The sequence below is a fragment of the Pseudopipra pipra genome, chromosome 4 (assembly GCF_036250125.1).
Source record: "Pseudopipra pipra isolate bDixPip1 chromosome 4, bDixPip1.hap1, whole genome shotgun sequence".
NCBI classification, from domain to species: domain Eukaryota; kingdom Metazoa; phylum Chordata; class Aves; order Passeriformes; family Pipridae; genus Pseudopipra; species Pseudopipra pipra.
Genome location: NC_087552.1, coordinates 73,734,921 through 73,875,222, shown reverse-complemented (window position 1 = coordinate 73,875,222; position 140,302 = coordinate 73,734,921). Strand labels below are relative to the sequence as shown.

General features: G+C 47.8%; 2 protein-coding genes and 1 long non-coding RNA gene across 7 annotated transcripts; 2 read left to right on the top strand and 1 right to left on the bottom strand.

Annotated features, from left to right (window-relative positions):
• Positions 1-24,908: 24,908 nt before the first annotated feature.
• SLC4A11 (solute carrier family 4 member 11) lies at positions 24,909-124,659 on the top strand. 5 transcript variants are annotated; one of them, XM_064653591.1, is made up of 21 exons: positions 24,909-25,015; positions 43,346-43,396; positions 54,392-54,544; positions 65,766-65,812; positions 70,607-70,838; positions 71,478-71,540; positions 72,086-72,167; positions 81,249-81,372; positions 84,727-84,933; positions 89,794-89,878; positions 97,404-97,529; positions 98,277-98,390; positions 99,417-99,549; positions 99,852-99,925; positions 105,329-105,578; positions 106,273-106,379; positions 107,465-107,633; positions 110,918-111,091; positions 115,721-115,916; positions 117,438-117,607; positions 121,024-124,659. In XM_064653591.1, exons 1-21 carry the CDS (start codon positions 24,979-24,981, stop codon positions 121,085-121,087), a joined length of 2,658 nt encoding a protein of 885 aa, XP_064509661.1. In that variant the 5' UTR covers positions 24,909-24,978; the 3' UTR covers positions 121,088-124,659. The 5 variants fall into 5 exon arrangements, with proteins under 5 accessions (XP_064509661.1, XP_064509659.1, XP_064509660.1 ...); XM_064653589.1 differs by lacking the exon at positions 24,909-25,015 and adding an exon at positions 29,109-29,544; XM_064653593.1 differs by lacking the exon at positions 24,909-25,015 and adding an exon at positions 31,035-31,165.
• Positions 48,801-54,243, bottom strand: LOC135413648 (uncharacterized). The gene is made up of 2 exons (XR_010430334.1): positions 52,438-54,243; positions 48,801-48,937 (listed from the first exon to the last, which is right to left on the bottom strand). It is a non-coding gene; the product is annotated as an uncharacterized LOC135413648 (long non-coding RNA).
• An 11,874-nt stretch (positions 124,660-136,533) lies between the features above and the next one.
• On the top strand, positions 136,534-138,213 carry LOC135413644 (5-hydroxytryptamine receptor 7-like). The gene is made up of 2 exons (XM_064653586.1): positions 136,534-136,679; positions 137,654-138,213. The coding sequence occupies exon 2, from the start codon at positions 137,681-137,683 to the stop codon at positions 138,185-138,187; it is 507 nt and encodes a 168-aa protein (XP_064509656.1). The 5' UTR covers positions 136,534-136,679; positions 137,654-137,680; the 3' UTR covers positions 138,188-138,213.
• Positions 138,214-140,302: the final 2,089 nt, after the last annotated feature.

Below are 140,302 nucleotides of genomic sequence, written 5' to 3'. Positions count from 1 at the left end.
GAGTTTGACCAGCACCTCTCCTGACAAGGAGAAGGAGGGAAATTAAGATTCCTCCCCCCTATGACAGAGAAGGGAATGCTGGATGTGGCTTTGAGTGACCTGGCGTAGTGGAAGGTCTCCCTGATGATGGCAGGGGGTTGGAACGAGATGGTCTTTAAGGTCCCTTCCAGTCCAAACCATTCCATGATTCTTGGGTTGGTCATGGAGCCAGTAGAGGACTTCTTGCCACCTTTGCCTTGACGTTGCCCCTTATTTGCAACTCCTTGGCACTCCCAAGTTGTTACTCTGGCCCTACCAGCTCCAAGCCTGGCTTTTGAACCTCTTTCAGTCACCAATTCTCTCAGTGTGTCTCCTGCTGTTGCCTATTTTCCCTGCTTTTTTTTGCTCCCTCCTGCTTGCCCCATACCTGCTCCCAATTGCCCTCAGCAAAGCTGAAACCCTCGAGTCTTAAATCCTAAAGTCTTAAGGGCTGTTGAGCATATGCAATTTAGTTGCTTTTTTTTCCTCCTCCCCTCCAAAGGCTTATAATTTGCCCGGATTTTCGGCGATGACAAAAATGAAATTTGACACACAAAGCTGTCCCTCGCTTCATTAGAGTCCCAGTCCTAAATCATGGGGTCCAAGGCTTTTCAAAAAAAAACCAACAACAACAGCAACGACCAAAAAAAAAAAAAAAAAGCCACCAGAAATTGAACAAAACAATGTGTTTATTCCCATGCTGCTTTCTGAGAAGCAGTTGAATTCACATGTTCCAAAACAACTGTGCCCCAGGCAGACCCAGCTGGCATGTGAACCTCCATCCTGAACAGCCAGCACTTGGTGAATTTATAAGCAACTGAAAACAGAAGTGGGAAGGGTTAGGGCAGCCTTGATAATCCTGTCCCGAGATGCAGGCTCGGGAGGAAGGTTATCTCTTTTAAAAAGTCTTCAGAAGTAAAATATAACTCAAGTCCTGCCAAGCTCCCGTAAGAACACGGGGAATTTAATTCAGAATTCAGGCTTTGCCTCGCTGCAGCCCTCCACAGACCCCACGTCACTCCTGTTGAAACAGCCCAGTATTCTCGAGTCCACCACAATAGCACAAAAGACAAATGGAAGTGATTGTGTGCTCCAGAGTCAATTCTCCTTAATGGATGCCTTTCTGGGGTCATGGGCCATGTGGCCCTCCCTTAGATATACAATCAGCCCCTGAAAGAACATTGTCTGCTGGAGGACTTCCTCTGACACACCACCCTGCTGAAACAGCACGACAAGAGCCGTGTTTCATTTTTTCAAAGAGCTGCATTTGGCCAACTTTGTAATTAGGACAATGAGGGAGACATATCTCTAAAGCAGCGTGGCTTTTAATGGTTGATTTATTTTTAAGAATGGGTGTGATTCAACAACTTCTTAAAAACTTCATCTCCTACTGTCTGTGTCTTAAGGAATGAGCCTGGTGTTGATGTAGTGGTTCTTTAAATGGAAGGCTGGAGCTGGCTGGCTTCACTGGGTTTTGTTTTTTTTTTTGAAGTGAGGTTTTATCAATGTGGTGCCAGTGTCTGGGTTCTCAGGACTTGCTCCTTGGCCTCGGTGTCACCAGCAGTCTCGTTGTGTTCCTCTGCCCTGCTCTGCCTTGCCATGGAGATGTTTCCTGTGAGAGGTTAGTGGTGTTTGTCTGCTCTGACAGGGGGTGTGAGCTCTGTGACAGCCCAAGTGCCTGTGTGTTCAGCAGCTCTCTTGGAAGGGGGCTGTGCTCTCCCACTTTTGGGGGCTGGGAGTAGGAAAGATGTGCAGAGCATCACAGGCTTTTTTCCTGCCTGGCTGCCCAGGTTATGGTCTGTTCCTTGAGGCTTCATGGTGGGCTTCAGTAGTTTTTTTGAAGTGTTCCAGAAGGCACTGACAGCTTTCCAGTACCTAAAGGGGCTCCAAGAAAGCTGGAGAGGGTCTTTGGACAAGGGATGGGGGGACAGGACAAGAGGGAATGGATTCAAACTGGTAGCAGGCAGGGTTAGATGGGATACCGGGGAGAAATTCTTTACTATGAGGGTGGTGAGGCCCTGGCACAGGTTGCCCAGAGAAGCTGTGGCTGCCCCTGGATGCCTGGAAGTGTCCAAGGCCAGGTTGGATGGGGCTTGGAGCAACCTGGGCTAGTGGAAGGTGTCCCTGCCCATGGCAGGGGAGTTGGAATAAGACGATCCTTAAGGTCCCTTCCAACCCAAACCATTCTGTGATCCCATTTTTTTCATTGCTTTGCCCATCATTTGTGTCAGGGCTGTAGCAGGTTGGTGACTTCTGCAGTCCAAACACCCAACAGGCACTGGAGGTTCCTTGCTGTCCTTCATCCTGGACAGGAAAGAATGAAGCAAGAACAGTTGTGATGCTCAACTAGAGGTTCCTCTTCTTCCTTGCTGCCTTTTTCCTGCCACATCTCTAGTACTGGAGCAGAGAGACCTCTGCCCTTCCCTGCCAGGGCTTTCTGCCCTCCTGTTTCCTTCCTGGGAAAGTGTCACATGAGTAATCCTTCCTGTACAACACCTCCAGAGAACCTTTTTCCAGGCCTGAATTATGCTCTCAGGTTCTGAATTATGCTGGCAATCAAGTCATGGTGCCCCTAAGCAGGACCTGGGCATTGGTTTTTGCAGTAGGGAAGATGAATTCTAATGGTTGATCTGCCTCTGCTAAGATTGTCTCAAGTCTTACGTCAATTCAGCTGCTTCTGTTTCCATCAGAAAAACTGTTCCTCCAAAATTTTGGCTGCTTGGGTGTGGTAGTCAGAGTATCTGCTATCTCAAGCTGAAATCCTACACCTCCACTTATGTGCATCATTATTTATGATATATATATATTTTGCCTTCTTCTACTGTCCAAGCTTCTTGTGCTCTGAGCCCTAAAAGCAGTTGAGTGTTTAATTATGAACGTGGGTGCCAAGCTTTGAGATGGACAAAGCTGACCACCAGCTTCCCCCCCTCCACCCCTGGTTGCTTTGAAATCAAGCTACACTTGTTGCTGGAGACTTTTTAAATTGCTCTTGGCATCTTGGGTGGGCTGAGCATCTCCCTGAGAAGTCCTGGAAGGGTCTTGCTTGTGCTGATGTTCCTCAGTGCCTGGCGTGGGCGAGCAGCACTGAACTCCCAGCAGAGCTCCATGGTAACAAGAAATGGCATTAACAAGGAAAATAGCCAGTTCTCCTGCTCACTCACTCCTGAAAAATAGCCTTGGAGCTGGAGGAGCATGTGTGTGGCTCAGGTGTGACCTGGGGTGAGACTGAAGTGGTCACTTCCCCCACTTTGTGGACCTACAGCCCAGGTTTTGTTCTCCTGTAATGATGTGCTCTGGGGCAGGGGATGACACTTTGCTCTGCAGGGTCCTCTGGAGCTGGGGTAAGTTCAGGAAGGGACCAAGGAAGGGCAGGAATGAGCACAGGGAGAGCACATCCAAGTCATGGCTGCTCCAGGTATCGCCCACACCTTTGGAGTATCCAGAGAAATGCACTCCTTGGTTTTGATTTCATCCTGACCACCTGAAGGGGCTGCTGTCAGTGTGGGATGGGGAAGCAAGCAGGAGAAAGGATATTTTCCCAAAGCCACAATATTTCCATTTCCCATTAGAGGCTGGTGATGGCTGGCAAGTGTTGGTGAGATTTTTTTTTTTTTTAATTTATTATTTCATCACCTCTGACTTTCAAACGCCAACGGTACATTTTGTACCCTTGAAGATGGTTGTTTTTTTGGCAGTTTGTGTGTGCTGCCATCACTAGAAACGTAGAAAGGCTTCACCTTTTGTGCTGAAAGAGTTGAGGACTTGCCCTATGTACAGGCAGACTCGACATGAAGGTGAAAAATTCCAGGTTGGAGGAGACTAGGTCTTGTTTACTGAAGATGCTGTTCAGTGCCTAGAAACTGGTCAGCACTTCAGCTGACCAGACAGTGCAAGAATTGTCTTCACATCACAGATTTCAGAGAAATTTGGAGCACTGAATTTTTAGCAGCAGCAACAGGATTCTGTTGATTTTGTTAATGCAGAGCAGAGAAACAGCGAACCTGAATAAGGGTAACTCCAAAGCATTAAATACTTATTTCTGATAAGTTAGAGGGGTTTTTTCCAGTTGTTTGTGTTTTGTTTTTTTTTTTCCTTTTTGTTTCTGGTAATGAGGATCTTCTAGGCTGACTGAAGAGCCATGAAAAGCCCCATGGTGTTGCCCCCCACCACATTTAGTTTAAATGTATGTGTGACTCCCATCCTGATGATCAGGGGATGAAAACTTCACAGAGGTGGTGCTGGAAAGGCACTTGGAAGTGAGACCCTTTCTTGATGAAAAGCTTAAATTATTTCTCCTGCTGAATTACCTGAGCTTTTTTTTTCTAATTGGTCTTTTTTTTTTTTTTTTTTGAGTATTTTATGATGGCACTTAAATAACACTTTCTATCTCAAAAGCACTCAAATTGTGCATTAAATTCTGCTGTAATTGTTAGGAAATCAGACTTCTGGCTATTGGCAGAAAAAGAATGTGATGCTTTGGTATTTGAGTCATTTACTACCTAAAATAGTCCAGGCTTGGGGGTCTGGCAGAGAGTTATGGAGCCCAAGTGTGACACAGAGATGGAGGAAGGAGACCAGCACAGGCACAGGAAGCTTGGAATGATGAGCACTAATTCTCTGGGGCAGGTTTCTGTTAACACAACTATTCCTTGAGTAATTTTCAGCTGGAGCTTTTGTCTCACTTTTTTTCTGTGTGCATATTCTAAACAGTACATGGTGTACCAGAGACTGAGAAATGCACCACAGGGAAGGGATGTATCCACACTCTGTGGATCCTTCTCCCAGCAGAAAAGGCTTTATAACCAGAATTAGTAAAATACAAAGACAGGAGTTGTGTGAGGTTGATTTCTGTCTTGCTCGAGTTGATTTTTAAACAAGCAAAGAGGGGTTTGTTTGTTTTTTTTTTTCCCTTAAGTAAACCTCCTTTGGCAGAGGGGAAGAAGAGATTTCCTTCAATTCCAAGGGTTTCAGCTGAACTGGCACCCTCACCAGTTCCTCAGCTCTGTGTATTTGTGGGTGACAGCTCCTTTCTCCTGAAGGAAGGAAAGTCTGAGCAGTGACTGCACATCTTGTGTTTGTTTTGTCTTTGTTGCCATGACTTTACCCCCTTTTCTCAGCTGATGCCTTGTTAGCTTGGTTAATCCCTTTCCCTCTTGGAAAACACTGCATTTTCAGCTGCTCCAGCACGCTGAAAACCACATTGATCTTTAATTCTGGTGTCTTTGTGTCGATACTTGCACACCTCATGTGCACCTCGTTCCCACTGCTGATTTTTGTGGAGGTACCACAGCACTGTAATTCCCTCTGCTTTTTCCCCTAGTTGCTATTAGCTGGAAGTAGGACTTCAGCTCCTTTCCTGCTGTCAGATGCATCAATAAGTTGTCACTTCCCTGCAGAACTAAAGATCTGCCTCTGGTGTGTGCAGCTGACTGTCAGCCTGAGCTTGGTGTAGCTTAATCTTCATCACCAAATGCCCCAAAAACCCCTCTTGTTCAACTCTTCCAGGGTGCCCTGTGTGTCACAAGTCTCCCATATTTACTTCACTGTCTCCAAAATAACTTTTGCCCTCTCCACTTTCCACCTTCAAGGGGATGGGTTGCTTATTTATCTAGTTTTTTTTCTTATATACAAGCATCTGTTTGTGGTGTCCTTCTGCTGATATACAAGCACCTCACCTGGGAGGCTGGATAATTAGAATGTCCCTGATGTAAGTCAGCAGCTGTAAGAGCTGGGATAGTGTTTGCCAGGAATACTTGACTCTGAAAACAAACCACTTGGAAGCTGAGCCTCTTAGGTTAAGTTTAATTCCTTAAAAATAGGAATAGCTTTGCTTTCACCTTCAAAAGGAAATAGGAGAGAGCTCTGGTGCAAATCAGTCTGTGCACAGAGCATCAAGAAACCAAATGCCTCAGTCTTATCACAGAATGGTTTGTGTTGGAAGGGACCTTAAGGATCATCTCATTGCATCCCCTGCCATGGGCAGGGACACCTTCCACTAGCCCAGGTTGCTCCAAGCCCTGTCCAGCCTGGCCTTGGACACTTCCAGGGATCCAGGGGCAGCCACAGCTTCTCTGGGCAACCTGTGCCAGGGCCTCCCCACCCTCCCAGCCAACAATTCCTTTCCAATATCCCATCTAAATCTACTCTCTGTCAGTTTGAATCCATTCCCCCTTGTCCTGTCACTCCATGTCCTTGTCCGAAATCCCTCTCCAGCTCTCTTGGAGCCCCTTTAGGTACTGGAAGGCTGCTAGAAGTTCTCCCTGGAGCCTTTTCTTCTCCAGGCAACACGGTTGTCCTCCCATGCCCTGTGAACAGCCAGGTTGCTGCTGGATGTGTTGCTGCTGGAGCGTTGCCTTCTGTCAGAAATGCTGGAAGGTGTGACTTAGGTCCTGTGAAGATTCTTGGAGGAGAAAAGGTCTGTGTGTGCAGCCCTGACCCTGCCTCGAAGTCCACACACAGACAAAAAGGAGCTGGAGAGTGTTCAAATGTCACGAGCACACTGTGGTCACTTGGTCTCCCTGACTCTGCAGATGAGGGAACGTGTGTGTGACATGTTTTTGGAGGAGCCTTAAAGGACGGGCTGGTTTGATATTCAAACATGCACCCAGGGAGGCGGGTTGGTTGTGTGTCTTGGAGAAGAATCGAAGTTTATTTGCTTGTCTGGATCGTTGCTCCACCACCACTTGCAGCATGAAATATGAATTTGGAGAACAAGCAACAGAATGGCTCCAGTGACTGCAGGCAGATGTGGGGTGGGGGATGTGTGTGATGCTCATTTAATGAGCTCTGCTTTTAAACACTGCATATTAAACCAGCTATGCATTCACATCCCCTGTAACCCTCAGAGAGCCTTGGACCTGTGGGTTCTTATTTAATTGCAGCTTTTAGTTAAAACTGTGAAGGTCGGTGTGAGAGAACTGAGGGGAATCTTGAAAATGGTGTTTTGAAGAGCAACACTGGGAGCTTGGCCCTGCTTTTCACTCCTGAGGGGGTTTGGAGGGTGTTTTGAAGCATTAGCTGCTGCCTGAGTGAATTAAAAACCAAGAGTGTTGCTTTTTACCTCCCTGGTGTGACAAGGAGTAACCTTGTGCCCCAGGGTGACAAGTCAGGCAATAGTTTCTCCCCCAGAGTTACTTCTGAGGTGACATGACAGGGTCTGCTCTCCCTGACACAAGGCTGGATGACCTCATGGAAGAGCAGCTCCAAGTACAACTTCAGCTAAAATATGTGGTTTTAGCTTCATCTAGAGTCCAGTTAAAGCTTAAAAATTAATCTGTGGTGGTTGTTTTTTTTGTTTGTTTGTTTGCTGTCTTACTATGAATAAATATAAACATCCTTCTCTATCCAGGCACTGACAAAAGCAGAGCAGGGGATTAAAAAAAGTTAATACCCACCCTGTTTTGCCCGAAAACCTCTTAGAAAATAACTAGTGCTGCAGGATAGGCTGAACTATTTACAAGTCTGCTCTCTCTCCTGATGAGAGGGGATGGGAAAAAAAAACAACTTTAATACCTCTAATAGCTTAGTGAATTCTGCACAAACTGGGCATAACCTGGAGCACTTGGATGCAGGTCTAGGGATACCCGTAGTGGGAAAAGCTTTATGGGCACCAGTTCTTCTGTCTGCCTAAAACAAGCTCTGTGACTCCCTGGAGGTCTCCCCATGAAGCTGGGTTTAAAAGTGGGAAGGTCAAACCATTCTAGTTGCTCTGGTGACTGATATGTGAGGTAAAAAATCTTCCAAAATTAGGAAACATGGGGTTTAATTATTAGGGTGTGGTGGTGTTAGGGAGGTTTGTGTTAAATGACCACTAGTGACCACACCATCCTAATCTCTGCTTATGTTACCAGGCATTATCTTAATACAGATGCACTGGTATCATCTGAGCATTTAAAATCAAATTTTACTGAAGGGCCCCCTCAGGGTAAGGTCATATCTCCATTACATGGCACTCCAAATAACCTCTCTCAGGTAGCTGAAATCCCCTGTGGGCAGCTGAGCCTTTGGCTCATCCCCTGGGTCGCTGCAGCTGGAATCTGCTGGGCAAAAACCAGCCTGATCCACTGAAATCAGCCCTTCCCTGGGTGTCCTTGGACATCTGGGGCTTTCCTCTTGGATAGTATGGATGGATTTCTGACAGAAGGATGGAGCCAGGTGGGGGTCAGGCTCTTCTCCCAGGTAACAAGTGACAGGACAAGAGGAAACATCCTCAAGATGCCCTAGGTTGGATATTAAGGAAATCTTTTTTTACCCAAAGGGTTGTCCAGCCCTGGCACAGCTGCCCAGGGGTGGAGTCCTCATCCCTGGAGGGATTTCAAAGCCGTGTGGATGTGGCCTTGGCAGTGCTAGGAATGGTTGGACTTGATCTTGGAGGACTTTTCCAGCTTCAGGGACTGTCTGGGAAGCTGGGGGAGAAGAGATGAACTTTGTGGCCTGTGCACTGTAGGTGGTGTGATGTTGCAGGGCAGAGGGGGTTCTCTGTTTCCCTCTCCCCTGGCAGTGCTGGTGTGGCTCTGGGATGCTCTGTGAGCCCCCTTTGCCTGCAAAATGAGGGAGGAGAACTGCAGGAAGGAAGAATTTTTGAGTTTTCTGTCACAGGGCATCCCCTTCCCAGCGTTTGAGGGATGAGCTCTGCAGTGGCGCATCTTGATGAGCCTCCACTTAATGAATGCACCGGGATGTTTCAGCCTGAAGCATTCCTTCCATCTTCTCTGGCCCTGGTGCTTCTTTCAGACCAGATGAACTTGGAGATGAAAAATGCAAAACAAGTCTTTGAAATCAAAGCTTCTTAAGTTTAAAGTGCTGCAGAAGTTGGGCTGGATTGCAAGATAGGTCTGTGTCTGCAACCCCCCCCGCCCGAGAAGTCTGCCATGTGAGTAATTTCTGCCTATTAAAAATCTAAAATTAACCCCTGGGATGACACCCCATGTTAAAACTGGAGACCAAATTTATCTTTTTCTGAGGCACTGAGTGTTTAATCTCTCCAGACTCTCCCCCTGGAGACACAGCTCGGCAATTTATAGCAGATCTGAGAGTCTTTTGAACTTGGGGCTCGGGCAACTCTTCTTGGCTAAATGTCCAGTTTCACATCTGAGGGGCTTTTAACTGGGAGTGTGTGAAAACAAACTCAGATTTATCCATCCTCAACCCAAAAGGGCAGGAGTTCAGGACCACTTCAGAGGGCTTTTTAGTCCTGATTATGGGTTTGAAGGCCAAATTGTGCTGCAAGCCTGTAGGCTAAGGTGGTGCAGGGGTGGCATGAGAAGTGGTTGTGATAATGATGTGTGAGGCTGGCGAGGCTGCAAGGGCTAAATCCTGTGTGTCATCCCACAGGGGGCTTTGCTGTGGAACAAAAGATGTCATGGGCAAGCCGAGAGAGGGATGTTGGGCAGGACTGAGCAGAGCAGTCCATATGTACCATAGGGTTAAAGGTTGGACTTGATGTTGGAGGTCTTTTCCAGCATAAATGACTCTGTACCTATTCTGGACTTCATTTTGTTGGCCTGGTGGTTGGTTTTCTTCCTTGTGCTGCCCTTGGCTCTTCCATCTGTACAAACACTCCATGTCCAGAAAAGCCTCTGACGCTCATGCTGGGGGATGTCAACCCTCAAAAATGTTCTTTTAGGAGAAAAAGCAGAACTCTACAGCTCAGTCAATTCAAGATGTGCAGGACAGGAATCCTAGGGTGCAGGACAAAGCAGGACATGCTGTGCTCTGTGTTCTGCTGGGGCTTCCTTTCCTGTTAAATGACTTCCCAGGAGGAAGTCATGACCCACTCGGTGCTCCCTCTTTTGTGTGGAGGAGTTAAGTTTGCAGCACAAAACCAGCCTGGCTCGGCAGAATCGCTGCCCTGAGTGCACCATAAAAACCCATTTGCTAAATGGTCGTTCTCCTGGTGGTTTTTGCAGAGTGCCTGTCCCTAAGGAGAAAAACTCTTCTCCTGCCCTAGGGGGTCTTTTGGATGTAGCAAAGTCCACTTTGACAAATTCAAGATGTCTTGTAGAGTGTGGCCTCGCTGCAAACTGCATTAAAGTGCAGTTTCCTGCTGAAATGACCTTGGTCACCATCCCAGGAGCAGGGATCTGTGTGCCAGGATGGAGTGGGCAGGGGGTCCCTGTCCCTTCAGGCCACCTCTGCCTCTGTGCCCTGTGTTTCCTGCTGATGGGCAACCCATGGCCCTGGATGTTGGGGGTCACAGGGGTCTTACATGCCCAGGGTCCCTGTCCCTGGAAAAAAGTGAGGGAGCCAAACTTGGCTGCATGTTGGTTCCTAGCACTAGAAAAAAAAAAACAATCCTGGGTTGTCTGAGAGCCTCCTGGTTTCCCTCGGAGACCTCACCAAGAGGGAAATAACCAGCTGGCTTGTTTGGCTCCAGCTGGAGGAGTGAAGTGCCAGCAGAGGCAGGTGAGGATCTATCCAGAGGCAGGGCTGTCACCAGCAGTGCTGGTGTGGCCCTGGTGTCCTTTGCCCTTGAGGAGATGAGGGAAAGGCCTGTGCTGGGTTTGGGTGGGGAAGTTTTGGGAGTCAGGGGCTACAGGGGTTGGTGGCTTCTGGGAGAAGCTGCTGGAAGCTTCCCCTGGCTCCAAAATGGAACCGGCTGAGCCCAGAAAGAAGGGAGGGGTGGGGGGGAAGGTGCTTTTAAGATTTGGTTTTTACTTCTAATTGCCCCACTCTGATTTAATTGGTTATAAATGAACTCACTTCCCTAAGTCAAGTCTGGTTTTGCCCATGACAGGAACTTGTGAGTGATCCCTCCCTGCCCTGATCTCAACCCAGGAACCTTTTGTTGTATTTTTCTCTCCCTTGCCAAGCTGAGGAGGGGACTGAGAAAGCTGCTTAGGTGGGCACCTGGAATCCAGTCAGGGTCAACCCCAAATCCCTTCTCCAAGGTTATCTTAGTGCTGTGCTGTTGGGCTAAAGGCTACAGAAATTGGGGCAAATCTGGAGAACTGTTCTGAATTATTGATATTTGAATATTGAATTCAAAGATGAATTAGCTGCAGGGGCTTTTCTGCAGAGTACTTTTGTCCACACCTGCTTAGGTTTCTTAGGATCTAGGAAACATTTTGGGAAAGATCACCCAGACTGCTTTTATTTGACACCTTAAAGTCTACTATGGATAGAATGTGTTTCTGATTGTAAATTAGGAAGAAATTCTTGGCTGTGAGGGTAGAGAGGCCCTGGCACAGGTTGCCCAGAGAAGCTGTGGCTGCCCCTGGATCCCTGAAAGTGTCCAAGGCCAGGTTGGACAGGGCTTGGAGCAACCTGGGCTAGTGGAAGGTGTCCCTGCCCATGGCAGGGGGTGGAATGAGATGATCTTCGAGGTCCCTTCCAACCCAGTGCACTCTCTGATTCTATGATATACATGTTTAAAAGCAGCAGATGCTTTCATTCCTGTGCCTTTGGCTCAGCTCAGAGAGCTGAAAGCCTTGAGAGGAGGCTCCGAGGGCCTCCTGCCTCCTCCCATCCCAGCTACTGCAATATTTCCAGGAATTACATGTGAGCAGAATGTGTTTGTGTTGGGAATATTGTGACACTCAGAAGTGACAGCCTTAATTGGCATCTGCCTTATAGACAAACTTGTTTTTGCAATAAACAACAGCATTTCTTGTGCAGAGCTCTTAACTTCTTTTATTTTTATTATTATTCCCCTCCTCATCGTCATGAGCAGGAAGATTAAAGTGGATGTGCTGTTCTCAGCTGTAGATTTCCTCCCTGATGCTCCTGGTAGGAAAGCTGCTGTCCAAGCAACAGTTGTCCTCTGTGGGCAATAAAGGAACAGGGATGGGGGTGTCGGGCTTATCCAAGAATGGAATGAGCCACAGGCCATTGAGAAGAGGAGGAAAAAATCATCCAGATGCACTGCTGGGACTGAAGGCACCTAAACTTTGCTCCAGTTGTTCTATTCCTCTCTTGAACTTGGGCTTTATCTCTGTCTCAATCTCCTCCAACCCTTTTTTTCTGGGAAGCTTGGGGATAAGGGGGAGCCCATGCAGGACCTGGGGCGCTTCCTTAGGACATGCTGAAAGGATGAGCTGCTTTTGGATGCTCCCATCTGCTCCTGTGGCTTTGTTCCTGCTGCCCCCGGGGCTGTCCTGGGACAGGGGGAACTGCTGGAAGCTGGGGTGAAGTGCAGTGGTGTCCCTGGCCAGGGCTTGGCAGCACAAACAGATTCCCTGGATGGCTGAGCCAGGAAGCTGCCGAGCGAGCGCTTCCCCTTGGAGCTCCTGCTGGGCCTTCCTGCATGGAATGCCAGCCCTTTCCCCTCTATATTCTGAGGATCTGTGCACCACAGCCCTGTGGAATTCCTGCAGCATCAGTCCAGCCTTGGGCTGCTGTGGTGGAGAGGGGAAAAAGCCCTTTCTGGGTTAGGATAGAGCAGCAGGAAAGGGGGTGATGAGGTGGTGGAGGTGCCCGTGGCCTTGCTCTGCCTCCCCCAGCTGGGGTGGGGATGGCAGGGCTGGTAACAAGGACTGATTTTTTTTTTTTTTTTTTTGGAAGGTGAGGCTGGAGACAAGGCTGGAAACAGGAAATCTGCTTAGTTTGTGTCTCCCTGCCTCCCCTTTGGGAAGAGAGGCCCTGTGGAGCAGATGGAAGGTTTGTCCAAGTGTGAGTTGGCTCTTGTTGCTTCCAAAGTCACAGCTGGTGTGACCCAAGGGATGTCTCATTTCCTGTTTTGTCTGACTGGTGGGTCAGGTGGGGGATCTGTGGTAGGGAGTGCAGTTAGGGATGAGGTGTCTCTGCCCTGCAGAGCCCCAGAGTGGATGAAAGAGGAGGTGGAGGGATTTGGGAATACCCTGGATAGCTCCAGAGCTGGCTGGTCCTTGCAGCATCATTCACGCTCCTGGTTCAGGTGCACAGGCAGCAGCCCAAGTTGGCCATGGCTGGGCTCCCCAGCTCTCAGAAGTTTGGACTGGCCAGGAGCTGTTCATGAAAAGTACTTGGAACCTACCCAAAAATTGCTGGTCTCAAGCTTATGGAGAGCTTCCAGCTCTGAGGAGCTGGCTCCGAGGGATGCAGGAGGAAAAGGGTTGCTTTCCCATTTTCCTGTGCCAATAAACTGTGTTCCAAGATTGTAATAGTATTTAAGAGGAGGTTTTGGCAGCCTTGGGATCTCCTGGATATTGGGGGCTACCTGATCATCTGTGGTGTCCCCAGCCACTTCCCAGGATTCCAGTCCCCATCTCACCCTGGCAGTGGGAATGCCACCCTGAGGGCAGTGTTTGCTCAGAGAACATGAAAATCCTGGCTGTAAAGTGTAGCAGTTGTACAGGCTGGAGGGGAGGATTTTTCCTTCTCATGTCCTGATCCCACTCCCAATCATCCTGTTTTCAGGGATGGTTGATTGGAAGGATGTCTGTGTGTCTCTCCCTGTAGAAGGGAAGCCTTTACCTGCTTCAGAGCATCTCAGCTGCTTCCCCCAGAGCTCCCTGGCCTGTTCCTCTGGGCTGCCACGCTTTGCGCCTCCCCTCCAAAAAAAAACCCCTCTTCCAGATGGCTGAAATCACAGTGGAAATCCCCTCCCTTTGCCGGAGCAGAGGTGCTAATTGCTTCACCAAGCACCAAGCCTTTGGAAACGTTTTGTGTTGGCCACAAGTATTCCGCCAGGATAATGACCGGGCAATTATTTAACTTCTACTTAGTTTTGTGGCGCTCTGCTTAATCAACTCTGTCTTCTTTAAACTGTGCTCCAGTGTCATTACCGGGGCATGATTTACACAGGGAAGTGCAACATAAACTTGTGTTGTGGAGCCAAATTTGCTTAATCTCCCTAAAATAGCCTGTCAAGGTTGTTTTCCTCCAGGCCACTGTTTAATTCTGTTTGTGCTGCTGAAGATCTCAATGGCTGTGTATGAGCTGATCTTCCTTGGGTTTAGGGTCCTCTGGTTACTGGAAGCACAGGGAGAAGTTTCTGGCTTACCCAGACAAATCATGGGAATAATACTAAGTTATGTCCAACCTGCAAAAGGTCACGAGGGAAGAGACTGAAGAATGTGGACAAAGGGGGGGGGGGGAAAGACAAAATATGTAGATTTTTTTTTTTCTCTTAAAAATCTAGCAAAAGATAACTATTATTGTGCCACAATGTAGATGTCACTGCTGCAGGATTTTTGGAGGTGCTGAAAGGCAGGTGAAGGCAGAGGGTGGGTCCTGTGCTGCAGAGACTCACCCTTAACTCCCCAAATCCTCGGTCTCCAGACTTGGAGGATGCCCTAGGAAGCCTCCCCATAGACTGGGCTGGTATTAAAGCTCTGGTCAAGGTATCTGCTGGGAGGTGTTATCCAATCCAGGTTATTAGGCTGGATGCAGATTCACTGGTCAGTGGAAGGAGCTGTTTCTAAGCCCTTGTGATGCTCTCTCCCCCCACCATTCCCGTGCCCAGCAGTTCCTGTTGTGTCCAAAGGCCATGTGCTGATGGCACCAGAGCTCCAGGCCTTCGCTTTCTCTGCAGAACCCAAACCTCAGTGGGATGTTTGTGTGGGATTTGTGGCCAGGAACACTCACTCTGGGTGGATGTTGCAAGGAGATGGGCTGAGCCTTGAGCTGTCTGCATCCTGCTCCCTTCCTGCTCTTACTGAGCTGTTCCTTCTGTTTTCACAGGCCTTGCTAAACTCTTTCCTCATAGTTTCTGTTGCTCTCTGATGATCACAACCCTCCTTGCAGGGGAAGTGCACCAGGTGAACCTCTTAATCTTTCACAAAGCCAGATAATAACCTTGAACCCAGCCAGGATGGTGCCCTCAGCACTCCAGAATGTTTTGTGTGATGGGGATGTTGGTACTTAATGGTTTCAACCCTTTTAATGAGCGAGGCTGGATGGAGTCCGGTGACCCAGCCCACACCAGGTCTGGGCAGGGATGATTTTGATAGAGACTGAAATCAGCTGCAAGTTCTGCCAACTTATTACTCAACTAATGTTTTTGCATTGTTTTAGGGAAGAACGTTTAACATACTTAGGGAAAAACTTTGAATATACTTAATGCTTGATATAACATACAACACGAGGGCTTGGCATGTTTGTGTATAAAGGCAAATATATCAAGTGTCCCAGGCCAGGTTGGATGGGGCTTGGAGCAACCTGGGGTAGTGGAAGGTGTCCCTGCCCCATGGCAGGGGGTGGAATGAGACGGTCTTTTAATATCCCTTCCAACCCAAACCAGTCTGTGATTCTTTGAAATACACTTGTAGGAGTTTTTTATGAAGTGTTTTTTGTGAATTATCATATTTGGTACCTGGGAAGGGGATGGAAGGTCAACCTTTTCCTGCTCTGCAGGAGGGTTGCTCCAGAAAAGGCGTCACTGGACCTCTGCTTCCCTAAAGCTTAGACCTGTGTGGAGTTAGAGTAAACCTGATCCCTGGGGGATCCCTCCTCTCAGCAGCATCAGGCATTAGCTGGCGGAATAATATCACCTCTGACCCCAGTTCTGGCTACTTATCTGGTTCCCAGCAGGCTTCAGTGTTCAGAGACAAAATGATCTGAGCTTGGTGCTGCCTTGGGCAGAGAAAACGCTGTGAATAGAAGAGTTGTTTCTAGCTCTGGAACTAAAATGTTTCCAAAATCAAACTTATCCAGCTTATCAGGGTGTAAAAATACTCTGATGTGGGAACAGGAATCCCAGGCCAGTCTGAGCTGGATCGAGCTGCCTCTCTTCCTGTCAGTCTGTTGGAGTTTCTCTGACATTAGAGGTTTTCAGAGGATTTCAAATGCATGACTTTTCTCTTTTTTTTTTTTTTTTTTCTTCTCCATTGGTGATGAAGCAAAGCCCTTGGACTACCAAGAGTGTTTAGTTTCATTTTAGAGGCCAAATGTTCTGTAGTGGGTGTTAAACCACTGCAAGGGAGTGCACTGGCTTATTCCCTTTGTCAGAGAAACCCTAGTTCTGGTTTCCTGGTGCCAAGAGCTCAGAAATTATATCAAGGCTCCTTCTCCAAGCCCATCCTTGTGGATATTTCAAACTGCTCGAGCTCTTGTGGATGTGGACCACCCAGAAAAAAAAAAAATAAGTAAGGACATAATGTAATGAAGGAATTATGCTCCTGACAGGCTTTGCTCTCTTTGGGTGTAATGACTTGCCACATCCTAGGACTTGAGGCTTGGGAAAGGGCAGGGCATGTGGGAGCTCCCCAGAGAAGGAAATTACACTCCAGTTTACTCTCTGCTTTAATTCCAGTCATTTCTACCTACTTCCTCAGGATTCCTAGCCAGGAGCCAGCCTGTCTGTGAGAGGAAAACCACCTGAATGGGTGGGAGCGTGCCAGCACTTCTGTAGGTGGCTCTTTGAAGTCTCCTCATTACCTTCAGCCTGGGACACCCAAAAAATAAAACCCAGAAGTGAAGGACAGGGAGGGAGGGAGAGGGGTGGGTGGGTGTGGTAATTGCAGCAGAACAGGATCTGCAGCCTTGGATGCCCAAGTGAAGGAGTCTGAATTGCAGCTCTCCAAAGCAGCAAATCATGGTTGGGTTTGACCAGTTTGGTGTTTGAAACTTGGTTCTGCTCAACAACAGGGCTTGGAAACATTTCATGTAGTTCTGCAACCTCCAGGGAAGAGGGAAGGAAGGGGAGGATAGATAGGGTATCTAAAAAATTAATAAAAATGAAGTGATGGGGTCTTGGAGATATTAAATTGAACCTTTAAGCTTGGCTGGGTACTCTGTGGGTTTAATGTTCATGCTCTGAGGCCGGTTGTGCCCACTCTCATCTGTAGGAGTTGAAACTATCTGGATGGGTTGAAAATTCTTCTCTAGGTAAGAATCTCTTCCCAAAGAGCTTGTCTGTGGAACTGGACAGGGTTGTGCAGCTGCAGTGTTTCAGAAATTAATCTCACACTGAGTATCTTGCATCCCCTTTGCATGTGGGGATCTTTCCTGTGGCAAGGAAGTAATTTTATATTATGGCACAGGATTGAGAGTAAGACACTGAGTTCTTGTTTTTCTTCCAACTCTCTTCTATTAAAAAAGAATAAAACCCACCAAAAAAAAAAAAACAACAACCCACCCTTGTTTGTTATATGGCAACCTTTGTGGTTTTCCACTTTGTGCAGGAAGAATAATCTCCCAGGAGAGGATGATGAGACTTCAGTCTAACGGGCTTAATATTGGAAAACTTTCCTTCTAGGCAGTCAAAATTACCTTGCACTGGTCCTTTCCAGTTCCTCTGCCTCATGGCAGTAAAACATGGCAAAACCTCCTGCTCTGCCTGGAATTTCTCACGGAACAGTTTCTCCTTGAATCCTTTGTAGACTGGTAGATGATTTCAAGCTTCTTGCTCGGGTATCAAATGCTTAAAAGTTTCCCTTTCTGGCTCTTAAAGACTGAAAAGGAAGATACAAGACTCCAGATCCCTCTGAAACAGTTTTTCCTGTCTACAAAGGGTTGCAGAAAGCAGATCTAATCATCTCACAGTTGGTCTAGATCATTTTTGGTCCCTTTCTAGTGAAAATATTCTACTAATTTAAGAATATTCTACTAACTCAAGAACTCAACAGCTTGTCCAGCTGTTGATTCTTTCTTCCCTCCCATGGAAACTGGAGGTGTGTGGCTGGTGTTAAAGAGGGAGGGAGAAAACACTGCTTTCAGACTTTCCTTTGTCCCTGTTCAGGGGGAGTTGATAAACCTCATGGCACCAATAATCTGTGGCATTTAATGCAAAAATGTAATTATACAGGTATTGAACTGCTTCATAATGGCATCCAGGGCTTTTATTCATCCAGTTCTCCAGGTGGTGGGAATGCTGCTGATCCAAACCAGTTTTAAGAACAAGTGCTGGGCTAATAACATGAAAAGAGCTTAGTTTTGGTTAACCTGGCAGTAGGAGAGTAACTCAGTTCCACTACTGGTTGTACTGTTGCACTAATTTTCACTGTCCCTCGTTTCAGAGAGCAGGTGTCTCCTTAAAATTTAGGTTGTTTTGAGGGGGATGGGCTTTCAAAGCTGAGCAGGTGTGGCATCCCATGGGTTTGTGGAGACCCTCTGCTCATGGTGGACCCCCAAAGAAGGGCAATGGCCCTTCCCCAAGAGGACCTGACCAGGGATGCTGCATTTCTCACACTCAATTAACTCTTTGTCTACTTGGACCTGCCATATCTCCTGAAACGCCTCTTTCACCGTGTCCTTCCAGTAAATATCCAGTTCTGATCCCAGTCTGCTGTGTCAGAGTTAGGAAGTTGTAATGGCTTTTCCTTGGATGCACAGTGCATCCCTGCCACTTGTCCCCTCTGTCCCATTCACTGGGCACTTCAAGGAGAGAAAAACGAGGCTTTTCATGGAACTCAGAGTTAAGCAAGCACAGCCAATCTGTTCTAGCAGCAAGCTGGGCTTTGAAGCTGCTTGTGGAACTTGAGGGGCTTTCTTTTTTCCTCCCTCTTCTGGTTTTGTGTGTTTGCTGCCAAGCAATTGTATGTGCTCAGTGAGATGAAAGTCATCATCCCAGAGTGTGAAGAATCTTCACAACCGCATCCCAGATCCCTTTTTTTGTGTTAAAAGTGGGAGTTTTAGCATGTCTGGAAGCTGTTAGAGCTGCTCCTGACTCTCAGCTCCTCTGAGTGCTGGGAGTCCTCGTGAACCTGCTGCCGAGTCAAAATCTACTCCTTGCCTGGAAAATGCTGGTCTTTGTCAGGCTTGGTTTTGTCTTTGACGCTTCCCCTGTGATTTTGGTTGGGATGAAACTTCTCTGCTGCCTGGTGCCCTCATCCTGAAGGTTTCAGGTAAACATTTATGTCCATGGATGTCGTGATCTGACTGCATGTGTTGGGCAAGGGGCCTCTGCAAGTGTGCACAGCTGGGATTTTCAGGTTATTCCTCACGCTACATCTTCAGATGTTGCTGAGTGTTCCTGTTTTTTATCTGCTGCTCTCTGTTGTGTAATTCCTTATTGCACTATTACATGACATCATCTGGGGCTGCTGCTCTGTGCTTTTGAGCTTCATAACATCTTCAGCTGAGTCTTGGGTAAGGAGTGTAATTTATTACTAAATCCATTAGAGTTCTGAAAATAAATAAACACCATGCTAAATCCCCATCACCAGCACATTGCCTCCAGCAGCAGTGAAAATATTCACATTGGGTCTCTGCTGACTGTCGGAGAGGGGATGGGTGGCTGGAGTACTTACTGAGGATTTCCCCCCCCCCTTTAAATTGTACTCTTGCACAAAAAGAGGCTGGCAAGTGTGTTTTCTACTGGAATCAACAATCCCTGAATGCTCTGAGGCTAAACTGAGGCTGAAGTCAGCTATTCAGCTGTGGCTCTGTGCAAATCCATTGTGTTTATCTCTGCCCGAGATGTACTCGTTAGGCAGCAGGACTCTTTGTGTGGCTGTAACATCATTTAAGGGGAGGCTTTTCCCATGATTTTACCCACACAGGAACCAAAGGAAAGGAAAATCATCTTCTGCTGAATGTCAGCTCTTAGGTGACTTCAGTGGCTGGGTTTCAGCAATTCCACTGTGCTGGAGTGGAGGGGCAGCTCTGATCTCTGCTCTCTGTGAGCAGGGACAGGACCCAGGGAACGACTGGAGCTGTGCCAGGGCAGGTTTAGGTTGGACATTGGTAACAGGTTCTTTCCCCAGAGGGTGGTTGGGCACTGCCCAGGCTCCCCAGGGCAGTGGGCACAGCCCCAAGGCTGCCAGAGTTCCAGGAGGGTTTGGACAACGCTCTGAGGGACAGGGTGGGATTGTTGGGGTGCCCTGTGCAGGGCCAGGAGCTGGGCTTTGATCCTTGTGGTTGTCTTCCAACTTTTGGGATATTTCGTGATTCTACCATATGCTGTGTCCTGTAATGATGTGTCAGATCTCAGGATGTGCTGGCAGGAGGGAGAGGCAGCCTGGTCTCTCTGGTCCTTGGCTGAGTGTGGCTGCAGGGTCCAGGGACCTGTGTGACACAGCCCCTGTGTCCTGTTACTGAGCCATGAAACGGGGATGTGCTCTGACAAGCCCCACAGAGAAATCCCCTGTCTGGAGCAACAGAAAGGTGAACTGACCCTCAGGTATTGATGTGTCAGGGTAGAGCTTAAGCTGCTGGTTGGGAGATGGATTTTCAATCCCACACTCCCTTACAAATAACTTTTTTCCTTTATACCGAAATAACCCCAAGCATTGTGCCTTCAAACTCTGGGTAAGACTTTGCCCTCAGATGGACTGTGCTCAGGAGACAGAGTCCAGAGGAGGCCCCGCAGATGCTGCCAGGGCTGGAGCCCCTCTGCTCTGGAGCCAGGCTGGGAGAGCTGGGGGGGTTCCCCTGGAGAAGAGAAGGCTCCAGGGAGAGCTGAGAGCCCCTGGCAGGGCCTGAAGGGGCTCCAGGAGAGCTGGAGAGGGACTGGGGACAAGGGATGGAGGGACAGGACACAGGGAATGGCTTCCCAGTGCCAGAGGGCAGGGATAGATGGGATATTGGGAAGGAATTGTTGGCTGTGAGGGTGGGGAGGCCCTGGCACAGGTTGGGCAGAGAAGCTGTGGCTGCCCCTGGATCCCTGGAAGTGTCCAAGGCCAGGTTGGAGCAACCTGGGCTAGTGGAAGGTGTCCCTGCCCATGACAGGGGGTGGAATGAGATGGTCTTTTAGGTCCCTTCCAACCCAAACCATTCTGTGATTCCATGATCCTCTCCAAGGTGTAGTTCCCTCTGGCTCCTTTCCAAGAAGGCAATGGTTGAGTGGGAGTTGCTCCCCTTCTTTGCTTGCAGGGGGCCCTTGAACATCTCCTGGATGTGAGAGTAAACAAGAAAGTAAATCCTGTTTTGGGGCTTGGGGAGGGGCTGTGTTTAGGGTAAGGGCTGTGGGGTGAACACACTTAGAATGGTTGAGCCCTCAGTCCTGTTTGCATCTCCCTGCTTTTGCTGGTGGCAGCACAAGTTGGCTGCGTGGTCCTGGCCTAATAAAATCTGTGTGCTGCCATGGCTTTGGCCAGGGATTTTCTGCCTCTGGCTCTGGCAGAGCAAGCTGGAGACTGGCTGCCTTCCCTGAGTCCTGCCACTGCCAGGAGGAAATCACCATCTGGGTGCAATCTGCGTCTAAAGGAGCCTGACCTTCCCAGCAGCTCTTGGTTGAACACCAGCTCTGGCCCTTGCTGGCTTCTTTCCTTGCTCAGGAAAAAGAATCTACAGGAGGGAGACAAAGGAATGGGTATTTAGGTACCTCTTAATCAAATACAACTCATTTTTCCTTTTGTGGGATGTGACTCTCCCCTTTTTGGTTGTGAGAATGAGCAAGGAGGAGCAAAATATACTTTGCCTTAAAGCCTCAGGCTGCTGGGTCAGCTCCTTGTGCTGCTGCCTCTTAATCTCTCCTGACCCCCCCCTCCCTTTTTATTAAATGGATTGTTGTGTCTTTTCCTGGAGTTGTTTTGTGACTGTTTGAGGTCCTCTCTCTCTTATTTGGATGAGCTTCTCAGATGGGGGCAACCCTAGAAGATTTGACTATTAAAGGAGGGCTTGAGATTTGCTTCCTTCCATCTGGATGAGCTGGTGCTGTGCTGTGTAATATTTATTTGTGCCCTTGGGCTGCAGGACAGGCACCAAAAGATGATGACAGTTGCTAAACTCACCCCAAAGTCTCAACCTGCAGTACTGAAATCGAGCTCACTAGTTACCCTGGCCTCTAAACTTCATTTCTTTGACTCTTAAAAGCCAACCCGGTGCCTCAAACCAGCCTGGGTCTCTTTAGAGCAGCCTAAAATGCATTTCCTGAAGCGGGATCCTCAGCGCTGCCCTTGGGACCAATGGGATTTGGTGGGATTCAGCTCCAGGGGTGAAGCCGGAGAGCACTGAAGCGAACGGTGGTGGGATAAACACTTAAAACGCCTCCTAAAGGGCAAGAAATCCAAGGCAGGTGTTCCCTGGGGGTTCCCAGCAGGTCGCTGCTCCCTCTGCTGTGCTGCCTGTTGCAGTGTCCTGCAGGTGATGGATGGCATGGAGCAGGATGCACAACAGGAGCCGGGAAGCTGAACTGATGTTTCCCTTGAGTTACAGTCAAAGCAGCAGGAGGTGGGGGGGGATTTGAGGAATTCATGATTAAAACAGAATAAAACTACTCAGACAGCAGGTATGTAGTACTTAATTTTTTTAAATTATTTATTTTGATCCTCTAAGCAACTTCTTTGCTTTTGTTTAAAGTCTTGGCTGTGTCACAGGCATGGGAGTCCGAGTGCTGCTTCCTGAGGACTGGGATAAGGGTTTCTCTGCAATGCTTGGGTCCACCTAGTGTTACTTTCTGGGTCCAGACTCCTGCAGCCTCCAATGTGAGCCCACCAGAAAAATCAGAGTCCTGGCAAAAGCATCCTGCTAAAAAGCAAATACACCTGGCATCTGTCCCTGGCTTGGAGGGAGCCCAAGTATCTTCTGCTTGGATACTCGGCTGATCCTGCTGGACCAGGCAATCAGGTCCTGTATGATCTGGTTGTGAAGACAAGCAAAAATCCACTTCCCGCTGGTTTCCAGCCACAAACCAGCCTGGCTACAAAGAGCTGCTTCATGCCAACCAGTCAGTCAGTAAGGGAGGAAAATGAACTTCTGCCTGGGAGGGAGGCTGTCTTTGTGCATCGAGTTAGGAACCTGCTGGAGGGGAATGAGGCTCCTCAGAAGCTGATGGGCTCAGGGAAGGGTGTAACTCCTGCTCCGTGGATCCAGCTGCCTCTGGGGGACTGTGCTTAGCTGTGACAGTGGACAGTGTTTGCAAAGAGCAGGTCTGGAGACGCTGGGATAGACCAGATAGCGCCAGACAAGGAGGTATTTGATGTCCTCTCTGGTGCCTGGAATCACTTCAGATAAGCTGATATCCTCCAGAAAGCTGGACTGCTGGTGGGGCTAAAATTTCCAGCGTGGGACACCTGCTATAATAACTTATTGTAATGGGGAAATATGGTTTGATGTATGAAAGGGAATTAATATGGGGCCCAGTTTTCCACTCTGTTCTCATAGGATGTAGGTCTGGAAGGAGTCTCAAAATCCCTGGAAGAGACTTAAGCTCTGTAAAGTCATCCTTGCATGCTCTCCTGTGTATTCCATACTCTTCTCCTTCCTGGTCATCTTCCAGGAGGAGCTGGCAAGGTCACCACCAGGAGAGACTGGGCTCCCAGTCACCTGTAACTGGATGCCACGTGTTCAAGGAGTTAAGTGTGGTATTAAATGCCTACAGTTTAAACCATTAAACCAAGGATTCAGTTCCACAATGTCTGCACCTTCCAAAACAGCATAACTGCATTAAACCCAAATCTCCCCACTCTTTTTCTTGTTTTGGGTGATGTCCTGGTTTTGACTGGGATAGAGTGAATTTGTTTTTCTCAGTACCTGGTGTACATTGCTGTGTTTTGGATTTGGTATCAGAATAATGTTGGAATAATAGCTTAAGACTTCAAATTTTGGCAGGGGGTTTCTCACCTCTGGTTAAAATGGTGTTAAATGCTTTTCTAGATGGCTTGTTAGTTTTTTGGGCAGGTTGTGGGATTTTTGGTTTTTTTGTTGTTGTTTTTTGGGAGGTTTCTTATGTTTGTGGTTTTTGTTTTTTTTTTTCTGGATGTGGTTTGCAGATTTAGAGGATTGGGAAGGTTCACTCTGGGTATGCTGTCTTGACACCAAGATCTGTAGCAATCAATAGCTAAGATTTCTTTAAATCTCCTTCACCCCTCATTTGCAAATATCCAAATTTTGTGGATTCTCCATCCCTGGAAGTGTTTAAGGCCAGGTTGGATGAGCAACCTGACCTAGTGAATGGCATCTCTAACCCTGGCAGGGAGGTGGAACAAGTTGGTCTTTAAGGTCCCTTCCAACCCAAGACATTCTGATTCCAAGATTTCTTGCTGGGGCTGGATCAGCTCAGACCCTTCTGGAGGGAAGATCAGGAAAGAGAAAAACAATACAGTCTAATGTTTATGGTATAAGAACTTTAGAAATGTGCCTGTTTTTTTCCTAAAGCGAAGGCTGCAGGTTGGGAACCATCCCTGTGCACCTCATTTTCAAGCTTTGTTGTTGTTGCTGCTTGGTTTTGTGAAGAACCTCAAGGTTCATTACTTGTGCTGTGCCCCCAGGGATTTATTTTGACCCCCAGCAGGTTGGTTTTGGACTGCAAAGTGCCTATGTCAGGTTATTTCAGAGCAATATTTGAAGGGGCAGAGAAGAACAGTCAGGATGATGGGACCCCATGGTGTTCATGAACACACTTGGTGAGAGAAGGCAGATTTGTCAATGTAGTGCTTTTTCCCTGAAGTTTTGAGTATCATCTTGCCTGGTAATGCTTCTTGTATCTCTGGAAAAGGGAAAACTGATTTATTTTTTTTAATTGAAGGGAAGAGCCTCAATACAGGGACTGTTGTAATGGGTTGAGGGGTGATGGTTTTAAACTGAAGGAAGGTCGATTTAGGTTAGATATAAGGAAGTGAGGTGTTTCCAGTAAGTGTGGTCCTGGCCCAGGTTGGGCAGAGAAGCTGTGGCTGTGCCACCCTTGAAGTGTCCAAGGCCATGTTGGAGCAACCCGGGATAGCAGAAGGTGTCCCTGCCCATGGCAGGGGGTGGAACGAGATGATCTTCAAGGTCCCTTCCAACCCATTCTATAAAAAACTCTACAAGTCCCGCCTAACCCCCCCCCCTCGGCGGGGTCTGCGGGTGGAGAACTGTCCCCAAATGTCCCCGCTGGGTGACCCCGCCCGGTGTGTGCGGCGGGGCCGGGCCGCGGGCGGGCTTTAGGACCCAGCGGGGTGTGTGTGTGTGAGTGACACCGCTCGTCCCTTCCCCTTCCAGCCGCGCTCCCGACCCGGGACTTTTTCTCCAGGGCTTTTTTTTTTTTTTTTTTTTCCCTCCCCCCCCCCCCCCCCCCCCCCGAAGGGTTTGGGGGAGGAGCCGAGTTTTCTCTCTCTTACTTTTTTTTTTTTTTTTTTAAATAATTAATGAATTTTTTTTTTTAATCTTTGGCGGGGAAAATAAATGAAGAAGTAGAACCCCCCCCCCTGCGATGGTGCGGACGGGCTGAGCGGAGCGGCCATGGCAGCGCGGCAGGTGTTCCTCCTCCAGCCCTGCGGTGAGGGACAGGGGGGACACACGGGGGGACCAGGACCGGTGTGACCGCCAGCTTGCGGGGTGTCCCCATCCCTGCTCCCGCTTCGCTCCGCCTGTTGCACCGGGAGCGGGATGCGGCGGGCAGGGTGGGCTGGAGGCGGTGGGGAGGGAGAGGTATCCCGCTGTCCTGCTTCCCCTTCTTGGAATTGGGGGTGGGGAAAAAACAAACAAACAAACAACGTAGGGAATGTTCGCTTTGTGCTGTTGCTGAAGGTTTCGTGACACCCCCTCCAAACGTGGCTCCTCGGTCCCAGCCCCGGGAGCGGGGATGCGGTGGGACGGGGAGGAGCGGGGGGATGGAGGAGCGATGGGAGCTTCGGGGCTGGATGTTCTGGGGGTGCTTTATCCCCCACTTGGGCTTGTTTACAACCGAAAAGGGGTGGAGGGCTCGCTGCGGTGTTCAGCTCCGCTCCGGTGCTCGCGGATGCGGTTGCCTGGCTGTGCTGGTGTAAAAGCCGCAGTAAAAAAAGGAGAAAAGAAAAAAAAAAAGTGAAACTTTACGTCTCAGGCTGAACTCGTGTAAAGAGTTTAGGCGGTGGTGTGCGTTGGGGAAGACCTCAGCGATGAGTTTATTCGAAACGTAGTCGGAGGGTTGGTTTTAATGCGCTTGGAGACTCACTTTCTGATTTACGATGAGCTTTAAAAGTTCTTTTCTGCGGTGCCTCCCCCCCCGTGCCTTGCCAAAGGAAGCGCTTCCTTAACCGGCATGGCCGCGGCAGCGCCGGGTGACACCCGGTGCGGTGACAGGGACTTGGGGTCGCGTAGGAAAAGGATTCTGTTCTGGACCCGAAGTAACTGTAGGTGGCACAGCAGCTTTGCCGAGCGGGAGGCTGTCCTGGAACAGCTCCTGTGGATCTGTTCTCGGCAAGGATCGCGCCTTCGGATCTCTTCCCTTCCCAGTTCAACGGAAAAGTTTTGCTTTAGGTCGGTTCTTCCTTAAAGCTTTGCTTTGCCGCTTTTTTGTGTCTATGATGGTTGTTCTCGCTCTTGAGTCCTGACGGTGCCACTGGCTGTCCAGCAGTAATGTAAAATCATGGAATGGTTTGGGCTGGAAGGGACCCTAAAGACCGTCTCGTTCCATCCCCCTGCCGTGGGCAGGGACACTTTCTACTATCCCAGGTGGCTCCAAGCCCTGTCCAACTTGGCCTTGGACACTTGCAGAGATGGGGCAGCCACAGCTTCTCTGTGCAGATATGCGTGTGAACAATCTCCAGGGAATATATACCTTTTTCCTTAAGTTGTTTCCATATTTGCAGGACTTTCTCGTGGATTTGCAGTAGGTGTGAGCGTAGCCTTGTCTCTCCTCTGCCAACTTCCAGCCCCTGAAGTGCTGGAGCTGAAGCAACTCCTTGACCCGGATTTCACCCTTCTCACCTGGGTCGCTCTTGTTGGTTTTGTGGCTGTTTTTTTAGGAGGCTGGGAGGGATGTAACCCTCCAGTCCTGTCTGCACAGCGACCTCAGTCATTGCTACCACCCCTGCGAGCCGTCGCTTCCCTGCTATCATCGGGATGCGCTGGCTAACCCATCTCAGCCAGGGTCCTCTAGTTTGGAGACATCTGTGGCTTTTGAACAGTTGCCGCTCTGTGAGGATGATGGACCGCAGAGGAAGTTCCTCTCGGGCTCTCCTGGTGTTCCCTGGCACTTGGAATGCTTCAGCTTGTTTAAATAAACGCACACAGAAAAACGCGAGTTGGGGTTTTAAGCGGAGCCCTCGCTTCACTCACCCCGTGGCATAAGATCTCTCTGTATAAACTCGTAGTGCCTTGACTTCTAGTAAAGCTGTAGTAAATCATTTAAGGCTGTAAACAGTTATTAAAACAAGATTTAGCTCCGTGTTGAGTCAGTGTGACAGCAAAGATGTCTTTGGGTTTAAAAGGAAAAGGATCCGCAGTGAAAGTCTTCTGTATTGGCCTGAAAAAAAGTGTCCGTGAGGAGTTGGATATTTCAGCACAAGGGAGCTTGAGGTAAGAGGTCAGATTTTAGCTGGAAAGTTGGAATTTAATCCATAATTATCAGACAGCCTGGTGCTGTTTAATTTGCTTGTTTGTTCTTGAGCTTGGTATTTCTTGCAGAAGGGCCTGAGGTAAGAATTAGAGTCAAGGTTGAGTTTTAGTTGCCAAGTTGGAATTTAATCCAGAGCTGTCAGGCTTAACCTGGTGCTGTTTTATTTGCCTGTATAAGACAAACCTCAGATTTTGTCCTTGCAGAACTGTGGTGATGCTCTGCATTAGGTACTTTATATCTAAAGACAGGTACTAAATTGCATTACCTGGCAGAAAACTGTTTGTTTTGGTGGTTTTTTAGAAATTCTAATACTGTGCTGTGATTTAGATGTCTCTGGGAAGCCACAGTCGTTGCTGCCCAAAACCTTTCTGTAGCTGTAGGTCTGGGTGGCACTCGAGTTATCCCCTCCTAATGAGGAACCACTTCTGGAAAAGTCCTGTTTCCTTATGTAGGATTGCTCTGGGAGTAAACAACACTTGGGACACTTTAATGACTCATCATCATGAAACCGTCATCTACCCTCTAAATATGCAAATCCCTGCCAAGCACCCCAGCAGACATCCAGCATGTGTTAAATCCTCCTTACCTTTGCAGCCAGCACGGTGCTTTCGCCTCCAAAGCTGGGTGGGGAGCCTGCTGTGAAGGATACAGTGTGGTTAAAAACTGGGAATGCTGAGGCAATTCCTCAAAGTCTGTCCTAATTGGGGTCTGAGATCGTGAAGTCTGCCAAGCAGCAGCTCCTGCAGGAGTTTGTGCTGGGACCCAGTGACGCTGAAAAACTCTTAGGTGGTTTTATTTTTTTTTCCTCTTTAATTTTACTGCAGTATAACTTTCTAAATATGATCTGGGCTAAGCTCCCCATAAAGCCTTTCTGCAGAGCACGGTGACATGCTGGCCCAGGGCAGAGCACTGCGGGCTCCTGCATCTGTCAGTGCTGGCTTTGATATCAAAGAGCTTTGCTGTCACTTAGAACTCCATGGGTTTTGCTCTTCCCTCTTTCTAAATTCATCCCTGGCTCTGACTTGCAATTAAAACCAGCAGTGCTGAGGACTTCAATCTTCCTCTGTTGCTGAAGAAAGGTCTGCAAGCTCCGATGAACCAGTGGGAGCTGTGATTTGGGTAAGGAGCAGAGGGAAGAGTCCCGTTTCAATCCTCAGAGATGCCCTGCTGAAAAACTGCAAGAAGATGGGGAGAAAAGCATGAAAACCTGACCACTGGAGTGGGCAACACTGACTCTTTTTTATTTTTGTGTTGGGTGAGAACTTTTCTTCCCCATATGTGCTTTTGGGTTCCCCGAGTTTGAAGGGCCTGAAGCAAGTGGCAGCAAGAAGGGCTTGTGGGGCTGTGGCTGCCCTGAGGGCATCCCATGGTAAGATGGATTTGAGCAGTGTTAATGTGGGCTGTGGTAGGGGGAAAACTCAGATTTGGAGCTGGTGGAGAGAAGATCTCAGCTGGTTGATGGATGGTTGAGATGGTTTAGAGCTGGGCAACCTCTGTCTCAGGGTGTACAGTTGGAGGGCTGGAGTGAGTTATCACTGGGTGCTCCCCACTCCTGGGGGCACAGGGGTGGAAATTTGGAGGATGGGGCTGAGGATGAGGTGACCTTCTTCCCCTTGTGGTGCTGGCACCCTGCTGCCACTTGGGCTCATCCCCCTGGGAAAAGACACCCCAGGGGACGCAGTGTCAGGCACCAGGTTTATTCTCCTTTTCCTCTCTCCCGCTGCCATCTCCTTTTCCAGGAGTTAAACGCCTCTTCCCCCTGCTCCGAGCCTAATTGCGTCCCCGGGGCTTAACACGCGTGCGTTTGTTTTATTCAACGTGTTGGCTGTTCCCACCGGAACAGCTTGATTTTTTTTTTTTCTCCTTTTTTTTTTTTTCGGGATTGGGCTTTTTTTTTTTTTTTTTTTTTTTTGCTTATTGTGCACAACAAGCTCCTGCACAAGATATTCGCTGGGGGGGGGAGGCGGGGAGGAGGAACTGTAGTAATGCCAATACTCCTTGAATATTATAAACCTGGCTTATCAGCCCGACGCAGAGCTGGAATTTGTCTCTTCCTGTGCTGCATCTCTGCTTTCTGAGAGGGGCGTTTAAATACAGGCTGGAGACGCTGCTTTTCCAGTGAGCTCTGCTGGGCTGTGACAGCAGCAGCGGGGCTGCTCCGGAGGCTTTATTTTGTATTTTATCTTTTTTTTGTTTGTTTGTTTTGCACTAATTCCTTCTCCAAAGAGGGAACTTCTCTGGGAGAAGGCTCCGAGACTGCATGTCCCACCAGTACCCAGGGAAGGAGGCGAAGGGGGACGCGGTTTGCTTCGTACCTGGCTCTCCTCTCTTCTCTGTCCTGATGGAGCCGGCGCCTTTTTGCTACCCCCGGCTCACCTTCCTGCGCTCGCCCTACGGCCAGTTTGGGGACAGCGCTGGGGGCTCTTCCCAGGATTTGGCCCAGTGGCCACAGCGTTTGTCCCAGAGGTGGAGCAGGCCAGTGGACGGTGCGTGACCGGGGTTGGGGACTGGAGAGGGGGTGGCACGAGGTGGCAGAGAAAGCCCAGTGAGAGTTGAGGAGGCTTTGGAGATGGTGGGTCGAGAGGCAGGTAGGACTCGGTGGGTGGGTTGGTGCGGTTGTGTCGGTGCAGGTGGGGCTCTGGATGAACTGGTGTGGTTGTGTCGGTGCAGGTAGGACTTGATGAATGAATTGGTGTGGTTGTGTCGGTGCAGACAGGACTCGGTGGGTTGGTGTGGTTGTGTCAGTGCAGGTAGGACTTGATGGGTGAACTGGTGTGGTTGTGTTGGTGCAGGTAGGGCTCTGGATGAACTGGTGTGGTTGTGTCGGTGCAGGTAGGGCTCTGGATGAACTGGTGTGGTTGTGTCGGTGCAGGTAGGGCTCTGGATGAACTGGTGTGTTGTGTTGGTGCAGGCAGGACTCGGTGGGTTGGTGTGGTTGTGTCGGTGCAGGTAGGACTTGATGGGTGAACTGGTGTGGTTGTGTCGGTGCATTTAGGACTTGGTGGGTTGTTGGAGTTGTGTTGGTGCAGGTAGAGCTCTGGATGAACTGGTGTGGTTGTGTTGGTGCAGGTAGGACTCAGTATGTGGGTTGCTGTGGTTGTGTTGCTGCCAGTAGGGCTCTGGATGAACTGGTGTGGTTGTGTCCGTGCACTCCCCTCTCGGACCTCTCCTGGTCCAGCAGCTTGTCACTGCCAACTCCACCAAGCTCCGGTCCCTGCTACACCCAGGCTGTCCAGGGAGGGCTGATAAACAACCTCAGCACGGGGGAAAAATAAAAATAGAAACTGATCTGAGCCAGTCTTTTGTTTCATAAGCTGGTTCACTTGCTGAAATGAATCCGGCAGTGTTTGAAACCTGAAATACCTGCTGGAGGCTCGTTTCACCTTCAGGGTTGGGATGCTGTCAGCTCTGGCCTTTAGACTGTTGTTAAAGGTATCAAGTGTGGGCACAGAGGAAGGTGGCACAGAGGAAGGTATTAAGGTTTTTCTAATGCTGATTTGTCTCATTACAAGGAATTACCTTAAAATATCAGTTTGGTTCAAATTTTTCTTTAATGTAAAAGAATCTATATGGGGAGACTTGGTAAATCCTGCTGGTTTAGGAGCCGAGCTCTGCTGTAAGTGCTGATCCTAAGGATGGGAGTCTGGACTTCCCATAAAACTTTTTGGGCGAGGGTATCAGGCTCAATGAGGTGAAGTCCTGAGCAGCCTGATTTCTCTTTAAAGGTGGTTTTTCCTGGAGCAGGGATTGGGAATAGAGACCTCCCAGGGTCTCTTCCACCCTCAACACTTCATGAACCACGCTGTGCTTCCTTTGCATTGTATTACCAGTTGGAATGTGATGGGTCTCACCTGGAAAAGCTCGTCAGGTGGCATGCAAAAAAAAAATGGAGGAGACTGGATGAGCAGTCTCGGCAGGGAAAATGCGTGGGAGGTGTTTAAAAACATGCATTGCCTGTGGTTTCGTGCAGCGGAAACAAGTCTGTGGCAGGGACTGGAGATGGGGGTATGGGGCTCTGACTGAATCCCTCTGCTGGAAGTGATGCCCCTTCCCGAGCCGGGTCCTGCCTCTCCTTGCTTTGCTCCGGGAAACGTTTGCTGCCTCCTGGTAAATATCTCTGGGAATTTTTTTTTTTTACTGAAGTCACAGTAATTGTCAGAGTTACTGTAGGGGAGCGAGCCAGCCTTGCCAACATTTGGATAATGCACCAATTTATTTCTGTCTTATTCTTTTAGGGTTTTGCCTTTTCTAAGGCTGAATTGACGTTGCTTTGGGGAGTTTGGGGGTTTTTTCCTTCTGGTTGTTTGTTGGGTTTTTTTTTTTCGCCAGCATAGACCGTTCCTCCGGGTTTTAAATATTCAGCTGGGGGAGCCTTGGCTTATTGTGATGAAAATCTTGAATTGTAAGGAAAGTGAAGCAGTAGAATAGGCTGGAGCAGGGGGGAGAGGATGTGGCATCTTCCCTCCAAAGCTTTTTAGGTCCAGCGCTGGGCTGAGAGTTTTGGATACAAGTCTCCTCGGATGAGGTGAGGTCTTTCAGCTTTATTTTCTAGGAGTTAGAGCACAGACTTACTGCCCTGTTTCTCATTCCCATATGCAGGCTGCTCATTGAATTCATGCAGTAACCCTTGCACTGCTGCCTGGATAAACCAAGCAGAGCCCAGCAGCCGGGCGGGCAGCTGTATCTTTAAGAAATTTGCTGTATCTACCTTTGAGCAGCAGGTTTCCCCCCCCCTTCTTCGTGCATCTTCACATCCTCTGGCTTTCCCTGTACTTCTCTCTGTAAGGTACAGCATCTTCTCACTTCAGTTGAGCCTGGCTGCCACAAAGCTGGTGGTTTTTTTTAAGGAGGAACAGGAGCTTTCTTCCTACAGCATCCAGCAAAACTCTGCGGCTCCCAACCGCTGGGTCACTTTAATTATCCTGCTTTTCCTCCTCGCTGGCAGAGGCGAAGAGCTCCGAGAGGCGGCGGGATCTGGGTGGCTGGAGGAGAAATCCCAAACCCCGGCTCTCGGGGCGGTTGGTGGCATGTGCAGAGGTTGCCGTGCAGGTGTGTGGAATTAGCGGCTCCCGGCTTGGAGAGAGCCGGGATCGAGGAGCCCATCTGGGAGCTAATGGGTCGCGCTCTCACTCCACCCATCCGCCGCTCGCCAATTGGAAGTGAGGGGGAAAGATGCCCTGGATGGATTAACGCTGGAGCCATAGAAAAAGCACGAGCCGCCGCCGCTGCCTCGGCCACCTGAGCGAGTGGGATTTGGGAACAAGTGTGGTGGATCCCGGGGGGGGAGCGGCCGGGAGGGGACTGGAGCTGTTGGAGCAGCATCTCTGTTAAAGGAGTAGTGCAGGTAAGTTGTGGTCTTACAGGAAACCTCCTCAAACTGAAGCACTACTCTGTTGCTGGGCGATGCGTTTGGACAGGAAATATAAAAAAAAAAAGAAACAAACCAGCCCTTCCAGCTGTTGAATTATTTAATTCGCTAAAGTAAGGCAGGGCTTGATGCGTTTTCAATGGGCTTTGCTGCTTAGTGATGATATGTGTTGCCTGTGCTGGGTGTCTGCTGTGTTTAAGGATGGAGGATACCTCCTGAATTCCATTTACATTCACTAGAGTGCTGGATTTCAGGGTTGGAATTCAGTTTCGAGGTGAGCACAGGAGAGCTGCTTACCTGTTTCTGCTTTTTTTCCCTCTTAATTAATGCTGAAACATCCCTGTCTGTGAGGGGAAAACTGAGTGAAGACAAAATGCATGTTTATAATGTCTCTTAAATGCTCACAAACATCATCCCTGTTGCTGTAGCCATGGGAGCCACGTAGATGAACCATAAACAATGTCCTAATGAGTGGCGTTATCTCCTGGAGTGCCAATCTGCAATTATTTCATCACTGGATTGGGGCATTTTTTTTGTTTTGGATTGATGATGGATGGCAAAATGGGATCTGGTGCTGCTGCCTCTGCCCCCACCTGTGTTCCTGTGGTCACTGATGTTGTTTCATGGCTGCTAAACATGGAAAACTGTGTGGGGTGATTTGTGTTATCCTGCTGAACCTGCTGGGAATTGCAAGCCTTGGTTTTGAGGGGATGGTTGGGGCTGTGGAGTGCAGCTGTGTTGCCATTTGGGTCTCCTTCGGGCTGTTCTCGTTTTCCATGGCAGGAGGAGGTTTTTTGTTTCTTTCTGTGTCTTGATTGGAACCACAACTGAAAATGTGTTTGTTGATCAGGTGCCTTGGGCTCAGTGCTCTGCTTCCATTTCCAGGAGAGATCTTGGGTTTGGCCTAACTTCTGGTTTTGTGGGGGTTAGAGCTGGTCCCCTGTTCCATCCAGCTGCCTTTTGAGGAGTGGTGGTGGGAAGGGGCACAGAAATAACTTTGCTGGAAGAACTTGGCCCAGCCACTGCTGCATCTTTAGCAGCCGTTTTTATCTCTGTTGGTGATAAGATAGAGGGGGAAAAAAACTTTATGAAAATGCACTTTGTTCCAAAACATGACCCTGGCACCCTGGGGGGAAGATGCTATGGTGTGAGACTGGTGGTGCTGCAGCATCTCTTCTACTTGACCCCAAAGAAGGGCTTAGAGCTACTAGTTTACACCTCAGTGCTGCTTAATTTTTACAGTATTTACACAGTTGAACCACTCCAGGGAACAGCTCCCTTCCTCTGAATAGCCCCAAGCAAGGGAAATGTTGACAGACTGTCTCTTAACCATTTTTGCATGTTTTACACAGTGCCACTGCAGATAAGTGACAGGTGGTGGTCTCTGAAAGACCTGCCTGTGCAAGGAAGGTGTTGCAGCAAAGAAAAAATACCCCGGGCACCTTCTGAAAGCCATATTCAACCCTGACCAAGATTTGGGGCTATTGCAGTGTCTATCCTTTTGGATTAAGAGTGATGAGGTTTCTGATACGGCCCTGCAAGGGAAGGAGCTGTCAGTAAGAGTTAATGCTTTCTAAATTATTTAAATGTTTCAGGAAAAGTCTGCTGAGGAGCCTTGACTGGTCTGTTCTTGGGCCTTTGCCAGCTTGTGGGATCTCTGGAGGTATTGGCTTTCACTCCTCTCCATGTAGCACCGAGGCAAGAAATCCTTGTGAGCCTTAAATCACTTTTTTTAGAGGGTCAAACAAAATGAAAAGCTCCCCTTCAACCTTAAAAAAGAAAAAAGGGGAGAACAGCTCAGTAGTCTGCCAGCTGAATCCCAAAGGGTTGTTGTTCCCTTGCTGCTCAAATTGTCCTGCTGGCCAAGAAATCCACTGGATGGGGATTAGAGATCCTGTTAGGAAAGCAGCTTCACGACTCTGGATTTACAGGGTGGCTTCCTCTTGCAGCTCACCTCTGGGAGGCACCCTCGGATATTAATTGTTTGGGTGGGCTAAATTTTGATGAGTCAACCTGGGCAGCCGGCTGCTCCTGGAAAATCCAAACCCGAGTGTGGATGGGGTGGTTCTGTCGGGGGAAGGTCTCTGGGAGCTGTCACTGCTGCACCCAGTGACTTTTTATTCCGTGGTTTTATTGCACTGGCTGTTCTGGAGGGAGCCGGGGAGGGGGGATGAGGGGGGGAATCGTGCAGCGAGGAAAAGGTTCTGAGAGCAGGCATTTGTGATCCCTGAGCCTGTGTGTGGGTGTGTGTTTGCCTGGGAGGGAGCAGGCAGGAGGATGCTTCCTGCTTTATCCTTCCAATATGATGCTTTATTTTCACAGGCAGCCACTGTGAAAATGAGTTCTGGGGTTTCATCTGCCAGAGTGGCCGTGGCATAACTTAAGACCTCCTCACACCATTTCCCTTCCTCAGGGGAATATCCAGCTCCTTGCACACAATCCATGATTTGGTTCCTTTAGTGCCTGCTGAGCCTCAGAGCTATAAAAAGTTGTGTTTTCTGCCTGGATCAGGGCTGGGGTGTTGGGGAGGTCACACTGTGATGGGGGACACTGTTTAGATACATCCATGGAGCAAAACTTTATATCCATATAAAAAACTTTATATCTATATAACTTGTGCACCTCGGGATAACCCTGGGAAGGACAAGAGAACTGGTGCTGTGTTCTCCAAAATTCAGAGAAATGGGATACTTCCAAGGGGTGTGGTGTTTAGTTTTGATAATCCAGACCTCTTAGCCTTAAAAATGTGTATTTTTGGGCAATGAAACCCTTGTGGGAAGCAAAGAAATAGTGATAATCTTTTAGGGATGTTTTGAGTTGGAATGCAGGGGGAAGAAGGTATTGGCTTTGCACAGCATCTGTGCAATTCTGTGGCAAGAGGAGTGTATTAAACATGAATAATTCTTTAAAACTGCCTTTGACAGAAACATCCTCTCCTGTAAGGTTTGCTAGAGGACATGTTTGTACATAAGGAGGGCAAAGCCTGTGTCCCTACAGGTCTGAGTCTCTTGGATAAAGCACCAATTTGCCATTGGACTGGGCTGCTTAAAAACACCTACCTCCTCTGTGTCTGCCCTGAGCAACACTGTCTTCTATAAGCTTACTGAGGTGAAGGGGTTTGGGGTAGCTTTAAATCTTCCTGGGGCGTGACCATCTTCTGAGCCTCTTGAAAGCCGTTTAGAAGTTGATTTCTCGTAGGTATTTGCATGCAGACGATGTTTTAATGGACCCATTTAGGTAAAAGTCTCCAGTAAATATCCCTTTTTTATTGCCAAGCGGTGCCAGCACCAGTTTTATTGCTGAGCAGTGCCAGCACCTGCTGGTGCCCCATCCTGCTGCCTGTGCTAAATCTCCAGGCAGGCTGTCCATCCTTCCTTCAGGGGACGTGCCTGGCAGTGGCTTGGCAGCTTCAGGAGGAGGAGGATGAGCTGAGGGAAGTGGGGAGCAGCAGGTGTGGGCAGAGGGGAGCCTGTCCTTCCAGTGGGGACCAGCTGGAATGTGCCCTCGGGCTTTTAACGTGCTGACTGATATATCACTGACTCTCTGCTCTTCTACTGGTGCTGTAAAAAACGGTCTTGGGGAGATATTGAGGCATCTGTGGTGGGGACGTGGATGTAGCAGGGGGGAGGAGGGACCACAGCTGGTGCTCTGTGGAGCTGGGCAGCCTGTCCTTCCAGAGCCCTTCCCTGCAGCCCTGCCACCGAGGGGGAGAAAGGATAAATGGAGGAGGGACAGGGCTCTGCTGTGCCTTGGGAAGGAAGGGGTTTATCCCCCATCAGGCTCTGCTGGGGCTGGATGTGTGTCTGCACTGAGAAAGGGGCAACTCTGCAGTGAAGAGCTGTCCCTGAGTTGATTTTTGACTCAGCCCTTCGAGGAAAAAAAACTCCCTGGAACTCCCAGTGCTGATATTTCCCATTTAATCACTTACAGAAGATCTTTTTACCCCTCTTGAGTCATTTCTGTTCTGTTTTCCTTTGCCATTATCAATATGTTCTGGGGAGAGGGCAGTGTTTGGGCTTGCCACAGGCAACATCATCCACTATTTACCAGGCATTTTCCTGCCTGAGTATTAACAGTCATCCCTTACTCATCTTACACTTCCTTGAATTGCAGCGATCAGTTTTGAAACCCTGATTTCTGTGGTTACTTTTCTTTGTTTTTGGTGGGTTTGTTTTGTTTTGTTTTGGCACACCTCTCAGGGTGTAGAGAAAAAACAAGTCAAATCTCCAGCTCTTGCCCTGTCTGTCGGTTGTGATTGCCCAGAACAGCAGCACAGGGGCATATTCTTATCTCTGTGCCAGCATGAGCTGTGCTTTCACCAGTGTTCTCCAGCTGAAATATGCAGGGCTTGTGGGGAGGAATCAACTGCTGAAGGTGTAGATAGAAATGAGAAGTGGCAACTTGAGGCAGAATAGCTTTTCATGTGCTGCTGTCCATTCTTTCTTGCTGACTTGCCTGGTTTTAAATAATTTGCAGGGAATGTCTCCACCAAGAGACCACACTGCTTGGTTCTTCCCTGAAAACTCCCAGAATCTCATGTTTTAAGAGCAATAGAGAGGCTCTGTGGGGAAAAAACACTGTAGTTTTGATATATTTGGAGCTGATCATCTCGTCAGTGTTATCAGATTTGCTGCTTGTCAAGCTCTTGTCCTGTTCTGCTGTGATACAGTTGTGTTATTAAAGGAGTCTGAGGCTTCCTCATCCTCCTCCAGTTGAGCTCTTGCTGCACACAGAGATTTTTAAGCTCAGTTGCAGGCTCTTTTCAGTCACTGCTCCACATAATTAAAAAAAAAAAAAAAAAGTCCTCCTCTCTTGCAGGTTTCCCCTGGGATATTATTTCTCATGTGTGTGATTTTTCTCTCAAGTCTGTCTGTGCTTGTGCTGACTTGGGAAGGTGGAGGGGAGCAGCATCCTTTGGTTATTGGGTATTTAGAGCACATAAACTGGGGCTCTCCCCCCTGCCCCAAACTGCAGGAACCTGAGTGCAGCTGCCTGGTGCCTTGTCCTGGGATGTTAATTCATGCTGGGGTGGAGAGAACAAAGAATAAGAAGTGATCTCAGAGTTTAATATTGAACACCAGGTCTGGTGGAGCCTTGCACAGGGGAAACTGCATCATTTCCCACTGGGATCAAAGCCTTGGATGAGACAATACATTTGTCCAACCTGGAATTTGGCCTGGATCTGTTTGAGGGGATGCAAAACTGCAACACTGCCCGTTGTGCAGTTGGGTGCCCAACTCTCTGATGGACCCTGACTGACAAACTCCTGGAAATCAACTTGTAGTAGCCAAAACTTTGCTTCAAAGCTAAAGCCCCGAATGTCTTCTGGGAAGTAGATTTCTTTCCAGTTATCCATCCAGCTTCATTCTGTCACAGTGAGAATTGGTAATTCTTCCTGGGAGGAAATGGGGAAAGTCTAAAGGCTTTTTCAGCTGAATAAGAGATTTTTTTTTTTTTTTTGTGGTGACTTCTCTCTTGGACACTGAAATGTTTTGCTTTATCAGCTTTAAGGCAGGACATTGCACATGCTGATGAGTTTTTGATGAACTTCCTGAGAGCTCCAGTAAAACAATTTTGAAGATGTGGAAATTGAATTTGTGGGAAAAGTAGTGGCTGCCCCATCCCTGGAAGTGTCCAAGGCCAGGTTGGATGGGGCTTGGAGCAACCTGGGCTAGTGGAAGGTGTCCCTGCCCATGGCAGGGAGTGGAACTGGATGGGCTTTAAGGTCCCTTCTGATGCAAATTCTGTGAAATTGGGATATTGGAGCTCACCCTGAGTAAGAGGTGATGAAGGTACCTGATGTTTTCTGATCAGTACTTGTGGGGTAACCAAATTCTCCAGATGTACAGCCTGAGAGCTGCCAGTATTAAGGAGTCTGCGAACAAAAAAAGTCCCTTTCCAATAACCCTCTTGAATTGGTGTTGTCTCAAAGTAAACTCCAATTAAATATCAAGCCACCAAAACTGTGAGAGATTTACTGTAGAGAAATCCTAAAAGCCAAAGGCTGTGGTGCTACTGATAGAAAGCCTGTTGCAGAGCTGTGTTTTACTTCAATATAAGGCTTGTGCTGCAGAGGGCTGTTTACTTGGAAGATGCCAGCAGCAGAACATTGTAATTGAGTTACCCAAGTATCCAGAGAATGTGTTTTTATTCATAATCCAACTAATATTGCAAGGCTCAGGAGAAGAACTTATTACTAACTTTAAAACAAGAGAGTTGAAATGGGTTATTAGATCTGAGACACGGTGCCCACAGGAATTTAATAATGGAGGATGGCAGGGTTGGGGCTTTGTTGTTCAATGTAAATGTAAAAATGATAAGAATGTCAGAAATCAGGAAATATACCCACTTCTTGTCTGCTGCTTCCCACGGTGGATCATCTGGTGTTGTCCCAGACCTACGACAAAGCACCTTAAACAAACAGCAAACTCGACTGTGCTACCAGTTGAAAAGTAAACTTCATATGTAGGTCTGGTGGGAGGTGTCCCTGCCCATGGCAGGGGGTTGGAATGAGATGGTCTTTCAGCTCCCTTCCAGCCCAGACCATTCTGTGATTCTGAAATACCTCTGCCCTGGTGGCTCTTGGGGTCACTGCCACTGCCTCAGCTCCAAGGGGAGTTGCTTACTCAGGAAATCTTAAGCTGAATCCTTGAGTCTGAAGAAATAAGCTTTGTTTTCTCTTCTGCAGCGCTTCAGCTCGTCACTTCTACCTTTGAGTTCAGTTCTCAGAAAGCTCAGAAATTTTCCTTTTGAAGCAGAAACTAAGTACTGACACTGTGCCTTTCCAATTTAGTCTCATTTAATAGACATCCCTGCGGGGAATAAAGTGGGGTAGCAGTAGAAACTTTATTTGCTGGAGTAAATTAACTCTTGAAAATGAAGAACACGGCTTAAATTGTCAAAAGAGCTTAAAATTGTGCTTTTTGGCAGATAGTGGAAGGTGGCATCTTGTTCTGCTTTTGGAGGGAGAGCAGGTGGAGAGTCTGGTTGTCCTTGTTGGTGTTGAGTGAGAGTCTGGAGAATGAGGACATGGTGAGAGATGCTGAGGGCACAGCAATGAGAGTGCTGTACATCTCAGTTCCTTGGGGTAATGCTTTCTAGCTTTGTCTCTAGAAGCTTGACCTTGCTGAAATTGCTTTGCTTGGATTTTTTTCTTTTTTTGATTGTTGAAATCTTTGAAAGAAAACCTGGCTGAAGGAACCAACAACGTGGCTTTGGTGGGTCTGAGGGACGCGGTGTGAAGGTGGAGAGAGGGAACTCCTCAACCTTTGCAGGCTGGAGGAAGATTTATTCTTCATGGAAACGCTCCTGGAGCTTCAGGCAAACCCTGGAGCCGTTATCATGTTGATCCCTGATGAACTGGGAGATTTGTGTTCCTGCCCAAACTTCCCAAAGCCGAACACTCGCATCCATGACTGTGGTGTTTTATAACTGCCTCGTGGTCGAACTCTTCTAATTTCCAAAGTGGAGTTGAGGTGGGGAGAGGAAATGCAGGTTGGTGTGTGGTCAGGTGGCTATGGACCTGATTGCTGGAGAAAAGAGGGCTCTGCACAACTCAAACCCATTGCTCCTGTCTCCAGCAAGACATGGCTAAGGAGTCAAGACCTTGGATATTAAATCCCATAAGCCTCGTGAGAGAGGAGGCAGATGGAGCTGCTGATGTGTTTGTCTTGCTGGCTGCTACTGAGCCTGCACTTAAGCACAGCCTAGCTGGCCTTGGCCTTAGGTAGCATCCATTAGCATAAGGAATGCTTACTTCTGCTGAACTCTGGGAAATATGGGGAGAAAAGGATTGATGTGAAAGGAGGAAAGAAGATATTCATTGAAATCCCCCCTGAGATCTGTCTCCGTCATTCTGCTTGGTTAAAAACTTGGGGTTGTTCAGCCTGGAGAGAAGAGAAGGCTCTGGGGAGACCTTACTCTGAGATTTTAATGCTTAAAGGGAGCCTAGAAGGATGAAGGCAAGAGTTTTTTAGAGGGGCTTGTTGTGATAAGACAAGGGGTGATGGTTTTAAATTAAAAGAGGGTCAATGTAGATTACAGATAAGAAAATTTCATACAGTGAGGGTGGTGAGGCACTGACACAGATTACTCAGAGAGGTGGTGGATGCCCCATCCCTGGAAATATTCTAGATCAGGTTGGACAGAGCACTGAGCAACCTGATAGAGTTGAACACATCCCTGCCCCTGGCAGGGGAGTTGGACTTGATAACCTTTAGAGATCCCTTCCAACCCGAATTATTCTATGAAAAACTTGGGTGGGTGTTGCGTTCTCTATATTCTCAGGGAAGGAGCAGATGATGTAGCCCCCAGTTTACCCTTCCTTCCCACTCCTGCTTAATCCCTTGACCTTTCAGCCAGTCCCATCCCTCCCTGCCTGTGTCTGGGCTTGTGTAAACACCCCATCACCTTTTCCCTCCTGGGCAGGTTCCTGCTGTTCATGTGCGTAGCCCCTTCCGTGGGGGGGGGGGTGTAACAGCTTTTCCAAAGGCGCCAACGAGGCTGTTTTGGAAGTCTGAGTTGGGTTGGTGCTGTGGGACAGCATTATGTTGGGAGAAGACAAATTGCCAGGGCTGGATTTCTGCCAGGACATAGTAGGGTGAACGCCTGACTCTCTCTCTTTTTTTTCCCTTTCCCAAACGTGCCATTGCATCTTTAATTACAAGGTTAAGACCTCTGTTTTATGACTCATCTGAAAAAACAGCACCTCCAACATAATTGCCCGAGCGTGTTGCCTGGGGGACTGTTGCTCATTAGTGACTCAGAGGGACGAGTGCCACCTAATGAAATGGCACTGCCTGCTCTAACACCCCAGCCTTGCCCTTTTCATGCCCAGTCCAAGCAGCCACCAAAGTAAAGGTAGTTATGGTGGTTTTTGTGGTGACTTCTTGCTCAGAGGCTGAAGTGTTTTGCTTTATCAGCCATGTCAATCCCAGGCAATGCTGCAATGTGGAAGAAATTTCCAAGGAATAAACCGAGCAATTCCTGATCATTAGACATCATCAACCTGTAGGAATAGCTGTGTTCAGTTAAAGGAAAAGCCAGGTGTCTCATTTTGCCCAGTGAAGGATGAACATGTTACTCCAGGCTCCCTCAGAAGCCATAACAGGAGGGAGAAATGGATATACCATCCTGGTGGGAATGTCGGTTCCTTGGGTAATCCATTTGTTTGTTTCCCTGAAATACGTAAATGCAATCATTACACAATAAGAGCCTCTTTAAAGAACTTTCCTTTGATCATTAGCATGCTAATCAGTCTGGATGGATCTTCTCCTTCCCTTCCAGGTGGAGGGAAACAATTGACTCGTGTAATGGGTGCCCCTTGGCCACAGTTTCGGTGCCTTTGTTCCTCCGGCCCCCATTGTTCTGGGATGAACTTTGGAACATTGTGTTTCTCCCGTGGACCAGACACTTGAATTGCCCTCTGGTTTATGTGCTGGCTCTCTCTTTAATGGTCATCAGGGTGTCCCTTCAGGAACCTGCCCAGCCAAGTGCTGTCAGTGGTGACAAGTGTCACAAGGGCTGGAAGGTGCTGCCGTCAGTCAGTGGCGTGACTTGTATCCGCCTGGTGCACAAAGGCTCCCGGGGGACCGGGATGAATTATGATGCTTCCGAAGGGGGCACCACTGTAAAAGGGAATAAAAAAGCCTGCTATCTATCAGCCAAAAGTTAGGGGGTAGAGAAAGAAGGGGCTTTGGGAAACAAGCCTCGTACCTCAAAGGGAAAGCAGGAAGCCTAATCTGCAGAACAATAAGGCAGGCAGAGCCTCTTTCCTTGTTGGCCCAAATTCATCCCAGGCTTGCGTAGGTAATGTTTGATTAGCCTGATGAAGTGGGGAAAGACAGAGCAAGCCTATTCCTCTGTCTGATTGCGTTTTGGCCAGGAAGAAGCGTGTAAAGAGGCAGCATTGAGCAGCAGGTTTCTGAGGGACCGCCTGGGTGACTCTTGCTCAAGGCTTGGAATCCAGAGCTCTGTTCTCTCCCTGGAAAATGGGCCACGCACCTGTAAGGGAAACCTGGTGCTTCTGCCCACGCAGGCTGAGCTGTACCAGGCTGTCAGTGTTCGGAGCAGCCAGGCTGGGTTTGGGTACCAGGCTTTGATCACACCTGAAAGCAGATGCTCCTGTGCTGTTTTATCACCCAGAGATGTTCAATACCCACCTGGCCAGCAGTGTCCTGCAGGACTGGCTCGCTGACAAAAAGCATGTTCCACATCAAACTGTGGGGATTCGTTCCTGGTGCTCTTGTGTTTGTGGGTTCGCTCTTGGTCAGTGTCATTTCCCAGTTTGGCTTCCTTGTGAGACCCTCTTGGTACAAATGGTGTTGCTGCAGGACCCCAGTCAGGAAGTGGGCCACGGAAGGCTGAAGTGTTCTGGGGCTTTATCTCCAAGTGCCAAGCACTGTTTTGGGGATATCCTATTGATTAGGAGTAGCAGAATAGGATGTGAAGTCCCATTCTCATCTAAATTGACTTTTTTTTTCCACGTTAAACTTGTTTATTTTATTGGAGTGTAAGGTACAACCTGGACTTTGTTATGGTTTGTATTTTTTTTTTTATAAAAACTTTTTAGATTATTAGCTTGTATTTTTTTTGCCATATTTATTCAGGTTTGATAGATACTGAGATGATCAGGCTTATCCTGAAATTTTGTCTTATGTTTTGTGGTCCCAGTCCAAGATATCTGAGACTTAACTTTTTTCAAGTGCTGCCTGTGACTGTATCGGAAAGTTCTGGTAAATACTAAAGTCAATCAACTTAGTTTATTAAAAGGTTAAAGTTGGGACATTCTGATGTCTGCAGTATTTTGGGAGTGACTTTCTGCTGTAATCCAGGTTTACAGTGAGTTTAGCAGGAAGGTGAAAAGATCCAGAATTTTGGTGATTCTTATGTTTCCTTTTTTTCTGCCTTTTTTTTTCCAGAGTCCCCACCAGCAGCAATGTCAAGAAATGGATACTTCTTTGAAGAGAGTGGCAAGTATTATTTGACTTTTTTGTCCACAATTCCACCTTGTTGGAGGGAGAGCTGCACTACAGGGGGAGCTGAGAACTTGAACTGGGGGAGACAGAATCCACTTAGCTTTTGAGTGTGGTGTGAAAACAGTCTGGTGTGGTGGTTGTGTCATCTCATACTGGGAGCAGACTCCGTGTTTTCAAATCCTGTAGATGTTTGAGATAGTCAAGCAGTAAATAATCATCTCCACATTGTCATCAGTGACTATTCTGGGTGGCTCCTTGTTTTTCAAGTCCTTTCATGATGTTTTCCTGTCATACAGCCTGGCAGGTGTATTGGCTCATCTCCTTTTCTGGAATGGGGATCGTGTGTAGGTGTTGGATCCCTTTGGGGACGTCCTGCCACGGAGCATGTTGGTGGTAAATGTTGGATGGCTCTGGCAGATGCAGCTTTTAGCACAAAGATTTATTTTTTTTTTTGTTGTTCTTTGAAGCAAGATTCAGTGGTGGAATTCCAAAACTTGTATCATCTGCCTCAACAAAGGTGACTGAGTTCTTGGAGATGCTCAACTAATAAAAAGACAAAGTGTCCTGTAATCAAACTTGAAGTGCAGTGAAGCCCCAACTTCTGATTTTGGGGGATAATTTTGGGTGGAAGAGACCTTAAAGATCATTTAGTTTCAACCCCCTGCCTTGTGTTTCTCCAAAAATAGCACGTGTAGGGTATTAGGGAGAGATCTTCTTGAGAGTTCCACTCCACACCAGCCCCTTTAGGAATGCAGTCCCTCAGAGCCAGGGGCTTGCCCTTGGAAGTGCTTGGAGTGTCCAGGACTTCCAAATGGTGAGAGGAAAAGACTAAAACTCTCCAGTTATTTAGACCTGGAGATGCTTGTGGCTGTCACAGGGCTCATCCTTCTTGTTCCAGGGGGCCAAGCCTTGAGTTAAGATCTGGAAGGAGAAGCTGAATGTCTGCCAGGTGTCACCTGCAGAGAATCCAGCACTGCTGGTGGCAACGATTCCTTTGGCACTGGCTCACTTGTTTTCTCTGAAAGCGTTATATGGAGTCAACTTTTGGGACTCAAAGGATGAAACTGGAAGCAAGTCCTCTCATATCTAGTGGGACATCTTTTCTGAGTTGCAGAAGGGCAGAAATTAATGCCTGACCTCCAGGAGGTTTTCTGAGGGTATGTGGGGCAGGAGGTCTTGGTAGCCCTGCTCCTTCCTTCCACCTCGCTCGTCGCCCCTTGGGATGTGATTAGGGCTTTCTAGAGGACTGGGAATGTAAGGGGGTGATCCAGGCTGGGACCTGGAGAGGTGGCTAAGCCTCCAGCTGCTGGCTGAAAGCATTGTAAGGGTTTGGTGAGAAACACTGCTGGTTTTGGAGGTGCAGGACAAAGCTGTGTGTCTTCTGCAGCAAGTCAGTTCATCCCAACCCTTCCTGCCCCAGGGAACACAAGCACAACTCTCTGTCCTGGCATTTTATGGAGCCCTACATGTCCCCTTCCAGGACTCAGTCTTGTCTTCCTTGAACTATCCAAATTAAAAAAAAACAATCCAAAAGCAGATCTGTGAGTGTTTTTAGAGCATGTCTGTAGTTGTGGCATCCCTTGTTCAACTCTTTTTTTTTTTTTTTTTGATGCCGTGGTAATTGGCATTTCTGCCCTCTGTTTGTGTTATTACTCAGCTTCCTCCTTTGTCTTAAGGAGGCAGCACCTCAGAGCTGCCAGTGAGGGCTTCATGCCCCTGTGTGTGATGCTTTCCTGTTCCGTTCTTGGGTGGTTTAGGGGAAAGAGGGGATGTTGCAAGTTCCTGCTCATCCCACAAGCAGCACCGAGCGCTGTGTTACCAGCCATTGGAAATAGAGCGGATTTCTTGGTTATGTCACGCTCGGATCTGCTGCTGCTCTTGTTCCTCATCACAAACTGACCTTTTCCAAGGGTTCAGTTGCAGTTGGGTGATGAGTCACCTCGTGCTGCCTGATTTGACGGAGGGTTTGTGCTCCCGCTCGGAGCAGATGGGCAGCACATCTTGCAGGGTGCCAGGGGGGAATATTCCCACTGCTTTGGTGCTCCCTGAGTTCCATATGCTCAGATTCCCTAAGTCTTACCCAAAACTTCCATCAGGGCCAGAGGAAACCACAGATAAAGAAGTTACCTTTCCACACAGTTTCAAAACGAACCATTTTGATGTTTAGCTCCCTAATCCTTAAGCTGCTTCTTGGCACCACTTGTTGGGATCTTCCAGTTCGCTGTGGGCACCAAGAGATGCTCTTGCCCCGCCTTTAAAACAGAAAAAGCAGTCCCCTGAGCTCTGTGATGGGAAGGGCAAAGAAAAATTAACATCTTGTTTGATTCTTTTTTTTTTTTTTTTTGTGGTGCTTTTTTCCCCTTTCTCACTAGAGAAACATCTTTTGATACTCTTGCTCTGTGCAGAGTGGAGCTCTTCCCTTATCTCCTTCTGAGATCTTGCATATACATATGGCTTTCTGTATCCTTAGTAATTAGGATGTTTTTGTTTCTGAGAATATCTGAGGCTCTGTTCAGAGCCCGGGTCTGTCTTTTGCCAGAGGTAACTTTTTTTTTTGTTGTTTTTGTCTTTATTCTTGTGTTCTCAAAGCAGCTGCAGCAATGTGAAAACTTAAAAGCTGAGGCTTCAGTTTTAGTTTAAAGTATTGCAGTGAGGAGGATCTCGGCTGCAGCACCGTAGCAGAGCTTCATAAGAACCTCCTGGATATTTGCTGTTCGTAAAAACTTCAAGTTTTTTATAATTTGTAGCTCTGTTAATTACTCAGGAGCTGAGGAAAAACCCGGAAGGATTTTCTAGTGAACTAATATATGAGTATTTGGGAAGTTCAGAGGGTTGTTGTGGTCTCAGCCATGTACCAGCTTATTTATTTGATGAACTTCCCAGATTTTTAGCCAGTTAAGAAGTTTTCAAAGGAACCCGTGCCTTCAGCTACAAGTTCCAATTTGCAGCATACTCTGATTTTCCTCTGGTAGTGGAAAAACTTGCCTGAGAGCTGCTTCTGTGGCTTTTAGTGCCTTGCAGAAGGTAAATTCTCGCAATGTAACTGGGCGTTGGGGATGGAAAGTCAGGTTAGTAGCTCGCTCTGTAGAGGCAATATCAAGAGGAAAAATAAGGAAATAAATTTATTCCTGCCCAGCTGGAGGTTTCTGATGGAGAGAGGGATGGGAGCTGTTTGCCACGGTCTGTTTTCAACCCATGTGCATTGTCAGTTTTTATAGCTGTCCTCTGTCACCTTGCTGAGGAAAATCCATGTTTTACTCATTTTTTTTGGTCTGTGGAACAAGGCTCTTGCAGGAGCAAAGCTGGCAGGCCCTGGTGATAATTGGTGTCCTCCTCCCTGCCCCAAGTGTGGTTTTTAACTCACCTAAATTTTCCCCGAAGGTCGTTCTGACAAATGAGTTTTCTTCCTGGCAAATTTAAGGGAGCAATGAGATGACTGTGGAGGCCCAATCCAAACCTGAGGAAAACTGGAGTCCTGATGAAGGCAGCTCAGCAATCAGGGCTCACAATAACTCAGATCGAGCCCCACATTTTCTCTTGGCTGCCAAAAATCCTGCACCTTCCGTGGAGGTGGAGGAATATCCAGTGCCTGCTGCAGGTGGATTAGCTTCAAAGTCACAGGTATTACCTGCAAGTGATTAAATTCAGCCAATATATGATGAGGTTTTTAATTGAGCCGAGAACTTTTCCTGATAAGATGCAAACCCAGAGGTTTTCTAGTTCCTCTTGCAAAACCCACAGGAAGGAGTCCCAGTATCATGCTGGGGATCTCTGAACTGGAGCATTGTTTTAGAGCTGGCTCAACAAATCCTGCAGCATCTTTTTTTTTTCCTTTTTTTTTTTTTTTGTCTTCCAGAGCAAATCCCTCAGTGCTTGGTCTCCTTTGACTTATTAATTGGTTTTGCTGGCACAGTAAATTGCAGTTGTGTTGAAGGGCCCCAAGGCCCCAGTCTGACTTGGGATGTTTGGATATATTTTAGCTGCTTGTTTTTGTTTTTCAGTTTGCAGTTCAGCCTGGTATGTGTGCTGTGGGGGTTTTTTCCTTTTTTTTTTTTTTTTTTTTTTTTTTTTTTTATATTTGACTTTATCTGTCTTGGAATTGTTTGCTTAACTAGGAGATTAATCTCAATGTCTTTGTGAAATGAATCCTTTTGCAATGGGTTTTCCCCCACGAGATATCCAGTTTTCCAGCAGGAGATGCTGCAACTTGAGAGCACAAGAGGGGTGGCTCCCAGGTCTCCTGCAGGTTTTCATTTCTGAAAACTATCAGGAGGCCTGTAATAAAATGAACCCTCCTGATTTCTGAGGGTTCTGCTGCAGAGCTGAAACTCCACGTGCTGCTGTGTTTTGTAAAAACAACAACAACAACAAAAAAATAAAAACACTCCACTGAATTACTTGGATTATTCACAACATTTCCTAGAAATCTGGCTGCAAAATACAATACTGGAATTAATTCAAAAGTGCCTGGGTGTTGTTTATTTAATTTTTTTTTTTTTTTTGTAGCAGATCAGTTCTTTTCAGTTCTGTTATGAATTATCACTGAAGTGGCAGTGGAAACTTGATGTTCTCCTCTGGCTCTTCATGACAAAAGACTGATTCAAAGTAGGGTTGGGAGGTTATGGTCAGCCAGGAGTGGAGGGATGTTGGAGGATACAGCTCTGGTCCTGGTGACTCACCTCCTCTACACTTTCTACTTCTGCTTTGGATTCTTATTTTTCTTTACATGAGGAGGGTGGCGTTTAATCTGTGCTTTTGAAGCCCTCTGAGGGTTTAGGTAATGGATTGACATCATCCCAGTAGGTGGTCATTGCTCCAAAAGGCTGCACACCCATCTCTACTGGGCTCCCAGTGACTGATGAAGGGACAGGAACCACCACCCAACACTTCCCTGGCTCTTCTGCCCCTTCAGGGACCCGTGGAGGGGCTGGGATTGGAGGACACTCCTCTAAATCCTATCTAGGTGATCTGCTTGTGCCACCCCAAATTATTTGGTGTGGCTTGAGTTGGAAGGGCCCTCAAAGCTCATCTCATTCCACCCCCTGCCATGGGCAGGGACACCTTCCCCTGGCCCAGGTTGCTCCAAGCCCCATCCAGCCCGGCCTTGGACACTTCCAGGGATCCAGGGGCAGCCACAGCTTCTCTGGGAAACTTGATAAAGGAGTTCTTCTAAACAAAGCAGGATAAGCTCTGGGCCCTTCCCAATTAGTTGTCAGCAACAGCAAGGTCTGTGGACACCCCCAGCCCCCCCTGTGGTCTCCTAGGCTGGCACCACCGGGGTCCACGTGGCTGCCACACGACGGGCAAATCTCCTTAGGACAAAACCAGCGAGCTCTGCCAAGGGACTCTCTGAGCTGTGAACCAAAGGGAGAGCTTAAAATTCTAGGGAGCATCCAGCTGTATGCAGAACTGCTTTATTTAATCAGCGTGGCTTAAATTTTTAATTTAGAGGGAGACAGCTTTGCGGGATGTGACTGGAGAAGCAGCCCTGGGGAGGGTGTTGCTGGGTGGCTGCAGCCCTGCAGTCCTTCTTGCCTGTGAAGTGGAGCAATTTGTCAGGAAGGAAGGGATTTTTTCACGACTCTTGTGATGCAAAGCGATAAGTAACCCCCTAACGTTGAACCTCAGCAGGAATGTGTAAAATTTAGGCAAATATTTACCTGAAAAATGCTGTTTATCAATAGAATTGCTCTCATTTTATCTGAAAAATAATAGAGACTTATTTGGGTAAATGATGATTGTGCTGGAATCAGCATATGATGTGTGGCCAAAAACTTGCTTTGGTTCGTGTGTGAGTAGAGTACTGTTTAAACCCTTTTTTTTCTAGAATAATGTTCTGATAACCCTTAAAGTTCTTCCAAGTCTCTCCTGAATCCTTCAACTGCTTTATCCCTGCCAATATTAACTAACTCTAAGGTTACCTAACCTATGGAGGCAACAGGAATCCGTGTTTCTGTGCAGAGTGTAAAGGTCAGAATGGAGGTAGAGGCTTCATTATTAATTGTTTCCTTTTGCACCCAAAGTTGGGGATTTGGGTATTTTCCAAGTGATGCAGCAAATCTGAGAACCTGCAACACTCAGGGAACAAAGCAAACCCCCCCTCTGATGGCTTAAAGCTCAGGCTGGTCACTTCAGCTCAGCTTGATTAAAACTTCATGCCCTGCTTGAGAATTAGTGTGTGCTGTTGGCCAGAGCAAGTTGAAAAATCCTTGAATGGAAAAATTAGATGAACTGACTTTTTTTGAGCTTAATGCCACTATCATGACTAGTTTTTAGGTTGATACAGGGCTTAAATCTGTCTTGAGTTTAACATGTTACAGCTGAGCACTGGGGATGCTCAAAGTGCCAGACTGGATTTTAGGGTAATGCCCATGTCCCTGTTGATGCTCCTTTACTTTTAAAAGTTTTATGTTATTATTATTAATTTTATTGTCCTTCTGTACTAGGCCTGTAATTCTTCTGAGAAAATGGATGCAGAAATAGTTCTTCCAAAACAATTTGCTGCCTCCTCTGCCTAAAAACTCACTTCAGAAATCTGAAATGGCTTTTAACATGACTACCTGAGAGTGTTGGAGTGCCAGTCACAGCTCAAAAAACCTCTTTTAATGCAGCTTTTAGCTTCCTGGCTTTTTGAAGAGACTTTCTTGGGAGAAGGGGGCAACTACCACTTGTGTGAAGAAGAGGAGATGCTATTCCATGATTCCAGAAGCTGGGGCTTGGGTTTTTGGCTGAGGGAATAGGCACTGCTGTGCCAACAGGTGCTATAAGTGAGAACAATTTTTCCAGGCTTGGAGGGGACACTGCCTTGGAAGCCCAGGGTCAAAATCAGGTGTTTCCAGAAAAACTGCTTTGAGTCAGTGGCTCCTGCCTGGGGGTGTTGGTTAAAGCACCACAATGGGCTTTGTCACCTCTGAGACACAATGAGAGGATGTGCAGGGGCTGTGGCTGGAATAAGTCTCTTCACCCGGGGTGTGAGGTGATGTTTTTAGTAATATTGCTGCTTTTCTCCCAGGAAATTGAGCCTGATTAAGATCTTTTTTTGTTTTTCTTTGCTTTTTTGGAGAAATCTGCAGCCCCTGGGCTGTGAGTGCTGCTCCCACGGAGCAATTAAGCTTTTCTAGGGAACATATCTGATGTGGCTGAAGCTCTGCTTCCTGAAAACTCCCACTCTGCTGCTGTTATTACCCCAGGTTGCAGCTGCCAGGTGCCACTAGAGCTGCTGTGGGAGAGGCAATGCCAGCTCTGCTGCAGCTCAAGTCACTGCTGGGCTCTTAAAACCCAGCTCAAAAGTGAAAGAGCTGCAGGGCAGGCACCTTGTCAGAGCTGGGAGAGGGCTGATGGCAGCAGGAGCCTGGAGAGGAAGTGGATTTGAGGAGGCAATGAGAGGAAAGAGAGGAAGCTGTGGATGGAATCTTAGAATCACAAAATTATTTGTGTTGGAAGGGACCTTAAAGATCATTTATTTTCAACCCTGCCTGGGCAGGGACACCTTCCACTGGACCAGGATGCTCAGAGCCCCATCCAGCCTGGCCTTGGATGGATATTGGGATATTAGAGCAGGGCCAGGCATGAGTTGCAGGGGAAGGGGTGATGCTTTGGAGGGGAATGGCTAGAGGAATCGTATTTATTCTTTTTCTTTTCTTCCCAGCACCTCCATAAAATGGGGGAATGGCTTATTTTCATGTTGCACAGGCTGAGTTGAGGTAAAGGAAGACTTAGAGTAAAGGTATCTGCTGCCTCTGGCTGCAGAGGGTGAGGAGTGGGGCTTGTTCCTGCAGCACCAAAGGATGGTGCTTGCACCCTTTGGTCTCTGGCTCTTTCCGTGCTTTTCCATTCCCCTTTGCCATGAGATGGGTCCTGCAGGCTCAGGATTGTCCTGACCACATGTTCTTTGTGGTGCAGGAGGGCTGCACTGATCTCAACCAGCCTTAACTCAGTTCTCAGCTCTGGCCTCTTACTCAGCCAAACCTTTTTTCTCCAGTGCTTTTAGACCATGTTTTGGGCTGAAGTGTTACTTGCTGTGCTCAGAACTCTGAGTTGCCCTGTTGTGTAGCTTGTACCACTTCAGCAAATGCTGCCATCATCTGAAGGTGGCAATCTGCAGTGATGGAGATGGGGAGGCACCAATCTGGAGGTCTTAAACTCCTCTCCAGTCTGTCTGATGGCAATGAAAAGGTATTTAACTCTGCCCTCTGCCTCACTGAAGCAACTTCTCACAGAACAGGCTGTCAAATGTTACCAGGACTGTGGTTCCATATGGAAACGTGACTGAGATTTACACAAACTCTGCAACACCCCCATCAGATCCTGCTCTGAACTTCTGCAGAACACCCATCAGACTTCTGAAGGAAGAGCTGTCCCTTGTGGCACCCTCTGCCCTTCAGTCAGCGGGAGTGGCACTTAGGGAGCATTGTGGAATGGGGTGGGAAGCAGCTGCCAGGGCTGGAGGCAGTAACTGAGCTCTGCTCAGGGGGAAGGTGCATCTGCCACACGCAGAGCCCATCTCACCTCCAGGTGACCCTGCCTTTGACAGGCGTGAGCTGCTCGTGGGTTAAAACTCCTGGCAGACTAATGGGCTGAAGGATCCCAAACAGGAATGGTTTGAAGCCCTGAGGTGGTTTAGTGACAAAGCAGACACCTGCCCAGGGGTGCAGTTCCTGTCCAGCCCAGGTTTGGGGTTATTTGCAAGCCGAGTGTTTTGTCCGTCCCTTGCCCAAGGGACACGAGGCTCGGCTGCCTTTTGTTCTGCTCTTTCCTCCCCTAAAGAGGGAGGAACAGAGGATGCTTCCCTTGCCAGAGTCCTCGCTGACCTCTGCCCAACCCTCTGATCCTACTCCACCCTTGCCCTTCTTCCAGCTCCTGGGCTGCTTCTCCTGTCTCCAGTCCTCTCCATTTTCAGGAGCCACTGCTTGCCCCACTCTTATCAGACTAGTTTCAGTGGGCTCATGAGGGGAATAAATAGTTTTTCCTGCTGGGTTTTCCCTGTTTACCCATCTGTGTCTCTGATTGTATTAGGACAGTGAGGAAAAGCTCACCTCTGTTCTCTGAGATGGGTGCTCAGACCATCTTGCCCTCAGGTACCTCCCATCTGACCCACCATCTGGGAAGGATGGAGAAGAACCTCTTGTGACAACTTCCCTGAGGCTGCAGTCCTGGATCTGGTGATGTGGAAAAGCCAGGATCGTGGATTTGAGCCTCCCTCAGGCTGGTTGTGTCTTTGCAGAGCTGTCCAAGCTCTCCTGGCACTGGGAGGAAGGTCAGCTGTGGTGGGTCCTCTGCTTTGAGGAGAGATTATGGTGTCCCTCATGCATTTAGAGGAACCAGGCTCCAAGTTTGGCACTTAATTTGGGATTGAGATGCTTGCACAGGACTGTGTAATGCTTCTGGTGCCAGCAGTCACCCTGTCTAGCTGTTGCCCATCCCTTCAGGACACAGGCTGCCCCTCAACCCTGCCATATCTCCTGGCAATGTTTCATACCTGGTGGTGCCCACAGTGCCGTCAAACCTGGGTTCAGGTGTTTCCTGTACTCTCCTCACCTCCCTTTCTTGGACAAGTTTCCATCGTGCAGGGTTGCAAACAGCCTGAGCTTCACCAGCAGCAGAGGATGGAATATGGAATCCTGAGTATGCTTTGCTGGATGGGAACATCAGCACCTTGGATGCTTTTTGAAGCCTTCAGAGCAGTTCTGAAAGGACCAATTCACATTTATTCCTGTCAAGCAGGCAGGGGAAGGAGAGAGGGATTAATCTAAGGGAGTTTGTCAGGTTTCCCATGCCTTGGATAAGCAGTTTGGAAGTCACCTAAAGGTTTGAAGCCCCTTGCACCCTCTGAGCTCCATCAGCTCGTGGCAGGAAGCGCTGCAGACCCTGTCCTGTGTCACTGAGTTCCTGTTTGTGGCCTCACTCCCCTGGTTTGGGTTTTGTGGTGGAGAACTGTTGGCTGGATCCCTCAGAGACAGCATGTGCTGCTTTCAGCTGCCGCCTCTACATTTGCTTATACGAGGCTTTAAAAGCCATCAATATTTTAGTTTCCATTCAAGCCTCCGCCTTGAAGCTCCCCCTTTTCATTCCAGTGTAGTGCCTAAAGCCAGCTAATGAAATATATCCCTCCTGCTTCAAATTAGGCATAAAAGAGTTGTCAGAAGACGAGGGGAAGCTGCTGAATAATCCTGGTAATGTAAAAATCGACATTCTATAATGTCCCTAATTCTCCTAATTAAACATGATACATGAGTGTGCTACAAGAGCTCTCCAGCTGCTTGGTAATGAGATGTTGCAGGGACCAGCTTTCTGTTGGATGGGGCCAGGTTAAACTCTAATTAAAGCCTTGCTAAAGGCTAAGGAGTTGTCTGCTGTAATTAAGAAACTTGTCTCGCTTTCTGGGTGCTGCCACCTCCAGTGACCTGCTCCCTCTGCCCTGTGGGGACCTGTGGGTCTCTCTCGATATCAGGTGTCTCCTGATATCTTTTAATTTTTAACTTCTTAATTTTTACCCCGTAGTTTCAAATTGCTGGATTGTCAATGAAGGGCGCTGCCTTCGCAAGGTGGCCGGTGAAGGCGCTGGGTTTGGGGTGGGCCGTGACGCAGCTCTTGCCGCGGGCTCGATGTTTTTATGATTTCCAGTCGGTTTTCACCCTGTATTTTTTTTTTTTTTACCTGAGAGGAGCACAGTGCTGTCGCTGGGTTTGCTGCTGGGCAGTGTGTGGGGCCGGTGATCTCACCCAAAACACGCAGGAGTCCTGTCCTTACCCTCCCAGCCCTCACCGGCCGCGGGCGGTGGAGAAGCCCCTCAGAGGCCCCGGTGCTGCGGAGGCCCCACAGCCATGGCCGATGGCTCTCCCCCTGCCGATGGCTCTCCTCCCGATGGCTCTCCCCCCGCCCCGGACCACCAGGACACCCTGCAGTCTGAGGACACCTTGGAGTCCCAGGACACCCTGCAGTCCCAGCACACCCTGAAACCCCCTCGCCACTTTTTTGTCTCTCCCTCAGGGTACCTCAAGTGCCACACCGACGATGGCCCCGAGACGAAGGAGGAGACGGCCAGCGAGGAGCTCTACGACACCGTGAACTCCACCATCGTCTCCGCTGACAGCATCCGCTTCTTCGTCAACGTCAACCTCGAGGGAGCTCCCCGGGCCACCGGTGAGTGACACCCACCTTCCAAAAAACGCAACTGGGGCCGTGGGATGTGGTTGTCGGTGGAATTTCATGGAATCGCGGTGCTTTGGGTGGGGAGGGAACTTGAAGGCCATCTCGTTCCACCCCCTGCTGAGGGCAGGGCTTCTGCTAGACAAGGTTGCTCCAAGCCCTGTCTATCCAGGCTTTTGAAGATTTCCAGGGACGAGGCAGCTTTTCTGGGCAACTGCTCCGGTGTTTTTTTATTGTAAAATAAAAGAGTGTAGAGGGACTTCTGGAGTTGGAGACACGTGCCCCTTTGGGCTTGGCCCTGCATGCCCCTTTGGGGTTAATCATCCTGGCTGGGGGCAGGCAATCCCTGTACCTGCTGTGTGTGGAGGCAGAGAGTAAAAATGAGGAAAAAATCAGCCTGTTGGACACCTCTGATGGGGGTCAGGCCCTCACAGCCCACAGTATTGAGAAGCGGGGTTGTGTGTGTGCTCTCTTTGTGAATACAAGCTGCCTGCTCCAGATGAGGGCCCAAGGGCCAAATTCCACCCAAATGTGCTTTGGTGGGATCTGTGCTTGGGCACTTTTCACTAGACCAGGTTGCTCCGGGCTCCGTCCAGCCAGGCCACGGATTTTTGCCTCTGGGACATTGTTTTAATATCCTCTGTACTGAATGTGCTAAATGGGGCGGGATGAGGGCTGGCAAAGCTGGCTTTCATGGGATATGCTGAGGAAGAGCAGCTCTGGGACATGGCAGCAGCCTGCACTTTGTCCCAGCAGCTGGAGGCATCCTGGAGCCTGCCTGTATGGGCACTGACTATTTTGGGGATTAAATGCACAGGCTCTGGATTATCCTTGGTGTCACAGTATCGGAGAGTCCTTTAAGTTTGTTCTAAGTTATTTTTAGATTACATGCAAATCCCAGTCGATCTGCAGGGAGCAATTATTGGGAATGGTGATGCAGAACATTTATGGCCTGGACCCCTGTTCAAGATAATCAAAGTTCTGCTTTTTGACTCTGAGCAATGACTTTAATTTAGGAATAATATCTAGCAATTTCCAAGCCTGCAATTTTACAAATGCCATCTTAATTGAAAGATTTAAGGGAACTGTGCTTTGCTATGACAAGTCTGGGCTTAATGCCGTGGGGTGCATTGTTTGGGGATGAGGAATGCAAGTGCTGTGGATTCTTCTGCATCTGAAGTTCCCTTTCCTTGTGTGTCCTCCTGGGCTTTTTATAAGTGTTTTCCCTTCAATTCAAAACAGAACAAAAAAGGCTTCCTTATTTCCCTGAAGCAATGATGTTTGTGATGGTGGTATTAGTTGTATCCTTTTTTTTTTTTTTTTTTTTTTTTTAGCTGAGATGTTCAGGATTTTTAAGGAAAACTGGACTTCTGATGTGCTGGGTCACATTTCAAATTCAAGGATAGAGGTTTGAAAAATGGGCTTTAGGCTGAAAAAAAAGTCCAGACTTTAAGGGCAGGTGTGAAGGGAGATTTTTATTTTTTTTTCCCCATGGCAAAATCAAAGTGGTCCAGGGAGCCAAAATCCAAGTTTTTCTCTATCAGGCATAGGATTGCTCAGACTCCAGCTGTTGGAGTCATCTGGGCTATCAGCTCTTTCTCAGAAGCATCTTCCAGGGTGAGTTTTATAAATACCCAGTAAGTCTGTGGCTGCAGAGGGCATGGCTGATCCTCCTGGAGGGCTGACTTGCTGGGTGCTTGAAGGTGACTGAGATGAGCCCCTTAACCTCTCCTAAGAAAAAGAGCCTGAACTGCTGAAAAAAAAATACCCTAATCCCAAAATGAGGTTTAATTATGCTGTGGCCAAGGTATGTCTGGGAATGAGCTGTTCCCTGGTCCACTCTGCAAGGGAACTCTTCAGAAATTCCCTTTCGTTGCTGCCACTCTTTGGAAGTTTTTTTGGGGAATTTGTTTGGTTTTTTGGGGGGATTCTGTTTGTTTTGGGTTTTTGTATTTTTTGTTGTTTGTTTTTTGTTGTTTGTTTGGTTTTGGAATTTGGGGTTTTGGTGTGGTTTTTTGTTTGTTTTTAGGGGGTTGGGGGGTGATGTTTGTTTTTATTTGTTTGTTGGGGTGTTTTTGTGGGATGTTTTGGGGTTTTTTTGATGCTCAAGCTTTGATTTCCTAGTACAAAACTGTGCAGTTGAGCAGTTGCAGGAATTGTCTCCAGCAAGACAAGCTGATGGGGGGGGAAAAAAGCAGGGGTTTAGGCAATGTCAAATGTCCCAAACACCTCATTTCCAACCCCAAGGGAGCCCAGTGCACCAGGATCATACGAGATCCTCTGGTGCTCTGTGAACACAGAGGAAAACCAAGTGTGGGAATGACATCTCTGCATCCTAATCTTATTTTCTTGCTTTCCCCAGGCTGGGTGAGACCTTTGTTGGGCTGAAATGATTCCTTTTGCCAGAGGGATTAACTGTGCTCTCTTGGCAGCACTGCTGGGGTCAAGAGGGACTGACCAAGGGCCATCTTGCACTAAAAGGGTTCTCCAGGACTGCCTGGGTCCGGTTGCTCCCTGGTGTCAGGTGCACTTGCTGCATAAAATGTGGGATATTAGGAAGAAATTCTTCCCTGTGAGGGTGAGGAGGCCATGGCACAGGTTGCCCAGAGAAGCTGTGGCTGCCCCTGGATCCCTGGAAGTGTCCAAGGCCAGGTTGGACGGGGCTTGGAGGAACCTGGGCTAGTGGAAGGTGTCCCTGCTCATGGCAGGGGGTTGGAACTGGATGATCTTGAAGGTCCCTTCCAACCCAAATGATGAGAAAATACACTTGCCTAATTTCTAGCAGGAAAAACCTCTGAGGTGACTTGGAACAAGATAAACAGCCCTGCTGTGATGCCTGTGAGCCTCAGAATGTGTTCTGGTCATCACAGATTGGTCTCTTGGCTGAACATGGTGTCCATATTCTCTCCTGCTGGAGACTTTTTCGGGTGAGCTGCTGTGAGGTTGCTGCCCACCTTTGTATGGGGCTAAACCATCCAAAATTCCCATCTGGGGATGAGCTGGACCCCAGGTTCCAGGTGCTGGCAGGCAACTAAGTGGAATTACAGATGCAGTGACAGCTCTGCATCATCCTGTTGGTCTCTGTGTGATGTATGTGCAGCTCTCCATGAGCATAACTGGATGCACTTCACTATAATTCTGTTTTAAAAAGATCCCTGTGTGGGATTAAGGTTTGAGCCAACAAAACATGGCACGGCCTCGTAAAACTCCAACAATTAACCATTGGCATGAAATGCTGGGCTGTGCACACGGATGTGTATGGAAAAGGATGGCTTGAAGAAATCTGGGGTTTAAGGTATGGCCTGTCTCACTTTTAATTAATACTGGCTGCCCTGGCATAGAATATTGAGCCCAAACCAGTGCAGATGTCAAAGCACTAAAATGCTGCCCAGTAGTGACTTTTGGGTCCCTTCTCCTGGGTGTTTTAGTGCTTCCTTGTGGTACCTGAAAAAAGGCTTTTTTATTATTATTATTATTCTGTTCTGCTTTTCATCCTTACAACTTAGGCTTTGGTGGTAAGATTTGTTTTCAGCAAATGTTAGCAGGTCTGCTGTGAATGTAGGGCTTTATCTGAAGTTGGAGGCTTTTGGACCTGGGATCTGCATTCTTTGGGGGAATGGTTTTTAGGCTGTGACTTGTTCTGAAGTCACAGTAAATGTGTGCAAGTAAAATCACAGAATGGTTTGGATGGAAAGGGACCTTTTAAAGCTCATGTAGTCCAACCCCTCTGCAGTGAGCAGGAATGTCTTCCAGTAGCCCAGGTTGCTCCAAGCCCCGTCCAACCTGGCCTTAGACACTTCCAGGGATGAGGCAACCACAGCTTCTGTGGGCAACCTGTGCCAGGATCTCACCACCCTCATTGTAAAAGAACTTCCTCAGATCTAATCTGTATCAATCCTCTTTTGATTTGAAGGCATCCCTACTTGTCCTGTCACTCCATCCCTTGTCCAAAGTCCCTCTCCAGCTCTCTTGGAGCCCCTTAGGCACTGGAAGGGGCCCCAAGGTCTCCCTGGAGCCTTCTCTTTTCCAGGCTGAACACAACAGGAGCAGGGCTGTTACCTTTCCTGTGCTGCAGGTGGAAAACTTGATGCTTCGTTCCCTGGTAATTTATTCCAGAGAGGATGAAGAGCATCAGTGAGAGTGGTGTGCAGTGGGGAAGAACTTCTTCCCTCTCCAGATCCATGGGCTACAATCTCTGCTTATTGCACAGCTCCCGGATTTGCTGTCTGGTTGCTTGCAGGCCCATGCATTTCCTATTCTCTCACCCAGCTAGAAGTGCAGTAACATTTCAGTCTTAGTCAAACTCACATCCAGAGGGCATTTTGGGGTTTTTTTGGTGTGTTTTGTATATGGATTTTTCCATAAATCCCTTGGGAGCCTGACTACAGGTCTACACACCTACGTTCCTTGTTGAGATAACAGAAACTAGGGGATTCAACCACTTGCTGCTTTATCTGCAGCACGCCTGGAATTGAATCTCTGCAAATAAATACAGCAGTTTGATTTAGGCTGAGCCTTAAATCTGTGGGCAGGTAATGCAAGTGAGCCTGGGAAGTGTGTGGGGACACATCCTTGCCATCAGTCACAGCGTCCTTACCTTCTTGGCAGCTCCCTTAAATCAGCCAGGCATGTATTTTCATCATTGGGACTTTGTTTTTGCAGTTTGGGGCTCTAAAACAATTCATCTTCTCCTTCCCCAAATTGCAGCAGAGGGGTTTGCACAGGATTTTTTTTTCCCCCTCAACTCAAGCACAATTTATCAAGGATTTGTGGAGCTGCAGCTGCTCAACTTTTCCCACTTACGGCTGGTGCTCAGACTGGTGGGTTTAGAGGTGCCTGAAGCAGTTTTTGGGGAGAATAAGGCAGGGAAAAGCCAATTGGGAAGCAGGATGTGGCTTTGTCGGGGTGTGTGTGTGGAGGGGGGGGAAGGAACGGAACACAATTTATGCTTCAGGAGAAATTAAAGCCTGTTCCACCCTGTGCACAATTGATCATCCCTAGATACAGAGAATCACCAGTTTCCTGTAATCTGCTCCAAAGGCACACACGTGCACGCCCGGCGCTGCTGCTGCTCCCGAAAAAAACACGGCATCCAAGCCCCGGCCCAGCCCCTGCCCAGATGACTTTTTTTTTTCTTTTAAGGGGACGAGGAGAAAAGCTGGATGCTGGCGCCAAGGATATTCCAGGGAGAGTAGCGTCCCGAGACAAGTGGTCTGGACCTGAATGGGTATCACTCTGCACACAATAGTCACATTTCCTCACATTAATACCAAGGTCCTTTTTATGTCCCGAGGCACAATGCTGACCCACGCGTTCCATCTGATAACTCCTGTTTTAGCAGTTTGATGTCAGACTGGGATGTTGGGCTCCCGAAAGCTTCCTATACTCTAATGGAAAGTGGATATACCGATTGTGTGGCGGGGGAGGGACGGCCTCCCTCCGAGTTTCCTGAGGAGGGTGTTTTCAAAGCGCTGCTTAGGAAGAGGAGGGAGGTGTGTGTGTGGGGGGGTTGGGGTGGTGCTGCACGGAGGCAGCGCTTTCCCTTGTGTGCACTTCACCTTGCTGTTCAGAGCGGCTCTCCGTGGGATTTGGAGTGCCCTGTCCTTCAATTGGCATGGAAAAGGCACCTTTCCCCCCCTAAATTTAGTGACAAAACCCACTGCGGGTTTTTTTCATAAAACATTTTGCTTTTGTAGCGTGTAGGTGCCACAGGTGGCACCGTGCTTGGCAGTCTTACCTTCCCAGAATCCCAGAATATGCAGAATTGGAAGGGACCCACAAGGATCATCCAGTCCAACCCTTAGCTCTGCACAGGCCCATCCCCAGAAGTTACACCCTGTACCCCAGAGGATCATCCAAACCCTCCTGGAGCTCTGGCAACCTTGGGGCTGTGCCCACTGCCCTGGGGAGCCTGTTCAGTTCCCAACCACCCTCTCAGGGAAGCACCTTTCCCTGAGATCCACTTAAACCTCCCCTGACACAGCTTCAGGCCATTCTTTGGGTCCTGTCACTTGGCCCCACAAGGGAGAGATCAGTGCCTGTTCCTCTTCTTCCCCTGGCTCTGTACAAGACCCCTGGTCATTCCCTGGAGTCCCCTCTCTTTCCAGTTCCTCCACAGGGAAGTGTGAGGGGCTGGCCCTTCACCTGCCCAGGTATTGTTACTGCTCCACAATCCTGCAGCTGGTTGTTTATTCCCACCTGCCTTTAACCTGGGTGTTTGAGGGATGAACCCACTGACTTCAGGCTTTCTGCTGCAGCTCAGCCCATCACCCTGTCGTGGGAATGTGAGGTAATTAAGGCACAATTATTTATCTAACAGTATTTAACCAAAATTACTGAAATCTGGTGGGGATTAGGCCAGACTTGGCACAGCTATGACAGGACAGCAAAGCAAAGAATCCCTTTGAGATCCTGCTTGTGCAATCCTTCACTGTCAGCGATGAGTTTGAGGTATCTCCTCTGCTCCTAACAAGCTCCTGTCATGCCATGTGCTGATGTGGTTTTATTTATATATTTTGAAGGCAGATTCTAAAAGCAGAACAGTTTTTGCTGTTCGCCGTGTGGTTCAACACGAGCGGTCGAGGCTTAGATTTGTACAGACCCCTGATAAAAAAACAAAGATAAAATAGCTTTTCTTTAGTGATAACCCCCCCCCAACTTTAAATACTTTTACCTACACCAGATCCTTGATATTTTTCAGAGAAAATCATGGAATGCTCATATAGTATTCTGCTCTGATTTATTTTACTGTGCCATATATATACATATATATATAAAACATGCAAATGCACTGGGGAGTGTATGTAGATCTAAAGAAATGTGCACAGCCAAAAAAGTTCCTGCTCTCCAATTTCCACTCCTTTTATCTCAAAGGAAAATATTGTCCTAAGATGCTGCAGGCTTCCAGTGGTGGCTTCGCTCCAAAGGCTTTTGGGTCTTCTCAGGTGTTAAGGGCAGCACTGGGGACCTGTATGAGGGAAAGGGGATCCCAAGTGAAAGGAGATCTCTAAGGCAGGAGGTGAAAAGCCTTAACCTTTGGTATCTGACTTTTCAGGGGTTGTTTTCAGGGCTGTCTTTGCAGGGCACGTGTCATTAGCTAAGCAGGGGGCGGAGGGGGAAGCAAGGAGAGGGGATTTTGTTTCTCAGGGATGTCATTAGGGCAGCTGGGATGAAACTGCCCTGGAGAACAACAAATAAACTTCTGAGTATTAAATCTCCTCATCCATGTTGAAGTTGGATGGGTCCTGTTCTGAAAACGGAGGGAAATAAAAACCCAGGGGGCCTCCACAGCACCCTGGATGTGCCAGCGCAGGGCCACGGGAAAAGTCTGGGGTTGGCAATTCCTTGGCATTGTCCAAAGTGAAGTGGCCTCCCAGGGAGTCAGTTGTGTGCTCAGTGGTGCTGCGTGCCTGCATCCCGGGAGTTGGGGATAGTGCTGCTTGCCTGCATCCCGGGAGTTGGGGATAGTGCTGTGTGCCTGCATCCTGGGAGTTGGGGATAGTGCTGCGTGCCTGCATCCCAGGAGTTGGGGATAGTGCTGTGTGCCTGCATCCTAGGAATTGGGGACAGTGCTTTGTTCGTGTATCCCAGGAGTTGGGGATAGTGCTGTGTGCCTGCATCCCAGGAGTTGGGGATAGTGCTGTGTGCCTGCATCCCAGGAGTTGGGGATAGTGCTGTGTGCCTGCATCCTAGGAATTGGGGATAGTGCTGTGTGCCTGCATCCTAGGAATTGGGGATAGTGCTGTGTGCCTGCATCCCGGGAATTGGGGATAGTGCTGCGTGCCTGCATCCCAGGAGTTGGGGATAGTGCTGTGTGCCTGCATCCCAGGAGTTGGGGATAGTGCTGTGTGCCTGCATCCCAGGAGTTGGGGATAGTGCTGTGTGCCTGCATCCCAGGAATTGGGGATAGTGCTGCGTGCCTGCATCCTAGGAATTGGGGATAGTGCTGCGTGCCTGTATCCCAGGAATTGGGGATAGTGCTGCGTGCCTGCATCCCAGGAGTTGGGGATAGTGCTGCTTGCCTGTATCCCAGGAGTTGGGGATAGTGCTGCGTGCCTGCATCCCAGGAGTTGGGGATAGTGCTGCTTGCCTGCATCCCAGGAGTTGGGGATAGTGCTGCGTGCCTGCATCCCAGGAGTTTGGGCCAGTGCTGCGTGCCTGTGTGCACGCCTCCCAGAAATTCGGGATATGCGTCGCCTTGATGTGGCTGCCAGGGGATGTCGGAGATGACTTTTTGGTTTTCCCCTGGGCAGGACCTGGAGCGGAGCCCAACAGATAAGGTCGGCCACCCCTGGCAGCTCTGCTTTAACTGTGTGTGAGGACAGAGGACAATGCCCGTGGCTCGCTCGCTCGCTTGCCTAAAATAGGCTTTTGCAGCCTGTTTTTGTCGAGCAGGGAGGGCCACAAAAATAGAAGAGAAGATTTTACGTGGCCCTGAGCTCCTGTTTCTATTTAAATATGTTTAATCCTGACATCCAGGTGTGAAACTTCTTATCACTCCTGTCAGTGAGACATAACTGCTGTGGTTGATGGGTAAATTCTAGGGTGAATCCCTTGTTTTCTGTATCCATTTTGTCTCCATGAAGGGCTTCTCTGGGGAGGTGCAAGGGTCAAGGGTGTGGAATCTTTTCACCCCCCTTAGTGATAGTGCCAGAGGAGGAGAAAATGGGTGGAAAGCTGATGGTGGTTGGTGTTGAGCTGTGGCCAAGCTGTGTCTCGATGGATATGACTTGGGCAACCTCATGGGGGTGTTGATCCCACATTGCCCTGCAGTAAATAAATGGATATTTAATATAAGCAAGGCAGAAGAGCACTTGAGAAGTCTCTGTGCATTCCCCCCCCCATTTTTCACGTTCCAGTGGATTTGCTGCTATCCCTGAGTGCTATTTCAGCACTCCAGTGGCCATTTTTGATACCAGCCCAGAACTGGGATGGTCATATCCATCCATCTCTCATCCTGGATTAAATCTGAGCTGAAGTGTCGCTTGGATGAATGATGGATGAGGCTCTGGGCCTTCCAAAGTGTCACTTCCCTACCCAGAGCAGCTTCTTTTTGAGAAGTTAGAAAGTTCCTGGTCCAACAGATGTAATTAGATGTTTTGGCTCGTGTCGATAAGGCAGCGCTTGGTGCTCATTCCAGCCGAGCACCTGAGAGAGCTGTCAGCAAAGACTGATTTACAATCCTTGTAAATACACCTTGAAGCTGATAAGAGGAACCAGGAGCTGCCTGATAAAAGGACAACATGAATTTCTGCAGCACTTCCATGCATCCACGAGGACAGGCTGCAGACCTCCCTTTACCATGTGCTTGCCGTTGTTCGGGGTTGTGGGTGGTTTCTTGGTCTCTCCAGAACTATTTCTTTGCAAAAGCAGATAAACCAAAACATGTTTTCTCCTCGATGAATATTTATGGCCCCCAAATCTCCCTGCATACTTGTGCCTGCATAATTAGGCTGCAAGTTGAGTAAGTGAGCGTTGGAGAACTACAAATGTAAGAGCCTGGGGAAAAGGCTTGATGTTTCTGGTTTATTTGGGTGCTTGCTTTTTAATAATGAATTGCACTTTTTTAGATGAAACAGCTTGTGTTTTCCAAAAAGACGTGTCAAAAGGCAGTAATAACTGGGACTGTTGCACCAGCAGACTTATCTAGTTAAGGGATGCTTTTAATCACGTGTACAGCATCCAAGTGAACTTTGGGAGAAGTTGGGTGATGTAACCAAAGCCCCTGAACCATCCTAGGGTGAGATGAAGGCAATCCTTTTTCTTTTCTGCTGTGGTCAGCTCTGTTCCCAGTTTTGAGTTGGGCCTTTAACCCCATCAGGCTTGAATTTCTGTTTGATCAAGGAGGATTTTGGTTAAAGCAGCTTTTTGTGTGCAAAAAATAATTGCTTTTTTTTTTTTTTGGAGTTCTGGTGTTTTCATGGGAGTTGCATCCTCAACTTAATTTTTGTGGAGTAGCTGGGCTGGGCTTGAAGGCATGTGGTCAGTCTGTGACATGGGATTGCAGCAGTTCTTACAGGATTTGGAAGTCCAAGTCTGGAAAGGAAGCAAAAGTGTCATCTGAAGAGCTGTAATTGTGTTATATCTCTGTACTTTTCCACAGCTTGGCCTCTGGAAAAGTTTTGGTCTTCAGTGGGATTTTTCCATGCTGCCTCTACTGCTCATTTGAATTAAAACTGTTCATGTGTTTCATGAGTAATTTTGGTAGCAACTCAGTCTCAGGGATTTTTTGGAGAGTGTGAAAATGAGAATTTAAGAAGGATGCCAGGCTGGAAAAGTTCAAGGCCAGGTTGGATGGGGATTGGAGCAACCTGGTCCAGTGGAAGGTCAACGAGATGGTCTTTAAGGTCCCTTCCAACACAAACAATTCCATGATTGTTTGCACAGACAGTGCCTGTGGTACAAGTGATGCTACAGAGAAGCTGCTTTGGAGGCAAAGAGTTCAGAATGGGCTCGTGGCAAATACAGCTGGGTTTTATTTGGTTCTGTGGCTTATACCCCAAAAAAATGCTCCATAGATACTCTAAGAAAATGTTAGTGTTGGAACCGGGAATTTCCCGGGTTTCCCCCATCCCTGGATCTCGGCTGCGTATTAAGTGACATTTATAGTCTGTAAAGAGCAGTTTTCTTTCCCAAGGGCTGTTTCTTTACCCTTAGATTTATGGAGGCAGCGTGATGAGTTGACAGGACGTTAATGTGCTCGTCTTGGAGTGAGTGTGATCCCTCAGCCCCCTCCCTTGGAAGTGCCTGGGTGTCATTGTTGACTCTTTAACGAGGACAAGAAGGGTTTCCAAACGAGGGTGACTCATGCAATCTTAGCCTCAATCTATCAAACAACGATGCACTGGATTAAATGATTACTTAAAAAGATTAGGAGTTAGATTTTTGGGGAGGTAGGAGAGGAGAAAAGAGTAAAAATGCATAGGGAATCTGAATTTAAAAAAAGGAAAAAAAAGGGCAAAAACACAGCCAAAAAAAGCTGCAAGACACAATCCCCAGCTGATCAGATAATGCCAGTTCTGGGCTCTGTTCACGCTTCCAAAATGGGAGATGTTGTAGAAATTGAATCTCTGCTTTTCTGTAGAGATCATCCTCTGCCAAGAGAGTGATGCTTCACCTCGTCCTGAGCCTTCTGCTCAGCTCCTGCTGCCTCTCAGGTACCTGTGACAGTAACACTTTTCTGATTGGGTTGTTTTTTTTTTTCCCCTCTTTCCAGCTGAAAGTGAAAGTGCTGGCTGCGTGTTACTGCACACATCAAGGAAGGTAAGTAGGAATGCTGCGTGTTCAAATTGTTGTTTTTTCATTATCTAGAAGTACAGAAAAGGATTTTGAAACACCCTGTGGGGCTGTTTGTTGCTGGCCTGAGCAAGACATAAGTAATTCCTTTCCTGACTTCTTCTTTCCTTTAATTCCTCTGCCTCTTAAAACCTGAAAAGCCACGTGCTGATTGTTCTCCGAACAGTTTCCCCTTAATTCTGATATTTCTGCTGCTTTTTGTCCCAGACAATTCCTTGACATGTTAATTTATCACTTTTCCTCCTACAGTGCCTGCACAGGGATCCAAGAGGACGAGGTTCAGGCTGCTGAGCTCCTCTGGAGCTGAAAGCAGAGACACCCAATAGACATTGCTGGGATTTGGTTTCCTGTTTATTCCAGCTAATCAGCTTTGCCTTCAGGAGCTTCAGCAGAATGAAATACCTGGAAACAAGCAGGCTGGGGAGGATGATTAGGGAACTACACTTAGTTTACACTGGTCTTGAGGCCATAACTCAATAAGGTGGAAGTGCAGAAACCCCTCATATAGGCTGTTACTGCAAACCTCCTGCTAGGGGAGAGCACAGGGAGGAATTAGGTTGATATTTTGGTATCTCCCTTGTGAGGGTGGTGAGGCCCTGGCACAGGTTGCCCAGACAAGCTGTGGCTCCCCCTGGATCCCTGGAAGTGTCCAAGGCCAGGTTGGACAGGGCTTGGACCAACCACCTAGTGGAATGTGTCACTGCCCATGGCAAGGTGTAGAACTGGAGGATGTTTTAAGTCCCTTCCAACCCAAACCATTCTATGATTCTGTATTTAACACCACCCAAAGTTTGGTCTTTAGGGTTGTGAGGCTCATGGTGCTTTAAGTTATCTTGACTCTGCTGTTTGGAGGGACTGACTGTGTGCATGGAAACTTGGATCACTGATCCTGGTAAATCATAGAATCATTTATGTTGGAAAAGCCCTCCAAAATTACCAAGTCCAACCCCACTGCCAAACCCACCACCTAAATCATGTCCCCAGGTGCCACTTGGCTTTTAAATCACTCCATGGCTTGGTGACTCCACACAGCCCTGGGCAGCCTCTTCCAATGCCTGAGATCATGGATTATACTTGAGGTTTTAATCTGTGCACCAAAGCTTTGGGGGCTTTTTGGGGAATCCCAGAGAGCCCTGTAATTCTGCTTTGCTTTAGGCCTCTAAGACAGCTCAAATCCTGAAAAGATATTCCTGGAGGCTGAATTGGGTAGTGGGAGGAAAATGTGTAATAGCTTTAGAAACCTTTCTCTCCAGTTAAAAATACCCAAAGCAAATAGAAACCACAGAAAACACTACCCAAAGAACCCCCACCACTACCAAAAAAATTAAACATTGTTTGATACAGAATCACAGAAGTTAAACTAAGCTATTCCATGCTCAGGAATGGAAATGTCTTGATCAATAATTTGTCTTGTCTAAAACTGGTGCCAGGGTTCTCAGTTGTATCCACTTGACTGAGAGTAACCTAAGAACTTAATCACTTAAAGTGCAAATTCTAAGCCCAAATGCAGGATCTGCCTCTGATAAGAAATAGTTGGGAACTGCCAACACATAAGTGTCTCTCCTGTTTTGTTTTTCCTTTTCAGAGCTGTAGAATTCCTGCTTTTTCTGGCCTGTGGTTCATGCTTGAGCACTTTAACTTGCCGTTGAGCCACAAATACCAGAGGGCTTTAGCAGGGCTTGAGAAAAGATACTACTGCCAGATTTTGCCTCCAGGGAGGATGAGTGGAAATTTTGTGCTTCAAATGCAAAGGAAATTGAGACCTGACTCATGGAGGAGATGCCTCCAAGTGTCTGGGAAGGGGGAATCACCAGCAGAGAAGTGGTTGGGACAGAAGTTTTATGTGGAGGTGCTTCCCTGTGTGATGTCCCTGTCTCTGGTGGGTTCCTGTGGTTCTTGGGTCGCTTGAGAAGTGCTGGAAGGTCAGTCTGGACCTTGGGCAAGTCGCTGTCTGGACAACTTGGCATAAATAAGGAGAAGCTCCTTGACATGGTTTGAACTATTTAATCACCTTCATGGTGTGGTTTTGAGGGAATTGGCCCAAGGGACCATGGCAGCAGTCGGTGTTTGCTCAGGAGAACATGCTTTTTGGACAGCCCTTGTGAGGTTATTGCAGTGGCTGTAAGTGGAGGTGTTCTCCAGAGCAGACAGCCAGGAGAGTTCTTGCAGTTTGGCCCTTGTTGATGAAGTTAGTGTGTGCAACATAGGCCAGGAGACCTGCCTGAAGTCAGGGGAGGCTGTTTCTTTCCCCCCCCTTTTTTTTTTCTTGGAACAAGAGCCTATGTTCCTGCCACGGTGCAGCTTTGCAATCAAGGCTACCTGATGATATTAAACTGGAGATTGGGTAGCTGGCTTAGGTTTCTTGCTGAACAGTTTCCAGCATCGAGTTTCCAGCATCAAATATCCTGGTGTGACTTGACTATCTGGCTAAAAATATTAGTGAAGGAGCAATCATTAATCTCTCCTGAAACCAGCGGGTGTCCTGACTGGAACAGTTCTGTCTGAGCTGTTGCAGAGGCTTTGCTGTGCCACTGCTTCCTCTAATTTGATTTTGGAGTGTCTCAGGGAGTGATGGATTTCTGTCCTTTCACAGTGGCTACTTGCCTTGTGATGTTTAATGTGCAAAACCTTTCTCAAGCTGAGAGATGGAAAGTTTAGGTTGGATGTTAGGAAGGGGTTCTTGGCTGAGGGGTTGAGGCCCTGGCCCAGGTTGCTCAGAGAAGCTGTGGCTGCCCCTGTATCCCTGGAAGTATCCAAGGCCAGGTTGAACAGGGCTTGGAGCCACCTGGACTAATGGAAGGTGTCCCTGCCCATGGCAGGGGGTTGGAACAAGATGGTCTTTAAGAACCCTTTCAATCCAAAGCATGCTGTGGTTCCATGATATCTTCCCTAACGTTATGGGAGCGATAATAAGGAGGGATAGTGCCCCTATTTCCTGTAATGACCAGGAGCAGGGGAATCAAACAGGGCTGAGGCATGGAAAATTACTTTGCCAAGGCATTGCCTGAAGCCTGTGGCAGAGCTGGAGCTGAATCCTTCTGACTTGCAGTAAGCTGCTGATGGTGCTGTCACGCACAGCTCGCTGCAGGATCAGTGTTGATGGAGATGATGTGGGCAGATAAGCCACGTGAATGCCTTTGACTAATTCTTCCTGTCCCTTAGCTGCCCCTCAGCTTCCTCCTTCCACTCTTCAGCTTCGCTCCTGATGCCCTCAGCCTTCCTCATACCCCTTCCATCCACCCTGTGAAATCCTGTCTGGGTCATTTGGCTCAGGAATTGCCTCCTGGGTTGGCCTCTGCCAGAGAGGCTGAAACAAGTTGTTTTTGGGAGGTGGTTGCTGGTCCTGTGGTGCCCCCATGAACACCCTGTGTCACAGAGGTGGTGATGGGTGTTTTAATCTGCTCTCTTGCCGTGATAATTCGAGACAGACCCAACTGCTTGCACCTCTTAGGTGGAGTTGTAGCTGTGTCACTGTCTCCTCTCCAACGAGCAGATGGTTACAAAGCCTTGGGGGGGAGTGGGAGCTGAAATCCTTCAGAGCATCCTCCCTCTCAAATGCTGTGTAAGGAGTGATTGATGCAAAGTAAAACAGTGCTAATTGCGATGGATGTGTACTGACAACTTGATAGTTGCTGTGATAATTACAGTAATTAGGGAGATGGCAGCATTTTTTTTCCCTGTGTCTAGGCTATAAATGGAAAAGGTAGGGAGAGTGTGCATGGAAGGAGGGGATCCACGAGTCAGGCTCTGGGATGGCCCTGTACCTTGGGGGACAATGTGCCATGGTCCTGGCCGGGGAGGCAGCTCGGTGTCAGATTTGTGATGGCAATTCAGAGCTTGATTCTTGCTGAGCTTAAAGAGAACCGAGGGTTTGAATGTATCCTGACAATCTGGTTCCCAGCATCATGGAGTCAAGCCTGGCTGCTTTCCCATCAGAAGGAAGATCTGTATAACAAAGTGCAGTTCCCATTTCCTCGCTCAATCTTAAGCCGTTGAAGGAGAGGACAGGACTGACACTCCCTCCTGACCAGTGCTGTGTGTGTGGAATTCCAAGGATGTGCAATGGGAATGACACATCTATAATTTGATCACTCCATTAATTGACTTCACAGCTGACAAATACAGAAAGGAGTTGAGGTTCTGGAATACACCATGTCTGTGTCTCCCATCTCCAGGCCAACAAGTCTGAGACAGCAGAAGGAACCAGCAGAGAGCTGAGACTGTTTCAGCCATCTTTTTATTGTATTTATGTTGATTCAAAGTGAAATGTTATGCACAGAGGAAGAAAACTTCCTTGGTTATGGGAACAGTAAAAGTTTAGGAAGTGTTAAAAAAAAAGATGATGGACTCCCACTTCAGGCTCCCTAACTGGGAGCAGATGGTTCCCAGTTTGAGATTCATACTGGTTATTTTTTATGCTGCTGAGCTTGGAGTCCATTTCTCCCAAATATCTGTCCCATGTTTCTTGAAAATTCTTGAATTATTTAAACCTACAGAGGATTTCAAATGCTACCTCAAGCATTTCTGCTTTTTGGCAAACTTATGTGCTTTATCCTAGGCAGAAGAAAAACCCTATTTTTTTTTTTTTTTAAAAATTCTGCTTTTTATGTCTGGGTATAAATGGCAGCTGGGCATTCACTTATGGGCACTCTGTTAAGACAAGCCTTGAAATGTGCATTAATGCATAAAACTCATTTTACTTGTGTAACGTGAACTGCTCGTGAAGGACAATGTCTGATCTCTGATCTTTCCTTAACACAGTACCTGAAATTAAAGAATTTTGAGGAGGAAGTCAGAGCCCAGCGAGACCTGGATGGGTTCCTGGCCAGAGCCAGCATCATCCTGGATGAAACAGCCACGTCCTTGGACGATGTTCTTCGGGAGATGCTGAGACACTTTGCGGAGGATCCCGAAAACATGGAGCCGAGCTGCAACTTTGAAAAAATCATGAGCACTTTATTCACAGATTCAGGGACCCCACGGGAAGGCAACGGTAATGAGCCCTTGATTTCCTTCTGCTGGTGGGCTGCTGTTGGTTTGCCATCCTTTCCTTTGTGGTGGTGTGTTGAACCCTCCCTGCGTGGTCCCCAGGCTTGCATGCTGCATGTGACACTGTGGGTTGATTGCTCCATGTCACTCAGACTGAAGGGTCTCACATCTCCAGGGTTTTTATGTTTTGGTGGAGTCCTGCCCCCTGTTTCATTAAGATGACACATTGTGGTGTTCTCTGGGGTGAGAAGTCCACAACACCAGTGTCTTGTCTGTGTGGACCCTTTGGGTGTGCTTGTCCTCAGACAAGTGTCTGCTCTTCAGCCAAGAGACTCTTGCTGGTGTCTCTTCTGAAATGGCTCCTTTGCCTTGTGATTCTCCACCTGAATTCACACAGGCTGGGGAATTTGGCCTGCTCTGGATGAGCCTCTGGGGAGGGTTGAGCCTTTGTGTTGCTCCCAGCCCACTGGAGGAGACAAAAGACTTTGTTTTCCTCCAGAAACTCACTCAGGGCATCCCTGGCCAAGATTGTTGGCTCCTGTGTCACCTTAAACTGTCAACAAATGTCGTAGTGTAGTCTAAAACATAGCTGCCTTTTAGCCCAAGATGTGAAGAAGCTTAACTGAGCATTGTTTCTCTGTAGGCACCCATGATGTTTCAGAGTCAACAGGAATGAATAAACAAACATGTACATCGCACCACAAATGTAACTGTCACAGCCTGAGTGAATTTGTTTAACAGATATGTCGAGTCCTGAGCATGTAGTAAGCATGTTCATGCTTTGGTTACTTCTTGCTACCTGTCCTAGAGCTTCGCATTTAGAATCTTTAATTTAGGCTTTCTGCCAATAAAGAGAAAAATGTAAGTAGTGCCATGAAATAGTGTGAGAGCAGTAGTTGGGAAGAGGGGGAGAGAGGGCAGGGGATTGGGAAGGCCATGCCTCTTCCAGTCCTGTCTCTGTGTGTGTGTTGGATAATGCTAATCTAATAACCTAATACTGCAGTAGGGTGATGTTGGGAGGAGAAAGCAGCTTCCTTTCCAAGCCATGAATAGTTTAGGGACAGAATTCAAAAGCAGCAGGACAAATGTTTCCATCTTTTCTCTGTCAGCCCCCCCACCCCACCCCTGCCTAAATCCACTGTGCAGATAGGAATGCTTGGGATTAGTCCTTCCATTTGAAAAGGAGATGTTATTTACAGTTGCAAACCAAGCCTGGACAGCCTGTAACACTTCCCTCTCTTCTTTTCCTAGTTCACCTCTTATCAGATACGATCCAAGGGGTCACAGCGACAGTCACAGGGGTGCAGTATCAGCAGTCCTGGCTCTGTATCATGTAAGTACCTGGACTGGATGAACAAAATCCACTGGCTGCCCAAAACTTGTAAATTTGTCTGCTTTTGGGAAGAATAAGAGGTTCAGAATGTACCTTTTTGTGTTAAGGTGGTGATGCCTTTTCCATCCATCCAGGGGTTGAATGGTGGCACATGTCTTACAGTGTCTTTCTGCAGGGGAAAAAAGTAGTAATAATAAAGTTAATGTTAAATGAGATGTGAATCAGAAAAAACATCAAGGTGTTTAAGTTATCTTAGAGAAAGCAATACAGTTTACAGTGGGATCCCAGTCTCCACTTTAGGCTGCTCCTCTTTGCAAATCAACCTGGGCAGAGGTGACCACAGTCTCTCCAGGGCATTAAGCTCTTGGATGCTGTAGAAATCCGGTGTTAACAAGCTAAGAATGTTGAAAAATGAGACAGAAAGTGGTAATTACTGAGAAACGCTAATAAAGGAGCTTCTCAAAGGGACAGGCAAACTGGTTCATGGAATGCTTTCCCTGCCAAAGTCTGGGAGCTTGTACCGAAAGATTTCTGAGGTCCTTTGATGGAAACATCTAAACTTTGTGACTGAAAATTGAAGTCAGACATTCCACGCTCTTTAGACACTGATTACTTTGTCTGACAATTAATTCAGACGCTGATTAATTGTCAACACTGTTAAACATTGGAGCGGGCCCTTAAGACAGTAAGGGCCCTGTCACCTGGGATTTATGAGGCGTGGTGGCTTCTCCCCAGCTTCTTCCACTTGACCAAAGCTGGGTTTTGAAGTCATTGTTTCAAAGTCAGGCATGTGGGGTGAGCCAGACTGGCCCTGCACAAAGGACAGGCCAGGACCTGGCTCACTGAGCCAACCCAAGCAGTGCCATTTTCACTCTGTCTCTTGCTTTAAGCATATGCAGAATGCAAGTCAAGTTGTCAAGAAATATGTTAATTCCCAGAGAAATTACTAGGATATGTTGGAGAGGTGCCTGAAGGCAGGCACATGTTTGAGCCTTCACAGCCAGTTTGCTGGGACAACTGTCACAATAGCTTTCCTTCCACTGGCAGTTCTTCCCCTGCCCTTTGCTTATGGCTGGGAAAAATGGGGAGGATTTTGCCTTGGAAATAGATGATTTAAAAAAACAAGGCGAAAAAGCCCCAAACAAAATAACACCAACAAATAAGAAAAAAAGCCCTCACCCTTGTTTTTAATCTCTTATGAAAGAGAAAGATGTGATCTCAACGTGAAAAAAGAAACAGTTCCTTATCAGGGCTGTGTCCTGTGAAATAAGTGATGAACTGGATGATCTCTGTGCTCCATGTGCTCTACTTTTACACCAGGCATGTACAGAGCAGCTTGCACAAAGAAAATGAGTTTATACAGTAAAATGCCCTCAACCAGGAGGACTTTGGAGCAGTTTTCTCCACTTTGGGTGCTGTGGGGAGCAGCCATGAGGATATGAACATCCTGCTGATGTAGAGGGTGGAATTTTCTGTTGTGGGATGTGACACAGCTCTGTGTGGAGGGGTTTGGAGAGTGTTGACTTAATGACAAAGATTCTAGAGGTCTCGATACAAAGGCTGTGGTTACACACATGAGACTGGAAAGGGTGGGTTCAGCCTCTGGTGGAAAGGGAGCCAAAGCTTTAAATGCATCCATGTGAGTAATCCTGGCTTCCAAGACAAGAGATGATTTGAAAAATAAGCTCACAGCCCGAAGGTGTCTTGTGCAAAACTTTCCTTGTTTCTTCCTTTTGTTGCTCTGAAGAGGCAGAAGAAAGTGGTGGGAAAGCAGTGATGAGTTATTAACTGTAATTATCTAATTATTGCACTGTATTTCTGCTGGAGCTATTGTGCAACAGATTGTGAGCCATATTTTTAGGTCTTACATTTTTCTTGAAGTCAGATTGCAAAACAACTTCCCAACCTCTGAAGTAAAAGGAATTTGTTGATTGAAAAAAAAAAAAAAAATTTCCGTATGAGTGGGAAGGACCTTTAAGATATCTTGCTGTTCTTTATCCTTGCATTTAGTCTGTACTCTTTGCTAAATTTTAAATCAGCCCTGCTGGGTTTGTGCACCTTAACCAACATTTTATTCCTAGTGGATGAGATAAATAGAGTATCGTGATGGGATTTTATTAATGAGGAAGAGCAGCTCAGAGAGATGGTTTTGGTAGTGTTGCTTCTGCACTGATTATGAGGGGAAATTACAGCTGAAGTGAGCTTGGAGTCAGAGAGAAAGAACTTGGGTAGGATTTTTGCTGAGTTGTGCAGAGCCTGGCTGCAGAAGAACATTCCTAATGGAAATAAAAACGGGTTTCCCTCTCTTCTGTGCTGGAAAGGAGGCTCTTCTTTCTCTCCTGACTTATCCTCAGTGGGAAGAGCAGTGGGGAAAATGCAGGGTTGAAATAGCTGTTCTGCTTCTGTTGGAATTGGTGCTTTCCTGATGGTTTCAGGTCTAGTGAGGCTCCAGCAAGGCTGGGTTTACCACATGGATCTGGGCTTTAGCCTCATGGCAGAACAAACCCTCAGGGAATTGAAGATCTCGAGGTTTGAATGTTCCACTCAAGTCCAGGAAAAGCATTTTCTGATTCATAATTGGCTTTAGGGGTGGTTTGGTCCAGAATGCCTCAAACCTGATCTTGCTGAAGCCACCCCAGGATACATAAAACTTATGGAAACCTTGAGATCCTTCCATTAAAATGAGAGCTGGGAGTAGCAGAGCCCTGCATTGCCCCAGGGATCAGCAGGGTTCAGCTCGGGGAGAACGAAGGTGGAAGAATCACCACATATTTGTGCCTGTGGTGACTTTCTAACTAGAAGGCAAATATTTAGGGTTACAGATGAGCTTCCTCAGTCCAGGAAGTGCTCTCATACCTCAGAAACCATGGGCACAACTCTTCTTGTCCCTCCTATTCATAACATTTGCCAGAACAGGAAGACACAGACTGGGATGGAGATCTCTTTCTGCTTCACTGTGAAGCTGCTGGTTGTTGTTTCATTAGAGAACCTGGGATGAGGTCCTGTCCCAGAATGAGGGATGCTGAACTGTTTTCCTGGGTTATTTATCCATGAGGAAGCTCAGCTGTTGGTGGGACCTCCGGGAGATACTTTGATGCCTCTCCATGAAGTGACTGAACCAGGTAGAGGCACTGCCAGGAAGAAGCTCAGAATTCCCCATGAACCACCCAGCAATGCCATGATCCAGAGCGTGCAGGGGTAAACTTGCATGCTTTGCATGTCTGACTTGGGAAGGGTGGGGAAGAAACTCCTGTGAGAGCCACCAGTTTTGGTGTTCCACAGTTCTGTGGCTCAAAAAGCCCAAGGAAAACCCTCCCTTATCCAGGGGAGGGAATATGAACAAGTGACTCTTATCACAAGCCAGTTCCTTCTTCCACTGCTGAAATACGGAGGTGAAAAGGCCTAAATTTTCATGTTTTCCCTTGGAGTGAAGCATCCCTGATGTTAAAGGAACTGTTGACTGGGTGCTGGTGGATCTCTGTCCCTGGTGTCCTCCAAGGAGAAATCCAACTGTGTGGGTCATGGAGCAAATGCTCTCTGAGCTGAGTTGGAACTCCCAGGCATTACAGCTTCCAGTCTATATTCTCCTTGCCAGGAGATAAGTATAATTGCTTATTTTCAAAGCTGAATCTTTAGGAAAACATGCAAGCAAGCTGCTTCAGAGTCTGGATTGAGCAGTTGGAGCACCATTTCCTTTGGCTGGATGGATAAGGCACATGGATTGGTGAAGGACTTATTTTCAGTGCATTAAACTGGTTTGCTAAAGTTGTTTTAACAGGCAGAGCAGAGGGGGAAAAAAGCCTCTCTGCAAGCAGAGAGTGGTTTAGTGGTTTGTGTGCTCTGTGTTGCTATAGAATTTCTTACCCTGATGTTGTGGTGTCATGGCAGTGATTCCTGTGGAGGAGTTGAACTCGGAAAAACCCAGGTAGCCTTTCAGAAATGGGTATTGTGAGATTATGTGGGATAACAAGCTGTTCAAAAAGAGTCAAATTTGTGTAGTAAATTCCAGATTTAATGTATAACTGATGTTTGTGTGAAAGGTACTTCCAGTGTCTCTCTGAACAGCGGTAATGCAAAGCCTATTTTGTGTGTTTAAGGATTTTTCCAGAGGTCTGTGTGTCTATAGAAAAGTCATGTTGTTTCTGATTTAGCTGTTGAATAGATTTCCAATAGAGATGCTTCAGTTACTGTGTATTCCTCACATTATCCCCTTCTTTTAAAGGGCAAAATGGGAAATTAAACAGTTCAGTTCTTTAAAACAAATATTTTCCTTTAGAGGAATGATTACAAGCTTTGGAGTCCTGTAAACAAGAGCCTCTTCTCCAGAATTTACAAGCTTCTTCTCTCAAGTGTTCTTCGGGCTCAGAGAACTGCATAATTTTCTTTTAAGGGCCTTTCCACCTGGTTGGGTTTTCCCAGATTATGCTGGAGAGATGAAGCTTTTGTAGGTGCTGTTGTATGAAAAGAAAGTCTCAAATTCAAACCCTGCATTAGGAATGTGGGTCCTGAAGGAGAAAGATGGATTGTTCCAGTGCCTGCAGGGTGTTCACAGGGAGGAGATGTCTCCTTAGAGAATCATTAGGGTTGGAAAAGACCTGTAGGATCATAAATTCCAAATTCAAACCCTGCATTAGGAATTTGGGTCCTGAAGGAGAAAGATGGATTGTTCCAGTGCCTGCAGGGAGATGTCTCCTTAGAGAATCATTAGGGTTGGAAAAGACCTGTAGGATCATCAAGTCCAACCAACACCGTGGTGTTCACCACTAAACCATGTCCCCAAGTGCCACATCCATCACCTGCCAAGGGTTCTTTGAGTTCAGAGAATCAATTAATGTTGTTTTAAGGGCCTCTCCACCCTGGTTGGGCAGGAGAGCTGAAGCTCTTGCAGGTGCTGTGTGATGAAAAGTAATTCCCAAAGCACACTGACCTGTAGGAAATACTTTCCCCTGGAGGGATCAATCCCGGAGGGGATGAGTCTTCCTGGAGCCCAGCAAAACGTGGATTTTTACCATCCAAAACCTCATCCAGCTTGTGGCTGAAACAAGGCTGTGCCAAGCTGTGGGTGAGCTGGCTGGGCACAGCTCCATTCCTCACTTTCAGAGTCTGGATTCTGAAGGCTTGTGCCTGGAGCTGCTCCATGGAGGAAGATTTATTTGCACGGGACAAGAACAAGAAGTGTCATTGTTGTTCTGTGTGGGGACAGGAAAAGCCTGGCTGGCTGATTACCTCTGCTGGGCACTTTTTCTTACTGCAAGGGATAATTTGTTTCTGAATTAACTTCCTTTCTTGCCCTGTTTAAAGAGGGTTTCTGTTTCTCTTGGGTCTCCATAGTTTGACCCTTTGTATGATTTGGTTGAGAAATGTGTTATTACTCTGATAAAATCTTGGGTGTGGGGCAGACCTGAGGCACGTGGGACTCGGTGGATCTGGGCTTTTGGGGGAGCGTTGCCAGTTCTCACCATCCCAGAGCCACACTCAGCTGGATGTAGAGAGGAGGAGAGCAAAGCAGAATTGGTGCTATAATTTAAATGCCCTTTTTATGAGCTCAATTATTGGAGGATCAAGATAAAATTGCTGAGAACTCAACCTGGCATCTCATTAAATCACAGTCCAGCATTTCCTTGTGTGACTAATCCTGGGTGAAAATAGATTTTTTTTTTTTTTTTTCAGCTTTCTGGCCAAAGCAAAGGAGAATCAAATGTAGCTCAACTCAAACCCAAAAGGAACCCGGAGGCTTTGGCCAAACCAGACTTGATTTAGAGTCAGCTGAAAATGTCGTGCTAGTTCTCAGCTTTTTTGAGGGGCTTTGACTGTTCTCCCTTCAGATTTTTTTCCTCTTGGTGGGAATTTATTTAAGTGCTACTTGAAAAAAGTTGTTTCATTTTGGAAGTGACTTTCCTCTTGGCCTGAGCTATGCTGAGTTTTCTCCATGTGAACCAAATGACTTTTTTTTTTTTTTTAATCCTTTACAAATATTTGCACAAGTCTAGTAGGTATTGCAGTTTTGGTTTGTATTATATTTGCATCTGGATTGTGGAATCAAAAGTGGGAGCTGTAAGTGTTAGACCAAGGAATAGGATTTGAGTCAGCTAAAAAATGGCTTAAATTTGAAGAAAAGCCTGAGAATGATGCAGAAGTGACTTGGCCTTGCACTGAAAGTGCTGAGACACCACTTCTTTCCCTCCAAATAAATGGATGTAAAAGGGAGCCCAGACCGAGTGCAGATGAGGCTGCATTCTGCACAAAGGCAGAAAGGCTCAGGGACATCCCACCTTCTCTGTGACACCTGCTTAAAACTGGTTTTAATCTGGTTTGCCCTCACTAAATTAACTCCAACTTGATTTATGAGGTATTATTGACCTAAATTGTGTGTACATTGACCCTACTAGGCTGGAAATTCTTCAGTGGCCCACAGGCAGCTTTTCTGGTGTGGTACTGGGATTTAGGTGCAGTGTCAGTGTCAAAAGAGCTCTTCAGAGAAAAGTTGGGAGAAACTCTTATAGGTGTGAGAAGCCTCAAACTCCAGCACTGTGGATAGAATCATTTCAGATAAAAATGGTTCATAATGACAGTGTTTTCCTTGGTGTCTTGTAAATGTGCTCAGCGTTGCTAAATCTTCCAGAGCTGCTGCTGCTTCCACACTTTCCCAGTCCCTCAAATTAAGGAAACACCAGGTTTTGGTGTGCCAGCCAGGAGAATTAGCCTGTATTTGAAAGCCATTCAGTAACAAAGAACAGCCTTTTAGTCAAGTTTTCCCCTCCATACTCAAGAAGCTCTTGAGCTGAAGGGGTTTGTAACCCTGTAGAGTGGCACTGTTGGCAAGATTCTTGTCTCTGGAAATCATGGCCCTGGAGACACTGAAACATAACCCTGTCACTTCAGGGAGAAAGCTTTACTACAGGAGAACATGTGGCTTGCTTAATTATTGCACTTTATAATAGGTTTTTCCAAATAACTTTGTAGTTCAGTATTTTCTTGCTAGGTCAGGTCCTGCCTGGTGGACATGGTAGGGAAGAGATGATGTCTGGGAAGTGTTAGCACAGCTCTGTGAGCCACAGGCAGGTAATCCCTGCTTTGGCCATCTCTGGGGTAGAACTGATGTTCAAAATGCCCAGAAGAACCTTCTTTTTCGAAACAAATCAATGAGCTCAGCAGCTGAGGTTTGAAAAGAGCTCAAAATAAGGAGAGGAGAGCTCAAAATAAGGGTCATTTTTGCTGCTGGTGCATTAGCCACTCGCTGTTGGAGACCAGGTGGGTGAAGGTGGGAGAACTGAAGGTGTCAGACCCGCTTGAAGGTTCTCCAGTTGGTCTGAATCCCAGAGTTTGTGCCTTCCCCCTTGGCTTGTTGAACTGTAACACAAGGAGAATTGTCTGCTCTCCAGCCACAGCTGGATTGCAACCAAGGGCTTTGATTCAGTCGTGAAAACAAGTGTTGTCTGTGTTCCTTTGATCCCCTGGGAGGAAGGACAGGGATTGTTGCAGATCCAGACTGTTGGGTTAGTCCAGGAGAAAACTTGCACTCTATTTTCAATTACTTTTAGAAGGTATTTATTCCTCACCTTTGGACCTGCCTGGAGATTTGTCTCTTCCAAAGCTGATTTGAGTAGAAAAAGGACACAAGGGGCTGTGGTGGAGGAAATAAATGAAACAGTGTCATCTTTCTCATGACCTGTATTGTTCTAATTAAGCTGTTTGGTTTCTCTCAGACAAGTCCCTTTGTCAGATTAATTTATATGAGTCGGCTGCTTCCAATCTGTGATCAGGAAGTCAAACTCAGTCAGAAAATACTCAGTGGTGTGATTATTTTTGAATGCAAATTATGAAGAATGTGATAGAAAATACAATGTTCCCCTGACTAGTGCGTTTCCAGCCAAAGGGCTTCAGGAGCTGTTCATGGAAGAACCTCCAGGGTGCATGGCTGTGGGAATACATGTTAAAAGGAATGAAGTGGGCTGGAATTATGGATGAGAAGTTAAAGAAGAAATAAATCCTGTCATAGAACCACAATAGGTGCTTTCTGGATGAATAAAAGGGAGCAAGCAGTTGAAATAACTTTGAACCAGGAAAAAAAAAAGGGGGGGGGGGGAAATCACTGTGAGGTAGGAAAACACTTCCATATCTTTTCCAGTGTTAAGAGGCAAACCCTGTGTACATATTTCACCAGTGCTTTTCAGGAGGGTTGAGAAAAGGAGTAGAGGCTTTAAAGGCAGAGGAGCTGCAGTCCAGGCTGGAACTATCCACCACCTGCAACTGCACCAAGCCCCAGAGTTTCCCAGCAGGAAAAATGACAACTAACCAGGTCCCAGCTCTGTTTAAACATCCCAGGCTGGGGACAGACCTGGTCTTCCATGGCCTCCAGAGGTGATCCCTGTGATTATTTCAAACAGCTTGTTGCTAGTCTTTGTCTGGGGAGTCAAACAGCCACCCTGTGCCCAGCAGGGCTGGATTGCAGCCATGGATTTCCCTGGGAGCAGGAATCCTGCCTGTTGTAGCCTCTGTGGATCTTGAGCAAGGAGGTCAGCTTGGTTTGTGTAACACATGTGCACCAGAAAGGGGAAAAATAACAGCTGGGAGCAAATGGGGAAAGCCATTACAACAGAGATCCACCCAAGGCAAAAGTGGAAATATATTGGTTTGGCACCTTGCCTTGATGTTTCCAGAAGCACTTTGGGAAATCAGGTGAAATGAAGTGTAATCTGCTTTCCAGTAATGTTTTTTAATAAGAGGCTTTTCTTGTAGAAGCTTCTGTAGCTCTGCAAATACTACATGTGTTGTACTCTGTCATTTGGTGTCGTGGCTGTTAAAAAGCAGGTGGTGGAAGAGGGAGAGAATAAACCTTCAGATTGTGATGGTTATGTCCCACAGAAACAAGGATGTCAAATTCTACAGAAAAAAAAACCAGCAGAATTGGGTAATAGTAACTTAAAATCACTTCTTAAGACTTCAGAAGGGACTCTTTTACAACCAACAGCATCTTGTGTTTCTCAGGGTTGAAATGTGTGTTTGTAAACCTGCTGCACCAGGAGAGGGCAGGCCTTGGGTTGTGGTGCCAAGTGTTAACAATTCCCTCTTCCCCCACAGTTGCACTATAAAGTCCCTTCAGCGACGTCACGTTTGCATCAGCCGCCTGGAGAGGCCTCAGAATTGGGGTGAAAACTCCTGTGAAGTGAGATTTGTGATACTGGTCCTGGCTCCTCCTAAAATGGTGAGTGTCGGGTTCTCCCAAGGTGGTTTTTCCTCGGTCTCCTCCTGGGGTTAATAACTACTGCTTTTAAAACATGAGGGGATGTGAAAAGGCCTGAGACCTCCTCAGCAGTTGTCAAGATGATTCATACTCTCCCGAGGGGTGGATTTGTCCACTGTGTCCTCGTCTCATGGCTTTGTAGCCTGATGGGGAGGAGGACACAGGTCCAATGTGTCTGCAGTCTCCATACACACCTGTGGTGCCTCTGTTACTCCACAGCTTCCCCCCCTCCTGCTTTACCACTTGAGCTGCTATTTTTAGAGCTGAGAAATGCTGTTCCTGGTTAAAGCCCTGCTTGTGAAAGGCTCTTGTGATTCTACAGCTGGTGCTCCTCTGGGTTACTTCCCAACAAACTCCCTTGGTGAGGCTCACAGTTACCCCCATGCAGAAGCTCCAGGTGATGTAACCAAGAGGAAGATGATGGAATTTTGGGCTCTATTGCTGTAGGAGTGAGACTGTTTGGGAGCTGGGGTTGCTTGTAAGGTGTCCCTGAGGCCCTTTGGAATCTGTTTTCATAGCTTTTGGCACTTGAAACATCAAGACTGAAGCTTGCTCAGGTGTCCTTACTGGTTCTTTGGTGTAGACAAGGCCAACAAATGGCTCAGTGAACACATTTACTCCACTCATGGAATATCCTGCATTGGAAGGGACCCACAAGAATCATCCAACTTCAATATCATCAAGGTTAATTGGGGATCACCATCCTAGTGCTTCCTAGAAAGCACTGGCTTGACCAAGATGGGGTGTTCTTGCAGCTGATGACCAAATGGTTCAAAGCTCAAGACAGGTTCAAAGCTCAAGACCTTTTCACACTTAATCTGGCTCTTTACACCCTGGGGCTACTGAGTCTGTGCTTCTGGGAGGTGCTGGAGAGGCTGGAGACCTTTTCTGGGACAGGATATGTCCTGATTCAACTTCCTGCTCTCCAATGCTATCAGTGTGACCTTGGGACCTGCTGGTCTGGCCTGTCTGTCTCCTCCCGCCCTTGTTTAAATGGAAATACTGGTGTTTCCTTCTTCCCCAGGATTTCTGGCCGATCCTTCCCAACTCAATGCTTTTGGCATTAGACCTCCAAGCCCAACAGGCTGAAAACATATTGCCTTTCCTTGGGAAAAGCAGGAGGCAAAACAGCTGGGCCCGTGTGGGATCGCGGGGATCCGTCCCTCATTGTGTGGCCTCGTTATCTCCGCGCAAAGCACCCGGCGAACGGCTCCGCATCCGCTCGGAGCCTGAACCTTTGCAATTCCAATGGACAGCCTCAAATTAAGGAAAGGGAGCGGAGGCCAAGCCGGGGCTGCAGCTGCCAATATGCTTTTTATTTGAAACGAGGTGCTGCAGCCAGCTCCAAGTGCGCATTTCTGGTGCAGCAGTTAAAATAATTAACCTGCTGACAGCGACCGATTAAACGGGGAGGGGGGGAAAAAAGGCCCAGAAAACGGGCATCTGTTGTGCTGACAGCCCAGATCCTCGGCCTCTTTAATATGGAGGATGGAAAAGACTCGAGTTTTCTTGCAGATATCTGTGCTCTTCCTCTAAATGGTTCAGTCATCTCCCTGGGAAAGCAAAGAACAGGGACAGCGTTGGGAATCTTGAAGCAATCCTTGAGGCCTCCTGCCCAAGAGTCGCTGCTGCTCAGAGGTGAAAGGTGGAGCCTCCTCTGTGATGGCAAATCCAGGCTGGTTCAGTCTGAAAGGACCAAGCTTGCAAACTCTAAAAGCAAGTCCCAGAGCAAATCCTTCCCTTAAATCCAAACCTTTCCCTAGAAACTTAAATGGAACGTGTCCTGGCAAATATGTCTGAAGGGACTTCACTGATGATGGAGGGGATGATGATGGAATCCTAGAATGGTTTGGGTTGGAGGGGACCCTAAAGACCCATCTCATTCCACCCCCTGCCATGGGCAGGGACACCTTCCACTAGCCCAGGTTGCTCCAAGCCTTTTCCAACCTGGCCTTGGACACTTCCAGGGATGGGGCAGCCACAGCTTCTCTGGGCAAATGGAGGAGAGGGTGATGCGAGTGATGGAAGAAGCACAACGTCAGTGATGATTTTGGGACCAGCTCGGTGCCACCCACGTGTCTGTGCCTCTGCACTGAGCCACACTGAATTATTTGGTTGTGTTCATGAAGAAATCGTTCATCTGTTGTGTTATGAATCATGGGAAGCAGTTCAGATCAATCACATATGCTCCCTACTGCTTTTCACAGCAGTGTGAGGAGCTTGGAGGCTGCCCAAAGGAAGGGAGTTTGTTTGGGTGTCTTTAGTAGCTGCTGCGTGATGAGTGTGGAGAGTAGCAAAGGTGGGTGGGTTAAAACTTTGCCTCAAAGGGAGCTTTTAATGAGCTCTGGTTCTGTGTAACTTTGCCTTGGTAGGTGTCTTATCTCGCCTGACCACAGTGGTGTGAGCAGTTGAGCAGATCAGGGTTTGTAGAGCTTGGGTTTGGTGGGTTTGTGCAGGGATGGGGAGCTCAGTCTCCTTTGCTGTTCCCTTTGTATCTGATATCCAAGGTGCTTGAAGCAATAGGAAAGCAGGTTTGGATTCTGCTTGAAGTTGTACCCTGAAACGTGAGGCCTGTGGCTCACAGAAATGTTCAAGCCCACAAAAGACACATTTTCCTGAAGAGTTTTGAAAATGTCCTGTCCCTTCCAAATACTTAGTGAAGATGGACAAGTGCTGCTTGTGTGTGTGCTCAGCTGCTTCTTTCCCATCCTTCCCTCTGTGCCAGTACTTGCTTTAGCTGTGGGCTCTAAATCTCCACTTCTGCTGCCTGAATTACCCCAGGGTGACCAAGTGAGCTGAGTTTTAATCCCCAGAAAATAGAGATCTGATGAAGCAGGAGAGCACAATAATCTCAGTCTTTCAGATAAGACATCAGGACACTTCTCTGTGCTGGAACCTTGACTTACAGCACCTTTCCACCCCAGCAGCAGTAATGCTGAGGTGCTGTGAGATAGCAAAGACTTGGATTTGTCTATTCTTAGCAGCCCTGAAGAGAAACCAGGGATAAAATGCATGCTCAGCATGATTCAACTTTGGATCGAGTCCTGGGAAGTTGATCAAGTCAAAGTGATCAGTGCTTCTGGGCAGGACCTGCGTGGTGGTGCTTCACAAGGTTCTGCTGTGGTTGGTGATTTCACCTGCAACATCTTCCACATGTTCCTCACCTTCTCCCTCGGGTGTCTCTGGGATCCTGGAAGCCAGGCAGCTTCCTCTTCAGATGGAAACCCAGTGGGTTTATCTTTCAGGAGCGAAAGAAAAATCGTTTTACAAGTGCTTTTTCTGTCTCTTATTTTTATTTTTTTTTTTTCTGCTCAGAAAAGCACCAAAACGGCCACAGAAGTGGGCAGGACCTTTGCCACGATGTTTTCCGACATCACCTTTCGGCAGAAGCTCCTGGAGACCAAAACTGAGGAGGAGTTCAAGGAGGCCTTAGTCCACCAACGGCACTTGCTGACAGTGGTGAACCAGAGGCCCTCAGGGAGGAGCGATGGGCACAAGTCACACGGGCATAAACCACTCAAGGTAAGGCTGGCCAGCACCTCTGCTTCACTCGTGTCCAGGTGCATAAATCCCGGGGGATTTGGGGTGAGGAGGTGAAGCACTTGAGTCCAGGGGATGCAAGAAGCTCTCTGAGGAAGCACCGAGGCTTCCCCGAACGCCTGCTGGGTGTCCATCCACCTTCCTCACTCCTGCTGTAAATTAAAAAAAAAAACAAAACCAAAAAAACACACTTCAAAGAGGCAGGTGCTGAAGGGATGCAGAGCAGTAGGGGGGTGAAATGGTTACAGGACTTTGATTCCAGATGCTTAATCAAGGGTGGGATTAATGGATCACTGTGTGTTGTCGGTCCAAGGTACTTAATCCTTACAATCAGAAGGCTCCTAAGGAAGCTGCTGCTTGTCTTTCCCTCAGCCAAAAGGCTTCTTGGCCATCTCTGCACGGTAATTTCACTTAAAAAGTTGCCTGTCAGTATTTGGCCTGGCTTCTCCCTGTTTGATCTGTGGCTCTGTAAAGCATTACTTGCTCTGTGCTTTAAAGTTCGGGGGAAATGCTGTAACTCGGCTTTCTTTTCTGGAATTTCCTGTGTGTTGGTCATTGCTTTGTTTTTCCCTTCAGAAATCCATTCTTTAAGCAGACAGCATACCTGGAAAAACAAACTGGGCCATCTCCAGCATGCTGCTCCTGTCCCTGAATTACAAATAACCTGAAAGCTTTGGGTTGCCTGCAGTGCAGGAGCTGCTTAACTTATCACTTCTCTCTCTTTTTTTTTTTTCCTGGGATAGATTTAAGGGGTTTGATCTGCACATCTGGAAATGAGCAAAACTCATGTTTTTCCCTGCAGAATCCCCTTGCTTATAGGTAGTGCTTTGAACTTTGCTAGACCCCATACCTGCTCTTAAGTTTGCAGGACAAGTCCTGAAACCCTCTTTAAACCCGGGTCGTGCAGGGCAGGGATGTTTGGAGCAGTGATTTGGGTAAAGTAGGTTTAACCCTTTACACTTGGCCTTTCAGAGGATGTTTTATTAGAGTAGTTGAAGTGTCTGGCTCTGTCTTCTGCTAAAACTGGCCATTTTTAAAGGTGTCTAGGGGGAGTTTCTGCTCTGGTTTGGTGAGCAGGAGGGCTGGATGCAACGCTGAGCTTGTGTTGGCCCTGGCACTGGTGATTCCTACCAGCCTTGTTGGAAAAGCAGCCTTGGCCAGGAAGGGCTTTGATGCCTCTGAGCCAGAGCTGTAGACAGTGACACTTGTTTCTTCAGCTCTTGCTTTTGGCATTGACAGTTGTCTGGAGTTGGTAAACTGTTGTTTTTAAACCCTTTTATCCTTCAGCCCTTGGGAGGTGCAGCTTGGGTTAGTGCCAACTCTGCTCTCTCATGTCCCTTGGAAGAAGCTCTTCCCCACCCTGCCTTGCCAACACAGATCTTGAGAGCCAGGATGGAGGTGTCTTTTCCTGAGAGCCACCTCCAGCAGCATCCCCTCCCCCTGTGCAGTAACCTGGAGAGGAAGCATTTCACATGAGCACAACCTCACATGAGACCAGGGGTGTAATTTCAACCTGTGAACTACCCCCAGTGAAATAAAAACCCTGGAGCTGCTGTATTCTTACAGTGAGCTCTCAGGAGGGTGTGAAGTCTCTTGGTGACATGAAAATCTGCCTCCTGCCTCCCTTCTTCCCTTGGTCCTGCAGTGAAGGGGGAGAAAAGGGCCTTAAATTCTGTGTATGAGTGGGATTTTTGCAAGTGCTTGTTTTCACCTCTGCTAAAACACTGAGGGGGATGTGCCAGTCACATTCCATGCTGTGCCTACAGCACTGTCACTCTGCTTTGGCTCATCTCAGAGGATTATTTAGGCAAGGCTACGTACTCAATCATAATTAAGTCAGCCTGAAATCCTCTTGGTTACTGAGGCATCTAATTGTGATTTCGTTCATGGAGGAGCCCTGAACAGCTGTGATGTTTCCTGACTGTGATTTTTGTGCCCTGTGTGGATTTGCTGAGGGGGGGGCTGTGCTTGCTCAGCATCAGCAGGAGAGAGGATATAGTGTGAGTCTCTGGTGTGTAAAACACTCATTCAGCCCTCCAGTACTTTTGGGGAGGGCTGAGAAGGGGTCAGAGTTGTTGGAGCTCATATTTTCTGTTTGGCTTTCTAGCTGCTGTTAAGTGCTGGCTCAGACTCTCCCAACAACCCAAGTAGTGGTCACCTAAGGCAAGAGACCTAAAGCAAGACCTTCTAGGGATTCCTAGAATGGAAAGTGGATAATTCATGACCTTCTAGTTTGGGGGGTTTTTTTTGTGTCCTCCTTTGCTGCTCTTTCCTGCTTTGCCTATTAAGAGCAGCAGGGGAAAAGCACTGGATGGACTTGAAAAGAGAAGAAGAAGGAGCCTGAAGGAGGATTTGGTGCTCCTGAGCTGCAGTTCCTAAAGCTAATAAACCTTGAGCTTTGTGTTCCTGAGGGATAAAGCTCTGGTCTCCTGGATAAGGCTACCTGGGGTCAGAATGTTAAATCAAAAGTGGTGGCAAAGCCTTGAGAGATGTGATATTATGAATGGGAGTGGGAAACCAATGGGCCAACCAAACTTAACACTCTGAGGGAGAAAGAAGCAGGGAATAGCAGTCCAAGAAATTCCCAGCACTGGAGTGTACAAAGGAGATTAAAAAGGACAAGAGTGAAGTGTCAGCACTGTCCTTACCAAGGTTTTGGAAAAACTCAGAAGGTGGCAGGAGGCAAAAGCCAGACTGAAACATGGCTGGAGTAGAGTTGGACAGGGAGGGTGTGTGGTGGGAGTGGGGCAGGGAAGGTGTGTGCTGGGATAGGTTGGGGGGTAAAAGCAAAATCCAAAAAGGGCTACAACTTCAGAGGTCAGTAAACTTGGTCTTTTATGGTTTATATTTTTTTATCTTTTATAACTTGGTGTTTTAGCAGCCTTCCAGTGCCTAAAGGGGACTGCAGGAAGGCTGGAGGGGGACTTGTGCAGGGACATGGAGTGACAGGACAAGAGGGAAGGGTGTTAGGCTAAAGGAGGGTAGATTTATGATGGATATTGGGAGGCAATTGTTCCTTGTGAGTGTGGTGAGGCCCTGGCACAGGTTGGGCAGAGAAGCTGTGGCTGCCCCTGGATCCCTGGAAGTGCCACTCACAGCTCCCCACAAACAGGCTTTGTGCCCAGGTGCCCTTTCCCTGCCTGCCCCAGGAGCTGCCCTGTGCCTCTGCCCCGGAAGATGAGACACCCTGAGCATCATTTTCCCCGTGCTCAGTGCAGCATGATAAGTAAACATCCTTGTCATTAAAGCCATTGTGATTCTCTGGCTGACTCATGCCTTCAGGAATCTCTTTCTGGGGGGAAAAAATTAAATTGCTTTTTGAGTGCATATGGCTTTGATGTCCAACCCCGCCACTGAATGTGGTTGAGGCTCTTGGCTTTTTCAGAAATCCTTAAAATGCAGATGTTTTGCTGGTGTCTGCCAGCGTAACATCTGTCTTTTCATCCCCATTCTTCAGGTTAGGCTTTAAACTGTCCTAAAATTCTACAGGGATGTTGGCAAATTGCAACAGAAATAAGTATGAAATATGAGATAACATATCCTGATAAAGGAGCTGGTCCTCTGAGGTGTCTTTTACACCCCAAACCCTCGAGTTTGTTGTGCCCAGTGCACTCCTCCTGAAGGAAAAGTTGCCTTTCTGTGTTTTATTTATCTGATCTTCCAGGTGCTGCAAACAGGTGAGTCCCAGCAGAGAGGGTAAAGCTGTGTGTAGTCTGTTAAATGAGCACTGGAGCATCAAGTCCTTTCTAAAGCATTAATTTTTATCAGTTTCCACATAAACCAACCAAAGCAAGAGCTCCCTGCTGTTTTGAGATCATCTCTCCATGTAAATTTTGGATCTGTGATTTTTTTATTTCCCCCCTTACACCCTCTAGCAGAGGTTATAAGTCTTTTGTGTCTAATTCTGCACCAAATATATGAAAAGTTTTAAATGAGCCAGCTGGGGTTGTTATCACTCTAGAAAGGTGCATTGGATTTTCAGAGGAGTGTGTGTGTTCTCTGAGAATAACAGGGGAAAAAAATCTGACAGGTGCCTCATTTGCAAGTGTTGCCTACTCTGACTCTTTCCATGTGCTTTCCATAAGGATGGAGTTGTGAGAATTGGGAGGCTGAGAGTCAATAGCAGCTGTCACCTATTCCTGACAAGCTCCTTGTTGCCTGTGGTGAGCATCAGATCATATCACCAATCACTCTGCACCTTGCAGGCCCCCAGACCAGAAATAAAAGGGAATATGTTGGATATTTGGAACCCTTTCACAATGTTCTTACTACCTTTTAACGGGAAGAATTATGGTTTGGATTTATGTGAAGTTATTCAAGCTTATTTTCTTTCGCGTTTGGAGTTTGAGGTGCAGAAAGCCTTAATTCCCTTACTCTCTGAAGTCTCCTTTTCCCATGGAAATGCCAAAGGATGGAGCACTTGCTGGGCATCCCCTTCATGTGGATTTGGGGGAAGAGTTTTTTGTACTGGAATCTAAAGAAAAAAGTTGGCATCTCTGACGTGATGTTTAACCCCAGGGTACCCAAGGTCCAGCCATCCCAGGGGATCATCAGCTCCCTCACCTGCAAAACCAGGGATGCAGATAGGAATGGGAGGGGAAAAAAGGGAAGGAAGGGAGGAAAACAGGGTGGTCTGGGGGGGGGATATTTTCTCATTTACAATGCTACTGAGGGTATAAATCGAGGCCTGACGAGTTTATTTTTATTATCACGACAAGATGGGAGTTGAATGCCCTATTGAAAACGAGCAGCTCTGCCCCTCTCCGGGCTGAATGAGGAGGTTAATCTCTTTAACAATGCGTGAGCCTTTGCTCTGACACAGCACTTCCTTCCTTTCTTTAGCTGCACGAGTTTCTCAATGTTGGCAAGGGGATTTCTGATGACATTGCACGAAGGTTTCCAGTGTACGCGTTGGACTTCACCGATGGTACGTTGGCCAATGTTTATGAAAGCCTTGGCCTGGCTTGGGATTTATTCTTTTTTTTTTTTTTTTGGTGGGTGATGTGATGTCCTGTTTACAGTGTGCATTGAATGTGTGCTTTGATATGTGTAATAGCCCTCTTATTCCTGATTTAAATAAGAATATTTGGACAAAAGGCTGTGAATGGGCAGCGGGTGCACTGGAGATGAGGAGCTTGCAGTGTTTCCTTAATTAAGGTGCTGACTGGGTGTAGATGAGGATTTTAATTTTTATGAAGTAGTGAGGCCATTAAATGCATCGATTATTGCCACGTGGAGACTCAGATTAACTCATTGGAACCTAATTAGTCAGCACTGGCCTAATAAACCCTTTCTTCTGTCTTTGCAGTCCAGCATCAACAGTATTTCTAGTGATGCTGTGGGAGTTGAAAATGCTTAAGCAAAATGTGAGGGCTGCAGTAACTTCACAGCTTGGTGTTGTGAAAAACAGGATATAGCTTGTCTGCTCTCACCAGATCACAGCAGCAGCAACACGCTGTTTACACTGAGCCTCAGGTTTTGGGCTTTATGCAGCTCCACAGTGGCCTTGTGGGGTTTAAGAGTCGCTTTTTCCCATTTATCTTTCGAACTTTCAGGGATCCTTGAAGGCTGGGAGAAGTCCTTGGGGAAAACCTTGATTACAGAGCCCCAGCCTGCCATCAAAACATGTTTTTTGGGCTTACAGGGGAGCTGGTTAGTGTATTCAGGTATCAAATATAGAAAGTTTGCATAAAGTGAAGAAGTGGAGCGTAGGCAGGGAGAACCTTGGGGGTTTATCAGACACCTTCCTGCTGTTAAATTCTCCTCAGCTCAAGCCACAGCTGAGGGCAATCTCCCTTGGCTTAGGCATGAAAACAAGGTGCACATCCAAGCCCAAATTTGCAAAGAATTTTAGTACAAAGCCACCTTCCACAGCAGCTTAAGCCTGAGAGAAGAGTGGCCAGGCTGTGGATGTGTGTCCTTCCCACAAGGATGGTCACCACCAGCAGAGGAATGGTTGATGCTCAGCTGAAGGAGATGCTGCATCTGGGGAGCTGCTTCCCACAGAGATCCAGGTTTTTCAGCTAGGAATGCTTCATTCCCCACAGTGTGTTGAGCAGTTACTGTTATCTACTCAGAGAATAAAACGGGATGAGCTGCTGGCTTGGCACAGGGGTTGAGAGCTGGATGCTTTCTCCAGCTGCTTTGGATGAAACTCTTCCCAGGAGTTTTAGGGCCATAGGCAGGCTCCATTTGGAGTCAAGCTAATGCTGATTTCTCTGGGGATTTGAGGTATGTTGAGGAGAAAGGGGGATGTGACATGATTTTCAGGGCAGCAGCAAGGACTTTGGTCAGACAGAACAGATATTTCTTGGCCTGTGCATTGCTGGCATCAGGTCTGGTTGGGGACTTCAGCTCCTAAGCTGGACACTTCATCTCTGTGGCTGCTGCTTTGTAGAGTTGTCAAGGCCTCATTTTTCGTTATAAAGGGATACTGAGGCACTTGAGAAGAGAATTGCTGCAGAAACACCTTTTGGGTGTTCGCCTCAAGACAGGGCAGTGTCTGCCATGGCTGTGTCCTGAGCACAGCAGGTTCACAGCCACAAAATCCTGTAATGCTTCTGCAGCCAATTTTTGGCCTATAATGCTCCTGCAGCCAACTTTTGGCTGTCAGCAGATTTGGAAACCTGTGGCAGGAAGAATGTAGTAAGAATTCCTTACTACATTCTTCCTGCCACAGAAACCCACTTGAGGGTCCATAGTCTGGCTCAAAATGCATCCAAGTTAACCTGTGTGTGCTGGCTCAGCCCTGGGGAGTCCAGCTCCACAAGCTTTCCATGAACTGATGCACAGAGTGGATATAAAACTGGTATAAAATGCAAACTGTACGTTAAAAAGGGTCAGGGTATTGTTACAAAACCTGTGGAGACACAGAAAAGAGCCCAGTGAAACTCCAGAACCACTTCAGCTCAAATGGGAAGTTCTGGCCTTAGGAGCAGTTGTGCCCTTTCAAAATAGGATACAGGGAAAGGGGGATTTTAAAAAAGAAAACCCTGTATATTAGTATGTGCCATTTCTTCCCTGAAACCAGAAATTAGGATGAATTCTTTAAGGAGCTGCTTGAAATGAAAACCAGATGGAGAATAAAGCATCTGCCATAAACCACCGAGACTGAAGGTGATCAGGAATGTGGAATTCCTGGACCATCTCAAAGCAGCAGAACATCAGAACATGAGGGATTTGAACTATCCAAGTGTATCTGCACTCCAGACAGCCACATGTGCATCATCAAAGAGCTCTGAATTGCACAGATGCTGCTTTTTGAATGGTTGGAGTCTCTAAATCCTCAACCTGAGAAGCATCCTGGGGTTTGGTTTGGACAGATAAACTGATGAAGGGTGGGGTGATAAATGGTGAGGCTGTTGTGGGACCAGCACATCCTTGGTCAGTTGGAGTTCTGTGGGATTGGTCCTCTTCACACACTGCACAAAGCTGGCCATTAAATTATCCTTAACCACCATGATTTGGGAAAGAAAGAATAGACTTCCTCTTCTTTTTCCCTCTTACTCCAGATTAGGAACCTGTCAGTTTTGTTTTCTGAAGTCTTGTGCTCTTACTGAACATGCAGAGATCAAGGAAGAGTTTTCTAAACTCTTGGCCCAGGATTTCAGCGTTATAGGTGCTTGTAATGGATGTCTTCCAGCAGGAGCACGTGAAGATGAACAGTTGGATCATGCTGAGCTGAAAACCACCTGTAGTTTTCCTTTAAACTGGAATTTGCACCATTTGACACATGTTCTCTTCTTAATGTCTGCAGCCTTTGTATGCAGGATTCTGCTGTCTTAAAAACCAGTTTGATTGATCATCATTCATCCTGATCTTGTCAGAGAGGCTCAAAACACGTATCAGTTTTATTACTTTTTACATCTCAGTCAAGCCACAGGAGCTTCCTGAAATTTCTTTTATATTCAGGCTGGTTTGACTGAAGGAGGGAAACCTGCCTAAGCTCAGATACAAGTTTTCTGACACTCCTAAAAGTTGCTGTCTTTATTCTTCAGTGTCTATAATAAACACCAGCGCAGTGCCTGAAGTGCCCAGTGGGAAATTTGAGGTGCCAGAGATGTTTCTGGTGAGCTTTGCCATGTTCTGCCATATCCCTTCACCCCCTGGGGGGAGGCAGAGTGGAGGAAAAAGAGAACTGAGCCTTATTCCCTTTCTCCCTGTTTTTCTGGACCTGTGTCTTTGGTACATGGCTGTGGTGGGTGGATAGTTCAGCTGGAGATGTGGATTTCTCCCTGTCCTTGGTCCTGCAGAGGGTCCCTGACCAGCTCCTGAGAGTAAGGCCAGCATATCTGCTGGCAGAATCCTTGGAATTTGGTAAGGTATTTGCAGGAGGGAGATCTTCAGCACTCCCTGTAATGCAGGCATGCTCAGATGGAAGGCTTGAAGGCACTGGAAAAACAGGATTTGAAAGGGAACTCTTGTCCCGCAGGTTGTCTAACGGAACTCGGAGCTTAAACCTGCTGGAATGTTGCCTGTGGATTTGGATGTGCCAGATCTTTGACTCTCCCACCTGGCTGGCCTGGCCACCTTGTCTGGCAGGATTCCATTCTTGAGGAAGGAGGAAAAGTGAGGGATTGCAGATAATCTCTTCCACGCCTCTCCTGCCCTGAGTTAGATATGAGGGAGCTCGTGCATCCCTTCATCCCCAAATATCACCTGGGGGCTGAAGTTGAACATCCTGATTTCTTGGATGCTTTGGGGCATCGTGACCTGGGTTGCTTTGAAGTCTCTCCCTGTCTCAGTGGTGACAGAAATGCTTTGAAGATGCACAAAAGCACCTTGTGTTGGCTGTGGATTTTCCTTCCAAGAGACCAGCACTTCATGGGAAATGGGCTGAAAGGAGCAAGAGAGGAAGGGAAAGCTCTGAGCCCTTGATTTATTCCTTCCTGCTTCTCTATTCTGAACACTTGCTTGGCTTCTCCAACATCAGTAAGAGTGGATTTCCTTTTCCAGTGAAGTTCCTGGTCCCACTTGTGCTGTGATTTACTCTTCACAGGACTTCAGGGAAGATTCATCTCCAGAACATTAGGCAAAGTCCAGGAACCATCAAATAAGTGAAAACCCAGCTTGAGGGCATTAGAAGTTTTGTGTTTTTATGACTGAAGACCTAAGAACAGATATTCTTGTAGTGTTTTTAACATTAAAATATGATTTTTTTTTTTAATTAGAGCTTTAATAGACATGTCCTTTTCGCTATGCTGTGGGTCAATGTAATTAAACTTGTTTTCCACAGGATATTTCAGAGAATTGGCAAGGAACATTAACACAGACGTGGACATTTCATAGAATGTCCATCAGTCAAGACTTTGATTTAGTAAATGTAAAATTAGTAGAGTTAAGGAGCTCTAAGTGCAGTCTTTGGGTCTCCATTTCCTTATTGATGTAAAATCCCAGGCAAAGCAAGGCCAGGAATGTTGCAGTTTTCTCTAAAACTCTCCCCTTGTCTCTAAAAAATGTGACATTTCAGAAATCCAGGCAAGTAAAGTAGAACTGTCATGCTGATGAACATAAAATATAATTGCTCCCAATTTCAATGTGTAGACATACACCTTAATTTCAGGGGATTACTCCTGTAATAGTCAGCTACTCAAACCTCACAGCTGGACCCAGAGCTGATTTTTTCTGCTGTAAATGTTCATGGTGCAGGTGGAGTGACACGTTTTTCAGTGGCTTTATGAGCCTGTCACAGATGAAATGCCACCACAATGCAGCTCACCTTCTTCTGAGTGGAGTTCAGGGCTGCCAATGCAGCCTGAAAATGCTTTGCCAGATGTTGACTTCAAAAAGGCAAAAGGCAAATTGTGGTTAAGGCTGGATTTTAGTGCTTATGATGGGTGGGTCTGTGCAAGGAGGCAGTGTTTGGTCAGGGCTTTAACTGAAGTTAGAGTGAGCAATCATCTCTGTGAAAGGTAGATTTTTGTGAGCAATCATCTCTGTGAAAGGGTAGATTTTTGTGAGCAGTCATCCCTGTGAAAGGGTAGATTTTTGTGAGCAGTCATCCCTGTGAAAGGGTAGATTTTTGTGAGCAGTCATCCCTGTGAAAGGGTAGATGTAATCTGGTGTAGTTGTCTCCATTGCAAAGTGAATTTTGCTGCCCACCAGAAAGATTCTTTGCTCCTTGGATCTCATCTGGTTGATTATGGATTAAGGAAAGTACTGGAAGTCTTGGACCCAGCCAGAATGAATCACAGGGTTGTTGAGGTTGGAAAAGACCTCCCAGACCACTGAGTCCTGTGCCTTATCCTCACCTTGTCCCCCATCCCAGAGCAGCGAGTGCCACGTCCAGTCATTCCTTGGACACCTCCAGGGGTGGGGACTCCACCACCTCCCTGGGCAGCCCCTTCCAATGCCTGACCACCCCTTCCAGGAAGAAATTCCTCCTGATGTCCAACCTGAACCTCCCCTTGAGGCCCCATCCTTATGTGGCATCAGGACCTCTGTGACCAGCAAGGATTCCTGCTGCTTGCTTTGCAAGGGTTGAAACTGAAACCAAAAGCCATGAATGAGTTTTGTTGATGCTCTTCAAGGCCTCTTCTTTCCTTCTGTCCTCTCTTACTGTAGTTTAACTACCCAAACCTTATTAAAAAAAACATTTATTTGCTTCTCTGGTCCCAGTTGCTTGTCCTTTTAGGAAGGCAAAGCTTTAGGATTTCAAAGCTTCCAGGCATTGTTGCTTTCTGACCTTTCCTGTTGGAAAGATTCCTTTGTCCAAAAACCAATATTTTGGAGTGACACAGAGCCCTCTGAACAAGGATGGGACCATCTCTGGTTATAAAACCACCACTCAATCCCTGCCAAACCTTTCCTTGTCTCCAAAGGCCTCGGGCAGTTTGGAATGTGAGGTAGGACCTGCAGCTGTTGGGCTCAGGATCACATGAGAAGTCTTCATCTGTGAGAATTAGATTTCAGGCCCTTTGGTTGCCAGGAGTGGTCAGGAATGTGACCTGTGGTTTCTGAATCTTCACAAGAAATGGAAAGGAATTTGCCTGGGAACAGCTGGTCCAATGACTCCCAGAAGGTCAAGCTCATATTTACGTGCTTGAGATGTCTCTTGTCGAGTTTCAGCCTCAAGTTTAAGGATGCTCAGAGGTCCTCTTTATGTCTGTTCCTCTTGTGCCTGCAAACAGGAACCTCACAAGGTGTCCTTCATTCCTGTGGCTGCCTGTTCATTACACCTTTGATTTTTGGGTTTTGCATCCTCTTTCTGTCCTTATCTCTGCACTGCAAATGGTGCAGAAAGCAGATGTTAGATAAGATCCCAAAGTCATTGAGAGACCTTTTTTTGTTTCATCCCAGGGACAGAGATTTTCAGTGTTGCACCAATAACCTCTAAGGCCAAGTCCTCCCTTCTCTGATCCAACTCCTTGGCTTTTACCTCTCTCAGCAAGGGACTGATCCTGCGAAAGCTTAGATGGGAATTTAGGAGCCTGTGTGGGATTTCACTGCCCTGGACCCTTCCAGAAGGGAGAATTGGGCACCTCTAAGCTTGTCCAAGTGTTTTGCAGCAGGAGCACCATCAAGGAGGGTGGCACAGGCAGGCCACCTTGAAACAGGGCTGTTGCAAGGTTTTCTTGGGAAAACACTTTCTCCAGTGTATCTGTTCTGTGGGAAAACTCGTGTTCTCCTCGAGCAGTGTCAGCCGTTGTCACTCTCCCTCTCTCCTGTGTGAGATGAGCTCACTGGGGAGGCAACATCAGCCAGAAAACAGGAAAGGGAAGCGAAGCTACTTCACAGGCCCTTAAATTCATGTTCTGACACTTTAATTCTCTTTCTGGCTGCTTTTTGTTTTGGCCTGGTGTGTTTTTTCCGACGGAGATGAGAGGGGGTGAGTGGATGGAAAAGAAGGAAGCTGTTCTGTCAGCAGGGCTTGTTAAAGCAAATCTCAGTGTCTCGATTCCTGCCCTCCTGTGCTGCTTCTTTTTGTAATCTGCTACCATTAATTGGCTCAGAGTAGCATATTATTGATTCAAACCTACAACCTGGGGAAAAAAAACCCAAGTGCTTCATGTTTTCCTGCCCAAGACATGATGAGTTGTGAAGACAAGTGATCATTGTGAAGCTCATTAGGGACATAGTCTAGAGTACCTATAAAGTTGGTGTTAAAAAGGCAGAGATGGGGGTTTATGAACCCTAAACATACAGTTTCTGCCTTGATCCTCTTCCAGGCTTTTGGGACTGGTAAAACTGTGGAAAAAACTTCTCGTATTTCCTTTTTTGACGATGCCAAAAATGTCTGGTGGTGCGTTGGTGCTTCTGCTTCTGGTCCCAGGTGAATAAAGGGGTGTGGTTGTGCAAAATCAGAAGTTAACAACCTACTTATATGTGTAAAGTGTGGACTGAATTTCTGCTTTTCAGCATGGAAAGAACTAATGGAACACATGGCTGATGTGAGTGGGGTTTCAGTGCTTTTTGGGCTGCACTAACGTGGGTTTTGGTGTGTTTTGCACTAGGTGTTATTGGAAACAACAAAGCTATAGGAAAATACATCACCACTATGATATTTCTGTATTTTGCCTGCCTCCTTCCATCCATAGCCTTTGGGTCACTCAATGATGAAAATACACGAGGAGCTATTGGTGAGTTGATCACTTCTGTGCATCTCATTCCATGTGTTTAAACTCTGGACACACAAAGTTTTCATAGTTTTTATTTACTGGGGAAAAAAACCACCAACCTAAAACCACGAGTGAAGGGGTTTGTTTTCTGATTAATTCATGACTTTCTTAGAAGACCAGGAAAATTGAACACTACTTTGGATAATATCATATGACTTAGACTGATATGGACATATCCTACTGTATTTAAAATTATGCTCTATTTTAGAACTATGTAATTAATCTGCATATTTTTCCTGGTAGAAGTTCCTGCACTTTTGATCTGAATTTGATTGCCAGTATCCAGATCACTGCTATAGAGCAAAAGCCTCATCCTTTATCCCAGCTGTGGCCCTGAAGCATTTCATGATGCTGTCACAGCTCATAGGAATCTATGTCCAAATCTTGTCCTGGAGGCCTCCACAAACACTGGTTAGGTTTTGTAGCTGTTTAAAATAAAAGAAATATATTTAAATATATACATAAACACCCAAACACCGAAAAAAACCCTAAATCAAACCCCACCCTAAAGTCACCTATTCTAGCTGAATATCTGGAAGCCTAAATTGCTGGTACAAGTAAAGAGTCACTTTTTGCTTTCACAGTGTCTTACCTCTCTGTAAACTCTACACATTGTTCCTACTAATTAGTGGTTGGCTTCTCTGCCCTGTGAGTGTTCTGTGACTGAGGGGTGTTGATTAAAATCCCTGTTTGTTTATCTCCTTCCAGATGTGAGGAAGACAATCGTGGGTCAGTCCATTGGGGGGCTGCTCTACGCCCTCTTCTCGGGGCAACCTCTGGTTGTCCTCCTTACTACAGCTCCTTTAGCAATCTACATCAATGGTGAGTCTACTCCAGGTGTAAATGAGGGGTCTGGTGGCTCATTGGTGGGGTGGGGCTTTGTATGAGAACCCTGCAGTCCTGTTGGAGCTTTAGTTGTGTTTGTTTAATAAATGGATATTAAAGGGAAAAGGTTCTTCTCCCAGAGGGTGGTCGGGCACTGAACGGGCTCCCCAGGGAAGGTGGTCATGGCACCAACCTGCCAGAGCTCAAGGAGGGTTTGGACAATGCTCTGAGGGACAGGGTGGGATTCTTGGAGTGCCCTGGGCAGAGCCAGGAGTGGATGGTTCTTGTAGGTCCTTTCCAACTCAGGCTATTCTGTGATTTGGGTGCTGAGGGAGAGGGAAGGAATTTGATTCAAGTCTTGTCAAATCTTGTCAAATCACAGAATATCCTGAGTTGGAATCACAGAATCAACCAGGTTGGAAAAGACCAACCCTTGATCCAACTCCACAGTGGTTCCCAGACCATGGCACTGCTGCCACATCCAGTCTCACCTTAAACACCTCCAGGGATGGTGACTCCGCCCCCTCCCTGGGCAGCCCATTCCAATGTCTTGATTACTCTCTCTGTAAAAAATTTCTCCCTAAAAGAAGAGACCCACAAGGATCATCAAGACCAACTCCTGGTTTAGTTGAAGTTGTTTTCTAAATAAATCCCTTTTGCATAGGAAAACCTTCATGAAAATAAGCATTTTTTTCAGCTTCCACAAGGAAATCTGTTTCATTAATGGCTTTCTCATATGGCTGCATTCAACCAGCTTGAGGATAAGAGACTTTCCCTAGGAAAGGTGCTTTAAGCAGTGGGAGAGAATATTTTTCCAGGTGCTTCTCCCTATTCCTAGTGGGAAGAGGAGAGCAGTTTGGGTTGATCCAGTGTCCCTCTGGGACTGCAGGAATGGGGGTTTAATGGTGTGTGTGCACTGGGGCAAAGGCTTGGAATTGGTTCCTTGTGCCGTGGAGCAGATGGGAATCACAGGGTGGTGATGACACAAGTTTAATCTGACACATGGATGCTTCCCTCCCGCAGTCATCCGAGGAATCTGTGATGACTACCACTTGGATTTCAATGCTTTCTATGCCTGGATTGGACTGTGGAACAGCTTCTTCCTTGTGATGTACTCCCTCTTTAATTTCAGCCTTCTGATGAAGCTCTTTAAAAGGTAGCTATTTTCAAAGGGGTCTTATTTTGATCAGATTATTCAGCAAATGGAAAAATTATACATTCCACAAGCTCCTTAATTACAAACTTGCTGCAAAAATGTATTTTTTGAGATGAGGCAAGTATCATTTTGGCTTATTGTTCCAGCTTGAAAGAAGCTCTCAAAAATTCACTGGGTTTTCTTTCCTAAGCTGGAGTTCAACTAAAATGGGTGTATTTTCATGTAAATGGATGAATATGCTGATTTTTTTCTTTGAACCGAGTCGAATGCAGCTGTATTAATTCCTGGGATTTTTTCCACAGGTCAACAGAAGAAATAATTGCACTTTTTATAGCCATCACATTTGTGCTTGATGCCATCAAAGGCATTACGAAAGGTAAGTCTTGCAATACTGTTTTTCAGTGCAGATCTTTGCTTTGCCTCCTTGTCAAAGGGAAATACAGGGCTGCAAATGTGTGTGATGTTTTGCTTGTTCTGTGTTCATTCAAAGTCTTCAGGAGAAAAAGAAAAAAAGAAAATCAGTGTGAGGGACTGAAGCAGCCCTTTGTCAGCACTTTTACCTGATGTGCAGAATTTCCATCAGCTCTAATTTCAAGTCAGTTGAGACAGATTTAGTTTCTAAACGTTCACCAAATGGAGCAACCATAAAGTTATTGATGTGAAAGTCTTCTCCTGGATGCCAGTGTCTTTTTGAATGGTCCTGGCAAAACCAAAAAAGTCCAATTTAAATGCAGTGTATCTGTTTTTTTTTTTTCTATGTGGATTACTCAAACTACAGGGGTGGCAGTTGAAAGATGGGTTGAGGTTTCCCATTTTCACATGAGCTTCGAGACCCTTCTTTAATGACAGCAGTGCCTTTAAAGGCAGTGCCTTCCAGCAAGCTCCTAAAGCTGCTTTATGGCCACTTGGTCCCCATTTTTGGTTAAATTCTGAGTGTGCATGAAAAGCCTTGGGGTTTGACGAATTCCTCCCTTCCTCCCCACCAGGATTGGCAGGAGGTGCTTGTGCAGGTGAACTGTGTTAGCAGAGATATCATGTGAATGCCATTTCTGTTCATCTCAGTGAGGAGTTGACCAATATCCCATTCCTTGATTTTTATGACCTGCTGTCCAACAGCCCTAAGTTTGGGCTGTCCCTTGAATCCTTCAGGATATATCTAAGCACATTCCTTGTTTTTAAAGATACTCAGGCTTGGTATCTCTCATGCAAGGAGAACACCTTCCAAGAGCGGGTTTGACACTGCAAAGCAGTTTGAAGTGAGATACTTTCCTTGCTTCATTGGGAATCCTTAATTTGCCCTATGTGTGCTTTGATTGTGCAATCAGAGGGGCTTTTTTTCCTCTGCAGAACACCTGCATCTCTTAAATCTCCTGCTTAGATAAAGCTTGCTGAAGGAGAAGTTGCTCTGGGATACTTGTTCAGAGCATCCACTGGTCTTGTCTGCCAGACTGTCAGGAATATGCAAGTAATACCTCAGAGTATTGCTGTGGAGACAGAAGATGATGAGGGGGAGTGACCTTAAACTCACAGAAGGCAGGTTTAGATTAGATATTAAGCAGAAATTCTTTGAGGGTGGTGAGGCCCTGGCACAGGTTGCCCAGAGAAGCTGTGGCTGCCCCTGGATCTCTGGAAGTGTCCAAGGCCAGGCTGGAGGGGGCTTGGAGCAACCTGGGATAGTGGAGGGTGTCCCTGCCCATGGCAGGGGGTAGAACTGGATGGTCTTTAAGATCCCTTCCAACCAAACCATTCCATGATTCTGTGTTGGTGTAATTAGTGAATTAGTTGAATTCTCCCTTGTACTCTTGAAGGGCTGAGTTTATAGGAATGATGGTAATAAAGTCAAACCAGCTCCTGTTGGATTCAGGCATCTGAGAGCGTTCAGAGCATCCACAGATGGGACCCCAGACACAGGAGGACACCAGTGCTGGCAGGCACAGACTTTATCCTTCACCCTCTTAGAGCTCATATTTAAAGATATGACACCAGTGCAACTCCCAGCTACGTGTTTGACTTTCTTCTTCCCCTCCTGTTTTTACTGCTGCTGCCACTTCTTCCTCCCACTCAAACCTTAACTGCTCAAATCTGAGCAAAATAAAAAGTCCAATTTAAATGCAGTGCATCTAGGGTTTTTTCCTAGATTTTGAACTGTAAACCTTCTGGGATCTTTAAATTTAAATACAGATATACTCAGTGTGAGGCAACTGGTCTTTTCCCTTGTGACCCACTTGCCCTGCTGACCTCATCCACTTGTGGAGTGCCCAGCCTCTCTTGAAATCTTAGAAGATGGTACAGGAAAGTTTGTTACTGCCTTTAAAATGGCTTCATGGCTGAACATGGGGCATTTTACACTGGGCTGAGCTCCAACCCAAATCTGAGCAATTAGGTAGGAAGATGAAGCTGGGATCTTCTCCATGCTGTTAAATGTCGCAGCTATCCAGCTGACATCACCTTTGGGGCTTCCTTAGTGCCAGGGGACATGCCACCTTTTCCCAGATGTTTTCCTCAGCCTGGTCCCAGCCTTGATTTTTTGGAAGGTCCTGGTGCATTTGCAGGAAAGGAGGGGGAGGGCCGTGGCAGTGCACAGAGAGAGGAACCGAGCCCTGAGCAGTCGCCCCGTCCCGGTGACACTTGTTTTCACTGCATGGTCCGGCCACCAAAGCTGTGTTTGTTTGATCTTGACATCTGCACTCTGCAGGAAACAGTGGGGAGCCAGCTGAGGAAAACAAAGCCAGCTCATGTTGTTGGAGGGAGCGTGAGCACACGCCAGGCTGGAGAAGGGCTCGGGTCCAGCCAGGGCACCGCCGGCTCCGCTGCTCTCTCTGAATGCTGGCAACGAGGTCCACTGAGCTCTCCTATAAAAACAAACTAGAAATGTGCAGGAATCAAATCCTTTGTAGCAAGTTTGTGGTGCCAGGATGAAGGCCTTCACTGGCCAGCTTGGCATGTTCCCATGGCTTTAATTAAAATACAAGAATAAAGCGTAGTCACAGAATTATAGAATTTCCTGAGCTGGAAGGGACCCATCAGGATCATCCAGTCCAACTCCTGGCCCTGCACAGGACACCCCAACAACCCCACCATGTGCCTGAGAGTGTTGTCTAAACACTTCTGGAACTCTGGCAGGTTTGGTGCTGTGACCACTGCCCTGGGTCAGATTTTTCCTCTATCCAGGATGGACTGGAGCAATCCTGCCTGGTTTGGAGATGGGGGTACAGACTGGATTGCATCCTCAGAGGTAGCATGCAGTGATGTGCTCAAGCTGAACACAGGGCACCAAAGATCAACCCTAAATATATTATTACCATATAGAATAGTGTGGGAGATTGAGAAGATCCACAAGACCCAAACCAAAGTCACTTGTTTCTTGTTTGTTCCAGTTCAGATCTAAATACAGAGGTGTAAAAATAGGCTCTGTGTAGTTCCTGGGTTGTGTGAGCTGTTCAGTTCTCAGATGCTCAGTAACTGTGGATGTCTCTAGGCCTCAGTAACCCTTAGTCAGTTGTGATGGTGAACAGGCTTTTCATCCTGGCCAGCTGCTAATTCCCAGGAAATACTTCCACAATCACAGCATCTGTTGATGCTCAGAGCTGAAAAGTACAAATCCTCCAACAACCCATCCTGTGCCAGTGTGTGGGTCAGGGCAGTGCTGAGGCCTCAGTTTACCTGTTTGCAGAGCAGTGGTGGGTGTCCTGCCAGGGCTGGACACAGCTGTGAGGATGGAGGGAGGAAATGAGAGCAGAGCCTCTTCCGTAGCACGGGATGTGGAACACACAAACCTTCCACAGGGCTTTTAAATCCCCCCAGGGATGGGAACTGTCCCCCTGCCCTGGGCAGCTGTGCCAGGGCTGGACAACCCTTTCCATGAAGAAATGTTCCCAATATCCAATCTAAACTTCCCTGGCACAGCTTGAGGCCGTTCCCTCTCTTCCTGTCCCTTGCTCCCTGGGAGCAGAGCACAAAACCCTTGGCTCCTCCCTCCTGTCAGGGAGTTGCAGAGCCAGAAGGTCCCCCCTGAGCCTCCTTTTCTCCAGGCTGAGCCCCCCCAGCTCCCTCAGCTCCTCCTGCTGCTCCAGCCCCTTCCCAGCTCCTTCCCTGAACATGCTCCAGCCCTTATTGTCTTCTGAGGGGCCCGAAACCTGCCTCAGGATTGGGGTGTGACCCCGCTAGTGGAGGTTGGAATGAGATTGCTTCTTACTTGAGGGGTCCTTTCTCCTGCTTTAGAGGTCATCTCCTCCCTTCTGGCTGCTGTTGGCACAAACTGAGTGGTTAAATTTTGAACTGTAAACCTTCTGTGATCTTTAAATTTAAATACAGACATACTGAGTGTGAGGCAACTGGTCTTTTCCCTCATGACCGATGTGCCCTGCTGACCCCATCCACTTGTGGAGTGCCCAGTCTCCTTTTTAACTCTTGAAACGTGGTACAAGAAAGATTATTACTGCATTTAAAGTGTCATCGTGGGGTATTTTACACTGGGCTGAGCTCCAGACCAGCAGTAACACAAACTGTGCTTCAACCAGACTCAGAGTGGTTGCAAAAATACCAATCTTGCTTTGCAAGAGCATTCAAAGATTGTTTTCCTCATTTTCAAATGTTGTAATTACAGTTTGTCTTCCCTGCTTTCACTGTTGCTGCTGCAGGTAGAAAACCTTGAGGTGCTTAGGGCTTTCAGAACTTTGATTATTATTTGGAGATGGGGGAAAATGTTATAGAGGAGCATTATAGGCTAAGCTTCAGGTTATTGTATTGTTGCCTAAAGGGGATGGTTTTGTCCTTAACTTTTGAGTTTCCTTATGAGAGGTTTGAAGGGGTATTTTGGCTAAAACAAAGGTAGAGGGACTGCAAAGCTCTGATGTGGTGGTTTCCATTCTCCTTTGTCTTCCCCTGGTATGGGGAGAGTGGGGGCTGTGTGTTGTCATCTGAACACATATCTTGGGAGTACTGAGGCTGCAAAGCCCATCTCCCATCTTCTGGTTTTACTTTATTCCTGTGACTCCTCAATCTGTTGTTCCCCATAGAGGTGAAATGATCCCAAAACCAATTTTATACACTTGGAGCTGGAAAATACCATAGAAACATGGACATAACTAAATGCTCAAGAGCAAGAGTATCTTTACAACTGCTGATTACTCATATAAAAGCCTCTGAGCTAACCTCAGACATTTATGGACAGTTCCAGGGGCTTTGCTGGGGGTTTTGCTTGTACAGGTTCACTTTGTGTTGCTCTGTAATTCTGTTTCAATTTGCAGTGTAAATTTAAATGTTCTGCCAGGTTTTGCATATCATCAACACTTATCTTTAAAATTTGTATTAGCTTTGGAGGAAAGGTAATTACTGTACCCTTTATAATATACTGAAGGATCAGTGCAGCCTGGCTGCTCTTAGTGTGTTCAGAGAGCTCTGATGGAATTTGCTCAGCAGGATGCTGGAAGTAGGTGTCTGTATATAAATATATTTGTCTCAGAGCAGTGATTCCAGAGTTGGGAACAAAACCACATAAATAATTAGCACTGGAAGTCCTTACGGTTGAAACATGTTGCTGTATAGATTAATTCAACTTCTACCTGGTAAAATAAGTTAAAAAAAATCCATTTGTGAAGCACTGGCTTTGTAAGAGAAGCAATTCTGGTTTCTTTTCACTGCTTTGAGAGGTAGAGCTGTAAACCTGGTGAAGCATAACGTTAATACTGCATGATCAAGCAAGAAAGAACCACTTTATTTTACTTGCTTTGGTTGTCACAACCCTATCCTAATGCTTGCCTGTTGGTTGTTTGTACAGTTTTTAAGAAATATTACTACTATGGGAGCACAGGAGACAATTACTTGGGAAAAGAAGGAGCTGATGCTATTTCAAGCCTCGGCATCAATACCACCTTCTTGATGAATTCATCAGTGAGCAGATCCATGTCCCTAGAGAATCAGACATGCACTCATGGTGTGCATTATGGACGTGAAACTGCCGTCCTTAGTCTCATGTTGATGTTGGGTACCCTTTGGCTTGGCCATACGCTCTATCAGTTTAAGAAAAGGTGAGTTGCTTCAGCCTTGGAGCTCAGACTGCTGATTATTTCATGTTACCTGTTGCTTAGATCTTAATCCTGTAACCCCCAAACTCTTCCGTTAATGATGGTGGAAGCCAAAGCCGGAGATGACACTCGGGGGACCACCTGGAAAGTGTCGCCAGAGAACACGGTGTTCACTCACTGGCCTCACAAACAACTTTCTAAAAACCTTTGGGTGAACCATGTAATTCATGTTGGGATCTCTGTAACTCCCTCCAAACAGGCATTGAACTGTTTTGGTGGGCAGAAAATCCCTGATGGTACTGGAAGGTCTATTGGAATGTTCTCTTGGGAGATAAATGCCCAGCTCTGATTTGGGTTTTACTGCAATTCTCTTAAAGTTTTTCATTTGAAATGCAGTAAGCAATTAAAGTAAAGTGGAAATGACACACAAATGGGTGCTTGGAGGACTTTTTTTTCCAGCTTGCGGCTTAGTTCTTTGTTTCTTGGTGTTTTGCTTATGCTTTCATCAACCTTCGAAGGCTGTAGATTCCAGAGGACTAAAGGCTGAATTAGATCAGTTCTTCACTCCACATGCCTCTTTAAAATTGCAAGATGGGACTGAATTTTCACTTGTTAGAGTATTAATGCTGTCTGGATTGATTGAGTGATTGTCAATCCATGTGAATGTTGATGGAGTTCTTCTGTCTTTTCATTGCAGCCCCTATTTGCACGCGAGAGTCCGTGAGATTCTGTCCGACTGTGCCTTACCCATTTCAGTCCTGACTTTCTCTGTTGTGGGTTCCTGCATCTTCAAGGAAATCGAAAGTAAGTTCTATTTTTGTTATGAAAAAGAGAAGTGAAATCCTACAGGGGTTTTGCCAAAAAATAGCAAAGTTCTTCAGTATAATTTCACAAACCCTGCGTGTACCTCCCACCACTCCAAGAGCTCTGATTTCCTCACAATGAGATTTCTTTCATTTAAAACCCAAATCAAAGGAGGCTGAGTCAAGTTTTTTCTCCAGAAAAATTATCCAAATGTGTCTTTTCAATGAACCTAAAGTGTGTATGTCTTACAATAAGGAGGATCAACACTTTCTGGCAGAGTAATTATGAGGCAGGGAAGGGTTGTTGCCAGTCATACCACCATAGAATTGATGGTTCCAATCTGTCCTCTCTGTCTCCAGTTTAGATTTTCCCAGTTCAGGTGAAATGGTGCAGAGCATCTGGGCAGTTCTAAGCTACATAAGGAAATCTAAAAATGAGACACCATTCATTGGCCAGATAGATCAACTTTTCCATATCAGGAAGCGATAATGGGGACAGGAATTGCATTGTCCTGCAGTGACGTGAGTGGGTGATGTGAGGAAATGTATGGAAACAAATAAGAAATGGCTTTTTGTTTTTTCTGTGATGGCCATTCCATCCAGTTGGATTGTAAAATGGTGTGTGACCATGTGTGATTTATCCCTAGTCGTGGATTGCTTCCAATGGCAGGAAAGTAGGGGCATTTTATACTAAAATGGCTTGTTGGGTATGAGGAAGTTTTCAAATGCCTGAGTTGATTAGCTGCTAGTTAGAAATAAGGTTTTCTAATCTAAAACCACTTTGCATCTGTGGAAAACAAGTTTCCCTCTTTTGTTTTGCTCAACCACATGTAATGCCTCGCTAGAACTAGCAGTGATCTGTCAAATCAGGAAGGCAGCCAAGTTCTGAGTGGATGGAGGAAAAACATAAACCAAAACAGCCAGATGGAGCTGTCTTCCATGGCCTTCTGGCTCCCACATGCCGGAGCATCTCGCCTGGTTGGCTGCACCGGCTCCCAGGAGTTTGTGGTGTGGGTAAAACACGGAGTCCGCGCGGATGGTTGGACGAGAAGGTGCCTCCTAACGTCATTCCCGTCCTCTTTCCAGTGTCCAGTTTTAAGTACGACACGGCTGACAGCTTGTTCGTGCTGGCCCCTGTGCAGTCCCTGTCCATCGGGTCGGTGATGAGCGCCATGGGCCTGGGCTTCCTCCTGTCCATGCTCTTCTTCATCGAGCAGAACATCGTCGCCTCGCTCACCAACGCCCCGGAGAACAGGTAACGCGTGGGGCTGGGGCCGGCACTGCTCACCCAGAGCTTGTCCCAGCATCCCAAAACGTGTGTTTTCAAGAACTCCTGTTACCACAGACGAAAGTAGCTCTGCTCCTTGACTCCTCCCCATCCCCAGAGCCCAGTGTTGTGGCAGTGAGCCAAAACCTCAAAGCATCCGTGAGCTCACCACCTCAGCCCGTTTCTTCTTTACCTTCTGCTCATCACCATTCTCTTTCTCCCCTCTAAAAGTCTCGAGGTGTTTTTCAGGAAGAGTTTTGGGAGCCAAGGTGTAGTGTGGTGAATGTTAAGTAGGTATTTTGTGTGGGTTGAGGTCTATGGATGTACCTCTGGATATTTAGGGAGTGTCTGACACATGTGGACAGTTGCACTGCCCTTGCAGCACAGAGAATTTGTTGAAAATGAGAAGTCAATGACCTACATAAATGTCGTAGGAGCTGAGCATCAGAAGTGTCTGGAGCTGTTAGCTCCCAACTGAAAAGGGTGGAAGTGGAATAAAACAGTATGTCCTATGTCTGATAAGTCTTAATTTATGTGCGAACTTGAGACGTTGCTATTAAAATATTCCCTCTGATGTTTTTTGTGCCAGCTGCAGTCAGATATGATATCAAGAATGATAGTGTATGAGTTTTTTTCCAGGGAAACTACCATGTCTCCAAGGATTTTTTGCTAATGTAGTGCGTGGGAGGGTTCTCTCCTTGCATAATATACATTAGCATTCTCCATGTTGTCACACAATCTTAGGGGAGAGGAGACGAGCTCCAATTCAGTTACACTAATTTAGTTCCCTTTGACCACTTCTTATCTCCATTATATCCCTTTAAGTGTTGCATAAATCTGTATGTAAGTGGGTCATCTCTTGGCTAATATGAATTTCTTCTAAACTTTTGGTATTTTCCACTGGAGTGTCCTTAAGCAATGTGAAATATTGTGTGGAGTTGTTCTTGGTGTTTTTCAGAATGCCTCCTTACAGGGATGAGCTGATGCTGATCCAGTGTTGGGGCGGGGTTTTTAGAGATGGAAGAACTAGAACTTGACCCTTTCTATTTGTTGGTGCCATCAGAGAATAAAATACTGTTGTCTGTACCAGTCAAATGGAGAATGTGCTCTTGATGTCTTATCAGATGTAGTTGTTTCCTTTTGCAGAAAAAAAAGACAGGGAAAAGATGATGTTTACCTGAAAGTACCTGATGTGTTTTGTTGAGCAGCAATCAGAGCAGGTTTAAAGGACAGTCCAAGGAATACTGGGCTGTTTGAGCAGTGTGAAGATAACCAAGGATAAGACATCCAGATCTTTGAGCTAGACAAGCTCAGAGAAGCCTGTCCATGGCTCAGAGCAAGTGTACAACACACACAGTGCTGGCTCCAGTGTCCTGAGGATCATCATAGGGTGGTTTGGCATGGAAGGGACCTTAAAGATCATCTACTTCCAACTCTCCACTTCCAGCACCTTCCACTAGACCAGGTTGCTTAGAACTGCATCCAGCCTGGTCTTGAACACTTCAGGGATGAGGCAGCCACAGTTTCTCTGGGCAACCTGTGCCAGGGGCTCACCACCATCACAGTAAAGAATTTCTTCCTGATATCTAATCTTCAACCTGCTCTCTGTCAGGTTGAAGCCATTCCCCCTTGTCCTGTCACTCCAGACCCTTGTAAATACTCTCTCTCCATCTTTCCTGTCGGCTCCCTTCAGGCACTGGAAGGCCACAGTGAGGTTGACCCCAAAGCCTTCTCTTTTCCAGGCTGAATATTCCCAGTTCTCTCAGCCTTTCCTCACAGCAGAGGTGCTCCATCCCTCTAATCATCTTGGTGGCCTCCTCTGGACTCTCTCCAACAGGTTGTTGTATAACCTTTGTACTTGGAGCCCTCTGCAAAGGGCAGACAGGACAATGACACAAAAACCCTGGGGATGCTGAGGGTGCCTTTGCTCTGAGAAAGCAGCACATGAGCAGGAGCTGTGGTTTCAAAGCAGGAAGTGTGTTTACAATCCCACCCTTCCTGCCAGCACCTTCCAGCTCAGAGGCACTGCAGTGTGGACATCTACCTGACCTGGTCACCCCATGGCCTCCTCCGTCAGTGGAGGTGAGCACTCCCAGTGAGATCAGTCCTTTTGTTCCAAAACTGAACCCCACCCAAGATTTCTGCTGCCCAAACAATGGCATCTGCTGCTCTTTGAGGTAGATACTGGCCTCAGATCTCCATGTGCTGGGTCAGATCTACCAGCTCCACGCACCTCATGTCGTAGAGTATCTTAGATGGCTCCAAGTCTGTGCTTAGGTGTTGAACTGAGCTTGTTTGGGTGGCATTAAGACACCTAAATAGTGCTGCCTTTCCAGCTGATGATGCCCAGAGAGCAATTCAGCTGAACTCTGTTGTTGTGTGAGGATGGCTGGGCAGAAACACAGCCTTAGACCTTTCAGTTGGGTATTAAAGTCTGAGAGCTGAATCCTTCCCCAGCCTTTCCTCTGAACTTTACTTGTAATATCTGAGCAGCTGGCACCAGATGGGAATATTCAGGAAAGGGGCAGACCTTGCAAAAAATGGCAAGGTTAAATTAGATGTGAGTTCAGTGTTGGTGCTGCTCTGAGCGAAGCCCTTGCAAAGGGGATGTGGCCACCTTCCTTGATGGAATCATTTAAGGCCAGATTGGATGGGGTTTGGAGCAACCAGGTCTAGTGGAAGGTGTCCCCGCCCTTGGAGCTGGATGGTCTTTAAGGTCCCTTCCAACCCAAACCATTCTGTGATCCATTCCATGATTCTGTAACTACCAAGGAGGAGCTGAAGTTTAATGAATTCCTGTCCCATTTTCTTATCATGCAGTAGCAATTACATAATTAGGGGATTACTGCAGCATCTCAAGCACGTGTCCTGCTCATGGGGAAGGAGGGAGATCAGGGTTAGAAACAAGACAGATGAGAAACTTCAGTGTCAGTAGTTTGTCAACCGGTGCCAAGGATTTTAACCGCTCCCTCCATGGACTCTGCTAACAAATATAAACGTGGATTTTTCACTGCTATAAGTGCATGAGCAAAATGCTGATGAAATTTTCATGGGCTGTTATTTTAGCAGGCTGCCTTTCTGCTCAGGGTTGTCCTTCCCAGCTGACGACTGCTTTGGGAGCAGCCTATCCCGTTAGCATTCACATAACTCAGGAGGTGCGAGATTGCTGCCTGTGTGGAAGAGCACTTGAGTGACTTGAATATTAATATGAGCTCAGGCTCGGCCTGTGGTGTTTGCCCCAGGTGTAACTGTCAACAAAATCCTCCTTTCAGGCTGGTGAAGGGCACAGCTTATCACTGGGACCTCCTGCTCGTCGCGCTGATCAACACGGGGCTGTCCGTGTTTGGCCTGCCCTGGATCCACGCGGCCTTCCCGCACTCCCCGATGCACGTCCGGGCCCTGGCCTACGTGGAGGAGAGGGTGGAGAGCGGGCACATCTATGAGACGTAAGTAGGAACTGTGGGGACGTCTTGGATCTCTTTTGGTTTCACTTGTGGTTTCCCGGCCCTTTGGGAGCAGTGGGTTGTGTGGTTGTGGAGTTTGCTGTCGTCTTGAGGACTCGCGAGGGGTGAAAGTGCAGGGAGGATGCTCCAAAAGAAGTCACCTCAGCCAGCAACCCTGCAGGAACTCCACCCACTCCAGTACAAATTCTCCTCTGGAAGGGTCAGCCAAGGCCTTTTTCGGTTTTGTCCTTGTGGGAAGCTCAGGAGATGCTTCGGCCGGGTCTTTCCGGATGTGTCCACCACAAAGAATCCAGGCTGATTCACTGCCTCAGACCTGCCTGGTGCTTATTACGAAGGGTGGGAAAAATGCACCATTATTTCAGAGCTTCCATAACATCCTCCACCGCATTTTGGGAAGGCAAAATGTTTAAATTCTCTTGGTTTTAAGCAAAAGCAAATGTGAAGTCAGGCCCGGGCCACAGCTTTCTATTTAAGACCAACTTTTTTGCCGTTCTGAGTTGAGCAACAGATTCTTATCAGAGACCTATAAAAAAAATAAATTAAAAACCTATTTCTCATGAAACCTGCTCCAGAGTAGAGATTGTCTGGCCTGTTTGATCTCAGTGTGTTACAGCTGAGTGCTTTTACCACAGAAGTGGTAATTTCCACTCACATGCCATTAGTTTTAATTATCCTGCCTTGGTTTCGTTTTCTGAGTTGCCACTTATCAGAAGTGAGGCTAAGTGGTCATTTACTTTGGGAGATGGGGTGGGTCTGTCTTGATTCCAGCCTCGCCCTCACGCTGTTCTTGGTGCCAGCTGGCCCAGCCCAACCAGGCACAGCTGCTTTTTGGGTCAGGGATGGACAGATTTCACCTTCCACATCTGGAAACTGCTGGGTCCTGCTGCTCCCTGCAACTCTTATAGAGATCTTTCCTGGGGGATCAGTCCCTTGGGCTTGCATTCCCATTAGTATGTGTTGCTATCACAGCTATATCACAGAACCACAGAATATCCTGAGCTGGAAGGGACCCACAAGGATCATCCAGTCCAACTCCTAGTCCTGCATAGACACCCCAGCAATCCCACTCTGTCCCTGAGAGTGTTGTCCAAACCCTCCTGGAGCTCTAGCAGATTGGGGTCCATGAATATAGTAAATGGTAAACCCTTTTAAAAAAAAAATCAACTTTGAAATTTGAGTTCTGTAGGGTTTTAATCCATGCCCTTGCTCCTTGTGTCCATGATCTGCTCTGGGATGCTCTACTCTCCATTTCTTTGAGAGCTGTAGAATTTACACTTTGAAAGCCACATGCCAACCCTCCCTCCTTGTCTCCTGTTGCCAGTTTTAATACCTGGTGTCTTTTTCCCTGATTTTCCACTGTCTTGATTCTTCATTCTGGCTTCTCCTTGACAAAGTCAAGTCCCCTGCCTGAATTAAGGACTAATTCCTGTCCTTGTTCTCTCCTCCTTCACCCAGCTGCCCAAAAGTGAGCATCAGAGAGGCTGCTCTGTGATTATCCTGGGAGGGCTGAGGGATGCCCTGACCTCACTGAGGGTGTTCCCTCACAGCCAAGCTCCTCTCTGCTGGAGGCAAATCGGTGCTGTGAGCTGGATATTGGGAGTGAAGAAGGGAATGAGGATTTCCTAGTGCTTTGAACTCCCTTTGAGGCCAAAGCTTTTTGTTCTCTGCAAAGCACTGAGCTATAACAGGAGGCTCCAAGCAATGTAGTCATCCTTTTTTTTCCCCTTCCCCCCCTCCTCAGCCAGCTCTGCTGCAAGAGGAACAAAATGAAGCTCAATTAGAAAATCAGCTCTGTCTCCCTTGGCAGGCTCCTTTCCTGCACTCAAATCAAAGCTCTCACAGGATGATGATACAAACAAGAATAAAGATCAGCCACAATGAAAGCAAAATTTTCTTCTCCCTTGTAGAGGAATGATTTGAGTTTCCTGTGTCAATCTGCAAACAGGCACTCGTTACTCACATGGAGAAGTTGGGGAATGGCTAATCCCATCCCAGCCATATTTAAGGAATTTTGAGGAAATGAGCCTGGATTATACTCTTTAATCTTTATTAATTACTTAATTTCCATCGCAGCACAGGCTTTCTGGAGCTGTTTCCTCATGGGCCAAACCAGACTTTGAGCACATGGAAATCAGGTTTTCTTCTGTTCACTTAATGTGACTGTGATGTCCTCACCCTGGAAATGAGAAAAGTGTTAGAGTTAACAGAAGGCCAATTTAAGGCTGGGAACATCAGCTTTAAAGATGTCATGTTTGGTTAATTATGAGCAATTTTAACTGTGTTCTTATAAAATATTCCAAACTAATAAGTGGCATTAGCAGGAGCTGGCAGGAGTCGTTGCAGTACATCTTCTGTGTGATCAGTGCTGTGATTGCTGCATCCCCAGGAGAGGACTGTAGAAAATTCCCTGAGCTTCAAGAATCTGTTCCCAAAGGGCTGCTGCTCTGAGCAGTTCTCCACTTGCAGCTGGTTGAAATGTGGTGCCTTCAGAGCTCGTTTTGCTCCTGAGCTCTTTGATTTGCATGACTTCACTTGCAGACTTGTGTGTGCCTGCAGGTTGTGAGCAGTCACTTGGATGGGTCAGATCTTTGCCTGAAAGAGCAGAAATCCTGCCTCTCTAGGTTGCCTGATGATGAGGCCTGGGAAGCTCTTGCTCTACGTGGATGAGGCTGATTCAGTTAGTGGATCCTTTAAGTCCTGCTTCACTGGGCCACTGGAGTGGTTCTGGTAGCTCTGAAGTTGTCTGACCACTCCTTGTCAGACTGAAAGTACTTGAAATGAGCAGTTGCAGTTGCACTTTAAGTTCTGATCCTCTCCAAGACTTCTGTTCTGTGGTGATTCAGACCTGGAGGCAATGGGAAAGATGCCAAACTATATCCACTTAGGTGTTGTCCCAGTTCTACCAGAGCTGGAAAGAGTGAAGTTCTACTCTCCCTCAGCTTTTCCAGGCAGGGGCAGGGACCCCTTGACACAGAAGACCTGCAAGAGGATCCAAACAAAGTCTGTTTGGAAGGAGTAAAGCTGTGGTTCCTGCTGTTTAAACCCGTTTAAAGGTCACTTAAAGGTTAACACCTCTGTGCATCCTGTCTTGGTAATCCTGGATAATGTGTATGATCTGCCCCATTACTCACTGAAGAATGCCAGTGTTGTCCTCAGGACTCTGTGTACTGTTTGTGGTGTCTGTTGTTCCTCAGGTCTCATGACTGATGGTGTTAATTCTGCCTGGTTATCCAAATCCTCAGAGCAAGCTTTAGGCTGCTCCCCTTTCCCTCCCTGTCCAAATACGGGTGTGGAAAGGCTCCTTCATCCCCACAGCTTCATTATGCTCCTTGAATGTATGAACAGATTTGAAGTTCAACCTGACCTTACTCATAACCAAAACTTTCAAATTTAATATTTGAATAATTCACTGGGGACCAAACATCTTAATATTGAAATAATTCACTGGGGAGCAGTCTGCTTTAGGACAGGAGGGATTGTGAAGTCCCAGCAGTGCCTCTATAAAGGAGGCACATCTTTGATACATCTTTTGTGTTAATCCTCAAAGAGGTTTATGTACAGGGTTAATTCAGAATGTGAGGGGTCTCATCCAGGGAATGAGGTCACTAAATGGCACCAAAACACCATTTTTTTCCTGATAATAGTGTGATTTACTCACTGGCTTATCCACTGCATTGGTGGATTTATCTTCTTGAAAAAAAAAAGTTAAGAATCCTCTTTTTCTCTGTCAAGTGCTCTTGACAGATGAGGCATTTCTTTCCTCCTATTGTCTCTGGTAATTTTTTTCAAACCAGGAGATGCTCACAGGTTTAGTTGAAGTGAAAGGAAAACAAAGCAACCTGCCCTGGAGCAGGTTCTGAAAGCTGCTCCATGCTTTCCTGTCAGTGTTCCCCTCAGAAAAAAAAAAAGAAATCAATCTGTGGCCTGTCAGCTCTGGAAAATTTGCATTAATTAATTACATGTTTTGCATGGTAATCAGCAATTTGCAGCACAACACAACTGCTGTTGCCCACAGGAGAGCTGAATCCCTGCGTGGTGCTCTCAGCATTCCCTTCCATGTAAACAGGGAGATCCTCGAATCCATCAAAACTGCTGACTCGCTGTCAGGAGAGTGCAGTTGTTTTCTTTTTTTTTTTTTACAAGAGGTTCATTAGTTCCTGGAGAGGCCAATGAGTTTTCTTTGGGATAGAAGCCAGTTGCATATGCACTGGGTGAACCCAGGGAAGGATTACTGCCCAGAAAGAGGATTCTTGCCGGTTTGTTTTGGTTTGCGTTTTGTTTGGGTTTTGGTTTTGTTTTTTTTTTTTTTTTTTTTGCATTGTGCTAAACAGGATCAGATCAGAGGGCAATTTAGTTCAGGGATAGGATCTGTGGAGCTCTGCAGAAGGTGAATTTGGCATTTTTCCAGCTGCTCTGCTTGAGCTGTGGATGAAGTGCCTGGCCTGGATCCAGCAGGGCTCTGCCTCCTCGGTGTCAGAAGTGCTGATCTCAGTGTGGTGGAGATGAGCTTCCCTTTCCTGAGTGGCACGTGTCCTACATGGAGCAGGGATAAACTTTCCAGGGTTCTGGGGTAGTATCCTACTCCCCTAATCCCTGTTTTCTTGCTCCCAGGATCGTGAGTGTGAAGGAGACCCGGCTGACGAGTCTGGTGGCAAATTTCTTGGTTGGGCTGTCGCTGCTGCTCCTGCCTTTCCCTCTCCAGTGGATCCCAAAGCCAGTCCTCTACGGCCTCTTCCTCTACATTGCCTTGACCTCCATTGATGGGAACCAGCTCTTTGAGAGGGTGGCTCTGCTGCTCAAGGAACAGGTACATGGAATGGGACACCACAGCTGGAAGCTGTGCTCCAAACCTGAGCACACGACCGTACAAACTTATGGGGTGTTTGGGAGTTTTCAAACCCCCACTGTGATGTTTTGTCAGCTGCAGAGTATGTGCATTTAAAAAAATAATGTAAAATATTTAAAGCATAACATCAGGAAACGGTGATCTTTTGATTTCCCCCACAAAGCTTCAGGCAGGTAATTTTTTTGCTGTATTTTTCACTTTCATTTTGTATGAAATGCCACAAGAGAGGATTTTAAACTCGAAATGAAATGACTTGCATTACTGAAACCTGTCTGATGTGGGATGAAAACAAACCTGGGAGATATGTTTTCAAGCCCTCTCTATTGCAGGTGCTAAAAAGGTGTTGGTTTTCAGTGTAGGAGGTACCTGGAGCAAGTCTCCAGCTCATCTTCCCTTATGTAACAAGGGTCAAGGGCTTAATAAGCCCAACGTTTGGCTCTGCATCTCTGCTAATCTATCTTGATCTCTAATATTACAACCCAGAGGTTAAAACTGTGTAAGTTGGGTAAAGATTACATTTGTCATGTCAATTTTTGAATGAGGGTTGAACAGCTCCTGAGGTATGTGACTTATTACTTCTGGATCTAGTGCGAATTACGTGTGGAATTTTCCAAGCTTTGGTTTGGAAAATTAAAAAGTATTCTTGAATATGGAGATCTCCCCTTTCTCTGGAAGCCTTTTAATGAGTCATGGCACAATCTGAAACCCATGGAATCTGTACCAGTGCCAGCAGACAGTCGCTCATACTCTTCATTGATGTATAGACAGTGAGTCAAAGCCTCTGCTCAGACATGAGCAAGGAACTGTCAAAAGAAAACCACCATATTTAGCCTATTTATGTCATTTTTCCCCCCCTTTATTCTTCAGAAATGATTAGCTTGTAGGAGTGGAGAAAAGCACTGCAGTCTGAGCACAGCCCCTTCCTGCACCTCCCTGATCCCAACTCCTGGTCTTCCCCTAGTGGGGTTCAGCCAAGAGGTGGGAGCACCAGGGGCAAGGATGGAGCCTTATGAAGGGTATAAAATCACGAGGAGCTGGGTTGTAGGTGGAGAAACCAGCCAGCAGTGACAGCACCCGGGTGCATCTGCTCCCCATCACCCCCTGCACACCCCGCAGGCCCTTCAGATGCTGCTGCAGGGCCCTGACAGGGCTCCTCAGGGGAATCTCATTACTGCACTTATCAAGATATTACATTGCACTCCAGATGCTCCCAAAGGCACTCTTGGCTGCGTGGTGTCTTTCCCTCTCCTGGTTCCCAGTGCTCAGTCATCCTCCGAGTGCTGCTGCCAGTGCTGTGGTTTGAGGCGCTTGGTTTAACCCTCTGAATCCCACGTTGAGCTGTTGAACCTCTCAAGGACCTGATGTTGTGCAGTGTGTGTGCAAATCTGTGACTCCCCTAAAACCCTGGAGTCCCAAATCCCATGTCCTCCCATCACAATTCCAGGTCTCTGGGTGTCTGATGTGTGGCTCTTCCCTCCCCAGACCGCGTATCCTCCGACCCATTACATCCGCAGAGTGCCCCAGAGGAAGATCCACTATTTCACTGGCCTGCAGGTCCTGCAGCTCCTCATCCTCTGTGGGTTTGGGATGTCACCGCTGCCCTACATGAAGATGATCTTCCCACTCATCATGATAGGGATGATCCCCATCAGGTATGAACCTTGACTGCCTTTTTTTTTTCCCTTTCTTGTCTCTTCCATGTTTTTTGTCTTCAGGTTTGGACTGCTGGAAGTCCAGGGAGAGGAGAAACTGTTGGAGCTGGGCCTGTTTAGTCTGGAGAGGAGACTGAGAGGGGATCTCATCAATCCATACAAGTATCTCCAAGGGGTGTCGGGGAATGGTCCCAGGCCCCTTTTGGTGGTGCCCAGAGCATTAAGGAGCAATGGCCATGATCTAAAACACAAGAAGTTGCACCTCAACGTGAGGAAGAAGTTCTTTATGTTGAGGGTGGCAGAGCACTGGAACAGCTGCCCTTGGAGGATGTGGAATCTCCCTCTCAGGAGACATTCCAAACCTACCCGAACATCTCCCTGTGTCACCTGCTTCAGGTGACCCTGCCTTGGCAAGGGGGTTGGACTGGATGATCTCCAGAGGTCCCTTCCAAGCCCAGCTATTCTGTGACTGAAGTCTGAGTGGTTCAGAAGTACTTCCCAGACTACCCAGCTCCTGGCAGTGGGTGGTGGTGACCTCCTTCTGACCAGCTGCTTGGGCTTGAGGAGGAATCATGCAGAGAGCCTGTGGTTTCACTGCTGCTGGGAGTCATTCCAAGGGTTCTGGGCTGGCAGGTGCTGCTCTTCCAGCTGCCCAAGAGGCAGAAACCCTCCTTTTAATGCCTGATCTTCGTGAGAAGCTTCAATCTGAGCCTTCCCTCTAAGTGATATTTGATAATGTTCCTCATGGCTTTGCAATTTGATTTCCTCAGGCCAGTGCTCAGAGCAGAGCTGGAAACTTCTCCTAAGAGGAATCCTTATCTCTTATTTGGTGCTGGGATGACTTTGCAGACTTCCTGTGCTGCTGAAAGCCACTGCCAATGATCAGTCAGGTCAAACTGGCCACATTTAGTCTTAAAATGATCTTTAGAAGTGGAAGGGCACCACAATATCTTGAGTCTGGAGAGAGAATTGTTGAGAAATTTAACTAACTTCTTCCTCAGTGTTCATTAGCAGTGACTGCCCATCATTCTCCAGTTAAATCATTCATGCTCTCAATCCTTTGGATATAATGAGAAGCCATAATAAGATCTTGGAAGGAGCAGATCTGTTTCCAGTCCATTTGATTATTTTTAGGCCAGCTGGCATCCAGTGATATCTGGTTGACTTTGAGCTTGCAGTCTCAGAGATCTTCTCTCTGATCTCAAAGTTCAGGGCTACCAGTGTGATAATCTCCAAAGGCAGCTGTTGTGGTGTTTTCCTTGGCTGGTAAATGTGGGTCCAGTTCTTCCTAAAACAAAAGCAAATGTCAAAGCTACCATGGCTTTCAACAGGATCAGGTTAGAGCTGCTTGGGCTGGGTTTTTAAAGATAAACAGTCTTGGAAAACACTGAAGTCATTGTTCCTGGGGTAGGAATCTCTCACCTGCCCTTCACATGTGTGTTGCTTTGGGTGAGTGGATCAGTGGCTGGTAAATACTCCAGCTCTGTGCAGTGCTGGGGGATTGACTCTGGTGGGAATTGGAAGTTTCCATCCAAGGAAGGTCAGTACAGAAAAGAAAATGTGGGACACTCTTTTTGCTGAATAGTCAATTCTTGGACATAGTATAAGAAACTAAATTAGTTTGGAGAGAATTCACTGTTGAAGAACCTGATTTTGTAATAAGAGTGGAATAATGCAGTGCTGCAAATATGTCTTCTTTTGAGTACATAAGATACTGCCATCTCATACTCTGTGTTTCTCATTTCTCTTTCCAGAGCAGTTCTTTCTTAGGAGCTGGATAACCAGCCCTGCTGCTCAGGGGAAGATGCTGCTACCTGGCACAGCCCAGAAATTTGCCCTTGGCTTTCCTTCCTCTCGTTTCTTCTGCTTTCGTGTAGTTTCTGTGGCCTCCAGCCAAGAAGGCAGCACCATGATCCATGAGCTCTGTAGTTAATGACTTTTTTCCAAGGATTTGGCACTCTAAATAGATGAGACAGAGTGGAAGAAATTAAATATATTTTCCTTTTTCATTTCTTCTAAGAAGTGAAGGGAGGAAGAGATGGGACATCAGCCAGGGGTCAAAGTCAAGAATCAAACACAAATGAGTGAGACGTGACTTGGTGTCCCATCCAGAACACCAGCCATGTCTCAAAGCCCCATTTCCACCTGTCCAACAGCATTAGACACATGATTTGCATTGCCAGTGGTGAGGGACCACTGGTGTGCTCTTAATGTGAGAGATAATGAGAAGCCATTGAAATCCATTATTGCAGTGGAAGAAAATGTGATCTCTGGGTATCCCCAGTTCCTGGCTTTCATCCAGAGCTTTAGAATGACTAGTTTTTGGTTGCTGAGAGAAGGATCATCTTCTTTCCAAGCATTCTGTGATGCTCATCTTGTCCTCCCATGGCTGTCAAGCATTTCATTTTATGGTGGGTTTATTTAAGGAGATCCTGGTACTTCTCAGCAGTAGCTGATGTTTGGGATCTCTTGCACAGCTGTTTAAGTCCCAAACTGGGCTTTCTGGTGCTTTGTGCCTTATTTTAACAGCTGAGGAACACCTTCCTTGTTAAACAAGGGAAAGTGTCACACTAAATATGCAGGAGGTTTTAATGAAAGCAGCTCCAGAGCATATTGTTAGAGCACCACACCTTTGTCACCCAAATACGTCAATCCTTGAGGATGTTCTTGCAAACAAACAGATTTTAAAAAAAGCCCAAAAGTAAGGGAATCACTGTCTCCACGATCCAATGGAGAATCCAGTCTCCAGGTTGGGATGGAGTCTTATCAGCAGCTGGACAAATGCAAGTCATGGCTCTTCTTATTTTCTTGCCACGGTCACGAGTCTTGCTGATACATTTGATGCTTCTCTGAAGACCAAAGCTTCTGGTTTACCTGTTAAAGCTTCATTGTGGTGACAGCTGCAAGGAGCGACTTGGGGTACTCAGAGAACTTTTGTGTGCAGCTCTTTGAACCAGCAAGTGATGAAAAAAAGTAGAAATTAAAAATAAATGGGGATTCGTGGCAAAGCAATGCATCCATTTGCAAACTGGAGGCAGCAGGAAGGCACTACCTGGGTGCCCCAGCACAAACCAGGAGTGTAGATTTGGGTGGGGTGGTACAATTTTGGCATCTTCCAAGACTTTGTGGTGACAGAGCACTTTAGGAAAGCTGCTTCTCTCCTGTGAGGCTGAGGAGGTTGTCTTTCCTTGTCAGTTGATAGGAGAAGGCTCCTTCCAGGAGGAACTTTGCACTGTTGTTCCTGTCAATGCTGTATTTGCTCACAGGATTGGTTGTTTTCGCTGCCCCCCATTTCTCCCCTTCAGCTGGGAGAGAATCTCATGGACAAACTCGACCGGGGGAGTCTTGGGGCGGACAAAAAAAATGCTCCGTGGTTCCAAACAAGCACTAACCTTATTTCTCTGTTTCAACCCTAGGTATAACCTGCTCCCAAGGATCATCGAAGCCAAATACTTGGATGCTATGGATGCAGAGCACTAAAGGGGGTCCTCCCCCAAAGGACAGCCCATTTGGAGTGGGAACAGGCGGCTTTTCCAAGGCGCAGGACAATCTAATGCACTTCTTTCCTTCACCACTTTCTCTCTGCTCTAACGTGGCAGCACACCCCTGTCAGAGACCAAGGGAATGCTGGAGTGTCCCAAACCAGCCTTGGACTTGGGAGGACGATGCTCTTTGGAGCTGTGAGGCGAGCAAGCTTTGTGGAAAATGCTACTTCCCACATCCCGAACCCGGGAACCCCAAAGATCAGCATGTCTGTACAGCTGGAGCATGGATTCAGAGTTGTCACGTGTTCCCTTCTTTCAGGGTGGGGGGAGTTCTCTCTTTGTGTTTTTATGCACCACATCCTATTCTTCCCAAACACTAAGGACACCAACTGACCCTTCTTTTGCAGAATGACAGCCTTGTCCTGGCCCTTGAGTTTGATTTCCCGTGCATCCAGTATTCCCAAATGGGTTTTCAGGGTGGGATGGCCTCGTGCTAAACCACTGATGGGCAGGAGAGGTTTCTGGCCACTCTTCCAGATTAGTGGGTATTTGGAAACAGCTGTAACATGTACTGATACAATCCCCAGCTTTGGATGAATATTTAATTCCTACAAAAGAGCTTGGAAACATCCAGAGGTTGGGCTCTCATGGTGATGTTGATGAAACCACAGCTGGGTCTGAGCTATTTGGGAATTATTTTGGATTTTCTGCCATTCCTTCTCGGTAATCAAACCCAGAATTGTAGTTTTGCACAACTGCAGCATTTTTTTTCTCTTGCACCCAGAGTCAGATCCTCATCCCAGGGCAGTTGTGTTATGGTTGCATATACATATGTACAGGAGTGCCTATGTGTACATATATACATATGGATTTGTGTATATATTTTGCATAGATATACAGATAGGCCTGATTCTTTCCAAATATCCAAAGTGTTTTGTGCAGTCAGTGTTTCCCATGATTGCACTTGTTCTCTGCTTCAGTGCTGCTTTTTCTCATTTTGAGATATGGTCACTTTTTTTTTTTTTCCCTTTGGAAGCTGCTCAGTTACTGGTTCTGTTCATGTGTTGCTTTATTCAAGGTGGTGTTCCTTTGCTTCCTTCGTCCTGTGGCTTGAGACCTTCATCATTCTGTCCTGATGCTCCAACATGTGAATTTTGCCTTTAATTTCCATGTACAGAATGCAATGAAAAGTTTTCCTCTCTCGCCTAATCAATATTTGTTGGTCATTTCACTGTTTCTGTTTTGTAGCTGATCTCCAGTTTCCCCCCCTCACTCCCAGGTGTTATATTATATTTCTGGATGAATTGAACTTCTGCTGTCTTTTATAAGTTCAGTTTATTTAATTTTGCTTGTACTATGGTCAGGTTTGGGTTTTATTTTTTTTTTTTGGAGTACTGTGAAACAAGCTGCCCTTTGGTTCAGAGCTTTGCCCCTTGCTGCACATCAGAGGTCACAGGTGGAGCGTTCAGAAAGTGGTGGGCCCTGATAATGACCTTTCAAAGCAGTAGAAATGAGGGAGGGAGAGCAACAGAAGACCAAATGCAAATATGTCAGCACAGAGAAGTGTTTTCTTACCAGTTGCTTGCCCGGTAAATGGTGCAGAGTTTTTATCAGTGGGGGGTTCCTCCCACCCCACCCTCTGCACTATGAGGGGGACCAGCCCTGTAGTGAGGGAGGGTGTAAAGCTATGCTGAAACTAAGCCAGGCTCAAACCACTGAAGATTTGGTGTGTTTGCACTAAATTCAGAGGGTATTTAACCTTTTTGTAGCACTCAAACACATGTGTTAAAAACTAATTTTTTCGTTTCCTTACCGAAACCTTCATCTTTTGTATTGATCCTTGATGGAGGAGGGCAGTGTTGGGAGTGTTCCTAAGAGCATGACCATGGTTTATGTATCCCTGAGGAATCCCAGGGGAAGGCCCTGAGCTCAGCAAGCAAAACAACACTGTGTGATCCTAAAACCATGACCTTCATGTGGCACCAGTCTAATCTTGTGGGGCTGCTGAGGAGTCCCAGGGTCAGGATGGCCACCCCAGCGCATCAAAGCAGGTTGTTTGGCTTTCAGTCCCCCTCAGAGGGACCAGGAGGAGCTCAGGCTGTGTCTGAGCAGGGCCAGGACGGCAGGAATAAACCTGTGTGTGGTTTCTGACTGCTTTTCTCAGTATTTCCTGGCTTTTGAGTCCCTTCTGGGCTGAGATCACAGGTAGCTGTTACCAAGGCCTGTGTGTAGGAACAGGATTGTGGAGGTGGTGAGAGTGTGTCTGATCTCCAGTCAGCAGAAGGGAGGGCAGGTGACAGCCAACAGCTCAGGACCTGTTGTGAGACAGGGAGTGCAAAGGCCTGATGAGGCTGAAATAACATGTTTTTCCCGCAGATGTCAAAAGATTTAACCAAAGCTGCAATCAGAAGTGTCATCTTGTGGTGGAGTAAAGCTGTAAAACACACGTGTCCTGGGGGTGAATTTGTGGTGTCTCTGCTCTCCACAGGGAAAAGTCACCTTTGTGGGGTGGCTTAAATCCTGTTTTGGATGCTGGAGCTGGAGGAAGGAGGGGATGTGCCCAAGGGAATGTGGCTTTGGTCCTCTTTGAGGAAGAGCAGAGGCTCTGGGCGGGATTTCCACCAGCACAGAGCCACACTGGGGTGAACTGGCCTGGAGGTCTTGCCAGAGGAAATAGTTTTGAGATGTACCCTCCACTCCCCACTAAAGGACCAAAACCACCCCCATTAAAGCCTCTTTGAAAGCACCAATTTCAGATGGGGTCAAATGTTGCCGAGATAATGTAAAGTGCAGGTAGCAGGGAGGGTTAAATATCCATCACAATTCTTGTTTATGTCCTTTATTTTGCTTTACCAGTGTGACTTCAGTGTTTGTGTTTTCTTTGTAGCATCAGTAGGATTCTGTTTTGCAGGGTTTTCATTCTACAGGGGCCCAAAGAGAAAAAAAAATAAAAATCAACTGATGGGAAATCAGCACAATTTGGGGGGCAAAAAAGTTGTGCTGGCTTAGACTGGTTGAACATTTGGACCCATTTCTCCAATATATGGGTAGAAGGGAGATGTATGGAGGCCTCTTGTCTCCAGAGGGTTTGTCATGATCCTGCAGAGGATTATTTTTATTTTTCATGCCTTTTCTCTTCTCGTTTGCTTCTGGTTTTGCTGACTCAAGTGCAGGCGTTTCCAGGAAGTGGGCTGACCAGGGAAGGAGGGTTTGTTCAGAGTTGATTGAACACTTTAATACTTCTGTGAAGGTTGAGACAATTAGAATGTAAAAGAAGATTTATTATAAGCTCTTTATATACGCACAATGCTCTGTGTAACTGTTGCCAAAGAACTGGGTTTGAGAGATGAGCTACTGGGAGAGTCCACGGTGTTCACCTGGGACCACAAGGTAGGGAAAAGCTGCTGGAACGAGTGGATTTGTGGAAGTTAGTTTTTGACAGCTGCCAAAACGATCAGAAACTGGGGAGAGAATAAATTTCTGCTCTCAAACGTGTGGTTTTTGATCCTTGCAATGAATGTAGGAGCGAGAATGAGCTTGACAATTAAAGTTGGATTTATACCTGAATAGTTTCCTTGGTCTGAGACTTATTTTGTTGCCTTCAAAAATAATCTTGACATGCTTTGTATGGAAATGGATGTGTTTCTCCATGTAAATTAAGGGAAGTTGGTGAAAACAGGGAGTGCTGAACAAGCAGGGCAGCACTTTTGGGATTGCTTAGGAAGCGAATCTGACAACTCCACCAGTAACAACCCCCAGACTCCCAGGAGTCAACATGTGAAGCTGTTAATAAATGTCAGGCTCTGCTTGGATGTGCATCAGTGCCTTGCTGTGGAAGGATGGGGATGGAGTGAAGGAATTCAGCTGATTTCCTCCAGAGCTGCTGAAATGCTCCAAGGTGAGCCCCAAAGACTGTGGGACGTGCCCCCTCTTCCCAATGACCTGTGAGAACTGGGATGCTCTGAATAGAGATCTGGAAGATGGTCACTCTGGGGTGGTACTGGGGGTCACAGAGTTCTCCCCAAAAGATCCACATCAGCTGTACCCAAAGACCGAAACTCTGTCAACTTTTGCCTGTGGTGTCTGGCTGCTTTAGAACCTGGGCTGTGTTCTGTGGAGACTCCTTGGAGAAACATGAAGTTGGCCAAAGCTGGAGAGAGCTGGAGAACACTCAGGGGTGGGAGGGAAAGGGTTGGCAACAAAAATGGGTCAGACCTGTTGTGTCACCAAAAGCACCTCCTGTTTCCCACTCTGTGTCCTACCAAGCATCTACACCATCACTGGCACACGTTTGTTTTCCTCCTTGATAAAGTTTGTTTTTAGTATTTGTTGCATTCTGAATGTGCCCTTTGGAGTGTTTTGCCTGCCTGGAAGTTTAAAGGGCAGAACCAGGCTTTGCTCAAGCTCATCTCTTGTGTCTGTTTCCCCTAAACCTCAGCACAAAGCCATTTTCTGTCATCTCCTGACCCTGCTCTTCACTTCCCCAGCCCTCCTCTGGAAGCTGGCTCTGGAATCTCCACTGTGGAAATTCTGCCAAAGTGCCAAGTGGGAATTTTTCTTTGGAGAACCTGAGCAACAGTGTGGCAGTGGCTGCTCCTTGGGGCTTGCTTTGCCATCATAAGGAATTCTGAAGGACTCAACTCTCCAACAGTTGCACTGTCCTCTGCTTCTCTTCAGCTGTCATGGCCCAGTGTTCCAGTTGGGCTGTCCTGCTTTTGTTTTTCAGGCTTCCAAAACAACTCCAATGGACATAATGGGATGGGTTTGCCCCATTTTTCTCTCTGTGTTGAGGCCTGTGGATGTCAGAATAGTCTCCTCTAATTGTTTTCATATCTGATGAAGGCGTTTAAGTGCCAAACCCTGGCCAGTGCAGGACTGGCTGCAGAGAGCAAACTATCATTGTTGTGGAAGAGCAGACAGAGGAGGGAGTTGCTGGAGCACATAGAAACACAAATTAGCACTTTTCCTCTTACAGCTTTTGTGTGTTTTCCTTTCACACCAAGACAATCCCTGGTTCTGTCTTTCCTCCCTTCGTACAAAATGCTGCATGAACTTGGAATCACTTGGCTCTGTTCTGCTGTCACATTAAATATTTAAGAGCCTGTCCTGGGGGAGGTGCTGCCTTCTGCTTCCCATCTGCATCCCTGCTGCAAAGAGCTGCTGCCTTGGAGAGCTGGAGGCTGCACCTCATCCCTGGGACAAATCCTTGCCACTGCAAAAGCCAGCAGGGCCCCTTCTGTGCCCACAGGTGGGAACCCAAAAAGAGGAACAAAATGCAAGGAGTTGGAAAAACAGCTTGCAATTAAATTTTCTCCTTCTTGAGCTGAGCTGAGCTGTGCTGGCATTTCTTAGCATGTAAAGAAAAAAAGAAAAAGGAGGTCTCTGGCAGTGAAGTATTTATGTGATATGAAGGTTGCAGAAAACCCTCACATTGAATTCAACAGGTGGGGGGTCGGTGTCAGTGCTCAGGAGGCTCGTGGAAGGGCTGGGAGCAGTTCTCCCTCTGCCCATCAGCAACAACTGGTGTCTTAATGTGCTTTTTTTTTAGGTAAGTTTGACACGATTGGATGGCTTGGGTGGTTTCTGCAGCATCCCCGTGAGTGATAGCAGGGGAACAGGGCCCTGCTGGGCTGGAACCCTCCAGTGCTGAGGGTGATCCCTTTTCAGGAGGTGGCTCATGGACATCTGAGTGACACAAGTGAGCTCAGGCCGTGTCCCCTCCCTCCTCTTTGGGAGTTGTGTTGGTCACCTTTCTGTTATGTGAAGCATCACATGTTCCTCAGTTTTGGGACGGGTGGCACTGATTTCAAACTGCAGCCCCAGGTAAGTCCCAGCCTACATAAACAGGATTTTAAGTCATTCACATCATCACAGAATCCCAGAGGGGTTGGGGTTGGAAGGGACCTTCAGGATTATCCAGTTCCACTCCAGGGGCACATTCCACCATCCCAGGTTGCTTCAAGCCCTGTCCAACCTGGCCTTGGACACTTCCAGGGATGGGGCAGCCACAGCATCTCTGGGCAACCTCTGCCAGGGCCTCCCCACCAGGAATTCCTTCCCAATATCCCATCTAAACCTACTCTCTTTTGATTTGAAGCCACTCCCCCTTGTTCCATCACTCCATGCCCTTCATTGCAGAGATTCCTTTGCCTCCCCAGGGATTAGCAGCTCCCTCCCATCTCCAGGACTTCTGATCCTGGCATTAAGTGCCCAAATCCAGGAGCTGTGTCCGCTGGGATGTGTGTTGGCCGTGTCCAACTTGAAGCTGGGCTGTGAACTGCCCAGCAGGTTTCAATGGATCCTTTCCCATGGGATGAAGGAGGATTCAGCTGCAAGGCACAGCAGCCCCTGGGAAGTGAGAGGCTCTCGTTGTGCTGCTGACCCCTGGGAGGATCTGATGTCTGGTGGAGCCACCCTGATTGAATAAGGACGTGGCTCAGTGCTCTGTTATTTTTGAGGGTGTTCAGGCCCCCCAGTTCTCCCAGTCCTCTTTGTTGATAGGAATTTACACCTTGTTCTCACTCAGGAAGGGGTTGAACTCGATGACCCTTCTGTATCCCTTCCACCTCAGGACATTCAGTGGTTCTATGGGATGTTACCCCAGAAAACAGAAATTCTCTTACTCAGAAGTGCAGCAGTTCAGCTGCTAAAAAACCCCCCAAATTTCATCCAAAGTTTAATTTAGTATGAATGCAAACCAACCCTTTGCTCCCACCTGAGAAAGGGGCTGCATCTTGAATACTCCCTCACTTTCTCCTCCTGCTTTCCTTGGAGGGAGTGTAAATGCAGGATGAGCTCTGTTGTAGAGGAGAAACCTTCCTGAGCTCAGCTCAAATCCTTCATCCCCTTTCTCTACAGAGTTGGGTTTATTTTCCCGTGTCTCCCAAGGGTTTTCCCTGGATAAATCTTTCTGTGTTGGGTGACCAGAAGGTTGCTGGGAATATTTTAGGTGAGGGAAAGCCCCTGTTCCTGTTCAGGGAGACCTGGCCTATGGATACTGCACTTCCTAAATCTCCTCTCCCAGTGCATGTCTCTGCCTAGTGCTGATTTTCCAGGGAATGATTTCTTTGAATAAGAGTTGCCTGGGAGGAGGGAGAGGGAATTCCTTTATTGTAGAAGGAAGTTCTGTGCTTAAAACCAAAATAAAAAGAAATATGCTGTTTATATATTCCTACTTTGTGCCTAATCAGTGTTTTTTATTTAAACCAAAGCTCCCAGCGTGCCTTGGATTTTCCCCCTAGTGCAGAGTTTGTATTTCTCTGGTGATATTTGTGTCATCCCCAACACTTGGAGCATTTGAGCATCTCAGTTGTGGATGTAAGAACACACATCTTATTTGTGGGAGACTGGGGAGCCAAAAATTGGATTATTTCATCATTTAATGGGGAAGGATAAGAAATAATTGCACCTTTTACCTGACGTGGTGCCCTGAGAGCAACTGGACCTGGCTCTGACTTCCTTGGCCTCATCCAAACCAGAGATGAGCCCCAAAGCTGGTGAATATTGTCATGTGGGACTGGGAATGACCCACTCCTGCAAGGAGTAAATTCTCTAGTTACCTACCACAGGATCCAGGCTTGGATAGTTGCCCCTCCAGCTCCCTCAAGGATCCTGGAGGAGCTCCCTTTGCTGGAAGAGGAGATTTTGAGTGTGAATACAAGCTGAGGTTGAGGTGAGGGCAAGGCTGAGAATGGCTGGGGAGGGTCTCAAAGCATCATCTGGGAAGAGCCAGAGCCTGCAGCCCTGTTCCTGGTCTCCAGCCACTGCATCTCCCCAGGTCCTCTGGGATTCCTCTCCCAGGTCTGGTCTCCACCAGGAGGAGCAACGTTGGTGACCCTCATAGAAATGCATGTAGATAAAATAAACTAGATGTGGGAAATAGCAGGCCAAGGGGGAGGCAGTTTGTGTGGTGCTGCCTTTGGAGGGCTGCAGGGCACATGGGCAGCCTGAGATTTCTGGGATGTGAGGTGCTCCACGCTCTGCCCTGGGGATTGTTGGGATGTGCCCGTCCCTGGGGCAGGGCAGGGGTGCTCAGACCGTGTTTGCTGCACCAGTTTTGTACCATCCCATTGGGAAGAGAGAAGAAATGGGGTCAAGGGAGGCTCAGGAGCTGTTTTAAGCAGCTCTCTGTTGCTCTTTCAGGATGACTGGAGAGCTTAATAGCTCTATCCAAGGCTATTCCCTCCTGGACACGCTGGAGACCCCGAGCCCAGGATGGAAGAGTTGGTAAGAAGTGGTTGTGCCCCCATCAGACAGAGCCTCCTGGGAGATGTGGGGTCACCTGGAGGTCCATGGTGCCCCTGTGGGATCTCCCTCCAGTCCAGGAGGGTCCCTCCCTCAGGTCCCTGCTTGGAGCCCAGGAATAGCCTTGGAAAGCTGGGAATGCTGTGCAGCACCTCTGGGACTCAGGGCTACACCAGGACTGTGAACATGCAGGAATTCAGCAAACCCCTCAGGATGGATGCTGAGGAGCAGGAAGGAGGTGGGAAGAGCGTGTTTGTCACCTTCTGGATGTCACTGCATGGAATTTTAGTGGATGAGCATCTGCCTGGCAGGGCCATAACCCTGCAAGGTGCCAAGTGCCCCCGTTCAAAGCAGATTTCTAATAATAGCTGGTCTAAATGGCAGTGGCATTTGCTGCAGATTGGAGCTGGACAAGGAAAGGGTCAGATGGGGACATGTTTCCCCCCACCATGTCCTTCCTTCCCCACCAGGACACAAATGTGAAGCTCTGCCAGGAGCTTTGCAGGAGGATTGAAACCTGCATTGGCCAAAAATTACGTGGATAAACTGTTCAAAGAGGAGCCAGGCCCCAGGGGTGTGAGCTGGGGGTTTGCCCTGTACCATGGCTTGGTGTGGAAGGCATGGAAAAAGGGATTATTTAGGGTGGCTGCATCTTCAAACTGCTCTGACTCTGTCAGTAGGTTTCCCTTCTCAACATCTTGATTTGGTTTAAACTGAAAAGGGGGTTTGGGATATTCCTCTCTGCACTTCCCAGCCCTAAATAGGACTGGAATATGTCCCTGGAGTGTTCCAGGTCTGACAGGGTCTGTCACAGCCCCAGGGTGTGCCACGGCAGCAGAGCTGGTGAGAAGGAACCCATTAACCCCTGTGCCCTGCATTTTAGGGGGATCAGGAACCCAGAGATGGACCAGAAGAGAAGGCAGGAGAAACGTTGCAGCCAAGAGTGGGTCAGATACCTGAAGTTTTTAGTGTCAGAGCCAAAAGAAGTAATAACAAAATTGAAGATTATTTATTTATTTATTTATGTTTGGGGTGGGGGGTTGTGTTCGGTTTTTGGGCAGCACTTTGCAGCCCCGAGCCCTCCCAGGCACCGAAACCCGCTGTTTTTTCAGCAGGGATTTAATCTGCTGAGAGCAGGTGCCATCTAGGGGACGGACAACAGAAGACAAGGAGGGATTCACTTCCAAACCTGCAACGTTGGCTCCACCACACCGGCCCACCTGCACTTCCAGGTGCTTTGGCACCGAGCACAGAGAACCCCGGGCTCGAAATGGGGAGTTAGTGGGTGCATGGCGCGATTCAAGCTCAGCCAGCCCCAAATCCTGAGCAGAAACACAAATCATGGAATGGTTTGGGTTGGAAGCAACATCAAAGCCCATCCAGTCCCACCCCCTGCCATGGGCAGGGACACCTTCCACTAGCCCAGGTTGCTCCAAGCCCTGTCCAACCTGGCCTTGGACACTTCCAAGGCATTGCCTTCATGCAGCACTTGTGTCCAAAGCCAAGGGCCAGAGGAATCCTCAGAGAAGGCTTTTCTCTAGTGGTTTGCTCTGCAATCACAAGTGGGGTGGAGCACTGTGAGCTCAGTCTCTGCAGGCACAGGTCATGTTTCCAGCTTTAGGCTGGCCATGATGTCCTGCAGGAACCTTCCCTTGTCCTGCTGCTCTGCAGAGGGATGTGTCCTGCTGGCTTTTAAACTTGGCCAGAAGTACTTGCTCTGCATCACCCACTTGTCTCCCTCAACAGGACAAGCAGAGAACCACAGAGCCATGAAGGTTGGAAAAGCCCTCTGAGATCATCCAGTCCAACCATTCCCCAGCTCTGCCAAGGCCACCACTGACCCATGGTCCCAAGTGCCACATCCAGAGGGATTTTAAATCCCTCCAGGAATGGGGACTCCAACACTGCCCTGAGCAGCTGTGCCAGGGATGGACAAACCTTTCCAGGAAAAAATTTGCCCCAGTATCCAACCTAAACCTCCCCTGGCACAGCTGGAGGCCGTTCCCTCTCCTCCTGTCCCTTGTTCCCTGGGAGCAGAGCCCAACCACCCCTGGCTCCCCCCTCCTGTCAGGGAGTTGCAGAGCCAGAAGGTCCCCCCTGAGCCTCCTTTTCTCCAAACTTTTTCCCTGCCACCAAGGGGGGGCTGGTTCCACACTTCATGACTCCACCTGAGCCCCAAAACCTAAACCAGCAGCTCCATCCCTGGATCACACCTAAAATCAGGCTCTGCCCAAGCCCTTGGAACAGGTGGATGGGAGAGCAGGAGGTGGGAATGCTGCACATCCCTGGCTTTGAATAAACAATGAGCACTAATGAGACCAGCTCATTAATAAAACTCTGGCAGATGGGTGACTACAGGTGTGAGCCAGAGCTGCAGGACCCAAAGGGTTTGTGTGGGAAACTTCAGCTAAATCACTCATTCCTCACCCTTTCCTCTCCTATTTCAGGTTTTTGGTTTTTCTCTGACTTCTTCATCCCCCTTGGAAATCCTTTTGGCACCACGGGAGGAGCTGCAGGTTAAAAGTTTCCTGTCAGGGGCCTCTCTCCCTCCACCTCATCCCCAAATGTCCTTCCTGCTTCTCCCCATCCTCCCCTGGCACCACCCCACCCGTGCAGGACATCGGGATGAAGCTGCCAGCACGCCTTGCCCTGGATTTATCTGCGATGGGGCACAGAGAAAACTCCTTGAGAGCCCTCCCAGGTAACCAAAAATCGTGATTTCAGCACCAAAAGCTGCCTGTTGTCTGTGCAGACTCCAGCAGAGGGAGCGTGGCTGCCTGGAACGGCGTTAAAACCCACTGCTCGTCAGCAAATCCTCCGTTTGGAGATGAACTGTCAGGATGCCTCCTTTGGATGGCGTTTTCCGGTGACATTTCCAATTGCTCCCCATCTGCTCAAACGGCAAAACGTATGGGGAGCCTTTATAAATAACTGAAAAGTTTAATTTTATAATTTCTATTTTTCTATTTTTAGGGAGGTGCAGTAAATAGGAAAAACCAAAAACCTGACTCAGAGCTTTAAGTCACAGGTAAATCTTTAACTCATCCATGCTGGCTCGGCTTTTCCCTTCATGGAAATGGGATTTTAGGCAGAAAGCCCTTTGCTGGTTGGATCCCCTGGCTGAAATCCTTTGGCTACTGATGTCACCATTGTGGAGTGGGAAGCCAAAGGGATGGGAGGATGCAGGAATGGTTGACTGGGATGAGGACTTCACCCCAGGGAATAGGGACAGGGAAGTGTCCAAGGGCAGGTTGGCTTGGCCTTGGAGCAACCTGGTCTAGTGAAAGGTGTCCCTGCCCATGGCAGGGGAACAAGAGGATCTTTAAAATCACTTCCAACCCAACCCATTCAGTGATTCCATGAGATCTTGTTCTGGTCCAGCCAAAACTGTTACACTTAAATGCCATAATTTCTTATTTGGGGTCTCTTCTTCGAACGCCTTTTGTCCTTTTAAAAATTGTAAGTTGACTTTTGAGGGACATGTGTGGTTTGAAAAGCAGAAATGCAGAGCTTTGCTGCTTTCCTGGGCCTTCCAAGTGCCTCAGTTTCCACCCCCCCCCAAGCTCCCATTCAGTCACCACAGAGCTCTGCCAGCCCCATTCCCCAGCCCACATCCCAAGGGAATGAGACTGGCCACCACCGTGGGCTGGACCCCAAGTCAAGGCATCGGTGTCTGGGAGACCCAACGAGGTCTGGGGTGCCACATTCCCACCTCCCTGAGCTGGTGTTTGCTGGGTGAACACCCCTGGGGAGGTGTTCCCTGAGGCTCATCAGGAGGAGACAGGAGCAGGGGAGCCTCAGAGGGAAAGCAGGAGGTGCCCGTGGAGAGAAGGTGATGATTTGAGCAATTTGGGTCATTGAAACACCTCATTCATCCTTATTCCTGATCCCAACCCCAGGAGAAGCCCCATGGTATCCACACAGCTTTGGGTTATTGGCCACACTCCTGTGGGAGTGGGTTAAGCTTCCCCATTTTCCAAATCTGAGGGGGTTGGGATACCCCAGAACCAGTTCATCCCAAACTTCTCTCATCCTCGGAGATGCTCCTTGAAAGCTGGTGGGTCTCCAGTGATTAATTGCATCCATCTGGGCAGGCTCTGCCTTTCCGAGGGGGAAATGTCCACGCCCATGGTACAGGGAGGGTTTGCTTTGGGATCCACGCCCGTGGTGCAGGGAGGGTTTGCTTTGGGATCCACGCCCGTGGTGCAGGGAGGGTTTGCTTTGGGATCCACGCCCGTGGTGCAGGGAGGGTTTGCTTTGGGATCCACCCCCGTGGTGCAGGGAGGGTTTGCTTTGGGATTCACCCCCGTGGTGCAGGGAGGGTTTGCTTTGGGATTCACCCCGGTGGTGCAGGGAGGGTTTGCTTTGGGATCCACCCCCCGTGGTGCAGGGAGGGTTTGCTTTGGGATTCACCCCCGTGGTGCAGGGAGGGTTTGCTTTGGGATTCACCCCGGTGGTGCAGGGAGGGTTTGCTTTGGGATCCACCCCCCGTGGTGCAGGGAGGGTTTGCTTTGGGATGCTGCTCCCGAACACACGGAGAGGCGGAGGGGCCTCGGAGCTAATGAGATCTCTCAAAATTTGCATATTAATAACTGTGCCTGTTACCTCGCCGTCGGGCTTAATAGGGCGTAATATTAACAATTATTTGTTAATAAAATAGCCTCTTTATGGTCATTTGTACACGGAAATGGAATAATGTACCTGGTGGAAAACAGCGGGAGGACTTTGTTCACCTCTCCCCTGCTGCAGATGAAGGGGGAAGCTTTGGGGGTTTTTTTGAGCCCTCTGCTCCTCAGCTTTATTTTGGAGGACAATTTTCCTTGGGGTTCGTCCCTCTGGCTTCAGCAACATCCCTGCTCCTCAATTCCATGCTCCAGTCTCCTCAGCCAAAGGAAGAAAGCTCCAGTTAGTGGCTGAGCTGAGGCACACTGGCCATTTCCTCCCCTAATTGCCATTAAATGCAATTAGTGCTTCCCAGTGCCCCAGGAATAAGTGTCTTAGCAAGGTCACCGTGGCCTGTGGCTGGAGAAATGCTGCACCAAGGGTTTCAGCCAGAAAAATAATCATTATTTTAATTCTTTCTTCACACAAAAATCGGCACTTTCCCTGCTGGCCTCCCAAAAATCAGCCCATGCAGAGAATGTGCCCTCGGTGCACAGTCCCATGAGCTGGCAGTGGCTTTCTGCCTGTTTTTGCAGAAATTCTGTTGCTCCCTGAGTTATGAGAGCAGCTCGTTCCCCTGGAAAGGTGGGAAAAAACCCCTCCTCTGGAGTCCCCAGACCCACAGGAAGCTTGAAAGGGAGAAGCTCTGTGGGTTGTATCCTACAGAACTGGGGCTGGGATGGGAACTAAGGGGATTAATGCTGCCCCCCTGAAGCTCCTGCAGGATTTTGAGGCTCTGCCACGAGGTCCTGGAAGGCCAGAGCAAAGGGCCCATGAGGTTCATCACCTCCATAAGCACCTCCTCTCCTTCCTCCCTGCCAGGACTCGACTGCTGTGCATAATCCAGATGCTTCCCATCAGTGCCTTGAGAGGAAAAAATCCCTCCCTGTCTCTCCTTACTAATGCACAGGAGCTGCCTGGGGTGTTGTTCTCCCAAAGGCAACCTCCAGGAAGCTGGAAAAGCCCTTCCTGCCCATCTCCCACCTCGTATCCTTCCTGCCAACTCCTCTCCCAGGGGTGGAAGTGGGGCAGGAGTCTGAAGCTCAGGCAAAGATCGTTTCCCTGAAATTCTCCAGGCCACCTAAGCTGGTCCTTGGGGGGGGTGCTTTTCTTCTTGGGTGAGTTTGTCGGGGTTTTGAGACCGCAGAACACTTCATTCCTGCAGCAGGGAATTCTGCAGATCCCCTTTTTCTCCTTGGAAATACGGGATGTATTTGTCTGGCAAACATCAGTGATTTCAGACCGGCCACGGAGGCAGCTCCCGGTCCCCAGACCGTGCGGGGACCGGGGTTTGCAGGTTTGCATCGGTCCCATCCCACCTTGACACGTCACAAACCACCTGTAATGGAAAAAGGGAAAAAAAGGGAAAAAAAAACAGGAGCTCCAGCACGTCCTGCCCTGGTGAGGAAGCTGTTCTCGCCAGCCTCCCACACACGCTGCGAAGCTCGAGCAGCGAAGGAGAAACCCCGGCGTTTAGCGCAGCCTGAAGAGCCCCGTTTTAGCTGCCCGGCGCTCTCCTCGCACAGGGACCTTTTTCCGGGAACATCTCCCCCAAAAATCCCTCGGGGGTGGCGCAGGCTCTGACCGGAGGTGATGCGGGGCTTGGCACCGCCGAGATTTAAAGGTGTTTTCCCCATCATCAGCCCTCCGCGCTGTCCCCGGGAGGGCTGGAGGGTGCCGGGGTGTTTGCACGGTCATGGGACGGGCGAGGGAGCTGCTGGCACCGGGGATGAGATTCCCGTCTTGCTCCTGAAGTGCTTGACATGGGGCAGGGCAGCGGGAGTCGCTTCCCGAGCCTGCAAACAGCTCCAAAGCCGCCTGCCTGCACCTCCCCTGTCCGAATTCCAGCATCCCGAGGGGCGCGGGGTGGGGCAAGGCGAGAAGCACCACACTGTCCATCCGCCCAGGATATTCCCAAGGGAACTGCCCTTAGGAGCAGCCGGTGCAGGAGATGTCTCTGCTCCGCATCTTCCACCCCGGGAGGAGCAAACAGCGCCTTGTCTGGTGCCCTGGGCTGAAGCACCAGAGTGATCCCTGCTCCAAAGTGTCCATGAAGTGTTTGGTGGAGAGGGAGGTGGATGTGGATCTTTGCGTGTTGTTGCCTGGTTTGTTTATAGTCCTTGTTTCCACGTTCCTAGGATAAGGGAAAGGGTCATCTTTAGGGATCTGCCTCTCCCTGGCTGTTTGCTGCTCTCCAGTGAGGAGCTGAATGAATGCAGGACCTGCTACACTCAGGAGGGGTGGGAAGACACGTGGAATGGGGAAAGGAACCCTCTCCTGCAAAATAATAATAAAAAATCCTGGGGAAGGGTGCTCGGGAAATAGCCTTTCCCCGTCCCCCCGCTTGCTGGGATCCAGGCTGCTCCTCCTGCCTCCCACCTTCAAAGGCATCTCCTCAACTTCCAGCCTTTCCCTCCAGATCTTCATTCGTTCCCTTCCCTCTCCCTCCCATCGCCGCGGGATCCAGCCCGGACCCCCCCTTCCCTCTCTTTGCTCCTCCCTGGGGCTCAGAGGGAGCCAGGGACCATCTGGGTCCCTGCCCGGGAGAGAGAGGGAGGGCGGTAGGAGGGACCGGCGAGGCGGGGAGGGGACAAGGATGCTCCGGGGGTGGCTTTTTGCTTCCTCGCCTGCCCGGAGCTCGCAGGGGCTCGCCTGGAGGATGTCTCACCCCCTCGGCACAGGTAACTCTGGGACCCCCATCACCCCAGCCCGGGGTGGGATGCAAAGGGGAGGAGGGGGTTGCAATCCGGCTTCTACTGAAGCAAAACTTCAGGGGGAAAACGGGGTTTGAAGCAAAACCAACCAAACAAAAACGAGGATGCAGGTCGTGCGCGATGCTCGCAGCCCTGCACGGGGGTGAGCCCTGCCCCAAAGTTTCCTTGTGGATGGCTGGGAAATACTTCCAGGGGTGGATTCCCGGGCGGTAGCTGCTCTCCGTGTATCCCTGCTGTGCGTGGTGGCGATGCTCTGGCTCCGGGAATGAGCCGTGGATGGGGACTGTGCGTGGTACCCCGGGGGTGCTGCATGTGATGGATCCGCTGCCGCCGCGATCCGCAGCTCCACACGGTGCCCCCGCGCCTGTGGATGGTTCCGTGTGGCCATTCCATGCCATGTGCGTGGATTTGCAGTCTCGGCTTTGAAGTTTGTGTGTGACACCCGCGGGAGATGCAGCCGGCGGGGTGTGTGTGTGGGGGGGGGTGTTGTGTGTGCGCCCACATTCGTGGCTGTGACTTGTGCTGTCGCATTCCCCCCGATATCCGCGTAGGAGACCGTGGATGTGGCTGCCTGGGATTAAATGTATGGATGCAGAGGAGAAGTGCAAGCCCAGCAGCACAGCTCGGCAGTGGCACACAATCCGCGGGCAGCTTTTCTCTTCGGGAAAAGCACAGGGATGACCAGGGAGATGCTGCAGGCGGCTTGTGCTCCTTTAAAAGTGGAGAGGAGCTTTCTCCAAGCCTCCCCCGGCAAACTGCGCGTCTTTAAGGAGACTTGGGAAGCGGCTCCTTGCTGAGCACGTGAGATCCAGCCGCAGCTTCGGGAGGCAGCAGCCGGGGAGGTGGAAGGGGAGGGAGAGGCGAGGAGGAGGGGGGGGGAGAGAATATTTTATTTTCTCAGCGCGCTTGTGACAAAATGCTCTGGTTTGTCCTTGCCGGAGGTGTCACTGCCGGGGCGAGTTCAGAGCATGCTGCTGAGGGCCACCCCCAGGAGGTTCCTGGAGCAACACCTTCTCTTCGTGGAGAGCGCAGAGCGGCAGCCCCCGGCTCGGGAATCGCTCCCGAATCCATTCATGACTGAGGAACCCCCAGCCGAGCCGGACCTGCCGCCCTCCAACCTGACCAACGCCACGGACTGCGGCGAGGAGATCCTGCTCTATGGGGACACCGAGAAGGTCGTCATCGGGGCCGTGCTCTCCATCATCATCCTCATGACCATCGCCGGCAACGGGCTCGTCATCATCTCCGTGTGCATCGTCAAGAAGCTCCGCCAGCCCTCCAACTACCTGGTGGTGTCCCTGGCGGCCGCAGACCTGTCGGTGGCCTTCGCCGTCATGCCCTTCGTCACCATCACGGACCTGGTGGGGGGAGAGTGGCTCTTTGGGAAGGTGTTTTGCAACGTCTTCATCGCCATGGACGTCATGTGCTGCACGGCCTCCATCATGACCCTGTGCATCATCAGCGTGGACAGGTAAGGGGGGCACTGGGCTCCAAAATAAGGGGGTTGCTGGAGGTTGAGGGCCACTGGGATCGTGTTCCTGGGTGGATTGGTGTTTCTGTATGTGTTTTCCAAGTGGCTTTCTATAGGGATTCGGTGCCTCAGTCCCTCAGAGGCTCACAGGTGCCTTTCCATAGGAGTTCAGTGCCTCAGTCCCTTTGGAAGAGCTGGGCTCACAGGTGGGTTTCTGTAGGAATTCGGGTGCCTCAGTCCCCCTGGAAGACCTGGGTTCAGAGGTGCCTTTCTATAGGAATTTGGTGCTTAAGTCCCCCTGGAAGAGCTGGGTTCAGAGATGCCTTTCTATAGGGAATTTGGTGCTTAAGTCCTTCTGGAAGAGCTGGGCTCCCAGGTGCCTTTCCATAGGAATTCAGTGCCTCAATCTCTTTGGAAGAGCTGGGCTCCCAGATGCCTTTCTATAGGAATTCAGTGCCTCAGTCCCTCTGGAAGAGTTGGGTTCATAGGTGACTTTCTGTAGGAATTTGGTGTCTCAGTCCCTCTGGAAGAGCTGGCTCAGGGTGCTTTTTTAAGTAACTTCCCTAAGTTACTTCCTTGTCTTCCCCCTTTAGGCAGCTGCTTCATGTTGTTCTTTCTTGGCTTAAGGAACAGCACCTGTAGGATAGACCCACCTGACCTTCTCTGTGGACCATAAAACTATTCAGGAAAGCAAAAAAAAAAAAACACCCAACCCAACCAGATGCTCTTTGAAAATCCAGGTTCCAGGGCTGCTGGAGCCAGTCCTGTGGGATGCTCTGCTGCTCCCTGGACTCGTGCCTTGGCTGAGGGTGTCAGGGACTCCCCTCACCCCATCCCAAACTGGGTTTAGCCCAGTGAGTGCATTCGTGAGGGTTTTCTGGCTCCAGCTCCCACACCTGTGGGCTGGGAGGGAAAGGTTGAGCCTGCCTGGCAAACTGGCAAGGCTTGGGCAAGTCAGCACCTTGTGGGTCTAATTTTAGCAGCCCAGCCTGCGTCATGAGGGACACGGTGCTGCCGGGGGGCCGAGGCTGACGTGGGCTGGCTTTGTCAGGGGGTCAGCCCGGGTTTATCTGGCACTGCTGAGCTGGGCTGGCTTGTGACAGCGGCTCAGGGAAGGGCCACATGCCACGAGATGTCCCTCCAGCTGTGCCACCTCCCCGGTCACCTCCGAGGTGTGAGGAAGGGTGACAAAGCAGAAAGGACAGAGCAAGCCCTGCTGCTGCTGCTGGTGTCACCCCTGGCAAGGCCACAGCAAGTCCTGCTGTGGAGCCCTCCCTGACACCAGGCACTGCTCCCCTGGGAGCTGCCCTTTGTCTCACGGCTCTGAGCAGCTCCAAGCTGCTGGTCCAGAGCAAAACCCCTCCCAGGCCACAGCAAGGTCCAGCTCTACTGCTGAACTTGCTTTATTTTAATAAAAGGCCTTTTGGAAAAAAAGCAGGTGCATTCTGAGCTGACAGAAGCCTGACTGTGTTGGAGGGAAGGGATTAAATGCAGGAATGAAATATGTTAATGCTTCCTCCTGATGGATGAGGAGCAGGGAAGCAGCTACACACTCATCACATTGGCTTTGCTTTAAAAATTTCCTTTTCCTTTTCCTTTTCCTTTTCCTTTTCCTTTTCCTTTTCCTTTTCCTTTTCCTTTTCCTTTTCCTTTTCCTTTTCCTTTTCCTTTTTCCTTTTCCTTTTCCTTTTCCTTTTCCTTTTCCTATTCCTATTCCTTTTCTTTTCCTTTCCTTCCCAAACCTTCCCTTCCCTTTCTTTCCCAAACCTTCCTTCCCAAACCTCCCCTTCCCTTTCTTTCCCAAACCTTCCCTTCCTTTTTCTCCCCTCCTCTCCCTTTTTTCCCATCTTTCCCCCTTTCTTTTTCCCCTCTCTCCTTTTCCCCTTTCCCCTCCCTCTTTCCCTTGCCTAACCATGTCAGCAACTCCCTCCACTCCATTGGAAGTCCTCAAAACCCCTGGTTTATCCCACTACATATATTCCCTTTCTTTCTTTCCTATCCCTTTCCCTTCCCCTTCCTTTCCCTTTCCTTTCCCTTTCCTTTCTCTTTCCTTTCCCTTTCCTCCTCCTTTCCTTCCCATTTCCTTCCTCTTCCCCTTCCCTTCCCCTCCTCTCCCAGC

What these genes read in the sequence shown, in the direction of transcription:
- SLC4A11 (XM_064653589.1), top strand. Translation starts at nt 29,319, where the DNA reads ATGTCCCACCAGTACCCAGGGAAGGAGGCGAAGGGGGACGCGGTTTGC. An exon ending in CATCAAAGGCATTACGAAAG is followed by an intron (nt 99,926 to 105,328) that starts GTAAGTCTTGCA and finishes TTGTTTGTACAG; the next exon opens with TTTTTAAGAAATATTACTAC. An exon ending in AGCGGGCACATCTATGAGAC is followed by an intron (nt 111,092 to 115,720) that starts GTAAGTAGGAAC and finishes TCTTGCTCCCAG; the next exon opens with GATCGTGAGTGTGAAGGAGA.
- LOC135413644 (XM_064653586.1), top strand. Translation starts at nt 137,681, where the DNA reads ATGCTGCTGAGGGCCACCCCCAGGAGGTTCCTGGAGCAACACCTTCTC.